This window comes from Dromiciops gliroides, chromosome 4 (assembly GCF_019393635.1).
Source record: "Dromiciops gliroides isolate mDroGli1 chromosome 4, mDroGli1.pri, whole genome shotgun sequence".
Lineage (NCBI taxonomy): Eukaryota > Metazoa > Chordata > Mammalia > Microbiotheria > Microbiotheriidae > Dromiciops > Dromiciops gliroides.
In genome coordinates, this window is record NC_057864.1 from 142,874,356 (window position 1) to 142,998,508 (window position 124,153).

The 124,153-nt window shown below is 38.9% G+C and overlaps 1 protein-coding gene across 1 annotated transcript; it reads right to left on the reverse strand.

Annotated features, from left to right (window-relative positions):
* Positions 1-28,550: 28,550 nt before the first annotated feature.
* EDARADD (EDAR associated death domain) lies at positions 28,551-113,255 on the reverse strand. The gene is given in 7 exon segments (XM_044005442.1): positions 28,551-30,943; positions 41,730-41,775; positions 76,759-76,817; positions 82,607-82,646; positions 91,253-91,311; positions 112,894-113,020; positions 113,022-113,255. Coding segments are annotated over 7 exon segments (864 nt in total). The 5' UTR covers positions 113,175-113,255; the 3' UTR covers positions 28,551-30,563.
* Positions 113,256-124,153: the final 10,898 nt, after the last annotated feature.

The following is a 124,153-nucleotide window of genomic DNA, read 5'->3' on the forward strand; positions in this document are numbered from 1 at the left end:
TTCTTCTCAACAATGCAATGGTACAGAAGAGTTCCAGGGAACTCATGCCAGAAGAGGATCTCCAAATCCAAGAAAAAAAAAAAGAACTGAGGAGTATAGATGCTGAATGAACCATACTATTTCTTTTGTTTTTGGTGCTGTTTGTTTTTTCTATTTTTTCTATTTTGAGGTTTTTCATCATTGCTCTGAATGCAGAAATAGGATTAATGTTATTATGTGTGTATATATATATACATATACATATACATACATATATATATAACCTATATCAGATTACCTGCTGTCTAGGGGAGGGGGGGAGGGAGGGGAGGGAGGGAGAAAAATCTGAAATTGGAAAGCTTGTATAAACAAAAGTTGAGAACTATCTTTATACATAACGGAAAAAAAAAATAAATAATTTTTTTTAAAAAAGGCTTAATAGCTTAAAACTGTAGTAAGACTTATGGGACATCCTATATACATTTGCGTTCATAAAAGGCTGTTATTACAAGTTCCTATAAATGGGCAATTCCTATGAATTGTAAGCAGAAAAATAGTGTTGTATTAATTTTAGAAAAAGGTATTTTGAAAATCTCTTATTGAGCATAATGTTTGTATGGGAGTGTTTGTAGCACCCCATGTTAATCCCAAATTCAGTGTGACTGTTTGGGGTAAACAGACTAGCAAACACATGCCAAGACCCCATCCAATGCAACGTTTCTCTCCCTTGTTATATCATAAAGCAATACCTATATCCAATAGATAAAGGACAGTGACATGAATATTTATTGAGCATTTTGTTGTTATTGTTTAGTCATTTTTCAGTTGTGTCTAACACTTTCTGACCCCATTTGGGGTTTTCTTGGTAAAGATACTGGAGTGGTTTGCCATTTACTTCTGTAGATCATTTTGCAGATGAGGAAACTGAGGTAAACAGGATTTTATTAGGACTTTAAGACATGAAAAAATGCAAAGAAGGGATTCAGGCAATAAATTTGCAGAAAACCCTGCCCAGGGGTTTTCAATCTTATTCTTTCATTCTTGATTCCCTAGCGCAATGGGAGGAGTCACTTCTCCTTTATCCTCTTGATCATCATCATCACCAACATTTCTGTGGCACTCATTTGATCACATAGCTTCTTGGTAAATGTTCAGAGTACAGTGTCATCAGCCTAAGGCAGCTAGGTAAATAGAAAAGGGGAGGGATACTTGGAGTTAGGAAGACCTGAGTTCAAGTCCAACCTCAGGAGATGGAGGTCAGATCCAACCTCATACAATTACTAGTGGTGGGACTAAACCTGTTTGCCTCAGTTTCCTCAACTGTAAAATGGGAGTAATAGCAGCACCCACTTCCCAGGATTGTTGTGAAGATCAAATGAGATAATTAATAAATTGTAAAGTGCCTAGCACATAGTAGGCGCTGTATAAATACTTATCCCCATCCCCTCCTTTCCAGACTGGAAAATTGGCTGAGACTTTTTGCCTCAGCTCTGGGGTATGATGGTCCAGCCATAACTCTGGTTTCCAAGGCCACAATGGCTATACTGTTTGACGTGGTGCCTGCTTGCTTGTCTCTCCAGGTCTATTCCCTCCACCAACAGGCTTCTTTAAAACCTCTGATCTAGAAACACACTTCTCAGCTCTCTGTCTAGTGATGTCATCACATAGGCACATGAACAGCCCTCTGGGAAATATATTCAAGAAAATCCCAACTAATGATTGATGGTCCTTTAGCTCCAGGTATTGTGGGAAATAAAGTTTCATAGTGACATTTCCACTACAAATGAAGATTTAACCCTATTGAGTACTGCCTCTGGGTACGGTTTAGCTTAATCTTTTTTTTTTTATTCTAGGAGTTATTCATTAATTATATCACATGAAGTTACAGGGATAATTGCCTCTTTCTAAACATCAGCAGATGGTAGGGATGATGAATAACTCTTCACCCATTTTTGCAAGGGAAAATTTCTTGTTCTCTCTTTGTGGAGCAAATAGTTCTCCTGCCCTGCTCACCAATTCCAACCTTATTAGGCAAGGGTGGAAAACTGATGCACTGGAGAAAAGGACACTGAGAGTGGAATGCAATATGCTCTCAGAACTCTCTTCAATTAGCTGCATTCACAAGTCTGGTCTGGTTCTCCCCAGATTCAGAGAGGTAGTGCTCTGGCTGGTGGCTACCCCAATGCCACTCCCACTGGCAATCACTCCAGAGATGTCAGGAAGACAGTAACACCTGGTGGGTCTAGTGAAAGGTGTGATTAGCACCACTTTCTGCTGTTAGGTTCACAAGTTCAGCCTATTAGGGTGTGTGGGGAAATTTCTTGAGTTCCTCTTTTTAAAAAGAAGAATAGGAAGAGATTGGAAGTTGAAAAGAGCAGAAAAGGTTCTAATTAATATATCTCTTCTAGAGCCAAGAAAAAATATGCACACTGTATATTGCATACTGTATACAACATTGTCAAATGGAAATGACAACAATATTATATTAAAAATCAAAAGTGAATTTTGCAAATTATGAAGAACAAGCATTCATGGTCAAAAGAAGAAACAATGAGAAGACATTCCCATCACACATACCTCTTTCAAGAGGAGGGAAGTCCACAAGTGTTACGGATTGTACATATTTCAGATTTTTTTCATCTAATCAGTTTTATGCTGATTTTTTTTCCTTTCCTTTTTGTCTTTAAAGTACTTTTTTAAATATGGGATAGTTCCCAGGGAAGGGAAGGAGGCTATTAGGAGAAATTATGGTGATGTAAAAATCCAAAATACACCAATTTTTTTTTAAGATTCATCTACTAGTTTACTATACAGACTTCGGGAAGTCACTTGATTTTTCTGGGCCTCATTTTCCCATTTTCTAAATGCAGTGGGTGGATTTAGATGACTCTGAGATTCCCTCCAGGTCTAAATCTATGACTTTGTGAACCTGTGTATCTATAGAAACGAACTAGTGACCAGCCCTAAGGGTTGGATGGCATTTCCTCACTCATGAGATCCTCCTTGTGGTTCAGAATGGTGAAGGTACCATATTCATGAAAACAGATATGATTTGCCTAAGCACAGAGAAAAGGAAAATTTAAAAAACAACAGTTAATTTTAACATTGTTTTTATTATCTAGACAATTTATGAGTTCAAACAATGGTGTTATTATTTGTAATGTGGGTAATAATACTATTCCTAGAGTTGAGAGAGGAAAGGGCAGCACAGGGGATAGATGATGGACCTTGACATCTGGACAAACTGAATTTGACCAGATGTTTATTACTCTTGTGATTATGTACGAGTCTCTTAACTGTCTGACCTCCATTTCTTCACCTGTAAAATGGGGATATATCTTTAGCTTTAGAATATCTCTCTCAGGGCTGTTGGAGGCTTAAAGGAAAAATGTACTTTGCAACCTTCAAGTGCTATATGAACGAAGCTGTTAAACCAATGTGTGTTCAAATACAACGAATGGTAAAGGTATAATTTTTCTGGGGCAGTCATGTTGTGGAAGGATAGTATAAGGGGCTAACAATTCTAGCTAGTCTATCTAAAATCTAACTGAGTGGTTGCCAATAAATTATAAGCTTTAGCAAGAGTATTTAAGTGTTTAAGTATTTATTAAAAGAGCATTAGGATCAGAGAGAAAGGTAAAAAATCTAACTATTTCTAAGAGACCCCATCATCTGACCCACCATGGCGAGGTCAGGAACCAAAAAGAGGAAGGACCCCTCCACTAGTGTCGGCTTCCTACTTCATGTCCTCCTCCCAGAAATGGGAGGCTCCTCAAGTTGATGGCTGGTAAGCTTTGACAGACAGTACCCACTAGCAAATGTCACTTCCTGACACCAAGGAACTGACCACATGGCTTGCCCTCAGATGCCTTCTCCTCACGGTGCAGCTTTTCCTACAGTAGCTCTCCAGCAGGTCGGTGTCATTCCAATCATTACAATAGCTAAGGGAGGAGCAAATGGCAATGAGTGGGGTACAAGCAAATGAACATCTAGAGGTTGAGAAGGAATGAACGGTAAAAAACACAACCAGGACACACCACCCTATCTTCTCACTTCAGGTTATTTCCAGTGGGAAGTTCTCAAAAGTACATGATGAGAACCAGAAATAAGGGCTGGTTTAACAATTCATTCTCATACCTCATCATTTAATTGTATCTGTGGCTAGACTTAGATTCAGCACTATGAAGGTTAAGGTACGTTTAAAGGGTACATGATCAATTTCAGCATGGTCTAGGAATGAGTTAAGCAACGGAGATAGCCATAATTCAGCTTATTTTGGTTAAAGATATATATGTGTGGGAGCCAAGATGGCAGAGGAAAGGCATGTGAGTTCCTGAACTCCTGACATGACTCACTCCAAAAAACATCCAAATAACGCCATAGGAAAATGCCTGGAGCAGCAAAGCTCACAGATGCTGAATTCATCTTCTAACCAAGAATGGCTTGGAAGGCCAGAGGAGGGAGCTGCTGTGCTGATACAGGAATCGGGCCAAACCCCACAGTCCACCCTGACATAGATCCAGTCCCAGGAAGGCTCACCAGAGAAGGAGACCCCCAGAGCCTCTGAATTCCAGGCTGAAGCACCAGTGTTGTCTGGAACTAAGTTCACAGTCTGGTGAGTGGGCTGAGCCCTGGGCAGGGTGGAGACTACAGGGGTCTATGCTGGTGCTAAGGCAGAACTTGGATTTTACACCACTGCTGAGAACCAGGAGGTAGGCTAGAGTAGCAGTGGCCCCGGTGGGGGAGGGGCACAGGCTCATCAGAGCTAACAACCACAACACACAAAGCTGGTTGATTTGCAAGTTGGTCCTGGGGTCATCTAGGACCAGGAAAAAGGCCGGGAGAGGGAAGAACCTGATCCTCCTTAAATCATACCTCTGGGATCCCCCTGGGTCCAGGGGTGATGCTTTGTCCACTGTGTCACCTAGCTAGGTGATGATGACCCTTAGGGTTAAATTGAGGGATGAAGGGAATGCACTGGGGGAGGAGAAGGGTAGAGGTGAAATCCTACATGAAAGAAACGGAAAGGCTTATGGAGTTGGGGAAGAGATGGGAGAGGAGCAGGGCAGTAAATGAATTTTACACTCATCAGGAAAAGGCTCAAAGACCTTAAATCATCAGAGCTGCCTCAAAGGAGGAACTAACACACACACACCAACTGGTGGAGTAATCTATTTAAAATGGGCAGTAAATGAGCCTACCTGAAAACCATGATCAAGGAAAGAGCTTAGACACCATCCTCCAGATATTCTCAGGGAAAATTGCCCTGAAATTCTAGAAGAAGAAGCTAACACTCATCAAAATTGGCTCAAAGACCTCAATCTCATTAGGAATAGGCTCAGGGAGGAAATAATGTACACACTCAATTGGGTGGAGTAATCTCTCTAACCCTGCAGGAAATAGAGGGGGATGGGAATAAAGGAGAGAGGGGCAAAAGATGGAAAGGGCAGAGTGGGGGAGGGGACAGACAGAAGCAAATCCTTTTTGCAAGAGTGACAGGATGAAAGAAGATGGATAATAGAATACCTTCCCCCTGGGGAAGGAATAGGATGGAAGGAAAACAGTAACAATAGTAATCATGAAAAAGAGAAAGGAGGGAAAAATTTGTACAAAACAATAGTTTTAGCAACTTTGGTGGAGGCTAAGAATTGAGAATCAAGGGAATGTTCGAAATGATGGAAGAAGCTGTGTTATATGATTGTAGTGGAATGGTCTTGTGCTACAGGAAATGACAAACGGGATGATCCCCCAAAAACCTTGAAAGACAATGAAACATCGATGTATAGTGAAGTGAGCAGAGCTGAGAGGACACTGTGCGTAGTGACAGCAGTATTGTTCAATGAGCAATTGTGAATGACTTAACTACTCTCAGCAGTGCAGATGATCCAAGACAATCCCACTGAACTAATGAGGAAGCTTACTATGCACCCCTATAGAAAGAACTGATAAAAAGAAACACTTGTGGATTGTTACATATATAACTGATTGCAATCATGTGGAGGGGGAGGAGAAGGGAGGGAGGGAAGGAGGAAGAAAAATTTGGACTCTATATCTATGAAAAATGAATGTTGAAAACTACCCTTACATGTAAATGGAAATAAAATAAATATTTGTGCTAAAAAAAATTAAGCATAACAAACCAAACCAAATTCACTTAATGGCTGTAACTGAAAACTATCTATGTTTCATTCTATAGCTAAATTCAACACCATATAGCTCTGTCATGAGAAGCATGTTTTATCATCAGTCCTCTGACATGAATAGTCATTATTTTGATCATAGTGCTTATAGCTTTCAAATGATTGTTCTTGTAGTGTGTATTGCTATCATATGAATTATTCAAATACTTCTAATTTCATTCCTCATTGATATGTAAAAATTCTCAAAATTGTTCAATTTTATACTAATGTTATAGTAGAAATTGTTCTGTATCTGTTACTTCTCTGCAGTCAGGTACATAGAAGACTTTCCATGTTTCTTTGAAATAAAAATAAATAAATAAATAAAGATTATATATGTGTGTATGGTATATGTATATATGTGTATATATGTATATGTGTATGTATATATGTATACACACATACACACACACATATATATATATATATAGAGAGAGAGAGATTCCCCTTTTCCCCTTAGGTTTGTTGCAGGAGCTTCCTTTGAACCTTCTAATGTTGTAATGATAAATAAGTTTAATTGGATATTTTCTTTGGCTCAAGAGAGACAGTTCAATTGAAATGTACTAAAGATAAAGTCTTGGCAGAGTCATGATAATCCTAACGCTCAGATCTCCCAAATTTATGATTTTTAGCTGACGGATATTTAGGGAATATTATGTTCAGAAGAGTATCATATTGATACTACCCACTTGAGGGATCACTATTAAAATTAATAGTAGGTACTGTATATATACATATATGTTTATATGTAAGTATGTATATGTGTGTACACACACACATAGCAGCTAGCTGATGCAGTGGATAGAGAGCTGGGCCTGAAGTCAGGAAGACTTATCTTCTTGGGTTCAAATCTGGCCTCAGAAACTTACTAGCTGTGTGACCCTGGGCAAATCACTTAACCCTGTTTGCCTCAGTTTCTTCATCTGTAAAATGAGCTGGGGAAGGAAGTGACAAATCATTCCAGTATTGTTGCCAAGAAAATCCCAAATGGGGTCAGAAAGAGTCAGACATGGGGCAGCTAGGTGGCGCAGTGGATAGAGCACTGGCCCTGGAGTCAGGAGTACCTGAGTTCAAATCCGGCCTCAGACACTTAACATTTACTAGCTGTGTGACCCTGGGCAAGTCACTTAACCCCAATTGCCTCACCAAAAAAAAAAAAAATGGCAGGACAAGAAAGAATAAGTGATTTGCTCATGGTCACATAGTCTTCCTGACTCTAAGTTTAGCATTGTGCTGCCTGCTGCTGCAACATATGCCTATATACATGTATATACCTAAGTGTGTGTGGTACCCCAGGACATTCACTTCTCTCATGTGAGGCCCCTAGAATAGTTACCCCCAGATTCAGGGTGCTCTTTGTGTCTGCGTCCACTAAAATTATAGTTCACTAGCCCCAATTAATGTTTTTATTTATTTTCTAGTCACCCAGATAACAAAAATTATTTCAAAGTTAAAGCCATTTGATAAAAGATCATAGTAAGAGAAATCCCAATAGAACATTTCTCCTATTAAACCTCTCCTACAAATTACACATAACCATCTGTGGGAAGAGTTGGAGATCACAATATATTCAGCATAAAACATAAGGAACAAGGCATGTACATGGAGGAATAACTCATGTCTCTGATGCTATAGGACCACTGATGATATGTTTGGATAAAGAGCAGCATCAAGATGCTCTCCTTGGGCCTAATCCCCAATTTATATCTTATCGGACAGGCTAATCCACTGGACTCTGATGGTCTTGTGGTAATTGCTAGGCTAATGTATAAACTGAAAGATGTTCCATTGTCCTTTAAGTGGCTACTGGGTACAGTAGCCAATAAGGAGCATTGATCTACTTGGTCTTTTATGGTGTTTGCTCCCTGTTTCCCAGCTTTCAGGGCTTATGTCTTTAGGACCACTAGCTGGCCAATATAGCTTTACTCTGCCACACCAGAGATGTCAAAAATACTGCCAGCACTCCCAAGTGCTGCCCAAACCAGATTAAAATAGAATTGGGAAATATTTTTTAAAATAAATAAAATATAATAGAACATAATGTTAATATGTAGTTTTCTAAGTCAAAATGCTACCACCAGGGATCTTTAGGTAGAGTTTGTTGTTTTTCAGTTGTGTTCAATTCTTCGTGACTCCATTTGGAGTTTTCCTGGCAAAGATACTGGAGCGGTTTGCTATTTCCTTCTCCAACTCATTTTACAGATGAGGAAGCTGAGGCAAACAGGGTTAAGTGACTTACCTAGGGTCACATAGTAAGTGTCTGAGGCTAGATTTGAACTCAGGAAGATGAATCTTCCTGATTCTAGGCCTAACACTTTATTCACTGTTCCACCTGGCTACCCCTTAGGTAGGGTTTAGTGGTCCCTCTTTGTCTTTGAGTTTGAGAACATTGGACTACAATATAGTGGCTAAAACCTTTTCTTGATGAGTCTAGGCTAATGGTTCTTTAGTCATAGCCAATACACTTAGCTAATAAAACCCAGGCAGAGTAGCCACAGGCTAAGGTTAATTTTTTTCTGTTCCTATGTCTAGGAGGAGAGAAAAGTCCTTTGTTACAGATAACTCTCTAGTTTAGGGTTAGATATTCCTGAAATTCTCTCTGGCTTACCATGGAAATGAATTTTATCTAGAACAAAGGTGAACTAATGAGGTAGGTGATCATTTTTTACTCAAGAAATTAAGATTCCTGACTTTATTATAAATCCATGTCAGTAGCAAAAATCCTATTGTGATGGCTCTGAATATTGACAACTGAAAACCCTTGTTTCCTCCCAACATGTACATACATGTATACATGCATATAAAGGTATATACATGTGTGCAAAATTAATCTTGCCAGGGAAATACATCAGGATTAGGAGAAATGTATTCTCATATGTTGTTGTTTATGCTTTGTTTTCAGAGGACCATGACATTGGGATGATGTCATGGCTTCTGGTGAATTGGATTTAAGTAAGGGAGGGCTGTGCAAGGTCACCAACCTGGCTCTTTCTTCCAGAGCCATCTGGGTCCAGTGGCAAGATATACATCAGGACAACTAGAGATGGCCCTGGATATTTAAGGCAATTAAGGTTAAGTGACTTGCCCAGGGTCATACATCTAGTAAGTACCTGAGGTGAGATTTGAACTCAGGTCCTCCCAACTTCAGAGCCAGTGCTTTAGCAACTGCACCACCTAGGTGCCCCATTCTTATATGTACAAGGTAGCTCAAGTATGACATTTAGATAATTAAAATAACAATAAATTCCTTTATTTTCATAGGCTTATAAAGGGTTTTTATATGCCTTATGTTATTTGATAAAAGTGGGTAGGCCTTTCTTACCTCTATCACTGTTACTTTATTGAATGGTTGGATAAAAAGAGAGCCTGAAAACTTATGTACAGTCAGCCCAGCCATGGGTTCCAATATTCCAATTAAACAGTGACCTGATCAATATGGATAATCCTGCCTAAAATGTAGATAGGAATCTATTTGTGCCTTCCCAACCCACATATCTCTCATCTCTGCCCTTCCATAAATCCATCACAGGGTGTCCAACCAATATACTTGGGGGCCTTTTTAGCAATTGGAGCGCAAAGTCTATCCATCAGTTCTCCTTTGCTATAGATAGATTATGGTCAAGCCAGGCAGGAAGATTAAAAGACCTGAATCTTCTGCATTTGCTTTTCAATTCTGCTGAATTCCAGGAAAGGAAAACATTCTCATATTCAGAAAAAAAAAATTGTCTAGGACTTGAGATTAAGCATTCTATCTCCAGTGCTTAGCAAGGGAACAGGCACATAGTAGTTACTTAATAAATATTTATTGTCTCACGACTGCCTATAAGGTTGTTGTGAGGAAAGTAAATTGTAAAGTTTTAAGTGCTCTATAAACATGAATTATTATTATTATTTATTGTTGACAGCATGTTTGGTCATGTCTCACATTCACTCATTCATTTACTGTGAGAAAATAATGGGTTTGGGGATCCCAGAGGCTCCCGCTGGAGGGCCGTAAACCCAGAGAGCCTGGTCTGACCTTTCTTAAGGCCAGCCCAGAGTCAGGAAGTTACCTCATTCAAAACCACACCCACCTGAAAGCTTTGTTCCTGCTAGAGGATCTGTTCTCTGGGCTCTGACATCAGCATGTACTGTGCAGAACCACCCTCAAATTCCAGTGAACCAAAAGATTTGAATGATGCTAGCCAATTAGCTTTAAGCAGTGTGTAAGGGCCGCCTCTCATCCTCCCTCAGGACGCTACCCCTTGATGAGGAGGCAGGACAAGTCCATTTTTCTCTTTCCTCCTCTTTTCTAGCTAAGCTTTCCTATCTTTCAGAGCCATGTGCCACTCTCTTTACATAGTATTTACTATGCTTTAATAAATGCTTAATGCCCCCAAACTGGTGCAGTAGCCTTTAATTTCTAAGTAGCAAGATATTAGAACCCCAGCTAATTTTCCCCTAAAACTTGGACAGAAATAGAGCGATCCATATAATTTTATTTCCACATTCATTCATTCATTCATTCATTCATTCATTCATTCAATAAGTCCTTATTAAGTACTTACTTTGTATCTCATATGAACTGAGATAAGCCCAGGGTGACCTAGTTCCTTATGTTGGAACAATTTATAGGCTTTCTGAATATTCTATTTGAGAGAGGAAAGGATGGGTTTTTAAAGAAGCACAGATTGATTATGGTGTATACTGATGAGAGCAAGGATAGATGGGAAATCATTAGAACAACCACTTAAGGAATAGAGCCATTAAGTGGGAAAAGTACAGGGTGGTTGTCCATCATCCATCTTTGGGCACTGCAAGTGCCAGAATATTTCATTTATAAACGTCACTTGTCACAGTGGCCTCCATCTCTTAAAATTGTAATTAGTTTTTCTCCTGTGACTTTATAGTTTCTGTCATTGAACCATAAACAGAGAGCACCCAAGGAGAACAAATTGCCAAGAAGTCCACATCTGTCATCCCAGAAAAAGAGTTGGAGTTAAGGTCTATTTTGTTCACTGGAAAGTCTGATTTTTTTCCCCCAAGGGCGATACACTCAGAAAAAGAGAATGTTTTTGTAATTGTTCCTTGTAGTTACGGGAAAGTGTGCAAACGAACTGTGACCCTTGCAAACTTCACAGTTCAAAGCTGGTGCTTACTCAGGTCTAAAGTCTACCGTTTTCCCTTAGGGCATAGAAAAGAAACAGAACTATTTTCAAGTAAATGAGGAAAAAGAAGAGAGAGAGAAAAAAAAAAACACAAACTTGTTAATCAAAGGGATAATTCTCTCTCAACAATATTCCTAAGAGGCAAAAGAGATAATGGTGCCTCTTTAGTAAACATCTTAGTAGCTAATTATAGCTATTCTGAATGAGGTTGTTAGGACCAAGGCAACTCATTTTCACTAGGCTTCCACGATTTCTAGTAGCATCTTCTCATAATGACCACTGTTTTAGTGTATAATAAAAATAAGAATATCATTACATTTGTCTAATAGGAATAGCTGCCATCTATGTAGTGTACTATATAGTTCACCAAAGCACTCTGACTTACTCGATAACATCTGATTTCCACAATAAATGTCAGGGAAGGAGCATTAGGTATTAGTTCCAGAAAACTGAGGCTTACAGAGGTTATTATGCATTTTGCCCAGGGAGTGAGTGGTAGTACAAACCTATGAGCTGAGGCCCTGAGGGAGCAGATTGGAAAGTATCTGCCAATCCCTAGGTTAAGGGGATCTGTTCTTTCTGAAAGAGCACAGAAGTATGCCAGCAGACAGTTGTGGCAGAGTTTTCGTCCTGTGCTATGCAAGCCCAATTAAGCCATGCATTCGCAGAAGCTCATGCCCTGCTGAGCAGCTGTACTGTTCAACCAGCTATCCAGCTGATATGCTGGGCCTTTGTGAGGAACAAATGGATTTACTTGTCTGTCACAGATGCCATGCCTAGCAGTGAACTTTATGAAGACTTGAAGACAGAAAGGATGTTGAGGCTTATCATTCTGGCCAATGAACACCAAGAAAACAGAGGTTCTCCGTGGGCCAGCAATGCATCTTCCATATATAGAACCATTGGTTACAGCAAATGGAGAAATTGTGAATGCTGTAGCTAAGTTCACTTCCCTTGGCAGTATACTTTCCAGGAATGTCCACATGGATGATGAGGTTGACTTACACATTGCCAGAGCTAGTAACTCAGTGTTTGGAAGATTGAAGGAAAGTGTGGGAAAGAAGAGGTGTTAGGCTGCCTATCAAACTGTAGGTCTCCATAGGCATTGTGCCGACCTCATTGTTGTATGCCTATGAAACCCTGAACAGCTAACCAGTGCCATGCCCGGAGATTGCAATCATTTGATTTATCTTAGGAAGATTCTGATGGTCACCTAGCAATATAAGGTACCAGATAACTGAGGTCCTTTCTTCACCCCAAACAAATTCTACTGCTGAGGTGTGTAAGGGCCAAATTTATATATGGAGAGTTCATTGGGTGGCCTCACCAAAATATTGGGGTCCCCAGAAAACAATGAGGGACCTCTAGGTTCAAAGCTTACTCCCCTCCGAACTGCCTATGGAGAGAGGTTTCTCCTTCTGACCTCAGTAGCATACTTAACTTTGGGGTGGGCCAGGTGTGGCCACTCCCAAATGAGTCAGCCAAATTCTAATAATTTTACCACAGGTGTATCTCCAATAGGCTGGCAGCATCGTTTGAATACCAAACAGACATTTGCCTAAAAGGCTATTTTATGGAGAACTCACACAAGACAGGTGCTCACACATAGGGCAGAAGAAGTGATACAAATACACTCTCAAGATCTCTCTGAAAAACATTTTTTGGTATCGATTGTGAGACATGGGTGACACTAGCACAGGACCACCCAATATGGTGTGCCCACATCAAAGAAGGTGCTTTGAGGGGCAGCTAGGTGGCGCAGTGGATAAAGCACCAGCCCTGGATTCAGCAGTACCTGAGTTCAAATCTGGCCTAAGACAGTTGACACTTACTAGCTGTGTGACCCTGGGCAAGTCACTTAACCCCAATTGCCTCACTAAAAAAAACAAACAAAAAAAGAAGGTGCTGTGCTCTACAGACAAAGCAGAATTTCAGAGCTCAAAAGAAATGTGAGATGTGCAAATTTGAGACATCTCCACTCCAAATGTTCATATGTAGTGTTTGTGCCCGACCTGTGATAGAACTTTCAGAACTCCTATCAGTCTCATCAACTACAGCCAGACACACTGTACACTGACCCCAACAGTGATGTCATTTTGGTCCTCTTTGAATACGAAGGACAACAACCACCACCATCACTGACTGATGTAATACCTAGACATCGTGGCAAGTGGAATTAAGCTCGGAATATGTACGCAAAGTCACTGATTTATTTATTCAGTCTCACACTAGATGCTATGCCAATAAACATAAACCTAAGGGAGGCAGATATATATTTCTCCATTATGGTGGGCCCATGCTCAGTGATTTGTGGGGAAGAGGGTAAAGCTCATAGCTTTAGAGCTGGAAGGATCCTTAGCAGTCATCTAGTCCAAGTTACAAGTAAGAATTGTTAGGGGCAGCTAGGTGGCGCAGTGGAAAAGGCACCGGCCCTGGATTCAGGAGGACCTGAGTTCAAATCCGGCCTCAGACACTTGACACTTACTAGCTGTGTGACCCTGGGCAAGTCACTTAACCCCCATTGCCCTGCAAAAAGACAAAAACAAAAAACAAAAAGTAAGAATTGTTGGGAGAAAGATCATGTCCAAATATTTAAGATCTTTGGGCTTTTTAGTCCTTCATTTCTTGGCATGATTAACTGAGAACCTTGCCAAAGATACATTGCAAGTCTAGCAAAATGATTGGCTTCATTCCAGACATCAATATAGAAGTTTGGTTGGCACTCCCCTCTATGCCTCCAAAGGAACCATATTTCCTTTCCCCTTTCTTCCAGCTATTTCTTCTGTGCCAACCTTAAAAGGCCCTGGTTTCCCAGCAAAAGAGAATACAATACCTGCTTGGAGCTCCTGAGGATTTTGTCATGCCTTTTGTCTGGATCGTGGACCCTTTTTCCCTTTGATTGGTGCTGTGTGCCTTAAGTGCCAGTCTTCCCCGCCTTTGGCCCTTTCCTGAATTATATTTACTCAACTGAGTTATTTGGTAAAGTTCCACTGATACAGAGACCAGTATATTCTGTTGCAGTAAACCATATTATTGGATGCCCAACTTACCATTTTGCCCATGTGGAATGAGTGAAATTTGGCAATTTCTCACTTTGGACTATAGCTGGGACATTTCAAGAAATCACTTGTTTGTACTCACATGGAAAATCCACTGTCTGATCTGGGTAAACATTGGGAAAAGCTTAAATGATCCACCAAAATGTTGTTTGTGTTTTTGTTTTTGTTGTTTTTTTACACGCATGTCCTAGATTGGAGCTATGAAATGGTACAAATATTTTGGAAAGCAATTTAGCATTATGTCAAGAAAGTGACTAAGGGGCAGCTAGGTGGCACAGTGGATAGAGCGCGGTCCCTGGATTCAGGAGGACCTGAGTTCAAATCTGAACTCAGATACTTGACACTTACTAGCTGTGTGACCCTGGGCAAGTCACTTAACCCCAACTGCCTCACCAAAAACCCCAAACAAAACAAAACCAAAACAAAAGAAAGTGACTAAAATGTCCCATACTATTTATATCAAGAGACTCCATAGTTAGGCTCATACTCCAAGGAAGCCATCAATAGAAGAAAGTCCTCATAAACAAACAACATATTTCAGCAGCACTTTTTGTGATGGCTAAAATTTGGAAACAAAGTGGATGCCCATCAACTGGGGAATGGCTAAATAAATGGGGGAATGTGAATGTAATGGAGTATTATTATGCTGTAAATACCAGCTGACTGCCGCTAAGGCAGGTCAGAAGCATGGCTGGGAGTACAGCTCCTTGGGCTTCTTCACAATGGAACAGCCCCAAGATCTTCCTCTGATGACTCATCATGGTGTGGAGATGACCCTGAGCACTCAAGAGCTATGCCAGAAAAGCACAAACTTTGGCAGCTCCTACCATGTTGGAAAAGCTTCAAGTAGAGGACCAGTCTGCGTCATGTCTGTCATTTAGGACCAGTCTGAGTTCAGCGACTCATGATCAAGTTGGCTGCAGAATAATGAATTTTTCACCCACAGTAAGTCAGCAAAAAGACTTTCCACTTCCTGCCTGACTCCCTATGAAATCTCAGATTTTTGTCATATTGAAGTATTATAGTGAAAATAATCGTTCCATCAATCATTCGACAAGTATTTGTTGACATATCTACTACAGGCCAGGCACTGGGACAGGTCTGGGGATACCAAAACAAAAGTGAAGTGGTTTCTGCCCTCAATGACCTTATATTCTGTCAGAGAGAGAATATATACATATATGGGTAAATACTACTAATTTTTTTTTGGTTTTTTTTTTTGCTGTTGTTGTTGTTTTTGTTTTTTTAGAGGACAATGGGGGTTAAGTGACTTGCCCAGGGTCACACAACTAGTGTCAAGTGTCTGAGACCAGATTTGAACTCAGGTCCTCCTGAATCCAGGGCCAGTGCTTTATCCATTGCACCACCTAGCTGCCCCCAAAACTAATAATATTAATAGCTAACATTCATATAAAATACTTTAGGTTTACAAAGCACTTATTTTATACTTCTATCATGTAAAATACTTTGGTAAAATTTAGTGGTTCTTAAGTGTTCATACCTGTGATCCTTGCTTATCCCATTATCTTTATAAAAATGTTTTTTATGTTTCCCGAGTTGATTGATGAAGGCAAAAAAATAAAGTTATCACCCAGTGGTCAATCTTTTTAAAGAACTTCTTTGCATTGAGTTGTTGTTGTTGTTGTTGAATCATTTTTCAGTCATGACTTACTCTTTTTTTTTTTTTTTAGTGAGGCAATTGGGGTTAAGTGACTTGCCTAGGGTCACACAGCTAGTAAGTGTTAAGTGTCTGAGGCTGGATTTGAACTCAGGTACTCCTGACTCCAGGGCCAGTGCTCTATCCACTGCGCCATCTAGCTGCCCCATGACTTACTCTTTATGATGCAGGTGCTGGGGTTTTCTTGGCAAAGTTACTAGAGTGTTTTTCCATTTCCTTCTCCAGCTCAATTTACATGAGGAAACTGAGGCAAAAAGGGTTAAGTGATTTGCCCAGGGCCACATAGCTAATAAGTGTCTGAGGCCAGATTTCAACTCAGGAAGGTGAGTCTTCCTGACTCAAGGCCCCACATTCTATCCAGTGCCATCTAGGTGCCTTTTGCACTGAATTAGCCTGGTTATAACGTCATGCTGTATATTAAAAAGAAAACGATGATTGTCACTGACCTCTGCAACACTCTTGGTGAGATTACCAGAAGTACCTTATATCAAGTTGCAGAGGACATTAGAAAGAAGACATCAGGTTTTGGTCCTTACATTTACTGGCTGAGCTAAGACAAACCACTTAATCTTTCTAAGCCTCAGTTTATCTTTGTATAAAATTGGGAAGGTATTATTTGAACTATGTACCTCAGAGGTTTGTTGTGAGTTAGGAGACTTGGGCTCAAATCCTAAAACTCTTACTAGTTGTGTGACCATGGGAAAGACATCTAATTTCTCAGAGACTCAGTTTCCTCATCTGAAAAAAGGAGGTCTAATTATGTTTGTACCACCCACCCCACAAGACTGTTATGAGGAAAGTACCCCATAAACTTGAAATATTACAGACATGTCAGCCATGATTAGCTTTGGGTAGGAGAGGGGTGGACTAGGAAGGCTGGAATCAATTTGTATCCCATTCACCCAGGCTAGCAGCAGCATGTACTGCATTCTCGGAGGGAGTATGATGGGACCAGAAGACAAAACAAAGAGCTGCTGTGGACGATAAGTTGGCAGGTTGTGGTTGGGGGTATGTAGCTGGTAGAAGGAGAGGGATAAGGGAGTAGTTGGTAAGACTGGTCTCCAAGCCCTTGGCAACTTCCCAGTGAAACCCCAGTTTGGGGAAATAAATAGAAGTTCAGATGTTAGCTTGGAGCAAAACACAGCCCCTCTACTTGGTTACCAACTTGTCTAAAGCTTCCTTTATTGTTCTTGCCAACACCACTAAGCCACTGTCCATTATGTAGTTTTCTGTTGGATATTGTGTAAAAGGATTTTTTGTTTCCATGAAAGGAAGTAAAAATAGATCCTTCAAAGATCTGAACAGATCCTTGCTTCTGGCCACAGGTGTTTTGTTTGACTTGGATGGAGTTTGGGAAATGCAGTTAGACTCCAGCGACAATTAAGGGCTACAATTTATTACTTGAATGAAATGTGCTTCCAATCCCACCCCATTCCCCCACCCCCCATCCCACAATTCTCTTTCAACTAGGTGCAGCTGAAGTTTTATTTCACTAACATGGGGTAGGTCTAAAACGACAATCCATATTTAATCCGAAGAAGAGGTACCATGAAACAGTAGAACAAAAAATCATTCCCTTCAGTTATATTAGGGCATCTTCTCTTTTCTATAATTTAAAACATACCCCTAATTTATCTTTCCTCCTCTAAGAATCTTGCCCTGGGCATGGGCATATTATAGCTAGCATTGATATAGTGCTTAAAGTTTTGTAAAGACATAGCTTGTCTTATTTGATTCTCATAACAACCCCAAATATGGTTTGTTATGTTTTGAGAAGCAGTGTGGAATAATGGTTAGAGAACTGAACTTGGGTTTTTATTCCTGTCTCAGATACTTATGAGCTGTGTGACCTAAGTTAAGTCTTAACTGCTCTGAGCATCAGTTTCTTATTCGTAAAATGGGGGAAGAAGGTGGTGAGGAGCAAGCATCTTTAAAACCCTAAAGGGCTCTTTAATAGTTCTTTAGATGTGAACTGTTGCAATGAAAGGAGCGAATGAGGCTATGGAGTTTACGAGGGCAACCCATTCTCGAGAGAATTTCTAAAAGACCTTCTCTGTTAACCGTATTAAACACTTTGGTCAGGTCTATGAAGGCAATGAAGAGGGGTTTTCTTTGTTCTCTGCACTTTTCTTGCAGTTGGCAAAGTGAGAAAATCATATTGATAGTTGACCTCCCTGCTTGAAAGCCACATTGCGATTCGGGGTAAACACGGTCGGCAAGTTTACGCAGTCTAAGCAAGATGACCTTGGCAAACATTTTCCCAATGACACTGAGAAGTGAAATTCCTCTGTAGTTGTAACAGTCACTTCTGTCTCCACTGTTCTTATAATGAGTAACTATATGGGCATCACGCATATCCTGTGGCACTTCACCTTCTTTCCAACACAGGCACAACAATTCATGCAGGGGCTTTAATAGAATGTTTTTAGAGCATTTGATCAATTCAGCTGTGATACCGTCTACACCTGGAGTTTTTCCACATCTTAGGGAGCTAATTGCATTCTCAAGTTCCTCAAGTGTGGGTACATTGTCCAACTCCTGTAGTACAGGGAAGGACTCCATGATGTTTAAAGCTGATTCTGTGATAGAATTTCTGATGGTGTAACAACTCAGTAAAGTGCTCGACTCCATCTTTCCATTTGCTTAACTCTGTCCATAATGTACTCTCCAGTGCTGAACTTGAGGGGAGCTGTCTTGCTCTGAGTGGGTCCACAAGCTTTCTTGATGCCTTCATACATTCCTCTGATGTTTCCCGTGTCAGCAGCAGCCTGTATTTCCTCACTGAGCTCAACCCAAATATTTGTTCACTCCACCACCTTGCCGATTCACTGAGTATTTCTTCTTGCAGTACTAGTTTCTGAAGAGCACTTTCATTCGGGGAGTGTTTGTATTCAATGAGTGCGCTGCGCTTGGCCTCAATGACGGGATTCATTTCACTGCACTTGGCTTCAAACCAGTCATTCGTTTTGCTGGTCCTCTTCCCAAAGACAAGAGCAAGTCTGTGGACACTCTCATGTATCTGTTTTCATTTTTCAGCAGCTGATGTAGCAGAACAAGATGCAATCAATGCATTCTTGAGAGATCTCAAAAATTGATCCACCTTGCTGAGATTCATGGTTTTGCTAGTGTCAATACGAGATCGCCCTGTTGGTTTAAGGTGATGCAATGTTTTGGGCCGGAGCCGCACTTTACAACAAACTAACGAGTGATCAGTGTCACAGTCGGCACTGTGGTATGATGGCGTGTTACGAATGCACCTGAGAGCAGACCACCTGGCTATTATTAAGTCCAATTGGTGCCAATGTTGCAATCTGGGGTGTCTCCATGATACTTTGTGCTGTAGCTTGGACTTATAAAATGAGTTGGATACACACAAATCATGGTAAGCGCAAAATTCCAATAGTCTTTGCCCATTTTCATTAATCTTTCCAACACCACATGGCCCTAGGCATGTTGGCCAGGACACATGCAGGATGTCGTACAGTTCGAAGGCAACACCTCTGAAGCATTCAGCATAAACAGTGGAGTTAAGCAAGGATGCATGCTTGCTCCCACGGTATTTGGAATTTTCTTCTCCATGCTGTTGTGTCATGTTTTTGGTTCGTCAACTGATGGCATCTATCTGTATTCCTGGTTGGATGGAGGCCTGTTCAACATTTCACATCTGAGATCCAAAACCAGAGTGAGAGGTAGCACCCTTAGAGACCTGCTTTTTGCCAATGATGCCGCACTTCCCTGTCACTCAGAGTGTGAATTGCAGACCTTGATGGACTGCTTCTCCCAAGCTTACATGGACTTTGGCCTAACCATTAATCTTTTTTTTTTTTTTTTTAGTGAGGCAATTGGGGTTAAGTGACTTGCCCAGGGTCACACAGCTAATAAGTGTTAAGTGTCTGAGGCTGGATTTGAACTCAGGTACTCCTGACTCCAGGGCCAGTGCTCTATCCACTGTGCCATCTAGCTGCCCTGTAACCATTAATCTTAAAAAGACAAAGGTCATGTGTCAGAGTGCTATGTCACCTCCATTGATACACATCAGTAGCTACCAGTTGGATTTCATAAGCCAATTCTTATATCTTGGCTCTATTGTCAGTGACAATTTGTCACTTGATTCTGAGATCAATCAGAGGATTGGGAAAGCTACTTCAACCATGGCTAAGCTTGCCAAGCGTGTCTGGGCAAACAGTAAACTGACCAAATTTGCCATCTATAGAGCATGCGTCCTGAGTACCTTACTGTATGGCAGCGAAACATGGACTACGTATACTAGACAAGAGAAGAAGCTTAACAGCTTCCACATGTGCTGCCTTCGGCACATCCTTGGCATATCTTGGTCAGATAGAATCACCAACACAGAAGTGCTCCAACGCACGCAATTTCTGAGCATCTACATGCTACTGAAACAAAGACAGCTGCGCTGGCTTGGTCATGTGCACCGCATGCAAGACGGGTGCATTCCTAAAGACCTACTCTATGGCAAGTTAGCCTCAGGCCAAAGACCTGCTGTACGCCCCCAGCTTCACTACAGAGATGTATGCAAGCGAGACTTGACGGCTCTGGGAATAGACACTGGATGGAACCCGATAGAGTTCAGTACTCAGGAGCAGCTTTCGCACAGCTGAGATGGGCCTTCAAGCTCAGGAGGAAGAAAAACAAATGAGACGTAGGAACCAACAGGCAACAGAGAGTGCAGTTTTCTGATGTCCTTGTTGTGGCAGGAGCTGCGGCTCCCATATCGGACTGTACAGCCACACTGTGGCCTGTGGTTCTTCAAGGTGCTGGACATCTATGGTCATCCGTGACTGGTGGAAGCCTACTAGATGTGAACTGCTGTTTTCATTATCTTACAAACCAGTCAACCAGTTAACATCACCCATCTATTCTTGTCAATGAGCCTTACTGGTCAAGCAGTGGCTCCCTTTTCCTACCTGTGACAGTACTGGGTTCTTTCTTTCATCATCCACATGGTACAAACTCTGGGGATACAAGCGATTTCAATGTTAGCCTCAGCCAGGGGTGTGTTGGAGTCAGCTTATACCAGTTGGAGAGAGCTGATTGTTAAATTTTCAGTGAGAGTATTTACACCTTGGAAATCTGCAAACTCTACAAGTCAAGGCTTGATTTATTATATTTTGTTGATTGTATAGACTTAATAAAAATGATGGAGGAAAAATGTTAATGATGCAGATTAAACTTTAAAAAGTGTGTCTCGTGCAAATACAACCTCAGATACTTCACACTTGCTAGCTGTGTGACCCTGGGCAAGTCACTTAACCCTCATTGCCCTGCAAAAATAAAATAAAATAAAATAAAATTTAATTAAAAAAAATAAAAGTGTGTCCTGTATATATTTTTTTCAGAAAGCCAATTGTTAAAAATTTACCAGCACACCCCTAACCTCAACACAATGTAGTTTGAGAGCTGAAATATCTACTTTGTAGAATTCATCCTGTGCATTCCTAAAACAGTTCCTTTACACTTGGCACTAATTGACTTTCATTAACTTTGGGTACATCACTTAGCCTACCAGAGCCTCAGTTTTCTCATCAATAAAATGGGATGATACCTGCCCTGCAAACCTCACACTTTTTGTGGAGGTTAATGAAGTAATATATATGAAAGTTATTTGCAAATGTTAAAGGGCCAGATGAACATGAGTTACTATTGTTATTTCCATCTCTTCTTGATCTTAGTGTTCTACTTTAATTGGTAAACTGGCTTCTATATCACATTATCCTGTTTGATTTCCAGTGCCTTTTCTTATCTAAATTATCTTTTTCCCAAGGGATATTATACTCTGTCTAATCTCTTTTGGAGTCTTTATTAAAGACAATATATCAGGAAAAATTGGAGAAGCACTCTCCAGTCTTCTTATGTAATAGTATTCTAATTTTCATTTCAATGCCTTCTCTTTAGCTTCTCCTAATCTTACTTTTCCTAAGGGAAAGTAAAGAGAGTTGTGAACCCTGGGCCGCCAAAGAAGGCTAGAAGAGTCAACTGCATAGAAATGCTACACAGCAGATAAGTATTTTACCTGCTGTCAACAGGAGCAGGGGAGAGTAGGGCCAAAGAGGGGCTCTAGAACATTTTAGTCTCTGAATTGGCCTTATAAAAATGACCATGGAAGTCAGACTCTCACTCTAGCTATTCTGGCTTTCTTTCCCAGGGCAGTCTTTTTTTTTTTTTTTTGGCAGGGCAATGAGGGTTAAGTGACTTGCCCAGGGTCACACAGCTAATAAGTGTCAAGTGTCTGAGACCAGATTTCAACGCAGGTCCTTCTGAATCCAGGGCCGGTGCTTTATCCACTGTGCCACCTAGCTGCCCCCTCCAGGGCAGTCTTGAAGAAGAAAAAGGTAGCTCAAAATGATGGATTTGGAATCAGATGGGTACCTTTTCTCTACTACTACCACAGTCCAGGCCCTCATCAACTCTCAACGGGATCATTAAAATAGCTACCTGAAAGGGAGAGGTCCAACCACTCCACCTCCACTGTTACCTTGATATCTTAACTAGGTGAGAACATATCTCAATCAATTAAACAGGCAAAGGCCTTGAATGAAGTGGTAAAAGGCTTTTTGACTTTGCATAAGGATCATGTCTGGATTGCTGTTGAGTCATTTTTTGCTCAGGTCTGACTCCACTCTGTGACCTCATTTGGGGTTTTCTTGGCAAAGATAATGGAGTGGTTTGCTGTTTCCTTCTGTAGCTCATTTTACAGATGAGGAAACTGAGGCAAACAGGGTTAAATAACTTGCCCAGAGTCACACAGCTAGTGTCTGAGACTGGATTTGAACTCACAAAGATGAGTCTTCCTGACTCTGAGAAGAATCTACTGTGCCACCTAGTTGTTCCAATGTTTAGATAGGCTGAGGAAACTTGGCCATGCCCCAGGGGTTGTTTATAAATTATCAAGCAAGTTAAGAAGTGATTGAATTCCAGTAAAACCTTTCCATTACACTTTCCAGGTCACAGAGGGATGAAATGTGACCAACAGTGAGGAAACTTGTCTATTTGTCAGAGCCCCTGCTGCCTTCTCTCTCTGCAGAGGTAGCTGTTGAGAGTATCACAGGATTTATATCTGGAGGGAACCCCAAAGATCATTCAAGTCACTCCTCATTTTATTGGGTGGTGATGGTTGATCTTTAAGCCATGACAGAATCTATCACTATGTAGTTTGTTTTTTTAAAAGTCTTTATTTGTAAGAAAAATACAAAATAACAAAGGAGATTCATGAGGAAGCCTCATATAACACAAATCGAAAAGTACAGTACCAAGACCCACAACAGGAGAATACCACAAAGAGTGCCCATGGTTCAGAAGCTGACATCTTCCTTAGCCACTGGAGAAATATCCTCCACGTAGTCTCAGAGGGTGCTTGTCAAGTTAAAAGCAGTAAACTGTGGTCCATGATATAATTGCAGTATGTTTTCTTTTACACGATGATGAAAGAAAACCTGGCTTAGGTCAGGAAGTTGAGATAAACAGTCCCCTTTCAAATCACTAAAACATCTGATAAAAACTCTGGTCTTTGATTGTAGGTTGTAAATTTCCACATCTAGATTCTGTTCTCTCGGATCCAGTTATGGCCAGTAGGGCAGAAATCATGAACAATAGTGAAAAGGTCTATTAGCTTCTGCCACATGCACACAAGAAGGTAAAAAACAGGGACCTGTTCTGCAGGGGCTGATTTCAACACCAGAGTCATTCAGTTCCAACCAGGAACAATTAGAGCAGCCTAACAACATGTCCACCACAAAATCTGGCAACACCATTTTAAACATAGGAGTATAGCAGGAATGAGACGCATCTGTATCCATTTGCCACCAGTGGTACATTGTTTAAAAGGTGGGGTCATAGGCAGAATTAACTAAACTGGTATCCATGGAATATACTTGAAAGGTGGTTTCTAGGATTTTGGGATGTGTGTGTGTGTGTGTGTGTGTGTGTGTGTGTGTGTGTATGTGTATGTGGGTGTTCTGATTAAAAAATGGGGGGAAAACTTATGACATTATCAAGCCATATGCCAAAGAATCCCATTTATTAAAAATTATCTTTGTTAAATGAAAAGTAGTTCAACAAATCCCATTTGTATTCATAAGCTAAGCAAACAGACAATAAAACACCACCAAGGAAGAAAGCTGTAGTGCATATGTGAAAGATATTGACGTTTGAAACCAGAGAAAAATTTCAAGTGCATATCACCAAGATCAGTGAGAGGGAGAATTAAGGAGAGGGATAGTGGAGAAAGAAGGTAGCCTAATACCTAACTTCTTAAACTGTGAGTTGCGACCCTATATGGGGTCACATAACTGAATGTAGGGGGCATGAAAAACTTGGCAACAGTAAAAGGTTATGTATAGGGGGCAGCTAGGTGGCTCAGTGAATAAAGAACCAGCTCTGGATTCAGGAAAACCTGAGTTCAAATCCAGCCTCAGACACTTGACACTTACTAGCTGTGTGACCCTGGGCAAGTCACTTAACCTTCATTGCCCCACAAAAAACAAACAAACAAACAGAAAAGGTTATGTATACCTATTTTATATACCTATATACCCAGGGTCACATAAAAATTTCTCAGGTGAAAAAGGGTTGTAAGTGGAAAAAGTTTAAGAAGCCCTGGCCTAATAGATGTGAAAGACTCTTTTCAAAAAAAATGGCAGCTCTTAGCAAAAACCGAATAAAGGCATGCCTTACTCCTCTGGAAGGAAAGATGAGTAGAAGAGTTGGCTACATGTAAACTATTAATAGCATATATAAATGTAAAAAATGATCACATTTCTGTATTATATCCTAAAGACATGTCAGAGAGGTTAGGGCTACTGAGCCACACTTATTACCTTTTGATATGAAAAGTCATCCTTTGCTTCTGAAGCATTTAATCGTGTGAGCTGTGTCAAAATAAGTTTCATTTACCTGAAAGAAGACATACCAAAGATGGCAAGCCCAGGATCCACATGGGATAAACTTTAATGAAATAAGGCCCAGAATGAAGATTCGATTATCAGTGGTCATTGGACACTTTTACTTCCAGCTCAACCACTATTAGAGCACATGAGCCACACACATATTGATACTAAGAAAGGTAGGGTGACCTAGTGATAGCTAAAGACTCCTCAGATTCAGGGGACCAGAACTTAGCCACTGACTCATTACAAGATGCTCTACAGTACATGTAGGCACTCTGCTTCTTCATGTGTAAAATGTGGATACTTGCCCTCTTTCCATTTTATGGGGGTATTATAGGAGTTTATTGGGTAATACCTGTAAGAATTACAGAAGGCAGTCAAATACATAAGTATAAGGTGGCTGGTTGTGGTAGCCTCATGGGTAAGTTACTGAACCTGTATGGGTAAGGTACCTTTTCTGTAAAATAAGGGAGTTGGGCTACATGATATCTAAGGCACCTTCTCACTGTAAACCTGGGATCCATGGCTATAAAGCTTAATTAGCAGCATGCCAGAAATAATGCTTCTAATTCCATAGCTTTTACGTTCCAGCAGAGGGCAGTATCACATCAAAATTCATTTGATCTTAACTAACACAACAAAAAGCTTAACCATCAGCTATTATTATTGCTACCTTCAACTCACCACCATTTCTGTTTGTTCATGTGAGATATACCATGCTGATGCTCTCTTGTAAAATGAGTGGGTGGAGGAGGAATTTGTATACCATAAAACATACAGTCTTAAATAAATTGCACTTCACCATGATTTCCCTCTTTTTTGGGGAGAGAAGGGTAGCAAGAGTCAGATATATCTTCTCTTTCCTTTTTCCTAGGCATCAAATGAATCTAGATGACAACTGACTTTTGAAATCCCTCAATTAATCAAGGTGCATTACGTTCCAGTCAAACAGAAGGCATGTTGCTTATTTATATATTTACAAAGTGTACCTTATGGTACTGACATTGGAATCACATTATAGAACCCTATATATGAAAATTTGGTAAAAGAAGTATCAGTTATGGTCCATATCCAAGAAGTTTAACTTCTCAAAGATCTAAAAGTACCTAATAGTAAGGCAATTTAGCCCATAAAGTGGTCACTCTGCATGGAACCTGAGGATAGCATTCAAATGAAGCTATTGGGTTTGGTATTAAAGTTTTTTTTTTGTTTTTTTGTTTTTTTTTTTAGTGAGGCAATTGGGGTTAAGTGACTTGCCCAGGGTCACACAGCTAGTAAGTGTTAAATGTCTGAGACCGGATTTGAACTCAGGTCCTCCTGACTCCAGGGCTGGTGCTCTATCCACTGCTCCACCTAGCTGCTCCCGGTATTAAAGTTTTAAACATGAGAAATAATTTGATTAATTTACTATGAAGCTATTCCCTATATTCCCATCCTCTTCTTCACTGCACTTTCTCTTTGCCTGAGTTTTTCCTGGTCCACAGAACCCTTTTCTAACATATTTATAATACCATAGTGATTATTTAATGTAAGGAATTATTAAGTAGTTTTGGATTAGCACACATATCTGACTTGCCTACATTTAATTGTAGGCTCAGAATGCTTTTTTGTTGTTGTGTTGTTGTTTTTTGGTGAGGCAGTTGGGGTTAAGTGACTTGCCCAGGGTCACACAGCTAGTAAGTGTCCTGTGTCTGAGGCTGGATTTGAACTCAGGTCCTCTTGACTCCAGGGCCTGTGCTCTATCCACTGCACCACCTAGCTGCCCCTTCAGACTACTTTTTGATCTCATAGATCTATGTATGCAAAACTCACCCTGCATTTAATTTCCCTGTGGTAGTAAACTTTTGATAAGCTCATGTGTTTAATTTCTGTGTTTAGATAATATAGTCAACGTTGCCTCAAAAGGATCAGAGTTTGCCAGATTTTAGAACAAATGGGCAGAGAAAATTTAATATAGTGGTAAATGGATGTCAACTTCTGTATTTGCTATGGGGAAGAAAATACCAAGAACTTATAAATTTTATAACTATACTAAGCAAATGGAAGATGTAATCGTGGAAGTTGTTAGTAGCAAGTATCTACCTACTTTGGAAAAAGTGATGCAAATGAGTGGGTTGTATACTATGGTTCATATCTCACTTGGGTTTTAGTGGGATTCCCCTTAATTCCTAAATGAAAAGATAAGGACAACTTTTGGTTTACAGTCTATTTAACTGAGTTTTAAGGTTTCTGTCCTAACTTAAGAAAGGAAATCTAGATAAATAAAAACTGGGTCATTTCATGGTGTGTCTATAAAATGACTTAATACAGGCCATGTCCAACTCATAAATGGGCTGTGTGTGTTATAAGAGTTCATTTGTAAGTGGATTATTTGGGACTCAGAACACATTTTCCCAGGGAAATGATGTGCCATATGGTAGATTCCCATGTTAGTTCATAATTGCTTATAATGTGCCTAAAGAAGAGTATTATACTAATACTACTGTCCTATTCATGTCATAACTAACAATATATTGGCAGTATTTCTATGAAAAATGTATCACACAGACTCCCTTTATTCCCACTTGAAGCCCTGACAAGACAGCAGAGATTAAACCTCTTGACATCTGCTGGGTATTGGGGTATGGGGCTCCCATAGCTACCAGTCTATGATGGTGACACCAGCAAGGTTGGATTTAGGGAAAGGATGGTGATATATGCTCTGGGATGTCAGCGGCTGAGGACCTAGGGTAGGACCAAGATTAATCTATTCATCTGTTGCAGATCTGGCCACTATGGCAAAGTGAAAATCTGGGAATGGGGTCGGCTGAATGGGAGTCTAAGGCAGCATGGAGTCTACAGTAGTGAGGAAAAAGGGGAAGGCAATCAATCTCTTGGGATAGTGGTGAGGGAAGGGGAATTCCTGTGCACACATGGCAAAGATGGCCATTTTATAAAGGGCATGGAAGTATGTTGAAGATGGTCTATATTCTGAAAACCCAATACCTTAAGAAGGCTAAAGGGATGTAGGAGGCAGTAAGAATCTATCTTGTGTCAGGACCTTGATCTATGTTACCCTTAATGCGCCACTAAATAACCACTGCCTTTTTAGTTTCATATACTTATAAGGTCTATAATGAATACCAATTACAATTATATTTTTCTTCAATAAACTGTTGGAAGAAATACGAAAAAGTCATATTTAGGCTAACCAGGTACCCAGAGGGGAACCTTCACTTAAATCTTCAGCATAGTGCCTACTCCACTGTCAACATTCAATAAAAATTCAACAGTTTATCAGTTCTCTTTAACAACTTATTAAGGGGCAGCTAGGTGGCACAGTGGATAAAGCACTGGCCTTGGATTCAGGAGGACCTGAGTTCAAATCCAGCCTCAGACATTTGACACTTACTAGCTGTGTGACCCTGGGCAAGTCACTTAACCCTCATTGCCCCTAGAAAAACCCCCCAAAACCAAAAAAACTCCAACTTATTAAGGTATCTATTTTTTAAAAATATATTTCATTGTAAATTGTTTCAATCATATCTTATGGTAACACTAACCAGGGAAGAAACTGAGTTGGGAATAATTAAGAATGGATCAGAAATTTTATCAAATATTTATTGCATCTTTTGTCTTAAAGTTCTTATGGAGGCGGAGTTAAATCAATTAGTAGTTTTTAGGCTCTAAATGAAAACCATTGTAAGGCATTGCTAGAAAGAGGGTTGTGGTGGCTTAGCAAACAGTTTTATTCTAAGTCACCTCTAAACTTTACTGATGTTGAGAGACACTACTTCAAAAAAAGAAAAGAAAAAAAGTGTTAGTCTCAGGGCTTTGGGTATCTAATTTTCACTCATGACATTTATTTTTACTTATATAAATTAGGGATTTGGACTGAGATGAATAACAGATAGGCTGAACTGTCCTAAAATGTTCTAAACCCAGAACTAAATCCATAAATTTACTTTTAAAAAATGAACTAGTTTTTGTTTTTTCCCCACAAAACTCCACACTCCAACCACTTTATTAGTTCTGATAAAAGGATAATTTCATATATTGGGAAAAGCACTGGACTGGGAGTTGGAGTATTTGGGGTTTTATTTTTGCCTCCACCTGTGTATATCACTCTGTGATCTTAGGCAAATGATCTAACCTTTGGAGGCCTCAGTTTCCTCGTCTGTAAAATGAAGGGGTAGGAGGCAGCACGGTACAATGGAAAGAGTCGGAGGAAATGGGTTTGACTTCCTGTTGTGCCTGTGTTCCCCATGTGCCACATGGGCACTTAACTAAACCTGAAGTTCCTTATCTAAAATAAGAGTTTTGGATTAGGCTACCTCTCAGGTTCCTTCTAGCTCTAACATTAAGTAATATAGTCATGGAGTCATGACTATATGAGGGTCTCGGATTTTATAGCTCTAATAATCTGTGATTCTGTGAGAGGTGATGCCATCTATTCCTAGTAAGGAATAAAGAAAAGATGACAATTTGGGGAACTGGGCATTTTTTTTCATACCATACATATAGACTCAGTGTAGCTTCTGTATTTTTTTTTTCTAAACCATCAAGCCAGAAAAAAGTGTCTGAGCTAAGCCATCAGTTCACTTGGTTGGATTCCTGGATTCTCATTCCCACTTATGGGGGGTTTTACTCCTTAGCTAAGTGCTCTTGTAGTGTTGCTGGGCCCTGTCTTAGCTGGTATAAGAGATGCTAGAGATAGCTATGTTTCAGTAAGAGTTCAGTAGATTCATATTGACCTCTTAATAGAGCCTTAAAATCCTTCACTAGCAAAACACTCAGTCTCAGATGGCAGATGTAAAAGTGAGTGTTGGATTTAAAATAATTCACAGCTAATATTAAAGCATTTTGAAGGCTAGTCATGGAAACCTCTACTTCCAGACTGCAATAAACTAGAACTAGGTTCTTTCTTTATGGCTTTACTCTAACCTCTACAACATTTACTTCTTTAAAAAAATTCTTTCTTTGAAAAGATGAGCAAATAACATCTATCTTTAGATCACTAAGAGATCATAATGATATTCAATGATACTAGATGGGTATATTAACCAAAGGCAACTTCAAGATGATACTAGTATCCGTGTAACTGGGCTTTATAGCACCTGACAATGGATGAACGGTAATGACATGAGAATGACATAAATGGAGCAATTGCTTAATGGTATTTGGCCTCCAAGCAATGGAAATCAAGGTTATTGATCTGGCAGACATTGTATGTGATTCCTTTGGGGTCATCAACAGTTTTGGGCCCTGGGAATTGTTGTTATACTCTATATAATTAAAGTCAATGGATAATTTGATTTTATGAAGGAACAAAACCATTTTGCTTAAAGGGACTGGCTACTGTATAAGCCTGCCTACTGCTTTATTTTATCCTCCTAAAATTCTGAATTCAAACATTAAATCAAAATACAATGTACAAACACACACATACATACAACCACATAATAACAAAAAGCAACCAAAAAACTGTTGAGGGGACACAAATGTCACCTTTTTTTGAAGTAGACACTTAAAAATTCTCCTCCAAAACAAGAGACAAATGTCCTGTCTTCCCCTCCATCCCAAACTACAGCAGTTTTGAATGTCCAAAGAACCAATGGAATAAAGGAAGAAAGCTTTTAAAAGTGATTATGGTAGCCTCCATGCCCCCTCTTTGGCCATTCCTCTTCCACCCATCGCCGCAAGACTTTTTCCACATCAACTCTATGATAGAGCCTACAGAGCTCAATCAGTTGATCCACAGTTTTGTGACTATTCCGGAGCAGGAACTCCAAGGTAGGACTCTGTTGTTTCTGTTCCAGAAAACACAATTCATCATAGTGCATTCCCCATTTGCTTGCAAAATTTCTCCAGTTTTTTACTGTTGGGTGACATGGATCCAGCTTTATTCTGATCACATCTAGCAAGTCCTCATCATTGAGCATGTCACTGATGTTGGGGGCCCGGAGTGAGCATAAGGAACATGTGCAATTTTCTTGGCAAGAGTTGTTCTTTATATCTGTAGGGGAGAAACAGCAAATTCCAGTAAGTCAACAAGAAAACCACAAATAGGTGGATTTTTTGGGTTCCTTTTTTTGAGACTGGTTTTCCCCATCTCACGTAGGCTGGAATAGCAGCAGGAGCTACTGATGGGCTTAGTCCCACGTGGATCAACCTGAAAACTTCAATCTGTTCCATTTCCAACCTGTAATGGTTTGGCCCTTCTTAGGCTGCCTGGTGGCTCTCCATGTCCAAGAGCTCACCGTATTGGCACTGGGCTTAGTATGAACACTCTGCTGTCTTAGCTCACTGCAGCTAAGAATTCCTGAGCTCAAAAGACCCACTAGCCTTAGTCTATCTCTGATAGTGGGGGTTACAGGTATGCTTCAACACACCTGGCTGTCTCTTCGAGCTTTTTTTTTTTTTTTTTTTTTTAGTGAGGCAATTGGGGTTAAGTGACTTGCCCAGGGTCACACAGCTAGTAAGTGTTAAGTGTCTGAGGCTGGATTTGAACTCAGGTCCTCCTGGATCCAGGGCCGGTGCTCTATCCACTGCGCCACCTAGCCGCCCCTTCTCTTCGAGCTTTAATCCCATTATCCTCTGAGTTATTAGCAGCATTCAAATAAATGTGACATGGGATGGTCAAGGAAAATGAATATTTCCAGCATTTTAAAATTAGATCTATGATTTCCTTAATGTGAGGGATCTCTAAAGAGGAACTTCCTCTAGAGCTAAAAGGGACTGTCATTTAGGCCATCCCTCCCATTTTATAGAGAAGGAAACGTCTTGAGACCTGGGGAGATTAAAGATCATGTTGTTAATAGGTCTCAGAAGTGGAACTTGAACCCAGGTCTTCTTTATTCCAAGTCCAGCTCTCTATTCACTATGCCACACCACCACTGTTTTCTGTGCATGTGGGTAATGGCGGTATCTATGTATCTATCAATATATGGAGACAGGTATATATCTCATTGGATGTTATAGCTACATTCATGTGCACATATGTAATATATGAAAAATATATGCATATACATATATATGTATATATATTACATATACAGGAATTTGCATTCCTTTACAATGAGGTTGCCAAACTATACCCACCTGTTTTTGTACTGCCTAAGAGTTAAGAACAGTTTTTACTTGAAATAAAATTTTATCATATTTTCAAATCTAAAAACTATTCTTGGATCTCAGGCAGTACAAAAATGGCCCTCTGGCCAGAGCTGACCCCTGCTCTGCATGAGGATCTGCTGCTGTTCTAGTAATGAGGAAGGGTTTGCCTTCAACCAGCTACAATCCCCTGCCTTCTTAAGAACTTCAAGGATCTTACTCCCTTTAATTGAGAGATCCTCTACGACTCAAACAGACAGATGGGATGGTCGTTGGGAGCTGTTGTGGCCAGAAACCTTCATCCCTCTGGTCGCTCTGGCAATGAGTTTCTTTGAACTTAGCTAGGCTGGTCTTCAGATGACAGATGTATGGTCGCTTTGCTGCTGGGTCTGTATGCAAAGCTTTTTTTCCTCAGTATGAGCTACCTGTCAGATCTTGTACATTGCTGGCATAGCCTTCCACGTTTAGGAGTAACTTCAACAGCACAATTAGGCATCAGAGGAGGACTCTGGCAGAAGAATCCCCTTCCTAGTCCTTTTATAACTTTTTAAAAATAACTAATAACATGCATTTGTGAGATAGTTGGATTGAGTTAGGAATTCCCAAAAGGGTTTTCTCTGAACAAAGATAAATTGCCCATCTGTGTATCAAAGTTACCCTCATTAGCACCACACTCTACCCCATCTGAACTAACCAGCCCAGGCATGTACATAGCCCCACTCCTACCTGCCCCATCCCCCTTCCAATTTTAAAGTCAAGCCTGACATCTTTTAAATGCCAAACACAGTACTTTAGGGTGTAAATGATTGAAAAACCCTTAAACAGTTCTTTAAAAACACACACACAAACTTGAAAATCCACCCTGTACACATATTTGAAAATGAGTGATAATTGACAATGTCAAAATACTGATTTTTTAAAAAATTATGGCCAACTTATCATCCTTCTGTGTTTTCTTCACCCATGGGGCTCTCTTTGAAGCTGAGCCAAAACCTTAGTTATGTACATGGGATGAGAATCAGGCTGGAAAAAAAAAAGAAAAAGAAACCCAACAGCTGTAGATTGTTCTCCCAAGTTCTCATTATATAAAAACACAATTCTTCTGCAGTTGGAGTTTTCTGATCCAGTGCAAGGCAGCATTTTCACATTCGAGGTGCTTTTTTACATTTAAGTTATATTTAAGTAGCTTACTAAGAGGTTAAAGGAAAGTGGAACTGCTTGGTAATAGTGGCTGGTAAGCAATTCATCCTGGCTAACTTTAGGTGTCTCTATATAACTAGGGCAAAGATGCTAATTCTGCCACAACGCTCCAATATGTTTACAGGACTATACTTTGGTCAGGTTAAAATTGTGATGGACTATAAAAGCATTAACTCTTGTTGATTTGAGTGAGGGCCATGAGGACCCTTACTAGAATATCACATCTTGATCTGGCCTTTCTCACTGAAAGAAACAGGTATCTCAGAGTGATATATTTTATGATTCCTCTCTGAAGCCTTCCTTGCTAGACCCCTCCAAGATGCTAATATTCTTCTTCTATTCACAAAAGCACTTTGCCTTGTACCTCTCTTTAGTGCACTTATACACTTATTATCAGGCATAGGGCCTGGACCTGTGATTCCATTGGAACAGGAAACTCCTGGAGGAGGGTACTCCATTTACCAATGTAGGTCAGTACCCTCTTTGCCTGGGAAGTTGGGTGACTTGCCTGGATTCATAAGCCGTATGTGTTGGTCTTCCTGGTTTTGAGGCTACTGTCCCCATTCTATCCATGATACCACACTATCTCTCATATTATGTGTTATTGTATGTTACTGTTACCTGATAAGATGTACTATGCGTATAACATTTCTCATACTTCAACTAGAATTTGAACTCTCTAGGGACAGGGACCATGTTTAAAATTTGTACCTCTTCCACTGCTTTGCAAGGATGAGCACTTTTCTATTAATGTTCTATGAAGCTTGGCTATCTATAAAAGTAACTATAGCTTGCATAGTACTTGGTACCTAGGGAAGGGTTTAGGAGAGAATTGGTAAAGGGCATGTTAATTAGAATGGATTGAAAGATTGGAAAATAATATTGCAAAACCAACATCTAAAGATTATGTAACTTAAGGAAAGAAGTCTTAGTAATGAATGGTCTTCAAGTAAATGAAATACACATAAAATCATCCTTATCTTCATGATGGGCAGAAAAATGAGAAACAGACTCCAGTTGTAGTGTAAGAGATTTAGGTTGGATATAAGACAGAACCTCCCAACAATGAGAGTTTCTTAAGATCAGAAGGAACTAATAAGGGGCATTATCAAATTTATTCTAGACTTTAAAAGCAGTATTGATGCCTATCAGTACAAGATTATGTATAATGTTGGGTGAAGACTGGAGTAGGAGTTTTAAAAAATCTCTTCTGGTCAAATGCTTGTATGATTCTATGCTATCTTTGTTTTCATATTCAAGGAAAAGAAATAAGGAAAAGTCAAGAAATAGAATAATCGAATTATTAATATATTAATCGACTACTTTAAATCTTCAGTTTGGAAGATAATTCCATTTCTTTAAGTCACTGGTGAGAGCATGCATTAGTTTCGGTTTAAAAAGGCACGATGTGCCAAGAGTGATTGCCTTTGTGGGTTTTGTTTTGTTCTTTGTACTTCAATCACTAAATTGACAAACCAGTTCGTATATTGGAATTCACTTGAGCTGGCAACATCAGTGAATTTAAAGCAGCTCGTGAGAGTCATAGACTATAATTAGCCCCTCTGAGGGGGTGTGGGAGGTGGAACATGTTTTATCTACCAGATACATTTTGTCCTGCCATATTTTTAAAAACTATCATGTGAAGTTACACATGGAAGGGTAGAGTGGGTAATTCCAAAAGGAAAAAAAATAAGGATGGAGGAGGGGAGATCTGGATATCACAAAATCCAAGTTAATCGACAATTTTGATAAATGTCAATATTTAAAGTCCAATGAAATTGTATTAGCATGTAGAAAAGGCACTCATGAAGTATTTGTTGACTATGATTTCTACATTCCTCAAGTGACAGGACAGATTCATTGGTATTGCTTAATGAGATGTTAAAACCTGAAGGAAAAATAACAATGAGAGAAACGGTATTGGTGCTTAATAATACATAGGCAGAAGTATTTTGGGAAAACAGCAGAGAATTCATTGAAGGGGTAGATTTAAATTCAAAGTTGTAGGTGCCCTTTGAAGTTTTGTTGTTTTTTTAAAAGTTGGTGTTAAAGGGATGACGCTACTAATGATCACAATTCTCCCCCGGATTCTAGAATAGCAACTACCTAAATAGGGTCTCCTCCCCATTATCTAGTGTTGCTATTGCCCATTCTGAACTTTGAAATTGAAAGCAAGACTGAATCCCACCATTCATAGATTAGGCAGGGAATTAATTCATTACTTCAACCCTTATTAAGGTACCTCAATTAAGTACCTTATTAAGTTCTGAAGATAGGATAGATATTTCTCACAACAAATCAAAGCTCTGAGAAGATGTGATACCATAAATGACTCTAGTTTGAATACTATTTGGGACTATAAGGAAGGACTGGAAAGAATAATGAGAATGGTATTGTGGTAATCTATTATAGGGCAGCTAGATGGCACAGTGGACAAAATGCTGGGCCCCGAGTCAGGAAGATTCATCATCCTGAGTTCAAATCTGCCGACCCTGGGCAAGTCACCTAACCCTCTTTGCCTCAGTTTCTTCATCTGTCAAATGAGCTGGAGAAGGAAATGTAAAAACACTCTAGTATCTTTGCCAAAAAACCCCGAAATGGGGTCATGAAGAGTTAGACACGACCGAAAAAACAACTGAACGACACCAAATCTAACACAAGGAGAGAGATTTACAGAAAGTCTCTAAGCTAAGGTTGAGTGGCTTGCCACAGAACAGTTAGGTAGGTACACCATGAGAGCTATTATATGCTTGTTACGTAGATGAGAACTATCATTTTCTACATTTAGAAAGTCTGCTTGTGCCATCTGTCTATCTAAATCAAGCTCAAGTGGAGTCATTTGAATGTTATAAGATTTTACACCAAGATCAAATTGTCCCCTAAGGGTATACACACCCAAGCATGGTAGAAAACTTCATAAAATTAAAAACTGGAAATATCATGCATGTACCTTGAGGAGCAGGGTGGAGTTGGGTATTAAGCATTGGACGTAGAGTCAGTTAGATCTGACTTTGAATCTCATCTTAGGTACTTAACTAGCTGTATGGTCCTGGGAAAGTTATTTAACTGGGGGGGGGGGGGCGCGGGGCGGGGCTCATTTTACTCATATCTGAAATGAGAGGGGTTGGACGTGATGAACTCTCCAAAGTCCCTGATAACTCTACATTTGTGATCCTGACTTCAGATCTCTGGCTTTTCTGGAAGCCGTGTAAACTACAGGGGTAAACTAGCTTTAAATGAAGACTTTTGGGACACTCTGCATTACAGGGGACAAATTTTAATTTTTTTGTAAGTGCCAGAGATGGTAGACCTTGTTATAGCTTTCTTTCCCTCTCTGCCCATCATTTTGTAACTTTCTTTAGGTCAGGAACTATCTTGCTTTTATTTGTATCATCAATGCTTATCACAGTGCCTGACACATAGTAAATACTTAAGTTCTCTTCTGTTCTCCTCTCTCTCCTATCTTAGAAAAATCCAAGAATCCATTTTCTTTTTCTTTTTTTTGTGAGGCAATTGGGGTTAAGTGACTTGCCCGGGGTCACACAGCTAGTAAGTGTTAAGTGTCTAAGGCCAGATTTGAACTCAGGTCCTCCTGAATCCAGGGCCAGTGCTCTATCCCCTGCGCCACCTAGCTGCCCCCAAGAATCCGTTTTCATGGAGTATAGTTGTGAAAGGCACAATGAACATATATAAATAGAGGAACAGTACCTGTGTGATGTCACTGGTATAGGGAACTCCCAGGTGAGGAAATTCTCTCTAATAATGCAAGTAGACACCTTCACTGCAGTAGACAGTCTTAGAGAATTACCTAGATTACTGAGAGGTTAAATAACTTGCCCAGGGTCACACAGCTAGTATGTGTCGTCAGAGTCATTCTGACTCTGAGGTCAGCTCTCTATCCCTACACCACACTTCCTGTCAATGTATTATAGTAGCATAGAGTGTATAGCATAAAAATATCCTCTTTTTTTTTTAAAGGAGAGAGATGGGGGAAGAACAAAATGTCTGAAATAATAAAGTCTCTGATCAATATCACAAAAAGTTCTCTCCAGCAAAAGAAATTCTTGAGCCTATTTACATTGCTGCTGTCCTTGCTTAATCCAATTATTAATGAGAACTAAGGTAACAGTCACATAAATAGAATAATATATAGGTAGAATGAGGCCTGGAAGGACTTCGAGAGAGCATGCATCTATCAAAATGGCATTGTTATTTGGTTCAAAAAGGTCGAGTCATCTTTTATTATTTAGAATATTACTTAAAAATGACATGAGTTGCCTGTACTTTTCAAATGGAAAAAAAATCTAAACCAACTATATGAGAGTGGAAAATTTTTCCTAGTGCTCACATAATTCAGAAAATTGCTGAATGTGTTATATTTTAGGTTCTATCTTGGCAGAGATTTATACCTTTATGAGGGATTCAGGCACCAAATATGAATGAAGTTAGAAGCAACTAGTAAGATCTATTGTAAAACTAGGCTGCGTCAAGCCTTTTTTTTTCCTTTTTTTTTTTTTTTTGGCTTGTAGACTGTAAAATACTGGTCAATTAACAGTTAATTGGGCATTTGAACAAGACTCAGAAATCACAAAGGTCATTATTAATTGTGCCTAGAAAATGGCTGCAATCAGGATGTTGGCAGCAGATCACAGATTAAGTTAATAGATCTTGCAGGTGAGATGCTCTTTTATCTTGCATGTTCTGGCTGTTAGAGAACTATTACCACGTGGGTGTTTCCCAGAACTTTATGGAGGCACTGAAGCACATCTGTTAGATCTCAAATCACTCCTAGTGATGCTTCCCAGGTTAACTGAGGCTGGAGCTAAGACATCTGATAACTTAAAAAAAAAAGATGTAGTTAGCATTTTTATACTGGGACCTTTGGACACAGACAGAGTCTATGGATGAGAAGATATTTCTCTACCACACATAAGTGACTTTAAATTCTAAAGGATTTGTAAAATGAAATGTATTTGCGTGTCAAAGTTGGGTTAACTATTTTTTTCCTCATCATTCATTATGGGTGTGCAAGAGCATAGCTTTTCTCTGTGTGGTTTCCAATGTGGCTGGTAGCAAAACTATTCAAAAGCCACAATGTTGTTTTGACAAATCAATTGTTCAGTCACTTGTGCACATACAACAGATGCAGTTGCTACTTTAAAAGCTGGAAGGTAATAAAATTATTCTTATCATAATCTCAAACTAGCAACAGGAGGCCAGTTTTGGTGTATTTAAGGAAGGACATGAGGGAGAGAAACACAGAATGGGCAAACATGGACAGGCTGCAATATGCATTACTGGAGGGAATACCCATATTGGTGAGACAATCGATGATTCTTTTTTGTCCAGAAGAAACTAACTGGCTTAGGGGCTCTAGTATGTTTTCTCCTTTTTCCCCAAAATATTCTTATAAGATGACATCAACTTGGAGGCTGTGGACCCTTATAGTATAACTACTGCTAATGAGTTGTCTGAGTTTTAATCAACTGATTGAATTGTTTTGTGTCTTGTTTTGCTTCTTGGAGGAGTGTTGCCTATTTTCATCTATTTCAGGAATGAGAAATGTTTGGGGAGATACATGGAATAATGTAAATCAAGTAAACTGAGCTCGACTGGAAGAAAGCTACTAAATAAAAATATAAGGAATTGCTAGCTTAATATTACCCATGACTTCAATAGCTATATGTGCTTAATAAGTTTCTTTTTAAACCACATAGTAATTTTTCCCTCACTATGGCAGTATCTCATTTTCTGACCATTTTCAGGAAAGCCCCAAATATCACAATTAACTAAAATACCCAAGTAACTAAATCTTATCCCTTTAAATTACAAAATTAAAAACAATTATCTTTGATGGAAATATTTTAAAAGTACATCATACATTTTAGTAACTTTCAAAGCAGAATATGTTAAACATATGTGAGAACTTGGATAAGTCATTTCTTTTACTAATCTTCAAAATGCTGGGAGGGACTGGCTCATTGCTTAGTTCCAAAACCCTGGCATGCTATGATAATTTGACCTTTTCTTAATAGCTTCGGGTCATCATTATGAATATTGATTTGCTCCTATACCACATAGCCCAAGGTGACTGACTTTTCTAGGTTTTATGTTGGTATTTTAATTCTCATCCTTCTCCCATCTCATGGCCAATCAGGCTCTCATTTCCGTTTTTTTTTTTTGTTTTTTTTTTTTTGTGCAGGGCAATGAGGGTTAAGTGACTTGCCCAGGGTTACACAGCTAGTGTCAAGTGTCTGAGGCTGGATTTGAACTCAGATCCTCCAGAGTCCGGGGCCGATGCTTTATCCACTGTGCCACTGAGCTTCTCCCGAGGCTTTCATTTCCAACTGTGATCATTACTACTGACTAGCAATGTTTACCCTCCCCTATCTCCCAGCTCCAGGGTGCTGCTTCTAATCTGTTAAGGACTGTAAAAGATGGCACACATTTGCACATCATCTAAAAAAGAATACAGGGGGGAAAGTCATAAGCTCTAGAGGTGGAAAGGACCTGAGAGGCCACGTAGTCCAATTAACCTCATTTTACAGATGAGGAAACTGAGGTTCTGAAGTCAAGTTCTTTACACTCCCTCCCTTCTCAAATTGTCTTTCCTTATCTATATCTGTGTCATATCCCCCAGCAGAATATAAGATGTTTGAAAGCAGTGTTTGCTAGGAGGACAAGTGGACAGTGGATAGAACACTGGACTTGGCGTTAGAAAGATCTGAGTTTGAATCTTGCCATAGATCCTGACCCTGAGCAAGTTACTTATCCTGTATTTGACTTAGTTTCTTCAGCTGTAATATGAGGATAACAGCCCCTACTTGAATAAGCACAACCTAAGGGTTGTTTCGAGGGTGAAATGAGATAACACATGGAAAAGACTAATAGTGTATTGTTATTCCTACCACTTGGCAGAAATCTTGCACATAAAAAGGTGCTTAATAAATGTTTGCTGAGTTAAACTGAATTACCCAAGGTCATACAGGTAGTAACTGGGGGTAGAGGTGCAACCAGGATTTGAATCCAAGTCTTCTGATTGTAAGATTCAATGCTCTTTCCACTGATATCACATTGCCTTTTAGAAGTGAATTTAAGGGGCAGCTAGGTGGCACAGTGGATAGAGCACCAGCCCTGGATTCAGGAGGACCTGAGTTCAAATCCAGCCTCAGACACTTGACACTTACTACCTGTGTGACCCTGGGCAAGTCACTTAACCCCAATTGCCTCACCCCCCTCCAAAAAGAAGTGAATTTAAGATCAAGATTGTCTCTCAGAATGTATATAATGTATCCACAAGGCTATGTGGACAGAGATTGTCGAGCTTCCTTCTGTACACCAAAACCAACCAAGCTATTTCAAGGACTCTTGAGGGTTATTGACTTACTGCAGAAAGCCCAAAAGGGGTAAAAAACTTAAATTAACACATACATACACACATTGACCCAAACTGGCACTGCCAAATAATTTTGAGGTTGTTCAATTTTAAAAGCTCTCTGTCTCCAAGGATTATTCTAACTTAATGTAATTTAGCCACAGGCACAAGCTGCATCTCTAGATGGTGAACTGGATAGTGCACCTGGCCTGGAGTCAGGAAGACTCATCTTGAATGCAAATCTGGCTCCAGACACTTACTAGTGATGTGACCCTGGGCAAGTCACTTAACCCTGTTTGCCTCAGTTTCCTCATCTATAAAATGAGTTGGAGAAGGAAATAGCAAACCACTCCAATATCTTTGCCAAGGAAAACCCCAAATGGGGCAAAGAGTCAGATAAAACGACTAAATAACACATGCTGCATCTAGACTATGACCATAATATCTAGGGAAGTTATTTTTAACAATCTATCCAAAGTTCTTAGTTTCATAAAATTCAGACAAGAAGGGACCTTAGAAGTCATCTAGACCAATCCCCTCATTTCACAGAGGAAGGGGGGTTAAACTGAATTGCCCAAAGTCACAAAGATAGTAAATGGTGGAGCTGGGATTTGAACTTAGGTTCTTTAACTCTAGATGGTGCAGTGCATAGAACAATGAGCTTGGAATTAGGAAGATTCATCTTCATGAGTTCAAATCCCACCTCAAACACTTACTCTAGCTGTGTGACGCTGGGCAAGTCACTTAACCCTGTTGGCCTTATTTGTCAAATGAGCTGGAGAAGGATGTAGCAAACCACTTTATTATCTTTGCCAAGAAAATCCCAAATGGGGTCACAGAGTCAGACACAATTGAAACTTCTGAAAAATAAGAACCCGTCCAGGACTCTTTTCTCACACTCTTTATGATGCCTCCTTGAGGACAAGTCATTTGAAACTTCACATTAGTATAAACCAAATCTTAACAAATGATAGTTTGGCAATTTCTCAAAACATTTCTTTCTGTTCTACAGATTTGTTTCCAGTTGGAAAATGTTATTTTGCCAAATTCTTTTTGTCTTATATCTGGAACTAGACTGTCATTTGCAGTATAGACATCATTAAGGCCAACAGGTTACCTGAAAGTGGATCCCCAGTGCTGTCTGGATAGCCATTTTCTTCTCGCTATAAACAAACAAAAAAAAAGAGCAAACTTCATTGAACTTCCATGTACTGTTGAACAAAACTAATGATAATTATCCAAGTTAATCAGCTAGATGGCTATAAAAATATAAAAGAAATGAATTTTGTGATAGGTTAACATATGCCATATAAGAGAGAAAATCTAGTTAATTAATTTTCAGTGATGTAAAATACATTATAAACTTAAATGATATATACCCTTTTTCAAAAATATTAAAGCATGAAAAAAAATTAAAGCATGAACGAATTGCTTAATTTTCTTTTTATATTACAGACAAAGGTACACTGGGAAATATTTAACAACTGACTCTCCAAAACAAACCATAGGACACACTTTTAAGTTCAATCTACATTATTAACACTTTTCTTAAGTCTAGGCCATCATCCAAAAAAAAAAAAATCACGCCCTGATTTGTAGAGTTAGCTGATTTCTAAGATATAAATGCTCACACTGAAAATTTAACAATCAGTTAACTGGTCAGAGCTGCCTCCAAAACAGATCATTCTGCTTATTTATTTATACATGTTCCACCATATCACCTCTCACCACAAATAACAATCCAAAACTTTTTATTTTTGGTCTGGGCCTAGGATTTTATCATGTAGGGAATAAATCTCTAGTGAGGAAGTTCCTTCCCCCAATGAAAATGGGCAGCTCTTCTGCCATTTATAGTCTTAGTCTTAGAGGATGGTCTGGGGGACACTGGGAGGTTAGTTGACTTGCTCAGTCACAGAGCTGAAAGCAGGATCTGAATCTGTGTCTTCTCAACCACCACGCCTTCGGTTCCTCAAAATACCAAGCAGAAAACAAACTGGTTGTGGTAGTGATTGGTGAAGTCTGATTACTGGTGTTGCTTCAGTGAGAATGATGAAGACTTTAATGGCTACATGGCAAGTGTGGTAGAGTGGAAAGAGCATTGAAATTGGAGAGGGAGAATCTAGCTTTGAACCCCCACCTGACTGACTTTGGGCAAGTCACTTCAACTCCCTGAATTTTAGTTTCTCCCTCTGTAAAATGGGGAGAATAAATAATATTTACACTACCCATCTCAAAGGGTTTAGTTAAAAATATGTTGTAAAATGTGATACACACATATATTATAAATATATTCAAATATATAAATCTATCATAATATATGTATTTTTACATTATAAATATATAAAATATATTTAAATATACAAATATGTAAGCTATAGGAATACATATGTTTTATATTATAAATATATAAAATATATTTAAGTATATAAACATGTAAAACAGATAGATTATATATTGTTATCTTAGATAAGTATATGTTTATCATAAATATACAAAATAGATTTAAATCTACAGATTTATAAAATATATATAACCATATACATGTTTATACACATGTTTATATATGTATATATTTTACACATTGACATCTATTTTATATCTTTAAATATATAACATATGCATATATGTATATGTATATGTGGGCTGTACATATTTTTATATTTTACAGATTTGTAGATTTAAATATATTTTTGTATTTATAATATATAATATGTGTATGTATGTATGCATGTATATATGTAGTCTATTCTGGACCATATTATAGGTTGTAACTTAATGTAGTTTATTTTTATTTTTAAGAAGACTTTTTAAAAAACTTTGTAAAATAAATATTTTTATTTTCAGTTTTGAGTTAAAGGACTTTTTAAAGAAATGTCTTTAATTCTAGTGTATCCCAGTTTCAGTATTATTAAAAAGTAACACATTTATGGTAAATTCACCTCAATCCAATAAACCTTGCTCTCTGTAGCACCTGTTCCTTCTCTGCCTGTGGTGAACAGAAGGCCCCCAGACCCAAGCCCAAACAAAAAAACTACCTCTCTAATTGTTAAACATGAGAATGCATTTACCATAGAATTTGCAGAAATAAAAGGGGACTAGTCTTCTTTGAAGACTGTTGAGAACAAAAAATAAAATCATAGATTTAGAGCCAGAGGGGACTTTTGAAGTCAAGTCCAACACTCTCATTTTGTAGAGGAGGAAAGTGGGGCCCAGAGAGGTTACGGTGGTTTTTAACCCAGGGTCGGAAGGAAAAGGGAATAGCCCAGATTTGGAGCCCAGCTCCTCTTACGCCAAATGCAGGATGGGGGATGTCTTCAACGTAGTTTTTTCCCAGAGACAAAGCACTGCACTTTATAACCCCATCCGGACAACTAGGAGTCTAGTCCTAATTCTTTCACTAACTAGCTGTGTGATCGCAAGCAGACCACTTAGTCTTTCTGACATGCTGCTTCCTAAACCACAAAATGAAGGCATTGGCCTATATGATCTTAGGCCATCCATTCCAGCACTAAAATTCTATAATTCAATGCCCTTTGCTAGTAGTTCCAACTTGAGAGACTGTCTTTAAGACAGGGAAGGGGAACAGGAATGTATTAAGTGCCTTACAATTATTATCTCATTTGATCCTTCAATTTGCAGTTGTACTTTCATCTGTGTTTCAGTTTTAGTATTACCATCAAGGTTCTTATTTTTATTACTTAGGATTACAGCATCATGGGGAAAAGCTGGGAAAGGGAGCTCAAAAAATTATTAAGTCCAATGCCTTGTCTCTAGAAAGAACTATATCGAAGACATTTCACAGAAGAGATTTGTTCATGGAAAGACCCCTGTATTTGAGTCTGGTTCAGTCCCTTTTCCCTTATGACCTTGGGTTAAAGTCACTCTAACACCCCCCACCCCCACCCCGGGCCCCTGCATCCCTCACCCCTGGCCTCCTTTCTCTATAAAATGAGAGAGTTGGATTTGACCTCTAAGGTCCCTTCTAGCCCTAAATCTAAGTTGTTTTTTTCTTTGACAGTCTTCAAAGAAGACCAGTCCCCCTTTCTTCCTCTAAATTCTTTGATAAACTCATTCCCATGTCTAACAATTGGAGAGGTGTTTTGTATGGTTTTTTTTTTAAACGACTCACCTGTTTCAACTAAATCTCCTCCCCTCAAAACTGTCTTTAGCAGACTAAAAGAAAAACTACTCACTGTCACTCATGCAATATCTTTTCATAAACTTGAAGGCTGTAATTTCCCTTCAGCCCCTCCAGCCTAGTAGCATTTTTTTTTTTGGTAATGTGTATAGAGACAGTTACTGAAGAAGCAGAATATGTCCTTTTCTACCTGACCTTTTAGCTTTACAAAACTAAACACCTAAGTCCCCAAATTTTAAGGACCTCATTCACCAGGTCACGCAGAGGCCTGCCTTTTCACATCTTGCATAGTTTCAGAAATCCAGGATCACGGTACACTGATTTTTTTTTTTCCCATTTTAGTTATTGTATCCTCTTCGCCACTGAATTGGAAAGTTGAGCTGAAGGAATAAAAACAGGAACTTTCTGAGGCAATGCTGAGAGACAAGAATCTTGGTACTTGGACACATTTTGCAGTAGCATTTTTGTAGGGTTTATTTTTAAGGTTCACAAAGCATTTGACAAATATCTCATTTGATCCTCACAACAACCCTAGGAGGTAGGTGCTATTATTATCCCCTTTTTTACAGATGAGGAAACTGAGGCAGATAGCAGTTAAGTGACTTGCCCACGGTCACACTGCTAAGTGTTTGGGGCCAGATCTGAATTCAGGCCTTCCTGATGCCAGGTCCAATGCTCTATCCATTTCGTCACCCAGCTGCTTCTTATCAAAAAGAGGTGGTTAAAAATATAAATGGAGCTACTTATAACAAATACGTTTTATGGAGCATTTGATTAGAGAAATGGAAAATATTTTAGTAATTTTTACTGGAACTAAAACCATTGTACATTGGGGAAAAAAATATCTTTGAATGTTGTTTTAAAACTGTAGGAAGAGCTACTGGCCTTTTGGAAGGATAGTCCTTGTAGTAAATATGGATTGAACCACCTCTATGGGAGGTTTAGAGGAGCATATAAACAAGAGCTGAACACAATGATTTGAGAGCTATGATGTTAGAGGGGATGCCGGCATTGATGAGCTCACAACTCCACTTTATCCTGAAAGCATTCTACTGAGCGGCATGCCTGGGCAGTGTCATCCCTGATCTACAGGTGAGGATTATGACTAAAAGGATCATTAAGTAACTTGCTTAAAATTTCTGAAATTTTTTGAACTGAACCTGCAATTTCATTAGTTCAGGGAACTCCCAGTAGTGAAGTAACTCCCTCTTTCAACTGTAGGTCAGCAAGTTCTCTAAAAATTATAGTTATCAGAGAGTTGCCTTGAAGAGTGACAGGATAAGTGACTTGCTTAGCGTTGTACAACCAGGGTTATGTCAGAGGAGGGTCTTGAACCCAGGGTTTCTTCCCTATGATGCTGACTATCAAACGACCTTGAAGTTATTATGGAAGAGTTTGTACTTGTTGTTCAGTTGTAGCTGACTCTAAGTGACAAACACCATTGGGATTTTCTTGGCAAAGATACTAGAGCAGTTCACCATTTCTTTCTCCAGTTCATTTTACAGATGAGGAAACTGAGGCAAACAAGGTTAAGTGACTGAGGCCAGATTTGAACTCAGGAAGATGTCTTCCAGTGACTCCCGGTCTGGCACTCTATATGCTGTGCCACCTAGTTGCCCTACTAGAATCTAGAATTATAATCTGCTCTGACCATTATGTTAAACTATTTTCAGTTAGCCTCTCAATTACAAAATGAAGTAGCTTTTAGATTTTTTTTTTGTTCTCACTTGAATTATATGAATGCTCATGGTTAATAAAAATGCTTTAAGGATATAACTTGCTGATTTTTTGAGGAAAAAAAATCCATTTCTACATCTTAAACATTTCTCTTACAAAGGGAGGTGATTGGTCACATTTTATGGTTTCACACTTGAAATGAAATATAATCCAGGCTGTTGAAACTGGATCACAGTATCATAGCTCTGCAGCTACAAGGAACCTCAGAAGTCATGGAGTTGAACTACATAATTTTACAGATGGGGAAACTGAGACCCAGGGAAGTTTAAGTGACTTGTTAGGGTCATTTGGTAGGTGAGAAAACAGGATTTGAACCTAGGTCCTCTGACTCCAGAGACAGTACTTTTAATTATGTGAGCCCAGAAAAACTTGGGATAATTAAAAAAAAAAGTTTTCTCAAAATATTACTGTCATGAAACTATAATTCATTTCCTTTGAAAAAACCTCATTAAGTTTATTTTTAAATGTCTTCTAAATATTGGGTTTTTTGCAAGACATCCAAGGTTGTACCTCTATCTAGGAAAGTAAAGATTTGCTTTACTTTTAAAAAATTCTCCTGAATTTAGCAAACACTAAAATAATAACTCCTCCTAGAGAGTAGACCAGACAAAGAGGATTATTGAGAGACTGTGAATCTCTATTACAGACAGCTTGCTTTAAAAACAAATAATAATAGGGGCAGCTAGGTGGTGCAGTGGATAAAGCACTGGCCCCAGATTCAGGAGGACTTGAGTTCAAATCCAGCCTCATACACTTTATACTTACTAGCTGTGTGACCCTGGGCAAGTCACTTAACCCTCATTGCCCCACAAAAAGAAAAAGAATAATAATAATAAATTCAGTGTTTCAATGCTGTCCAGCTTCTCTGTGTTTCCTTCTGAACTTCCCTCTGTTCTCTTCCATCCGTTAAAAAAAGGCTTCAGTGATCCTCTTTTCTTTATTTTCTGGCAACACTATTGCCAAGCCCCCTCTTCTTCTACCTCAACCCTGTTGCCCTCCTCCAAAGGGAAGCTTTAGAGGAAGACAATTGCTATCAGAAAGTGGGTTGTGAAAGTGCTACTTGTTAAGGAAAGAACAAATCAAATCAAATTCTAGTTCATGGACAGTCTAGTTAAGATCAAAGAGTATGAATGAGAGGGGAACTTGGAGGAATTCTGCAAAATTGCTTTAGGGACCTTCTGTTTGAGAAAAAGGAAACACAGGAATCCTTCTCTCTCTGGCTTCTGCCCCATTGAGGTAGCAGGGGCTGAGAGGCCATGCAACCAATGAATGGCAGGACCTCTTCAAGCAGATGGAACCTTAGCAAAAGCAAACTAATGCTTCCCTATTACTAATTTACAAGTGGAGTTGGGGCTCATGCATATTAGGAAAGTTAAGGTCACTGGTTACAAAAAAAGAAATGGATCTTTGAACCTAGTGGTTGGACACCTAATGAAGCTGTAGCTATGGAGAGAAAGCCCAGGAAAAGCTTTTGATGCTGAGATAAACATGTTGGGTAAGCTGGGGCCTACTAGTAGAAAGTGACACTTCGGTTGAGATAAAAATAAACATATGCTGAATTTATATATCCTTTGAAAAATTCAAGGCATCTTTTCTTCAAGGTAGTCCTTGTTCATATGAATTGTGGACCAGAGAGAGAACCACTTTCATTTCATACATACTTTCACCTTTCTCATGTTTATTTCCTGACTAGAACCTTATATATACAGACATACATTCCAAAGTTAAGTGAGAGTATTTGGGAAAGTATGAGCTGAACATTAAATCCAACTTAAAAGTCAGATTCACATTCAGATAATCAGCTGGAATTCCTTTTAAAGTATATAAACCTCATTAATTGTGACTCCACTAATTAGGAATCTGTGATCATTTAGACAGGACTGGGCTAAGCTGTTTGTTTAACATACTCTTCATGGTGCAAATTACATAGAAATAAGATTATAGGGGGATACTTAAAAAGCCAAGAGAACTGAATGTTTCAAGTGTCCTTGAACATTCTAAGAGAGTTTTTCTATATGAAAAAACTTAATAGTCACTTACACTCACCTATTAGATTCTTTATGTAAATGTTATGTTTAATAGGTACCTACTGTGTACAAATCACTGTGTTATGTCTTGGAGACACAGAGATCAAATAAAACACAATCCCTTTCCTAATGAAGCTTACAGGTTAGTAGGGGGGCACTATATATAGGCAGATAAGTATAATACAAAATAGAAAATGACAAAAGAGGATATTTGGATCAGATATCATCTAAGTTTCCTTGAACTCATAAAACTTTCTGAAATTCTGTGCTTCATGCTGAGAAAATGTTCAGGTGGATCCATTATGGCCTTACTGATATGGATGGTCCCTCCAATGATGTAAATTGTAGCACATCTGTGCTAGCCCATCCTATGTGACTTTTGACCATATCCTTCTATAAGTTCACCACAGAGAGGCCAACTAACATGTTCCAGGCCTACTTTGTTGAGATGTACTAAGGAAAAATGCAAATTACTGCAGATGGTTTCAGATCAAGCTCCATTTTAATGATAAACCATACTGGGAATCTCAGCTCACCACATTCCCCAGTTTATGCCAGGCAGTGGGGCAGGAGCTGTGTGTGTGTGTGTGTGTGTGTGTGTGTGTGTGTGTGTGTGTGTGTGTCTTGGACAAGCACTGCAGATGTTTGTGACTTGAATTTCAGAAAGTGCATAATGCTTTCAATGACTGAATCAAAATTTCTTGTTGCCCTGAACGCCCATCTCTTACTACATGGCTATGACTATGAATCACTGAATTCCATGATCTCAGGAGAGTAAAAAAATCACAGAGAATCAAAAGGTGATAAAAAGATACATGGTAGACAAAGGCAGGCTGCATCTTATTATAAGTGATGATTTGCACACAAAAGATACCATCAAAGATATACATGTATGACCAGAAAAGGGAGAGAGGTCATGGAGTAAAAGCAAGGTATGATGTACAGACAGCTTGAGTGCTGCATTTATAACTGCAATATTAAAGGCCTAGGGACAGCCTCCAGCACGTTGGGTAGATAACTCTATGCAGAATTTATGTAAAGGCAAAAAACCCCACATGGTATGAGAAGGCATGAAGGGATAGTGGGGAGATTACCCACACCAAGATATTCAGGGTATCAAAACAAAATAAATACATACACACATACATACATATATATAAACATATATATGTAGAAACACATATACATACATATGTATGTTTCATATATATCTTCAGTAGGTCTGGTTTCAGTTTGGTTAAAGAATTTAATAAAGTTTTTCTGGAACTATTCATTTGATAAATATGGATATAGCTAATATAAAATCATAAAATTCTAGAGGTGTCAGGAACTTTAGAGATCATTTATTCTAATCCTCTTATTTGGGAAATGGCCTAAGAGGTAAAGGGACTTCCTCAAAGTGACACAGGTTATAAGTGGCAGAGCCAAGAGTCAAACTCAAGTAATATGACTCCAATGGTAGTGTTCAAGTCATAGTCAATAAACCAGCAAGTATTTATTAATCACCTACTATGTGCCAGACGCCAGGTGCTAGGGATACAAGTACAAAGAATGAAACAATCCTTCGTGATGAGCTTATATTCTAATGAGGGATGTGTATGTATGTGTGTGTTGATTCCCAGATATATATGTGTGTGTGTGTGTGTGTGTATATGTGCATGTATATGTATGTGTGTGTACACACACACACATATATCCAGCCTGAGTTGTTGGTTAAATAGGAAGGTCACATGGTCAGATATGCATTTAAAGAAGATTGCTTTGGCAACAGTGTGTAGGATAGATTGGAGTCCATAAAGACTTTAGGCAAAGTGACCAATTATAAGGTTGTTGCAACAATCTACATGAGAAAGCAAAACGGGCGATATTTGACTACTGATTGAATAATGGAAAGTGAGGGAGGATGATGCTACAAACCTCAAACATTAGAAGGATGGTCGAACCTTTGGCAGAAATAATGAATTTTTGAAGAGGAAGGGATTTAGGGGGAAAGATAACAAATTCAGTTTTAGACATGTAAAATTTAAGATAACTCTGGGTCATACAATTTGAGATGTCCAATAGGCAATTAGTGATATGGGACTGAAGCTTTGGAAGAAACTGGGGCTGGATATCTATAGCATCTATATCTATATCTATATCTGTATCTATATCTGTATCAATATCTATATATGTGTCTATATATGTATCTATATCTATATATGTATCTATATCTACAGGAACAGCTACATCTACATCTACATCTACATCTATATCTCTCTATCTATATCTGGGAATCATCTGCATAGAGATGATAGTTAAACCTTTGTGAGCTGATGAAGTTACTGAGAGTGAGTATAGCGGGAGAAGAAAAGAGGAGCCAGGACAGAGTCTTAGGGAACACCCATAGTTAGGGGATATGATATAGATGATGAACCATCAAAGGATACTTAGAAGTGGTTAGACAGGCAAGAGTTGAATGAGGAGAGAGTCGTGCAATAAATTCCCAGAGAGGTCAATGGTGTCAAATGCAACAAATAGGCTGGGAGGTTTAGGAAAGAGAAGAGGCTCTTAGATTTGTCAATGAAGAGATCTCAGATCACTCTGAAGGCCTTGTCCAATTTCTCCCCTGTATAACTGAGCATGAAGAAAACTTCCATAAACCTGTCTTGAGAAGGCAGTTTGATCCTACTTACAGATAAAGGGGTGGAAAGCTGAGTTGAGATTTCTATCTTCCAGAGTTCAGAATCAATCATAAATTTTATTACCCAGAAGGAAGAAACAAAAGGATAAATTCTTCATGTTTTTCCTCTTTAGGTTAAGGACCATTCTGGGGAACCATCCTTTAAAATGACAAATGTGATAGCTTTATCCTTAGGGTTAGAACCCAGAAGAACTTACCATTCTCTTAAATAGATCTTGCTGAAGCTTGAAAAGACTTCAGTATATGAAAAAGAGCAGGTCAGGACATGCTATGTTGACTCACATGGGATCACCTGTAGCAAGTGCCAGCTTTACTGCATTCCCTGTTGTTATAATTCTCTCTATTACTTCAGTTTTGCAGATAGTCTGAGCAAATCATTCTATTGCCAAGACAAAGAGGTTGTTTTGTGGACCATTTTCCTTTTGCTTCCCTCATTTAAAAGATCACTTCCATTTATTGATGAGTTCCATGGGAGAGTGGGTAGAGCTCTGGGCTTGGAATCACAAGACTTGGGTTTGAATCTTGCCTCAAATACTTACTAGCTGTGTAAACTTGGGCAAGCTCTCAAGGCCTCAGCCCATCATCTGTAAAATGGTAGCAATAATAACAATTGTATCTTTTTCCCAGCTATTGATATGTATATACCCAGTGGTGTGGTAATAAATGTTTAACAACCAGCTCTCAACAGGGGTAAGTGGGGATGGAAAGAAAGAATGGACACAGGGCACATTTTAAAGTTTGATTTGAATTATTAACATTTTCTCCATCACTTTTTTAAGTTTAGACAATCAATACAACAATTAACCAAGCCCTGATTGTGGCAGGTTTCCGAGGTATAAATGCTCAAACTGAAAATCTAATAATCAAGAGTCATTTCAAGTCAGGTAGAACTGGTTCCAGCACACCCCTGAAGGTACTTTCAGGCTCTGCCCTAGACCCTCTTCTTTTTTCCCTCTACGTTCTCTTACTTGGTGACCTACCTCATCAGCTCCAATGGGTTCAACTACCATCTCTGAGCATATGGCTACTAAATCTATATCTCCGACCCTAGTTTCTCTCCTGACCTCCACTCTTACAGCACCAACTGCCAATGTCAAATTGAATATGCCATTGGCAATTCAAACTTAATTTTTTTTTTTGCAGGGCATTGGGAGTTAAGTGACTTGCCCAGGGTCACACAGCTAGTAAGTGTCAAGTGTCTGAGGCCAGATTTGAACTCAGGTACTCCTGAATCCAGGGCCAGTGCTTTATTCACTGTGCCACCTAGCCACACCTCAAACTTAACATTTTCAAAATAGAACTTATTCTTTCCCCTGCCCTGAAAAAATTACCCCTTTCTTTATTTCTTTCTAGGGCATCACTATCCTTCCAGTTACCCAAGCTTACAACCTTGTAGTCATTCTTTTTTTGGGGGTGGGGGGGTGAGGTAATTGGGGTTAAGTGACTTGCCCAGGGTCACACAGCTAGTAAGTGTCAAGTGTCTGAGGCCAGATTTGAACTCAGGTACTCTTGAATCCAGGACCAGTGCTTTATTCACTGTGCCACCTAGCCACCCCTCAAACTTAACATTTTCAAAACAGAACTTATTCTCTCCCCTGCCCTGAAAAAGTTACCCCTTTCTTTATTTCTTTCTAGGGTACCACTATCTTTCCAGTTACCCAAGCTTATAACCTTGTAGTCATTCTTTTTTTTGGGGGGGGTGGTGAGGCAATTGGGGTTAAGTGACTTGCCCAGGGTCACACAGCTAGTAAGTGTCAAGTGTCTGAGTCTGGATTTGAACACGGAGCCTCCTGAATCCAGGGCTGGTGCTTTATCCACTGTGCCAATTAGATGCCCTATAAAGCCATCATTCTAAGTAAGGACTTCATTAACTCTCTCCTAGATTACTGCAATAGGCATTTAATTGGTCTCTCTGCCTGAACTCTTTTCCCCTTCCTTCCAATTCCATAGAGTTTCCTAAAGCAGCACTGACTATGCCACTCCCTTGTTCTATATACTTTAATGAACCTGGAGGATCAAACACTGACACCTCTGTTTGGTACTTGTAGCTCTACCTTTCCAGACTTATTATACTTTACTCCCTTTTACACACTTTTTAGTTAGCCAAACTGGCCTTTTGCTGTTTCTCGCACACACCATTTCATCTCCCATTTGTATGCCTTTGCACAAGCCGTGCATACCTAGAATTCATCCCCTCCTCAATTTCACCTATTAGAATTCCTAGGTTCCTTCAAAACTAAATCAACAAGAATTTCTTAAGCTCTTATTATGTGTCACACACTGTACTAAGTATTGGGGATATAAAGAAAGGCAAAAAAAACCAAAAAAAAATAACCCTCAAAAAATTTACCTACTAAGTGAGGCCACAACATGTAAATAAGTAGACATATACAATATAGATACAGATTAAAAGGAAGGTAACTCCCTGGGGGGAATGAAATGCCTAGGGGAGATGGGGAAGGCCTCCTGCAGAAGGGCAATATTTGAAATGAATCTTGAAAGAAGACAGGGACGTCAACAGGTGGAGGTGAGGAGAGAGACTATTCCCTGCATGGGGAGTACACAGTGCAAAGACATGGAGACAGATAGGAAGCATTGTGCACAAAGAACAGCAAGCAAGCAAGCCAATATTGCCAGACTCAAGGGTATGGAGGGGTTAAAATGTCAAGAGAGTGGGAGGGAAAGAAAAGGCCAAGTTGTGAAGAGTTTTGGGTGTCAGAGGAATTTAAATTTGATCCCAGAGGTCATAGGGAATCACTGGAGTTTATTGAGCAGGGGAATGGCATGGTGAGACGCAACCTTTAAGAAAATCACTTTGGCAGATGTGTGAAGGGACTGGAGTGGGAAAAGAATTGAGACAAAGAGACCAATTAGAAAACTGCTGCAATTGTCTGGGTGATGAGGACCTAAATGAGAATGGTGGCTATGTGAGAGGAAGGTTGGTGGTACAATGGATTAGAGTGCTGGGCCTGGAGTCAGACTCATTTTCCTGAGTTCAAATATGGCCTTCAACACTTACTAGCTGTGTGACCCTGGGCAAGTCACTTAACTGTTTGCCTCAGTTTCCTCATCTGTAAAATGAGCAAGAGAAGGGAATGGTAAACCAATACCAATGGTATCTCTGCCAGGTGAACTCCAAATGGGGTCATGAAGAGTTGGACATGACTAAAACAACTGAACACATTTGAGTAGAGAGAAAGGGGCATTCAAGAGATGATGTGAAGATAAAAATGACAAGATGCAGCAACTAACTAGGCATTTGTATTGTATAAGTTTAGAGAATCAAGAATGACAGGATGACAAGATTACAAACCTGGGTGACTGGGAGAATAGTGTTGCCTGTGATAATAATAGGGAAATATGGAAGAGGGGTGTGTTTCAGGGGAAAGATAATGAATTATATTTCAGAAATGTTGAGTCTAAGATGCCTACATGATACCCAGTTTAAAATATCCAATATGTAGTTGGAGATAGAGGGGTGGAGCTCAGAAAAGAAACTAGGGCTGAATAAAATAGATATGGTAATCATCTGCATAAATTTGATAACTGCCCTTGGAACTGATGAGATTGTCAGTGGAGATAGTATAGAAAAAAGAGAGAAAAGGGCCCAGGACAGAGACTTACAGGACACCCACAGTTAGTGGAGTGATGAAGACAATAAAGATACAGCAAAGAAGACTGAAGAGAAATAAGAGATGGTGTTTTCTTGAAAATTCAGAGAGAAGAGAGTCAACACCTCCTTCCTACATGTGGTCTTTTCTGATCCTCCATTTGCTAGTGGTCCCCCTAAAAAATTACATTGCTTTATTTTATATGTGTAAGAGAGGGAATTTCCTTCCCCACCTCAATTGATGTGGTCAGAAGGGCCCAGAATGCAATCACAAAGTATTAAGTAGGCCTTAAGGAATTTTCCCACAACCCTAACACAATGTGTGAGTAAGTACTTAATCAATTCGAGAGGATTATAAGACCTTGGCCATTGGATTAAGACAACTAGCACCCACAGGAAATATCTCGTGATTGGTTGAGAAAACCAGTTATGCTCCCTGGACCTATATATAAAAGCAACATGTTATTTAGTGGTGGAGGATTCCACTTCAACCACTGAAATATTCTCCCTCTTAACATTCCTTGTTGCTTTAAAGATTTAGTTCAAATGTTATCCTTCTGCAGAGGCATTCTCAATTTCCTACCCTCCACCACCCCAAATTTAGTCCTCCTATCAAATTCATCTTCTTTCTACTCTCTATCTCTTTATCCTACTTATTTGCATGCTGTCTCCCCAACATGTACATTTGAAGAGTACTTTGTGGAGGTAGAATCCAACTGTACCACACAGGTTCCACATGGACCACAGGGCAACAAGAAAGGGCAGAAAAGATTCTTTCTATCATCAGGGCTACTGGTTTAGTAGGAAATAATGCATCCAGTTGGGAGCCAAGATAACAACAACAACTAACATTTACACAGTGCTTCCTGTGTGCCAGGAACTGGGCTAAGCACTTTACAAACAACTCCTTTGATCCTCACAGTAATTTGGGAGGTCAGTGTTGTTATTAATCTCATTTTACAGATGAAGAAACTAAGGCAAACGGAAGTTAAGGGACTTGCCCAGAGTCATAGAGTTAGTCGGTGTCTAAGGCTGGATTTGAGCACAGGGTAGCCACTCTTCCTATGCATACTGGCTTCAAGGAATGTGACCCTTCTCAATACAGAAGAATACCATCTTTGAACTTAAATAAAGAGCAAAGCCTGGGTGCTGAATGGCCCACTAGCAAAGATGCCTCATCTAAGGAGAGCTATGTAAGAATTCTGTAGGGAACAAAGGATTTTCTGGGCCCCAAAGTACCAGGTCGTAAGTTATTGTTGTTAAAGATGTACCTCATTACCATTGTACTTTAAGTGTGAACCTACTTTCCCTAGGGATGTGTCTGTATTTGTGTGAGTATACACTAGATTTTTAAGGTGTGTTTTATTTCAATTATCATCTTAGTAAAATGTCTTTGCTAAAAACTAATTAAATTTACTGACCTGATTATTAATGGGAAGCACACCTGTGGGAGCTTGTGGGCCACAAGAATAAGAACTACAAGGTTACCCTAAGAATCCAAGTTGCCCATGGGACCCAACATATAAAATGTAAATGTAAAATGGTGGACTATTCCAGAGAGATTTTGTCATAGGCATACTGTGGTCATGTTACATCCTCCCAGGAAAATGTATCCCCTATGCTTAGCACAATGCCCAGCATATAACATATGCTTAATAAATGCTTTGTTAATTGATCTATCCATCTCATTCATTCTTCGAGATCCAGATCAAATGCCATCACTTCCTTGGAAAACTCCTAACTCCCTCAGAGAGTGATGTATCTCTCCTCATAGTCTCCATAACATTTTCTTTTTTTTCTCTTATGCACTTCATCATATTTGAGTTTTTGTTATATTTGCCTATGTTTATGCCTTCAAAGAAGCCTAATATTGTAGATTAAGAATTCAAAGGGACTTTAGAGATTATTTAGTCCCATGCTCTTATTTTAGAAGTGAGGAAAGGTTAAGCTATTTCTTTCTCTGCACCATCTTTATACCCTTTCTTTCTACTCTCTTGAGACTGTCTCAAGTTTCTTCCCACTCCAATCCATTCTCCATACAGCTGCCAAAGTGATTTTTCTAAAGCACCAGGTGGGCTTTACCCTCTATTATTGTTACTCCCTACTATCTACAGTGCCTGTTAGAAATATATGTACTCATGGATTCATTCTATGGGTTCTCCCATCCAACTGCATATCATAATTCAGAAATCAAAATTTTACATCTACTTTTTCTTTTCTCTCAGCACAGATGACTAAGCCAATCTCTTTTGTATGGCCATATATTTCACTGAAGAGGCTTTTAGTAGTCTGGGCTTGATACAATCAGTACAATGTCATCCCCAAAATGTTGTTCATTCATTTCAATTGTCTGATGCTGTGACCCCAATGGGAGTTTTCTTGACAAAGATACTGGAGTGATTTGCCATCTCCTTTTCCAACTCATTTGACAGATGAGAAAACTGACGCAAATAGGGCTAAGTAACTTGCCCAGGGTTACACAGTTGGTAAGTGTCTGAGGCCAGATTTGAATTTAGGAAGATGAGTTTGAGTCCAGGCCAAAGCTCTATCCACTGTTCCACTTAGGTGCAGGAGCATGTGAAGAAGCTTTCAATCAACATGGATTCCATCTTTATTTGAACTTTGCACTGGCAATCTGACTGGTAGCCTAGTTGAGAGATGGAATAGTGGATGGTAGGCAACTACCTTGAGTATGCAAGGAGCACCAGGATTTTCACTCATTCAATCATCTGTTCATTCATTCATTCATTCATACATTCTTTCACATGTTAGAAGACTAGAAAGATCGGGGAGGGCAGGTTATGAAGGGCTTTGAATGTGAGCCAGAAGATTTTATATTTGATCCAGGAAGTGATAGTGAGCCACTGGAATTTATTCAGCAGTGGGGTGACGTAGTCAGATCTGAGCTTTAGGAAGGTCACTTTGACAGCTGAATGGAGAAGGCACTGGAGTGGGGAGAAACTTTAGGCAGGGAGACCAACTAGTAAGCTATTGTAATAATCCAGGTGTGAGGTGATAAGGTCCTATAGGAGGGTGGTGGCAGTGTCTGAGTAGGGAAGGGGTAATATGGGAGAGCCATTATGAAAGTAAAATCAACAGGGCCTGGCAATAGAATGAATAAAGGGGGTGACAAAGAATGAGTTGAGGTAGTCACTTAGGTCACAAGCATGGGTGACTCGGTGAATGGTGGGTGATGTCCTCATCAGTAACAGAAACATTAGGAAGAGGGGAGAATTTAAGGGGGAAAATGATAAGTTCAGTTTTGGATATACTGAATTTAAGATGTCTATAGGGTTATGCAGTGCAACATGTAAAATAGGAAGGTGGAGATGGGAGGCCAGCAGAGAGGTTAGGCCTGGATAAATAGATTTGAGAATTGTCAGTATAGAGAATGATAATTGAATCTATGGGAACTGATGAGATCACTAAGTGAAATAGTATAGAAGGAGAAGAGAAGAGGACCCAGGATAGGTAGAGCATGATGTAGATGAAGATCCAGCAAAGAAGACTGAGGAGTGGTCAGGTATGTAGGAGCAGAACAAGGAGAGAAAAGTATCACTGAAACCTAGAGAAAAGAGAGAATCAAGGAGAAGGGAATGATTAGATTAACAGTATCAAGGGTTACAGAAAGGTCAAGAAGGATGAGAATTGAGAAAAGACTATTAGATTTGGCAATTAAAAGATTATTAGCTGGGGCGGCTAGGTGGCGCAGTGGATAAAGCACCGGCCCTGGAGTCAGGAGTACCTGAGTTCAAATCCAGCCTCAGACACTTAACACTTACTAGCTGTGTGACCCTGGGCAAGTCACTTAACCCCAATTGCCTCACTAAAAAAAAAAAAAAGAAAGAAAAAAAAAAGATTATTAGTAACTTGGGGGGCACCTAAGTGGCACCGTGGATAGAGTACAGGGCCTAGAGTTAGGAAGACTCATCTTCCTGAGTTCAAATCCAGCTTCAGTCACTTCCTAGCTGTGTGACCCAGGCCAAATCCCTTAACACTGTTTGCCTCAGTTTCCTTATCTGGAAAATGAGCTGGAGAAGGAAATGGCAAACCACTTCAGTATCTTTGACAAGAAAACTCCAAATGGGCTCATGAAGAGTTGGGCACAACTGAAATGACTGAACAAGAGTAACTCTGGACAGAAATTTTGGTTGATGAAGCTGGAACACAGATTACAGAGTTAAGTAGAGAGTGAGAAGAAAGGAATAATAAAAAAAATCTTACATGTGTGCATTTTTTTATATGGTACTTCTGTAGCATATAAATTCTTTGAAGGCAGGAACTGTTTCTTTTTTATCTTTGTATCTCTAGCACCTAGCACAATACCTGTCAGAGTAGATGTTTAATAAATTCTTGATATATTGATTGATTTTTGAATAAAAGTGTTGAATTCTCATAGTGAAAAATTTTGGATGTAGTAGAAAAGCAATGAATTAAGCAAGAAACTTACTTCTGTTGGTTTCAGTTTTCTTATCTATTTAAATCACATTTATGAATTGCCTATCCTATGCAGAATGGTATAATTTTAAGTGCCAGAGGTAGCATTTGAGCTGAATTTTTAAGGAAGCTGGGAATCCTATGAGGAAGATGAGGGGGTGCATTCCAAGCGTGGAAGACAGCCTGGATACAGGCACAAGGCAGAGACAAAAGACGGAATGTTATGGAGGAGGATCAGCAAGAAGGCTAATTTGGCTGGGACTAAAAGTGAGGAAAGAGACATAATGTATGAAAAACCTGGAAAGGTAGGAGGCTCAAACCAGATTGTGGAGGGGTTTAAATGCCAAACAGATGTCTCCAAAGGCAGAGAGAGCCAATGGAGATTTTTAAAGGGGGGTCAGGGGTGTGTGGAATTATCTGTACGAGAATTCCTTCTACCAATTAAAATTGCAGCCCATCTATGATTTAGTCTTACAAAGTTGCTCGTGGCTATTTACTTCCCATATTCACATAGCCAGTAAATGTCACAGGCAGGATTTGTTCCCATGAGTTCTTTACTCCAAATCCAGTATTATATTCACCATTCCAGGCTTCCTGTATGGTATCAGTAGAAGAACAAACAGTAAGAGCCTTTTGTAGGAACAAGAAACTTGAAAGCGGAGCACAATCCTCCAAATGTAATCTGGCTCTTCATTTACTTTATTTTTCCAGGGTTGCCAAGGCCAAAGAATTCTTCACATGTGACCAAACTGGGGATGAGTCTCTTGTTCTTCTCTAGACTGGTCCTTTGATAGCTGGCTTAGTCTATTGCTGAGACTCATGCTCAAAGTCTTCCCAGCTTAAAAGAGTATTCAATAACCCAAAGATTACTTCCAAACAAGGATGAGTCACCAGAGCAGGACTTTGTGAAGACACCCCCTCCCCCATGTTCTGTATTAATAATTTCTTTAAAAGCTGAGAAAACTAGAACTTTTAGATAAATCTGTGGGCTCAAAAATAGAGGAAGAATCTGTAAAAGGCTCATGTGATCAATCTTAGGCTGAAATATAGTGTTAAGAAAGAAGGAAGTGACAATTTTACATTCTGACCTAGTCACATCTTTTATCTAGAAGGAACAAATGCGATAAAATGAAAAACATTCCAAGTTGGAGATTAGCATGGAGACAGGACTTAAAACTCTGTCACTTAAGTATAGGTTGATGGAACTGGGGCTATTTAGCTTGTAGAAGAGAAGCCTTGTTGTGTTGTATGAGGGTATAATAACTAACTTCAAATGATTGATCATGTTCAACATAGATTGAACTCATTTTTCTTGGCCCTGAAGGAAAGAGCTATAACTAATGGGTGAAAGATACAGGGAGGCTGATTTTCTTTAAATCTAAGGAAAGACTTAGAGCTATTCCCAAAATAGAACATGGGTTTTTTGGGGGTTTTTTTTTTTTTGGTTGTTGTTGGGTTTTTGGGGGCGGGACAATGAGGGTTAAGTGACTTGCCCAGGGTCACACAGCTAGTGTCAAGTGTCTGAGGCCAGATTTGAACTCAGGTGCTCCTGAATCCAAGATCAATGCTTTATCCACTGTGCCACCTGGCTGCCCCAAACATGTTGTTTTGAGGGAGTAGTCTGCAGGTAATGAGTTCCTCATAATAAATGTATTCAAATGGATCCTAGATGACCATTTGTCAATTAGGCTGAGTCAAGGCCACACTAGAGGTTTCTTCCAAATCTTAAAATTCTACATTAAGACTGTAGGGTTTCACATTACACCCTGAAAACTGGCAAAAATGGGCAATGTTGGAAGAGTTGTAGGATGACAAGCACACTAATACATTGCTGGTAGAACTATGAAATGGTACAGCCATTTTGGAAAGCAATTTGAAATTATTTTTAGAACCACAGACTCCGTTGATAGGATCATACCTCCATTGGTAAAAAGAACATCTTATATATATATGTATATATATATATATTATATATATATAATAATTATAACAATACTTTTGATGAGAGCAAAGAATTGGAAACAAAGTAGATTCCTATTGACTGGAAAATGGCTAAATGTATTTTGGTACATAATCGTAAAGGAATATTATGCTGTAAGAAATTATAGATGTGAGGAATAAAGAGAAGTATGGAAAGATATACATGAACTGGTGCTGAGTGAAGTAAGTAGAGCTGAGAAAACATTAAACACAATGACTACCACAATGACAATGGACCACATGCACAAAAATAAAATATGAATGCAGTGAAATTATAAAGATCAAGAATGACTTTCCACTTTCCATCTGCAGCTCTGCTTGGTTTGAACTCCAAGGAACATGATTTCCCCCCCAAGGATAAATTGATCCCCTGAAATCTCATCAACATGATGTTTAACTACACCTCCCTCAGCCTCCTCTCTCCTCTGACTTTGAGGACTGGAGGGTGGAGCACTAATCTTCCAGCTGGAACTGGCCTCTCCAGCTAACTCTCCACTTTCCATCTGCAGGTTGGCTTGGTTTGAACTCTAGGGAATATGATGCTCCCCACACCAGTTACTGCTTAAGGTCTGGCTTCCTTTTGTGTGCTGTCTTCCCCCTTTAGATGGTAAGATCCTTAAGCACAGGGACTGTCTTTCTTTTTCCTAACTGTATCTCCAGTGCTGAACATAGCGTCTGCCACAGAGTAGGTGCTTAATTAATGTATACTGAATTGAATTATTGATTTGAATGAGATTTAAGAGGATGGCCCTAATGTACCCTTTTCGAGTGGTAAAGGGCCTACATGGGTTGCACATTACACATATTTTTGGACTTTTTCAATGTATGAAAGGCTGTGCTATTTTTTCTTTTTTTTTTCTTTGTCTTTAAAAAAACTATTTGCTATATGGTATGACTCTGGGAAGGACATGGGAGGGGATACTAGGGAAAACTATGATGATGTTTAAAAAAAAAACAGACAACATCACTAAAAACTTATTTAAAAAGAAATCTTAGGACAGCTAGGTGGTGCAGCAGATAGAGCACCGGCCCTGGAGTTAGGAGGAACTGAATTCAAATGCAGCCTCAGACACTTGACACACTAGCTGTGTGATCTTGGGCAAGTCACTTGACCCCAGTTGCCTCACCAAACCAAACCAAACCAACCCAGAAATCTTAAAAAGAAATTTTTAAAAATTCCATGTTAGATGTTTAGTTCTGCTAGACAATCTTTTTTTAAGCTCTTTGTGTTGATTCACTTTCTCATTCCACATTGCAGCTATTCTAAACCTTCTTCACTCTTAAGAGCATTCTAGGTTTCACATAAAAGTAGCTCCCATTCTCATTCTCTTCCCTTCATTTCCAATTGACCTCTTATTACTTAAAACATGAAACTATTCTAGTTAGCTTCCCTAACTTCTCTACCTTATTAATGAATCTGATCTTTCACTATAATGAAATAGCTACTTACATTCCAGTTTCTACAAAAACTAAAGGAATTTTATTTTCAAAGTAGAACTTTTTTCCCCCCAACTATGTTGGGTGAATGTATTATTGTTTTTCAGGAGAGTCTTTTTCAATCTAATTCATCTTAAAGTATGAAAAGCATGTAGGTAAAATGATGAATATTATGTACCTATTCTTAAATTAGTTACAGTGTGGTACAGGCCTAACTTTAAACGAAGAGAGACAATATGGTGTTGTGGGTGGTCCTGCCTATGTGTGAAGCTCAGGAAGTCCCTTAACCTCCCAGTGTCCCCAGGCAATTCTAATGGCTGAGAGGTGGGACTCTTTAGTTCCTCACCAGAAGCTGCCTACAGGTATGAAAGCACAGATCCATTAAAAAAAAAAAAGCAACTTTAAAGAACATTGGGAAATTGCTCAAGCTAGCTAAACAAACAACATAGTCCTTAATTTTTAAAGGAAGGTAGTTTTCTGTAAGAAATTAGAAGAATTTTTATTAATGAGACAAGAGAGATTCATATTCTAGGTTCGGTTATGCAAGTTCAAACTCGGCCAGGATGGCACTCAATTAGTAACAGACTGTCATTCAGGGATAGTCACCTATCAATGACTGACTGAATCATTGAATACAAGGTAAATTTTAGAAGTTGTTATAATGGGAGAAAGTAGAGGTTTATCTGTCTTCCTAGACTCGGCATGAGTCTATGTAACAGAACCTTTTAAAAAGGGGCTATTTCCACCCCCACCCCCAAATTGGTTTTTACATACAATCTGACCCAGGCAAATGATGTAGATAATTCTTTATGGTCAAAATGGTTCATTCATATAAGTTGACTAAACCACTATCAGAATATGACCATCCATCAAACTTCTTCCCATCCCATCTCCCACCTGATGAGAAGTCCTTATTCTTGCTAGCCTACTCTTCTTGTTATATCTCATCGGAATAGTAAGTGACCAAAGACTCCCTTCACCTGACTCCTTTGCTGAACCTAGGATCACAGATTTAGAGCAAAAAGGGACCTTAGAGAATATCTGGTCCAACCTCCTTATAAGGACCACAAGGATCAAAGAAGACATTAAAACAAAAAAATTTGGTTTGGGAATTTAGGGCTAGACCTTAGAGAGCATGTTACTTCATTTTACAGATGAAGAAACTGAGGTACCAAGCACTAAAGTCACATAGCCAGTAAGTGGTAGTCAGGATTCAAACCCAGGTCTTCTGGTTCCAATTCTAGTGCCTGCTCCATTGTAGTATCTGCTTCCAAGGAGGTTATTTTTTATTTTTAAAAAAATTATAAGGGGGAAGCTAGGTGGCGCAGTGGATAAAGCACTGGCCCTGGATTTAGGAGTACCTGAGTTCAAATCCTGCCTCAAACACTTGACACTTACTACCTGTGTGACTCTGGGCAAGTCACTTTAACCCCCATCGCCCAGCAAAAAAAAAAAAAAAGTATAGACTATAGAAAAGGGATGGTTTAGTAGCTCTGTAAACTAAGATACAGTCACATACATCACAAAAGTCCTTCTTTGATGCCTTACTCTGTCTTCCTGAAAGGTAGTATGGTAAAGTGAATAGAATGCCAGTCTTGGAGTAAGGAAGACTCAGATTAAAATTCTGCCTCAGATATTAACACGAGCTATGTGACTAGGAGGCTAGGTGGCACAGTGGATAGAGTGCCAGGTCAGGAGTCAGGAAGACTCATCTTCCTGAGTTCAAATCTGGCCTCTAACACTTACTAGCTCTGTGACCCTGGGCAAGTCACTTAACCCTGTTTGCCTCAGTTTCCTCATCTGTAAAATAAGCTGGAGAAGGAAATGCAAACCACTCCATTATCTCTGCAAAAAAATCCCAGATGGGGTCATGAAGAGTTGGACACGACTGAAATGACTGAACTAGAACAATAACAACAAAGCTATGTGATCATGGGTGAGTCACTTAGCCTCTATGGGTCTCAGTTTCCTCATCTGTAAAACAAGGATAATAATGTCTAGAGTACCTACTTTTGTGCAAAGCTCTAATGAGATAACATGTAAAGCACTATTTTTGTTATTATTGAAAGCTATGCCAGTAGAGTATAAGCTCATAGGTTCTATCAAGTTAGAAATGCTTCCTACATGGTCCTAGTGACAGGTTGTCTACTCTACTAGGACCAGCCTGGATAAGTACAGAAAAGTTCATCTTCAGTAGGCTTGCCACAAGCTCATGAATTATTTGGTTGTGGCAATCCATGAAATCAAGACAAATGTAAAATGTCCCTCAGTTCTGTGTACCTCCCCTTCCACTGCCATCATGAGAGTCACAGAGAAATGGGACAGAGAAAGCTAAACATTACAGAGTTTTAAGGCCATTTATAAATGTTAATTTAACTGTTGGTATTCTAAATGCAAGATATTTTTCCAAAGAGCAATTATAAGAGGAAATAGATTATATAAATATTGAGATTTTTCACTATAAATAAAACCAGAAGGCACAAAAAAAAGTAGGGAAAGTCTATGACAAACTTGACAAGATAGCGCTGCAGTAGAATGAACCATAGATTTGGAATCAATATCTGGGTTCAAGTTCAATCTGTGCTACTTGCTAACTGAGTTTAAGTAATCATTTAACCCTGTTAGGTCTAAGTTTCCTCAAATGTAATTTTAAGGGGTTGGATAACATGATCTCTATGGTCCTTTGCTGCTTAAAAACCTATGAACCTAAGCAAGACACTACAAGCCAAGTCAATCTATACCTTGATACTAGATAACTTGAATATTAAGGGGGGCTTAAGGGAGGACAGGGAAATAATATTCAAAAATATAGGTCAGGTTTGAGAAATGAAAGTGCTTGAAGGCTTATAGACTACTCAAAAGACTCAATTACATATCATTAATACTTTTTTCAAGAAAGTACTCAAAATGTTCTGGTCATAATAAACATGGAATATTTGGTACTGGCTAAGAAATAGAGTGGTGGATCAATGGAATAGGTTAGGCACAGGAGACACAGTAGTAAATGACTTTAGTAATGTACTGTTTGATAAACCCAAAGGCTCCAGCTTCTGGGATAGAAACTCAGTATTTGACAAAAACTGCTGGGAAAACTGGAAGACAGTATGGCAGAAACTAGGCATAGACCAACATCTTACGCCTTATACTAAAATAAGGTCAAAATGGGTACATGATTTAGACATAAGGGGATACCATAGGTAAATTAGGAGAGGAAGGAACAGTTTACCTCTCAGATTTATGGAAAGGAAAATAGTTTATGACCAAACAAGAGATACATAATATTATGAAATGCAAAATGGATGATTTTGATTACATTAAATTAAAAAGGTTTTGTACAAACAGAAGCAATGCATCCAAAATTAGAAGGGAGGCAGAAAGCTGGGAAACAATTTTTTATAGCCAGTATTTCTGTTAAAGGCCTCATTTCTAAAATATACCAGGAACTAAATAAAATTTGTAAGAATCCAAGTCATTTCCCAATTGAGAAATGGTCAAAGAACATGAACAGGCAGTTTTCTGATGAAGAAATCAAAGCTATCTATTGCCATATGAAAAAATGCTCTCAATCACTACTGATTAGAGAAATGCAAATTAAAACAACCCTGAGGTACCACCTCATACCTATCAGATTGGCTAAAATGACAAAAAAGGAAAATAATAAATGTTGGAGGAGCTATGGAAAAATTAGAACACTAATGCATTGTTGGTGGAGCTGTGAACTGATCCAACCATTCTGGAGAGCAATTTGGAACTATGACCAAAGGGCTATAAAACTGTGCATACCCTTTGACCCAGAAATACCACTATTAGGTCTTTTCCCCAAAGAGATCATAAAAAAGGGGAAAAGATCCACATGTACAAAAATATTCATAGCTGCTCTTGTTGTGGTGGCAAGGAATTGGAAATTGAGGGGATGCCCATCAACTGGGGAATGGCTGAACAAGTTGTGGTATATGAATACAATGGAATACTATTGTGCTGTAAGAAATGATGAGCAGGAAGAGTTCAAAGAAACCTGGAAGGACTTACATGAACTGATGCTGAGTGAGATGAGCAGAACCAGGATAACATTGTACACAGTATCAACAACATTGTGTGTTTATCAACTGTGATAGGCTTGATTCTTCTCAGCAATACAATGGTCCAAGATAGTTCCAAAGGACTCATGATGGAAAATGCTCTCCAAATCCAGGAAAAAAGAACTATGGAATCTAGATGCAGATTGAACCATACTATTTCTATTTTTTTTCTTTTTTGAGGTTTTTCCTTTTTGCTCTGATTCTTCTTTCACGACATGACTAATGCAGAAATATGTTTAATGTGATTGTATATATATAACCTATATCAGATTGCTTACTGTCTTGGGGAGAAGGAAATGAGGAGAGGGAGGGAGAAAAATTTGAAACTAGAAATCTTATAAAAACAAATGTTGAAAACTATCTCTACATGTAATTGGAAAATAATAAAATACTTTTATGAAAAAATAATAAATATGGAATAGTATTTAAAGAAAGAAATTTGCTATATCTTAAAAACCAGGAAACCGTTACTGATGTGGAAGTAATTTTTGAATCAGCATTCTATGTAGTCACATCCATTTTTTAAAAAAAGAAAAGGTAAAAATCAACTCTCAAGGGATAGAAAGGATAATATTGTAATACACAATATGACCTTTTCAAACAAACAACAACTGAAAAATGAGCAACAAATAAAGGTAAAGACATTGACCCTGATCATCACCATGTAATCCAAAAGTTTCATCCACTGAAAATTAGTGCTGCATTGGCATGCCAAAAGAACCCCAAAACTGCCTTAGCCAGCAAATAACCACTTTCCTTGACATGTAGTGAGACTTGCAGCAAAGAAATTCACCACTTTAATGTACAAAATTGCAAAACATTACAGGAGAACATGCCTAAAAATTACTAACAACATTACCTCAGAAAACATAAAATAGCAGTGGAAGGGAAGAGGCATTTGCAGAAAGTTTGGAATGAGACCCAACTAAACCAGGTCACCTAAAACCATGGGAAGATGAAACCGAAAGAGAATAACAAACAGACAGCAAATGGAACAGATTGGCCATCTTGCTTATGACAGTTGATTAGCATCGTCAATGACAATGTGTTATATGAGGAAGTGAATATGGCATTTTAAGAAAATGTAGTTAGGAAGACAAGCCAGACCAGGACAAAAACAGACAGAAGAAATCCATTCTGGAGGCAAAACAATTTTGGTAGAAATGAAGAATCAAATTCTCAAGATCTCAAAGAGAGAAAAGAACATACATTCCCAAACGAATGGGGCGGGGAATCAGGAACAGTATTATTTTCCAAAAAATGTAACTAATAGGACATCAACAGCTAACAACCTCTATGCCCCCCCTCCCCTTTTAAACTTTCTAGTGACTTTCAAATAAATGGGAAATCTGCATTTTAATATCACATTGGGTTTTGAGTACATTTCAATCCAAGGGGAAAAAAAACTGAGATATAGTCATGAATACAAGGTTATATAGATACAGAATGTCCCCCAAAGTCTGAGTATTTTTAGCTACTAAAGGTAACCAAATGTTATTGAACATCTCATTAAATCTCTGGGTTGGGGCATGAATAATGAATTGTGCTGTGTAGATCTTCTCACCTGACAACTTCTCCACATCTTACATCTTCCTTCTGGTGAATGATGACAGCATAAGGTATTTGACTTCCCTCTTCCCGTACAGTCCCATGAACATATATGCCTTTTATATGCATGTTAAAAGCATACTTTAAGAACATATGCAGAATCAACAAGCAAACTTTAGCAAATGCTACTTTACTGCAGAGCATATCTTCACAGTCACATACTAAATAAGGTAGAGAGATCTGATGAACTAGACAGCATTTTTTTTTGTGGGGCAATGAGGGTTAAGTGACTTGCCCAGGGTCACACAGCTAGTGTCAAGTGTCTGAGGCTGGATTTGAACTCAGGTCCTCCTGAATCCAAGGCTAGCACTTTATCCACTGCACCACCTAGCTGCCCCCTAGATAGCATTTTTTAATGATTTAAAGCTACTCTTTGAAAATGATTTATCTTTTTAACACTAATATTTTCTTAGTGATATTATATACCTACAAGTCATGGAACACCACAATCTCAAGAATGAAAATTGTAGGTGAGCCAAAGGCCAGTGAAATGACAAATGATGGGAAAGTAAGCTGCAGTACATTACTAGTGATGACTTGTACACAAGAAGTAGTATCCAAGATATACTCCAGGAAATGTATAATAGGCAAAAGAAGTAGACTCATCTAGCAGGACCCCTAAAGCTAGAATGATCAAGGAATGTTAAGTGAGACAAAAAGGCTTTAATCAGCTGGGGTAGGTATGAGAGGTACATCAAAGAAAGTGCCAGAATACTACTTAGGGTGGACGGAACAAATTTAATAAATGACAGAGAAAAGTCAGAACAACTGATTTTCCATTTGCTTCTGTTCTTTCTTTCACAAATAATATTCAGACTGGAAAGTTTAGAACAAGAGTACTTAATAGAACTGAAACCCAAGATAAGTGAGGAGATGGTTATCTAGCGCCTAGTTACCCTCAATGAGTTCAAGTTACTAAGCCTGGAAGAGATGCATCCCGTGACAAAGAAGTTGTAGACATGCTTTTTTAAGAGATCTTTTTTTTTTTTTAGTGGGGCAATAAGGGTTAAGTGACTTGCCCAGGGTCACACAGCTAGTAAGTGCCAAGTGTCTGAGTCAGAATTCGAACTCAGGTCCTTCTGAATCCAGAGCCAGTGCTTTATCCACTGTGCCACCTAGCTGACCCCTTTTAGAGATCTTAAAAAAAAATGGGGGGCGGCTAGGTGGCACAGTGGATAAAGCACCGGCCCTGGATTCAGGAGTACCTGAGTTCAAATCCGGCCTCAGACACTTGATACTTACTAGCTGTGTGACCCTGGGCAAGTCACTTAACCCCCATTGTCCCGCAAAAAAAAAAAAAAAAAAAAGGAGTATAACAGCTGACATTTATATAGTGTTTTAAGGTTTGCAAAATGTTTTACATATATTATCTTATTTGATCCTCACAGTGACTCTTCAAGGCAGGTGCTATTATTCCCATTTTATAGATGGGGAAACTGAGAATCATAGAGGCTAATACCTTTCTCAAGAAGTTCAGTCTGTGGTTCAGAGTCTTCCTCTCTACCCCAACTCTGGCTCTCATCTGAGGGAACTTGAATATATATTCCTCTTGATATCCCCTCAAATACTCTGCCCTCCAAATTCAACTACTGTAGCCTCATCTTCCACTCCTGCTTAGCCATAAACAATGATGGTCACCTCTTTGTGCTATCACTAGCGAGTGTTCCACTTCAATGATCAAAATCCCCAAAATTCTTTTATCAGATCATAACTTCTTTTAATTCTGCCTTATAAGGCTTACCTTATTCCTTATATGTTACCCCCACTAAACCAATTCTTCTTCCTAATCCTTATACCCATCAGTACCTATCCAGGCTACCATCCCGATCTAACTTCCTTTTCCTCCATTTCCAAATTCACTCCTAAAGTTCAACGCTCTGAGTCCTCTGCTTTTGAATCCCTTGCTACCCTCCCTACCCCCCATCAATATCCAAACCGTACCAAACTCTAGCCTTGAATTATTCCCACTCTCTACCTCCTCCATTTCTACTGACAGGCAGCTGAAAAGAGCGAGAAGAAATTATGAAACTAAGCCAACTGGGTCTCTAAATCTTAGCACTGACTAACTCTCATGCCTCCCTTGCCCTCCCTTCTAACCTCTACCTCCTAAAATCTCTTATTTCTATCAAAACTATACTCAAGAAAGGCATCTTAGATAGAGAACATAGAGAGCTGTTCTCTCAGTGAGGAAGGCTGCAACTAAAATCCCACCTCTGACACATATTCCCTGTGTAGGCCAGACATTTAACCTCTCAGTACCTTGGGCCATTTTCTAAGACCAGGTTACAGAACAGGTGTAGATAGCTCTAGTCCACAACTGTCCCCCACCCCCACCCCTAAACTCCCAAACTCTGCTCAGGCAGCACTTTCTTCATCTCCTAGATTCCCTCCCCCTCCAAATGTACCCTGAATTTATTTTATATATACTTATTCATGGACGTGTTATCTCCCCACAGTGATTATAAGCTCCCTGAGGGCAGGGACCATTTCATTTTTGTCTTTGTGTCTCCAGGCACCTAATACATGCTTGTTGTCTGATTAAATGACCTACCTGAAATTGCACAGCTATCTGAGGCAAAATTCACAAGGAAAGGTCATACCTTTGCTTTGGCAATCAACTCTTCAGTCTCCTTAACTTTTATAACCCAGTCTTTTTTTGTTTGTTTGTTTTGTGAGGCAATTGGGGTAAAGTGACTTGCCCAGGGTCACACAGCTAGCTAGTAAGTGTTAAGTGTCTGAGGCCACATTTGAACTCAGGTCCTCCTGAATCCAGGGCCCTTGCTTTATCCACTGCAGCACCCAACTGCCCCCATAACCCAATCTTCCACTCAAAGCCATGATAATGATGGACAATTGCTTGACCCAATTTTCCTGGAAAAATTCTAAAACATATTATAAAGCAAGTGGTCTGTTGACACTTGGAAACAGAATTGGTTATACCTAACCCCTGCTAACCTTTCTAAGGTTCTTACACTTTACTCCCTTAAATTTTTTTTTGGGGGGGATGGGGTGGGGCAATGAGGGTTAAGTGACTTGCCCAGGGTCACACAACTAGTGTCAAGTGTCTAAGGCCACATTTGAACTCAGATCCTCCTGAATCCAGGGCCACTGTTTTATCCACTGTGCCACCTAGCTGCCCTCTTACACTTTACTCCCTTCCACGTACTCAATAATATAGTGACACTGGCCTCCTAGTTCACCCTCACACATGACACTCAATCTTGGTGCATTTTCACTGGCTGTTCCCCATGTCTGGAATGCTTTCCCTCTCACCCTGGCTTCCCATACTGCCTTTAAGTCCCAGCTAAAAGATGATCTTTTGTAAGAAGACTTTCCTCATTCCCTGTAATGCTCATGACTTCTCTCCAAGATGATCTCAATTTATGTCACACACAGAGAGATATATCTATGTATCTATGTGTGTATATCTGTCTGTCTATCAATATCTTGTTTGTACACAGTTGTTTGTATGCTGTCTCCCCCATTAGACTATAAGCTCTTTGAAGGTAGGGCCTACTTTTGCCTTTCTTTGTATCCCCAGTGCTGAGCACAGAGCCTGGCACACTGTAGGTGCTCCACAAATCCTTGTTGACTTGACATGACTTAGGTAAGACCCAGTCAAAAACAGGTTACTCCACACAAGCATGATTTGCTTTTTACTACAGTTAATAAATTGGTGGTTAGGGCAGCTAGGTGGTGCAGCGGATAAAGCACCGGCCCTGGATTCAGGAAGACCTGAGTTCAAATCCGGCCTCAGACACTTGACACTTACTAGCTGTGTGACCCTGGGCAAGTCACTTAACCCTCATTGCCCTGCAAAACAAACAAATAAATAAATAAATAAAGGAACAAATGAATGAATGCATGAATAAACAAATAAACAAATAAATGAATAAACAAACAACTAAATAAATAAATAAATAAACTGGTGGTTACTGGGAATGCCAAACACATCGCATACCTGGATTTTAATAAAAATTGCTGACGATTTGTCATTATATCTTTATGGAAAAGACAGATAAGATTTCATAGGGGTAGATGTAAGCTCTTTTAATTAGATTCAAAGGCTCAACTGCACAAACACAGGATGCACAAGGCATGACACATCCAAAGTAAATTGCAAGCTCATTATGAGTCAACAATTTTCTATGGTGGAAAAGTTTCAAGTACTGGCCCCATGACAAACTATGTGTCTGTCCTCTCCCTCATCTAGTCTAAGTTCCAAGACCCTGAAGGTTGGCTATCAGATCAAGATTTATTTTAGTCAGAGAAATTTACAAATGCTTTCTATTCAAGGTTTGAAGAGGTTCAGCTCTGTACAATGGAGGCAACGCTGCTAGCACGAAAAGATCTTTGAAGAGCTTAAGTATTAAGTTTTCAGCTCCTAAAACAGCCACACTAATTCCAAGTCATCATATTCTGATGGAGAAGGACATGAGAGTTAGAACATTTCATGTAAAACACAAAGATAGGTGTTTTCAACCTCTACCATTGTCACTTAGTGATTTTTATAGTTTGAAGCAAAACATTTTGAAAACTTACATTTTGGGGAGACAGGATTTGAAGATACTTTAAAAGAGTTTGGATTTGGGGAACTTTTACTTTATTAACAATGATAATAACGACATGGGTTGTTGTTGTTGTCCAAGACTTTTGATTTTATCTAGGTAGGGAAATTACTTCCACTGATGCAGGTCAGCAACTGACTTATAACTTAACAGTATTAAGAAATTTGCCTGAGGGAGCTAAGAAATAAGTGACTTGACCACGGTCACATAGCTAATCTATATCTGAAGAACTGAGAGGTCTTTCTGATTTCAAAAACAGCCCAATATCCAAAAAGTCATATAGCTTCTCAATAATAATCACAGATGATACATTATTTAACTAGATCCCAATAACAACCTCTGGTGAGGTAGGTGCTTCTAATATTGTTTTCTCCACTTTTTTAGATGAGTAAACAAGCTCATAGTGTTGGCCTGCCTATAATCACTTGGTTGGGAAATATTGGAGTTGGGAGGGAACTCAATTTCCTTTAACTTGGAACAGAATTCTGTTTGAATATCTGTTTGAAATTTCCCTTCAGATTTAATTTGAATTAATAATATTTATTAAGCAACAATTTAAATCTATCGCTCTGTTATGAAGCTAAATTCAAATAAAATATATCTTTTTTTTAAATGCTATCTAACATTTAGGAGGCAGCTAGATGGCTCAGTGGATAGAATGCTGGTCCTAGAATCAGGAAGCCCTAGGTTCAAATCTAGTCTCAGACAGTTATTACCTATAAGACCCTAAGCAAGTCACTTAACTCCTGTTTGCCTTAATCCACTGGAGAAGGAAATGACAAAACACTCCAGTATCTTTGCCAAGAAAATCCCAAGGACATTATGGTCTACAGGGTCACAAAGAGTCAGACATGACTGAACAACTCAACAACAAATAGAAAATTTAAAGTTTGTCTATTATCAAAATTATTCCTTGGCTTCAGGCCAAATTTCCTCTAATAAAGTATTCTACATTTTCAAAATAATAACAATAACTCGCATTTTTATAGTATGTTAAGGTTTACAAAACACGTGACTTTGCAAATAGAATGTCACCTTCTTATGGACAGGAACTGTTGCATTTTTGTCTTTTTGTTCCCAGTGCCTATCACAATACCTGGCACTTGTGATTGAGAGCTTGATTAAAATAAAAGACAATCATTTTGAAACAATGGCATTGGTTTAAGTTTTTTAAAAAATGGTTTATTTTTCTTTTATGCCATCTTATGTTGTTATTTTTACACAGACAGGGAAAGTTTACAAAAGAGGAGAAAAGACCACAAAGATAGGGAGGTATTGGTTGAAGATTACAGGAGATAATAGCACTGACTGTAGTTGGTTTTAATTGCAAGTGGGATACAATGTCCATTCTACAACTGATGCACGGTCTCATTTTATTACCGAGGTGCTTTACCTGTCCAAGAATATCACAATTTAATAATAAAGATTTATTACAGGCTAATTTTTAAAAGCAAGACTAAACAAACCTACAAATTTGTCTTGTTAAAAATTTACTTCATGTTTATGAAAGGTGCAGGACAGAACCAGCATACCTTGAGGCAAGACATGCTTTTGGAAATATTTAATACTCTAAATATAGTTTTAGCACATGCTAGTTATTGCACAATTTTGCTAATGGGTTTTAAGTTACTAAAATGGACAACACTAAAGGAGATGAGGTGCTGAGAGACCAATGTGAATTTCCCTAAAACAATTCATTTCTCCCCATTTCACAAGGTTATTGTATAAAAGGACTGTTTCTTTTCATAAATCATCTCCTTCACCAAATTGAAATCCTAAGATCTTTTAAGAACTTTTGAAAATAAAAAAGTATTTACCATCCAATAGAGGGCAGCTAGGTGGTTCAGTGAATTATAGCACCAGGCCTTTAGTTAGGAAGACTCCTCTTTTGTGAGTTCAAATCCAGCTTCAGACACTAGCTGGGTGAATCTGGGCAGGTCACTTAACCCTGCTTGCCTCAGTTTTCTCATCTGTAAAATGAGCTGGAGAAGGAAATGGCAAACCACTCCAGTATCTTTGCCAAGAAACCCCAAATGGGGTCCTGAAGAATTGGATATGACTGAAAAACTGATTGAACAACAAAACAACAAAGAGTTGCTTATGGTGAAAAGTTACATAAGTTGAGTCACGTGCAAGCAATGCAGAAAGAACCAAAACCAGCAACAAAAACCAAAACATAGCCCCTGAGATCTTGCTTCCTTTCTGATAACAAATTTAGATGTTTCTTTGAAAAACAAACTACACTAAAAAGACAGAATCTATTCTTGAAATCTGATTCTGCATGATACAAACAAGCAAGAAAAAAACTTCAAAATCTCACCCTCCAGTTTAAAAAGGTTCTAAGAATCAAGTTTTTCCCCAAAATGGGCATTTTGAAAATGTTTGCCCCAATAATATTTTGATTCACAAAAGCAATTAATCCTTGTCATTGAATTTCTCACTTGAGCTCCTTTTTTTCTTCTTTTTTTTCTTCAGGGCAATGAGGGTTAAGTGACTTGCCCAGGGTCACACAGCTAGTAAGTCTTAAGTGTCTAAGGCTGGATTTGAACTCAGGTCCTCCTGAATCCAGGGCTGGTGCTTTATCCACTGTACCACTTAGCTGCCCCCTTGAGCTTCTTTTAACTCTACACTAATAACACATTTGTTTCTCTGTGGCTAGACCCAAGATTTCAACTGTTGGGAAAACTCCTGGCTAAGAATCTCCATCTACCAATTCAGATGAGCACCAGCTCTACAACTGATCATCACAGAAAGATGCCTGCAGGCCCAGAGAAGTGAAATGATATGCCCAGGATCATGCAACCATCTGTATGTGATATGGAACTCTGGTCTTCTTGATTCTGAGGCCAGCATGTTACCCAGTATTCCAGGGGGCCTCACCAATTTAAAACAAAACCAACCGACCAACCAAAACAATTCTTAAGTTATCTTTAAGCCACAAAAATAACCTTTTAAGTTATCTCTATTATTGTCCTTGGCTTTTAATTCTTCGTATACCATCTGGTTATTTTAATAATCAAAGTGAAACTTTGGTTCCTAGAATACAGCACTGTAAATAATCACGATTTTTACTACAGCAAAAACAAAACACCATCACACTTTCCCTTTTCTATCACACCAAGTGGAAAATTAATGAAAGCTACTATCATTTCTAACTTACAGAGCATAAATCATTTACCCTCATGAGGTAGACAGACATGCATTTCAAAGTCTGAATTATGAATAAAAAATTATCACAATGATTAGAAGAAAGGCAAATTGTAGAGATGGCTGGTTTTTACTGCAATACATACTATAACTCATTTCAAAATCCCAGTTCCAATATGTTTTACACAATTACACTATATAACCTATATTAAATTGCTTACTGTTTTAGGGAAGGGGAGGGAAGGGGAGAGAGGGAAGGAGAAAATTTGGAACTCAAATTTTTTTTAAAAAACGAACACTGAAAATTGTCCTTACATGTAGTTGGAAAAAATAAAATACTATTTAAAAAACCCAGCCAAACTCACAATTCCACTAGTTATTAGCTAGAAAGCTTGTTTTCCTTGTCTATTCACTGCTTCTGAACTTGCCATAAAAAATCTGGTTAATTTCAATGTACCTTCTTCTAATGTAATTGAGCTTATTTTACTGCAGGAATATTTAACTCTTTAATTCCTTTGTTGGTTTTCCAAGTGTTCACTTCTGTTTTCTCCTATATTTGAACTGATTTACCATTTCTGCATTTAGCTGACAATTATTTTTAAAGAATGACAAACCTCCTCAGCTGAGACAAAATCTTGAAGCATCATAAGAGTAGACAATTTTCCAAAAAATATAGTTTAAAGTGTTTTCCTTACCTGATGTATTATGTCAGAACTTGGCGGAACGTTCAGTGTAATTGAATTAAATCCCTCAGCTAAGAAAGACAAGACACAAAACTTGATATAAAGGAATACCAAAATAACTGACATACATTCATCCCTCCTACCAATGGCACTGTCATTGAGCTTGGTCATTATCTTGCCAAACATTCTATTCAAACAAGTGGCACTAGGTCACTGCTCGGTATTTTACTGTTCATGTAGCAAACTAGAGAATACATTCAGACTTGGCTTCTTTAGGACTAGCCCCTAAAGAATCAAAGCAATATAATCTCTGTTTTGTTGTGGTTTCCTTCTGAACACTTAAAAGATAGAAAGGAATTGGGGGAGGGGGGCCAGTTTATAACATCTTCCAAAATTTGCTTCAAGGTGACATGTTCATGAATGGTTTGTGCCACCCATGACTTCTTTCCACAGTATATGTTTTATAACATCAATTAAAAATTAGAATGAGGTTCAGCCAGCTTTTTAACTTGACTCATATAACATGAAGACAATCTTTTCCTGCTACATCATGCAACTGCGGCTGATTGTACATCCTCAAACTATTCTGACTTTTTTTTAAAAGTTGGGAAATATAAAGCAGATTTATACTAATTCTTTACAGGTATAATTTTCCAAAAAGAAAAAGTAAAGGCATTTAACAATTAGACTTTTCACATTTAAGGTTAGATAGGCCCTTATTCATTAAAAAAAAAAAAAAAGCTAGGGATAGGAATTGCGATTTTTATGTTCTCTTTCCTTCATTCCTATTGACCTTTGAACTGTGCCAACAGGAAGCATACATCCTAGCATTTCTCCTACACCTTCTTTCAAAAGGTCCTAGATATGGGAATTGAGGCCTGTTTCTCACAATAGTTGACACTGTAAATTATACAAATCCACAATATTTTCTGTGCATTTTCATGAATTCCTAAATCATTTTTTATAACAGTTTGAGTCTGGCAGCTTTTACGTCAATAAGGCATTTGAAATACTTCACATAAGTTTCTGGTTGTTCATCTTCCCCTTCCTCCCCATTCCCCTCCAATCCCTCCACCCCCCACCCCCAACAAAACCTCAGGCAAAACAAGGAGTGGATCAAACAGGATTCCTACCATGTTGTTCTGCCTTTTGCCATTGTTTCTAATCAATTTGTTTTGACCTAGAAATTAAAGAAGTGCGGTTCATGGAAAGAGTGTGGGTTAAGGGTCTGTGTGCATGCAAAGAGTGCCTATCCTAAGACTGGACTGGTAATTATGAAGATGGAGGGCAAGTCTTATCAGATGCAAATGTAGACTATAGAGCACATGATATTTGTAATAAAGACTTCATTTGGGGACGGCTAAGTGTGGTAGTAGATAAAGGAGTGCTTACTGTGTTTTTTAGAAACCAAGGAAAAATAATATACAGGTGTAATTTTCTAGTATTTAGAAAAAAAAAACTATTGCAACCAACATAGTATTGTGGATAAGGGAGGAATGGACTTGGAACCATGAAGTCATGAGTTCAAATCCTTCCTTTTGACACTTTCTAGCTATACAACTCTATGTCATTTAAATTCCCTCAGTCTCGCTTTCTTCATCTATAAAATGGGGATGATAATAGTGCCTACCTCCCAGGGATATTGTGAAGTAATTTTAAATACACTATAAATTCCTTCAGAGACCCGGCATCAAGACAAATTTTTTAGTGAATGCTATAAAACTATGGCAAGGATACAGGCTAGGCAATAATTTGTTAGGGAAAGTGGATATCATAAAATGTTGAATAATGTAGTTGTACATAACTGAAGGGAACACGTATCTATGCACCTCTGTAGCTCCTAATGTTGTGGGGCTCAGAAAGGAGGCTTCTCCAACCACATGGGACCCACTCTCTCAAATGATGTTTCCATTTATTAAGCCAGCAATTGAAGATTTTCTATCAGTTGCCATGAAAACTGGGAATATGTAAATCAGCTGTTCCCATGAGATGCCAGTGAAAGTATCATATCAATTAACCCGCTGACCTTTTGCTCCAGACTTCATTAAAGTGTCCATGCAACGTTTTCATGTACTTTGTAGAAAAGTTTAGCACACCAGATCAAGTCTGAGTACTACTACCAAAGGAGAAATATTAGCATTTACTCAATGGCAGTGACACAACTTTAAAGAGGGTATGATAAACCTTTTCAACTCATTAGAAATGTTGATCACTGAAAATCCATCAGGTCTATTTTTGACATATATAGTAAAATCATATTAACATGAAGCCCTCTAATTTGGGCTGGGCTACAGACTCCCTTTGTATTATCTATAGAAACAGGGTTTGTTAGGCAAATTAGCCAAAATTACACAGGGTGTGTTTAACTTACTTCTGACAGTAAACTTTTAAAGAAGTTTATTATTTTAACTATATATAAATATATACAGTTACAAGTTACTCATCTATTAATCTCTATTTTGTTAGAACTTAGTGTTAGGACTTGCCAGAACTTGTGACCCACTGACACACTCTTTGAGAAAACTGAGTCATCTCTATGCCTCAATGAGGCATGGAAACATATGAGGGTGAATTTAGTGAAGGTGAAAGTAATTAACCTTCATTTAAAAAAAACACATCTATCTATCGATCTATCTATATTACTAATTCAGTTAGGTCTTTCTACAACCCAATTACTTTGAATTAGTGAACTCTGATTTTAAATGTGAAATAACAATTGATTCTTATTGGTTTAATTTATATAATAAATAAAAGGGACAAGTTAAAACTTTTTAGCAGTAAATTTTCTTAACCTACAGAATTCATTGCTTTCGTAAAGTGATATTTTAAAGGATATAAATCATATAATCTCTTTAAATCAAGTAGGTTAGGGCAAGCAAAAGTTCCAGCATAATAATCCTTTTCATAGTAATGCATATCATTCTAATTGTGAATTATTTCAGATTTTATAAAACTCAAATTCTAGGTGATTCCAGACTTCATTCAAACATAGTAATTACATTCTAAACACCAAGCTTTAGCCTTCAAAACAGGAAATCTTTACATTTGATACAATATCTTTCAAAGAGCCAAACCATGATTTTGCATGTTAAGATCTCTACTCAGAAGTTTGGCTTTTTCTCAGCCAACTCTTTTTTCAACTTGCTTGGTTTTTGCCACATTACAACGAAATCTTGGATTATTACTTATTTTCATGTGTCCTGATCTCTCCCACAATTTTTCTTTTTACAGCACTCCTCATTTTCTTAAATCCATTAAACCTCAGGCTCCTGAGGTTAACTCTGATAAACCAAACTTTTTACTTTTGATATGAGCATTTGGCTATAAACCATCAGGGGTAGATGATCTCCTTGAAGCTGGCTGGGACGGAGCCATTATGCTAGGGTATGGCATGGAGTAGCAAGGAGGTGGGGATGGGGGGGGCGGGGTAGGGGATGGGAGACAATAGGGAAGACACAAAAAATGACTTTTTAAGTGAAACCTTAAAAACTTCTTTGAAATAAATCACACATATGATCATGTTCTCTCTTTATATATATATATATATATATATATATATATATATATATAATCTTTTAAATGAATCATATGGGGCAGCTAGGTGGCACAGTGGATAGAGCACTGGCCCTGGAGTCAGGAGGACCTGAGTGCAAATCCGACCTCAGATACTTACCACTTACTAGCTATGTGACCCTGGGCAAGTCACTTAACCCCAATTGCCTCACCCCCCCCCAAAAAAGAAATGAATCATATATATGTGTATATATATGAGAGATAGGGAAAGAAAGAGGTGGGATCAAATATATGTGATTCATTTCAAAGAAGTTTTGAAATTATATATAATTATATATGTGTATGTATTTTTATCATGGAAAACGAAAGCTGGAAGGGACCTTAAAGATTATTTGGTTTAACACCTTTATTTTGAGGTATTTTCAATTTTTCTTGAGTGGTACTATGAAATGGAGTTAGTCAATACAGGGGAGGGGGGTGGAGTGAGGAATTGCCAAATAGTTTAGAAAATCTGACTCCTCCTGAAAAATCCTCTTAAATATAGGGGGCAATATCTATATCTATAACACCCTCTCTCTCTCTCTCTCTCTCTCTCTCTCTATATATATATATATATATATATATATATATATATACACACACACATATATATCCCACTATATTTAAGATTTTTCAGAACCAAAGCTGAGTGTATATGTATAAATATATATAGAGTATGTATGTATGTATATAGACATGTATATATACATACATACATATATATACACACACACATGTATACTCTCTAAACACACATGCACACACACACACCCTTAGATGCTCCTAGACTTCCTTTTCTGCCACTCTGCTTTCTCCCTGGTACCCCATCTTTTAATTTCCCTCTAATTCAGGTACCTAGTGCTCACATGTTCTCTCTCTTCTCACTAGTATACAAGCCTGGCAATGTGCTCCTTTGCCCTAAGTAAATAACATCATATGTTTAGGGCAGTGGAGGTGGAGAACAAGATTTAATCTTTAATTATGGAAATTCTGACATCAGGAAGTAGATTATACAGACATGATGTCCCCCAAAGTCTTAGTGCTTAAATTATACTAAGACTTTTGAGAACACCGTGTATAAATTCTGTGCTTTATTTTTATCAGATTGGAGGGGAGAGTTTCTCAGAACATATTGCAGTTATTTACGCAGGTAGCAACTACTTTGCTTGTATAAATACAGAAAGTACCTCCTAGTCCTCCAAAGAAGCAGCTTTGAGATAATTTTCTCATATAAGAAAACTGTTGGGGAAACCCAAGTTTGTGGGAATTCCCACTGTTTCCCTGGCAGTGATAGAGCTTAAAATCACCCACTTGGGTAGTACTGAGAGAGGAGAGAAAGGTTTTCTACCTCTGCCACTTCTGCAGAAATTGCAGGTATCTGCAGCTGAATCTGACTGCAGGGAGTTTATCTGACCCCTCCTCTCTCCCTTCCCACAACCATTCCTCCCCCCAAGGGAGACCTCAGATTGAAAGCAAAATTTCTGACTTGGCAATGGCATCAAGTTCAAATGTTCCATATACATGTTCAGGCCTGTGATCTCACAATCGCCTGGCTTGCTTCAATGAAAAAAATCTAACTCTGCAAGCTGCCCTTGAAGTATAAGCAACAGAAAGCAGGCCACGTGATTTCAGTGGTCTTTGCTGTGTATTGGCACAGGAGGTTGAGACTGCATAGGTTCATTAGTTTTAAATGCACAAGTGGAACACTCTATAGTGTGGCACAAGCACACCATAGATGGAATGTCATTCAATTAAGGAATTTATTTGTTTTGATGAAGACAAAATGAGAAATATTTTGGAGATTTTGATGACAAAGAGATATTTGTGTAATAAGTCATATGTCAATTTCTATAGAAACATATGCAAGTACACAATATACTTATGTATGTGTATATATATATGTGCGTATACTGAATACACACACACACACACATAATTGTGACCAGACCTTCAATTTTATTGTAATAGAGAATTATTGATGAGAAAACTCCTTTACTAAAATAGATAAACACCTTCCCTTCAGAGCTCCCTGGAAAGATCAAATGACATGCTTAGAATCATATAGCCAATTACATGTCAAAAGTAAAAATCCAGCTCTTCCTGGCTCTGAGACCATCACTCCTATCCACTATATCATGTTTCTTGCTTATCAAATGAGAGCCATAATTGTTTATGACATATTTTTAAATTCTGAAAAAAAGGATTGTATTTTGGAAGACCTATGGCTCAAAACAGCCATATCGTTTGGCCAAACTTAATTAAATAAAAATAGTTACATTAAAATTAAAATAACTATTATTGTACATACCTTTGGGGAGACCTGTATCTTGAACAGGATATTTTTCTGACTACAACAATAACAAAACAAAAAAGAAGAGGAAGAAAAATTGTATGAATATGAAGAAATTCCTTAATCAGGTCAGATTAAGATAAACTGGAATAATCTGATACAGGAAACAAAAATATTAAATTACAATATTTTAAGCATTTTGCTTAAGGATTTACCAATAGCATCGGTTTATTTAGTACTATCAGTCCCATTTTATAGATGATGAAATGATTGGAACATGTATAACCTATATCAAATTGCTTACTGTCTCAAGGAGAGGGGAGGGGAAAGTGGGTGAGAGAGAGAGAATTTACAACTCAAAACTAAAACAAAATTGTTAAAAATCACTTTAATGTGTAATTGGGGGAAAATAAAATATTAATTTTAAAAAGAAAAAATGAAGGCCCAGACAACGCATGTAATCTGTCTAATGTGACAAGGAGTCAATGTTGGTAGAGCAAATACTCCAAGTTCCTAGCTTGGCTCTGACCACTAAACCACACTTCCTCTCTTCTATACAGTATTATTTTCCATATCTTACTTCCTGTATTTTAAGTATCCACATCTCATTTGAGAGGCATTTGTTTTCCTATTAAGACTGTAATTACACATTTTTCCATTATATCAATAGATACAGAAGGCAATATGGTGGTACAGTAGAAATAGGATACACAGAATGTGAAGTTGGAAGACCTAAATTTGAACCCAGCCTCTGAAGCTTACTATCTGTGTGACCTTAGACAAGTGATTTCCACTTCCTGGAATTCAGTTTCTTCATCTGCAAAATGAGGGGAATGGACTGAATGGCTTCTGAAGTCTCTTCTGGCTCCATGCCTGTAATATTATGATCCTGGTTTGAAGTAGACTGAATTTGGAATCTGTTCTGATCTTGGTTCTGTCACTTACTGTTTTTGTAACCACGGATATACGAATTATTCTAGGGTAATAGGGAGCCACTGGAATTTATTGTACCGGGGGGTGGCCATAATCAGACTTGTGCTTTAGGAAAATTATTCTAGAAGTTCTGAAAAGCTTGGATTGGAGGTGGGAGAAAATTGAGGCTTGGAGACGTCGTGATGGCTGTATGAGTTGAGGGGAAAGACATAGGAGAGAGAACCGTGAAGGCAGATTTAACAAGATTTGGCAAATGAATGGATATGTGGAGTGAATGAGAGTGAGAAGTCAGGGATTAAATAAAGGATGTAAAGTTAGATGACTGGAAGGAAGGTTTGTGGTACCCACAACAGGAGGGAAATTTTGAAGGGGGTATACAAAGATGAGTTCTACTTTGGATGTGTTGAATTTAAAATGTTTATAGGACATCCAGTACAAAATGTACATCAGGCAGTTGGTGATGCAGGGCTGGAGCTCAGAAGAGATACTAGGACTAGATAAAATCTAGTTGTCATCTCCATAAATCTAATTAAGCTGGTGGAAGGTGATGATCATATTAAGTGAAAGAGTATAAAGAGGAAAGATGAGGGCCTTGGCAAACACTCATAGTCAGGGGCATGGTACAGATGATAAACCAACAAATGAGCAATCAGATAGGTAGGAAGAAAACCAAAAGAGAACATGGTCATGAAAACGCAGAGTGGGGAAAGTACCTAGGAGGAGAGGGTCACCAACAATGTCAAATGCTGCAGAGGGTTCAGGAAGAATGAAGACCAAAAAAAAAAATATACCATTAGGCTTGGCAATTAAGAGATTTTGAAGAAAGCAGCTTCAGTTAAGTGATGAAGTCGGAAGCCAGACGGAGAGAGTTGAGCAGAGAAGTGGGAGTAGACAGTCAGTCATTTAACCTCTTGGGCGTGTATCTTTCTTATGAGTGAAATGGAATGTTTGCACTAAATGGGCTCTAAGATCCCCGCCAGCTAGAGATCTCTGATGTCATCTTTTTATTTCTGCGTTCAATTTATTCCATACTGAACAAACATGTGAGTGCCTACTATAGACATACATTCATAGCACCATGTTGAAGAGACAAAGAAGTTTCTATCTAATTAGATAAAGATTTATAATCTGCTGCTAATTATCAGTGCTGCTGGAGAGGAATTATAAAAATAATTATTAAAATAACTCCTTTTTTCCATAACACGCCATATTTATAGTGCTTTAATAGTTACACAGTATTTCCTCACTACCACCTTGTAAGGTAGATAGTGTGAATATTACAATCCTAATGGAGAAAACTGAGACTGGTTAGGTGACTTGTTCAAGGTCACATATTAAGTAAATATAGGAGATTGAAGTCAAACTCAAGTCTAGCACCTATGTTCCTATAACCATTACCCATTCCAAAGAGGTAATATTTTAAAATCCTTATATTTATTTCTGGAACAAGTTTTTATATTTATAAATTAAGAAATTACAATCTTTTCTTTCACGTACTGGCTTACCATGGTCCAAAAATTCAAACCCACCCCACCCCCACCCCGTTGTTAACCTCTTGGTGATTTGTCTGTCTCTGTTCTTAGCTAGGTCAGTTTTCAGGTACTATAACTGAAACCTTTCTCACATAAAAGAAGTTGCCAAAGTTTAGGCCCTCTTAGGTAGCCTTAAAGAACCTACGGTCATCTCCACAACATCATAAGGTAATAGACTCAACTAGAGGAAGGCATGTCAGATGGATCCTCTGTTTGGGTGTTGTGGAAGAACATGGACAAAAACTAGACATGACAAGAAATGATGGATAGGTTGTAATTTACACCAACAGATGAAATGCTCACGTTGATGAGATCACACACTCACTGAAGGATATTTGGAATATAGACATGTCTAACATTCTGGGGATTTAAAACATTTCAGAATAAATAACTGTGATACACTTAGGAGGAACTAAATATCTTCTTGGCTTCCTATCCCAGTCTCTCTCCCAGAAATCCTCACCATCGTTTCATTTCCCTGTTCTTTACTTCATGACTAGAATGGGAAGTATTCTCCCTCAGACTATATATTTCAGCCTAGGTAGAGGTGCCTTTCCTTCTCTGAGCTCCTCCTGTGTCTAGCTCACACATAGTTCCTGAAAGGAAGGCATTATAATAAATGTTTTTCTTTAAGAAGGTCTTTTATCACAGCTAAACCTTGATAGGAGAAGGAAGCTAGTAACCTCACCTCCCACCCCCACACATTGCCTTCTCTTCTAATTCTAGCTAAACTGGAAACAACATGAGACAGTCAGTTGGCGAAATACTAGATTAGAGAAAAATAAAGCAATGGGGGTTTTAAGGGCAAAAATCTGTTTTAAAAATCTACAAGCCTTTTGACTAAGATCAAGTATAGATTTTCCCTCTTTCTAACTTCTGCAAACATCACCACGGGTTTTGAAGTCATTCTTGACTTTTCCTTCTCTTTCATCCTTTAGTGTAATAACTTGACAAATTTTATTGATTCTATTTCTATAATAAGCCTTGCTTCTCTTCTCTTCTCCCTCATATAACCATCATCTTAATTTAGGTCCTCAACAACTCTCTCGTAGATAAATGCAACAGCCTCCTGACCTCCATTGTCTCCCCTCTACAATCCATCCTCTCTGAGGCTGCCAAATAGATCTTCCAAAACCACAGGTCTCACCACATTACTCCTGTGTTCAAGAAACTCCAGTGACTTCCTCTTGCCTCTAGAATAAAATATCAATCCTTCTACTGGGCTTATAAAGCCTTCCACAAGCTGGAGCGAACCTGCTTTTCTAGGGACACCACACAATTGTTTCCTTCACGCATGGCCTGTTCCAACCAAACTGGCCTGCTTCCTGTTCCATGACAGGATTGAAGATCCAGAGCTGGAAGGACCATGTAGTCCAACCCCAACATTTCACAAGTAAAGGAACTGAGGCTCTGAGACAGAAAGGGAAACTGAGGTTCAGAAAGGTAGGGGAGAGGGAAGGAAGGTGAATGATTGAAGTGGTCAAAGATGGTATGCAGGCTGGGTATGGAGGTAAGAGAAGGCAGAATGGGTCAGCTACATAGAGAGACTAGGGATGGGCAGAGGGGAGTCAAGTTGCAATAAAATCAAATAGTAGGTATAGGATAAGTAAAACTGGGAGAGAGGAAAGGTAAGGAGAGGCTTTGTTTGGAAATGGGATTTCAAAGCTGCAGATAGCTATGATGGGATTCCATGAGATGGGGAGGTCTACTATAGGGCAATGTCATGGGAATGAAGTGGGCTGGAGGCTGTGGTATACAAGAATTTTGTGAACTTCAGAACATAAAAGGTCACTGAGAGATAGTGGTAGAGGAATGGTTTGTATAAGATAATGCTCCTCCCACTTCCTGGCCCTGGGAGCCGGGGGACTAGGAGAATGAATGGACTTCAATGGAAGAGGTGCAGAGTATCTAATGTCCTCAGAGGAGAGCCCATTCCAGGTAAAGGAAGGAAGTATAAGGAATTTTGGTTGAAACATCAGAGAATATAGGAGTGTTTGCAACAGATTAGTATTAGAGAAGGCACAGTGAAGATAAACAAACTGGTTGGTAGCAATCTTTGACAGAGATGGGGATTCAGGAAAATGCTGCTAATGACATGCCATATACCTCTATGGTGGAATGACTGGATAGTAGGGAATGAGGAGTTAGTATAATAAGAGGAATATTGGTGGAACATGTTCCATAGGCAGCCCTTAAGTATAAGGATACATGAAGAATTAGCATGTACCAGAATTGTAATAAGGTCTTCTAATTTATAAAGTACTGTATGAGCCAAATCTGATTTCAAAGCATTCCAAGTGACATCACAGACTCTCTTGCTGTACTTGGATTACTGTCTCAAACATAGACATCAGGTGGGGCTTAGAATCCTTTTGTTGTAATAAAAATAGGGACTAGCCCTATAATTTCATTGTTATATGGAATTCTGGATCAGTAAATTCCCTCTACTAATTTAGATTGGAATAACAACAACAACAATTTGTATTATACCTAGCATTTATATAGTTTTAAGGCTTGCAAAAGGTTTTTACATTTATTAAATCATTTGATCTTTTTCTTTTTGTTGTCCAACTCTTTGTGACTCCATTTGAGGTTTTCTTGGCAAAGATACTGGAGTGGTTTGCCATTTCCTTCTCAAGTTCATTTTACAGACAAGAAAACTGAGGCAAATGGGGCTAAGTGATTTGCCCAGGGTCATACAACTAGTGTCTGAGGCCATAATTGAACTCAGGTCTTCTTGATTGCAGGTCAGGCACTCTATCCACTGTGTTACCTAGCTGCCCCATTGTGATACCTGTTGTTGTGGTAGCTGAGTCATTTTAGTTGTGTCTGACTCTCTATGACCTCATATGGGGTGTTCCTGGCAAGGATATTGGAGTGGTTTGCGGTTTCTTCCCCAGCTTATTTTACAAATAAAAAACTGAGGCAAACAAAGTTAAGAGACTTGCCCAGGGTCACGCAGCTAGTATGTATCAGCAGTGAGATTTGAACTCAGGTGTTCTTGACTCCAGGCCAGGCATTCTACCCATTGTGGCACCTAGCTGTCCTTATGTGACACCCACCTGCCTCTTAACAGTCTTAGAGAGTTTCTCAGAGAACTGAAAAGTTAAATGGTTTGTCCAGGATCATAGAGGTAGTATGTTTCACAGGCTTCCCTGGATCTAAGGCTAATTCTCTATCCACATCTGTTGTAAAAGCATTTTTTAAAAGATTAGGTTATATCTTTATAGATTTTAATCTTTTGATTTTTTAAAAAAACATTTCATCTAAATGGATTTTTCCTTAACCTTTAACAAAGTATAAGAAGCACATGTTTAGGAAATAATAGCTCTAAATAACCAGATTTGGTGAGACGCAATCTCAATGAATAAATTGATAAGCATTTATTTATCACTTACTAGGTACCCAGGATAGAAGCATTATGGGGAATACAGAAGATAAATGAGATCTAATAGAGTTAACGATCCATTTGGTTAACCTAACACACATGAATATTCAACTGTGTGTGAGTGATTTTAATCTAAAGAAAGGAAAAGCTTGTTGGAGTTGGGTGACTGATATAGAATGAAAAAGTTTCATGGAGAAGGTGGGATTTGAATAGAACCTAGAATTTTGATAGGTAGGGAGAAGGGAGGAGGCAAAGAGAAGGAAAAGGGGATGCCATAAAATATATGTAAGTAAAGACAGGTAAAGGAGAATGAGCAGAAAGTATATTAAAGACAGGGACGAAACTGGCACACATAGGCTGTGTGTGTGTGTGTGTGTGTGTGTGTGTGTGTGTGTGTGTGTGTGTGCGCGCGTGCGAGAGAGAGAGAGAGAGAGAGAGAGAGAGAGAGAGAGAGAGAGAGAAGTGTAATGGAAAATTAAGCTAGATAGAGGGAGGAAGGGAAAAAATCATGGATAACTTTCAAAAGTAAAGTCTTCCACAGGAATTTAATTAACTTTATCTGCCACTAAAGATTTCTATAGGAAGGAATCAGAATAAAAATCAGATTAGTCTGGTAGAAGTGTGCAGAGTATATTGTATGGATGAGAGACTGATGTGAGGAAGACCAACCAGGAGACTATCATGGTGAGGGTGGAGCAGGTGGTAGCGATGGGAATAAGGAGGGAAAAGGAGATTTGGGATACATTTTTTTTTTCCATTGAGGCAATTGGGGTTAAGTGACTTGCCCAGGGTCACACAGCTAGTAAGTGTTAAGTGTCTGAGGCCGGATTTGAACTCAGGTACTCCTGACTCCAGGGTCGGTGCTCTATCCACTGCGCCATCTAGCTGCCCCTGGGATACATTTTTAAGAAATAACAGGACTGAAAAATTGGATGAAAGTAGGATCAGAGGTACCAAACATGAACACTCATAAGTGAAGCTCAGACCAGATTAAAATGTAACTGAAAAATATTTAACAAAATAAATAAATTGCAACAAAACATAGTTAATGTTATTATGTGGTTTTCTAAATTAATATACAATCAACAGGGTTCCTTGTATGGTTTAGTGGCCCCTGTTTTTATTTAAGTTTGACACCACTGGGTAGGATAACAATAATTCTTCAGAGATGAATCCAAGTTTTCTAGCCTGACAGACTATAAGAATGCCACTGACATTCTTCAGTCTATTTATATTTTTTAAATAAGCAATCATTTTGCAGTCTAATTTTATGATATAAGTAACTAACAAGCAAAATACTATAAGGGATTTGTCTTTAAATACCTTCTAACCCCCAAAATAAAATAATAATATTTCCTTGGATACATCATATGATCAGTATATATTCAACCTCATTTCCTACCCTATACATCTATAATACTAAATAATGAAAATTAATGAGCCTTAGAAATGGCAAGATCCTTAAAATGCATTCTTAATCATCAAGGAAAGATTAAATCATGTTTGCTTGATTTTAGTATTAATTTTACAGTATAATCATTTTTTGAAAATTGTCAATCCATGGGAGCCATATAGTAAACTTGAATTTACAACATATTTAATTAAACAGAGTATCCCACTCTTTAACTAGTACTAATATGTGTTGCATATTACATCCATAGTTAGAAACAAATTAACTTTTTCAAAGGGATTTGTTATGTTACATTTCTCATGCCCACATACTAGAGATAATGTTAGTAAAGTCAAAAGAACATTGGATTTGGAGTCAGAAAACATGCAATTTAAGCTTCCCATCAGCCATATATTAGCTGTGTGACCTTGGGCAAGTTGCTTAACTTTTCCAAGCCTCAATTTCCTTCCTCATTTGTAAAATGGAGATAATTTTATTAAGAATACTTGCCTCGGGGCAGCATTGCCCCACAAAACAAACAAACAAACAAACAAAACAAAACAAAACAAAACAAGAATACTTGCCTCAGAAGATGTTAGGATCAAATGAGAAAATATATGTAAAAAACAACATCAACAAACCTTTGTTACAATTAATCAATCAAAAATATTTAAGCGCATTGTACTGAATGGTAGGGGATACAAAGGCAAAACTGAAGCTGTTCCTGTCTTCAAAGAGTTTATATTCTTGTAAGGCAATGGGGGTTAATTAACTTGCCCAGAGTCACACAGCTAGTAAGTGTCAAGTGTCTGAGGCTGAATTTGAACTCAGGTCCTCCTAAATCCAAGGCCATTGCTCTATCCACTGTGCCACCTAGCTGCCCCTTAGGGTAGGAATTCTTAGCTTGAGATCTGTAAAGCTGTTTAAATTTTATGTAAAAAATAACTATTTTAATATAATTGGTTTTCTTTATAATCCCATATTTTTTTAAAATCTTGTGTATTTAAGAATATTACACTAAAACGAGGTCATAGGCTTTGTAGGACTTCTAAAGGGGTCCATGACACAAAAAAGATTAAGAACTCCTTGTCTAGGTGCTCATTATAGCTGTTCTTCCCTCCCTCCCCATTAAAGTAAATTTGTCTCAGGCAACAGGATTTCTAGATAAATCTCTGTTTATAAGTTTGTGTGTGTGTGTGTGTGTATACACACACACTAGTTAATTATTTCCTGCTTGTGGGCTTAGTTCTAAGTCCTGAGGGGGAAAATGTCTACTATATCACAAAGTATATCCTATTTAGTAAGATGTTTATCTCAGGAAAATATCATTTTAAGATTCCTGATACATTTGGTAAGAACCAAATAATGAGCCAGTAGAAATCAAATGACATATTTCCATTTAAACAAAAATCACGACATACCATTTTAAAAGATAAAGTGCTAGGATCGGTATCTTCTACTGGTTCTCTTGTAGCATGATCTGTAAAAATAAATAAGCATAATGACATTTACTTTCTGATAATGATTTTCAAATTGATGTAGGACTAGTCACATTTTTAAAAAATCATTTCTTTTTTTCCATATGAGAAGCTGCATTACATATTATATAAAGTCTGGTAGATGAAGATTCAAATCTTTCTTCTCACAAGTACAGGCTCTGTGACCTGGGACTAGTCATTGCTAAGTGCTCTAGGCCACTTTCTAAGGCTATACCTTAAGGAGAAGGTGCTACCTGCATGGTAGAGGAAACTTCCTCACCCAGGAATTTACTACACTGATGAAATCACAGGTCTATTCCCTCTTTCATCTCTCTTGAGACCAGAAGAAGAAATAGTTTTAAAATGGATTGAAAAACTATTTTAATGAAAATTTCAAATTCCTTTTATTCAATTTTATTATGCCATTCCTCCTGGCACATTTGGCTAACTGAAGCCTTTTTTTTTTCTGTTAATATTAACCTCAGCTAGTTAAAATCTGACTTGTGGAATTACAGTATTATGGGAAGACTTTTTACATTCCTGAGATGAGACCAAAAAATAGGAAGAAGGAAATATAGCATCTGCAAAAATTTAAGCCCTCTTAAGGGGACTGAGCTATTTTATCTGTGGAAGAATTTCCCGTACACTGAACTTTTGCTTATCTTTGTGATATGTAAATCTTTTCCTCTCAATTAGCTCATTGTGACTTCTTTAAAATGTAGCCTTGTAAGTTTATAAATTGTAGGATTTTTGCAAACTCAATGTTTAAATCTGTAATCTAGTCTGTTTACTAATTTGTCTAAATTAAATTAGTTTGTTCAACCTAAATTGAAAGAAACATGAGATGATGAATCTGTTTGACTAACCAGGGTGACCTTTATGGATATGAAAATTATTATTGTTAAAAAATTATTTCTCTGTCTCTCTGATATGATTTTTCCAAAAAGACTTTGTCAGAAACTCTACTCTTTGTTCAGGATTATCTTTCTACCTCCTAAATCTGTTCTTAAGTATAATAGAATTTATGTTGTTAATCTCTATAATTTCTGCATTATGATAGTTTTATTTGGCAGAAGGAATCTATTACACAAACTCAAAGGGGAAACAGTTTTCCCATAACATTGTTAAGTTAGATAAAAGAAATTTATAAAAAAATAAACTTTAGGATGGGTTGCAGATAAAAATCTGTAAGTCTATGGATAATCAAACATAACCATATATTTTGGGGATATATATACACACATGTAAATATAAATATACATATTGCTGTTTGAAGATAGATTCCATGTTGGATATGAATTTAAATTCTGGTAGATGTGAGTTTGGGCAGCTAGGTAGTGCAGTGGATAGAGTACTGGGCCTGGAATAAGGAGATCTGAGTTCAATCTGGCCTCAAACACTTACTAGTTGTATGACCTTGAGCAAGTCATTTAACCCTGTTTGCCTCAGTTTCCTCATCTGTAAAATGAGCTAGAAAAAGGAAATTGCAAGCCACTCTAGTGTCTCTGCCATGAAAACCCTAAATGAAGTCACAAAGATCTGGGTAAGACTGAAATGACTGAACAACAAAAAATGTGTTTGCTTGGTGCCTCCTTATTCTCTGAAAAAAACCTTTCATCATTCAAAAAATATTTATTAAGATGGTAGATGAAAAGGATTTTATTAGGAACTCTACAAAATTTAAAAAAGAATACATTATCTGCCCTTAAAAAGTTTTCCATTGAGGCAATGGCGGAGGAAAGGCAGTGAGCTCCCAAACTCATGACACGATCACTCCAAAAAACATCCAAATAACACCATAGGAAAAGGCCCGGAGCAGCAAAACTCACAGAAGAATGTGCTGAAATCATCTTCTAACCAAGAATGGCTTGGAAGGTCAGAAGGAGGGAGCTGCTGTGCTGATACAGGAATTGAGCCCAACCTCACAGTCACCCTGACACAGATCCAGTCCCAGGAAGTCCTCACCAGAGATGGAGACCCCCAGAGCCTCTGAATCAGCTGAAGCACCAGTGTTGTCTGGAACTAAGCTCACACTCTGGTGAGTGGGCTGAGCCCTGGGCAGGGGAGAGACTACAGGGGTCTATGCTGGTGCTGAGATAGAACTTGGATTTTTCACCCCTGCTGAGAACCAGGAGGAAGGCTTGAGTAGCAGTGGCCCAGGTGGGGGAGGGGCACAGGCTCATCAGAACTAACAACCACAACACACAAAGCTGGTTGATTAGCAAGTTGGTCTGGGGTCATCTACCAACCAGGAAACAGGCCAGGTGAGTGAAGAACCTGATCCTCCTTAAATCATACCACCTAGGACTTCTTAAGCTTGGGATACTTCAGCCTTGAAACAGTGCCCCACTTTAAGGAGCTTAAAGTCAAGTAAAAGAAAGGCAAGATGAGAAGACAGAGAAAGGTGAGGACCATAGAAAGTTTCTTCAGTAACAAGGAAGACCGAGGTGCACCCTCAGAGGAAGATGTCAACATCAGGGCCCCTATATCTAAAGCTTCCAAGAAAAATATGAATTGGTCTCAGGCCATAGAGGTGCTCAAAAAGAACTTTGAAGATAGTTAGAGAGGTAGAGGAAAAAATGTAAAGAGAAATGAGGGTGATGCAGGAAAGACATGAGAAAAAAGTCAACAGCTTGAAAAGTCAAATTGGCCAAATGGAAAAGGAGGTACAAAAGCTCTCTGATGAAAATAATTGCCTAAGAATGAGGATTGAACAAATGGAAGCCAGTGACTTTATGAGAAACCAAGACACAATAAAGCAAATCCAAATGAATAAAAAAATAGAGAGGAATGTGAAATATCTTCTGGGAAAAACTGCTGACCTGGAAAATAGGTCCAGGAGAGATAATTTGAAAATTATTGGTCTACCTGAAAACCATGATCAAGGAAAGAGCTTAGACACCATCCCCAAGATATTCTCAGGGAAAATTGCCCTGAAATTCTAGAAGAAGAAGCTAAAATAGAAATTGAAAGAGATCCCAAAAGGAAAACTCCTAGGAATATTATAGCCAAATTCCAGAGCTCTCAGGTCAAGGAGAAAATATTGCAAGCTGCCAAAAAGAAAGAATTCAAGTACTGTGGGGCCCTAGTCAGGATAGCACAAGATCTAGCAGCTTCTACATAAAAGGACTGGAGGGCATGGAATATGATATTCCAGAGGGCAAAGGAAATGGGATTACAACCAAGAATCACCTACCCAGCAAAACTCAGCATAATCTTTCAGTGGAAAAAATGGGACTTTAATGAAAAAGAAGACTTTCAGATATTTGTGATGAAAAGACCTGAACTGAATGGTAAATCTGACTTTCAAATATAAGACCCTAGAGAACCATAAAGAACTGGAGCTGGGGGACATACCTAGGGTCATACAGACTGTGACTATCTTGTGTCTGAGGCCGGGTTTTGGCTGGGATCCCCCTGGGTCCAGGGGTGATGCTTTGTCCACTGTGTCACCTAGCTAGGTGATGACACCCTTAGGGTTAAATTGAGGGATGAAGGGAATGCACTGGGGGAGGGAGAAGGGCAGAGGTGAAATCCTACATGAAAGAAACAGGAAAAGGCTTATGGAGTTGGGGAAGAGATGGGAGAGGAGCAGGGCAGTAAATGAATTTTACACTCATCAGAATTGGCTCAAAGACCTCAATCTCATTAGAATTGGTCCAAGGAGGGAATAATGTACACACTCAATTGGGTGGAGTAATCTCTCTAACCCTGCAGGAAAATAGGAGGGGAAGGGAATAAAGAGAAAGGGGCAAAAGAAGGAAGGGAAGAGTGGGGGAAGGGACAGACAGAAGCAAATCCCTTTTGAAGAGTGACAGGATGAAAGAAGATGCATAATAGAATAAATATCATGGGGAAGGGAATAGGATAGAAGGGAAATAGTTAACAATAGTAATCATGAAAAAGAGAAAAGGGGGAAAAATTGTACAAAAAATATTTATAGCAACTCTTGGTGGAAGCTAAGAATTGAGAATCAAGGGAATGTCCATCAATTGAGGAATGATGAAAAAAGCTGTGCTACATGATTGTAGTGGAATGGTCTTGTGCTACAGGAAATGACAAACAGGATGATCCCCGAAAAGCCTGGAAAGACTAATGAACATAGATGTATAGTGAAGTGAGTAAAGCTGGAAAGACATTGTGCATAGTGACAGCAGTATTGTTCAATGAGCAATTGTGAATGACTTAACTACTCTCAGCAGTGCGATGATCCAAGACAATCCCAAGGAACTAATGACGAAGTTTACTATGCACCCCTATAGAAAGAACTGCTAAAAAGAAAAAAAAAAGTTTTCCATTGAATTAATTTCACACATACTTATTAAGTACATAGTAGGTGCCAGAGGCACTAGCCTAGGAGCTATTGGCAGAAAGATGAAAAATATTATAGTTTTTTTCTCCCTTAAGTAACTTACAGTCTAATGGGAGTGGGCTGAGAAAGAGATTACAAGTACCTGTACAATAGATGGTATAATGCAGTAAGGACAAAGGAAGGAGCTAGAGGAAATCGAATAAGAAATTTGAGGCTCAAGGGGATCACTTTGGGAGGAGAGAAGATTCAAGGAGGGAACAGCATCTGAGATAGACCCTGAAGAAAGAGGAAGAAGAGAAGGATTTCAACAAGGGGAAATGTATAAGCAGCGCATTCTAAGGCAAGAGAGGGCAGGACAAAACTAAGGGACAGCTGATAGTACAGTTTTGCTGGAATGTAGATGGTGTGAGGGGCACAGACTAAAACAAGGCTGGAAAGGTCTGCCTTATTGGAGTCAGCCTTGTATGGAGTCAGGTTGTGGAAAGTCTTAAATGCCAGGAAAAGAAGTTTGTATTTTACCCTACACATAATTTTGTCTCCACTTTCTCAATCCCCTGGCTTTTAAACACACTACTGAACTGAAATCGCTCCCTCCAACGTTACTGATGATCTCTAAACTGCTGAGTTTGTCAGACTTTCCTCAGTTCTTTTAACCTCACTGAAGCTTTTGATACAACTGACCACATCCTCCTTCTAGTATTCTCTTCTTCCCTTGGTCTCCTGGTTTTTCTCATACCTTTTTGATCACACCTCCTCAATATTCTTAGATGGACCATCAACTCTCACTTGTTTCTTTAGGATGTCTTCCCCATGTCTTTAATGCACTGAGACCCTCTTCTCTTCCCTTGTTTTCTTACCCAGAACAAGAACATTCACTCAGAACCCTCAGCCGTTATCAACTGATATTGATGAGTCACCATTCAGTTATGGAAACTAAAGAACAAGCAAGACAATAATAGAGATTGTTTGATTCATGTGGTCTGATAGCACTGAAATGCTGCAGCCATCTGCTGTGTTTATGTGAAGATGGTTATGTGGAGAGTTAAACAATACTCTTGGAGGTTTCAACAACTCCCACAGAGTCAAGTATCATTTCTCTATGGATCATTTATAAATCTATATATACAGCCCTAATTACTCTTGAGTTCTAGTCTTGAATCACAAACTGAACTTCCTGATGGTCAGGAGGCATCTCAATATGCCCAAGCTATAACTTGTTATCCTCTCCCAAAATCTAATCTTCCTACAAACTTCCCTATATAACCACCCAATGTGGTACAGTGGAAAAACATCTGACTTTGTAGTCAGAGGACCTTGTTTTAAATTCTACCTCTGACATTTACTATTAGTGTGGTCTCAGGCAAATCATTTTACCTCTATGGGTCTCAGTTTCCTCAGATGTAGAATAAATAGGGTTTGAACTAGGCAGCACACTATAGTGGAAAGAGCACTAGCTATGGAGTCAGAGGAATTGGGTTCAAATTCCTCCTCTCATACTTACTACCCATGTGACCTTGAACAAGTCAATTAGCTTTAAGGAGTCTAAACTTCTGTAAAATGAAGGGTTTGTAATTGATGGCCTCTGAGGCCTTTCCTGCTCTAGATCTATGATCTTTCCAGCCTCCCAGAATTATAAACTTAGCGTCATCCTTGATTCCTCCCTCTCTTGTGTGGTCCACTTCCAATCAGTGGCGATCTTGTTGAATCTATATCCACAGTAAGAAACATTTTTTCAATCTGTCCCATTTTCTCCACTCACTCAGTAATCATTCTAATTCAGGCCCTTATTGCGACTTACCTGGCCTCTTGTTATAGCCTTTTGACTATTCTACCTGCTTCTGGTCTCTCAGTCAATAAATGTTTATTAATTGCCTCCCATGTGCCAGGCACTATGCTAAGTGCTAGGGTTCTAAAAAGAGGCAAAAGACGGTCCCAGACCTCAAGGAACTCACAGTCTAGTGGGGAAGGCAACAAGCAAACAAATATCCACAAACAAGCTATGTACAAGGTAAATAGGAAATATTTTTTGAAAGAGAAGGCATTAGGGGTTGAGAAAGATTTCCTATAGAACATGAGGTTTTATTTGGAACTTCAATGAAGGAAAAGTGGGTTGAACAGAGGTGAGGGAAGAACATTCCAGGCATGGGGGGACAGACGGAGAAAATGCCTAGAGTCATAAAGAGTATCTTGTTAGTAGAACAGCCAGGAGGCCACTGTTACTGCATGGAAAAGTGTGTGGCCAGGTGTAAGGTGTAAAAAGACTGGAGGGGTAGGGGTGAGGGAGTAGGGTAGATTATGCAGGGCTTTGAACACCAAATGGAGGATTCTATATTTGATCCTGGAGGTGATAGGGAGTTTATTGAGTAGAGGAGGTGACACTGTTAGACCTGAGCTTGAGGAAAATCACTTTGGTGTTTGATGGAAGATGGATTTGAGTGGGGAGAGACAAGGCAGGCAGACCTACCAGCAGGCTATTGTAAAAGTCCAGGATGAGGTGTGATAAGGGCCTGCACGAGAGTGGTGGCAGTGTCCTAGGAGGAAAAGGGGCTTATTTGAGAGATGCTGCAAAGGTGAAATCAATAGGCCTTGGCAACAGATTGGATATGGGGAGGATGTGTATGAAAAATAGTGAAAAGTTGAGGATGACCCCTGGGTTTCAAGCTTGAGGGACTGAAAGGGTAGTGCCAAATTTTTTGTGACCCCCACATTCAGTTATGCAACCCCATATGGGGTCGTGACCCACAGTTTAAGAAGCTTTGATCTAGATCACACTGTGACAGGGTTCTATCCTCTTTCCTTCTCCCTCTATGCTACTTCACGAGATGATCTCATCAGCTCCAAAAGATTTAATTACCATCTTTACACTCCTGTCTCCTGATGCCAAATCTACCTCTATTGCCCCCAACCTTTCTACTGACCTCCAATATGGCTTCTACACCTGCTTTTCCGACATCTAGTGCTTGTTATTAAGTAGACATCTTAAAATCAACATGTTCAAAATGGAAATCATCCCCCGCCCCCCGAAACCCTCTACCCCTGCTACCTTCCCTATTACTGTGGAAGGCACCACCACCCTCTCAGTCCCTCAAGCTTGAAACCTAGGGGTCATCCTCAACTTCTCACTATTTTTCACACACATCCTCCCCATATCCAATGTGTTGCCAAGGCCTGTTGATTTGACCTTTGCAACATCTCTCAGATAAGCCCCTCTTTCTCCTATGACACTGTCACCACTCTGGTGTAGGCCCTTATCACACCTCACGCCTGGACTATTATAATAGCCTGCCGGTAGGTCTGCCTACCCCATCCAAATCTATCTTCCATCAACCACCAAAGTGATTTTCCTAAAGCTCAGGCCTAAGTTACCTGCTCTATTCAATAAACTCAAGTGGTGGGGGCAGCTAGGTGGTGCAGTGGATAGAGCACCAGCCCTGGATTCAGGAGGACCTGAGTTCAAATCTGGACTCAGACACTTGATACTTACTAGCTGTGGGACCCTGGGTGAGTCACTTAACCCTCATTGCCCCCATCATCATCATCATCATCATCAAAAATAATCTCAAGTGGCTCCCTATCACCTCCAGGATCAAAGACAAAATCCTGTTTGCATTCCTTGCTGTTCTACCAACAAAGCACTCCATCTCTCAGCTCTGGACATTTTCTCTGGCTGTCCTTCATTCCTGAAATGCTCTCCCTCCTCAGCTCTACCTACTGGCTTCCCTGACTTTTTGTAAGTTCCAACCAAACTCCCATCTTTCTTTCCTAACCCCTCTTCATTGCAGTTCCTTCCCTTTCTTAATTATTTCCTATTTATTCTGTATGTAGCTTGTCTGTACATATTTGTTGGCCTTCCCCATTAGATTATGAGCTCTTTGAGGGCAGGGACCATCTTTTGCCTCTTTTTGTATATTCGGAGATTAACACAGTGCCTGGCACATAACAGGTACTTAATAAATGTTTCCTGATTGATTGATTATGTTTGGGCACCAAACTTCCCTGTTCTTGGTGCTTTTCAACTAAGACATTAGTAAGAACACATTTCCCTCCCCCAAATCAGTGACAAAAATGCTCTCATAATTAATTCTTTTTCACTCTCCTATCAAAATTTATTTTTGGAGGCTTCATTTGTTTACACTGAAGTAGTATTTTGATATTAATTTATTTCATCTATAATCCTATATTTTTTGCTTTATGCATTTAAAGTCATTATTCTGAGAAAGGAGTCTGTAGCCTTCGTTAGACTGCCGAAGAGGTGTCCCGAACACAAAAAAGTTTTTTTTAAAACGGGGTTTTTAGAGCTCATGCTCTAAAATATAAATAACTAGTAATAAAATACTACCTCTTTCAGAGTTATGGTATTCTAATAGGAAATTAGTACTTAAAGTTAAAAGAATACAGTTTTTTAAAATTTTTAAATTTTTTTGGTTTTTAAGTCAGGCAATGGGGGTTAAGTGACTTGCCCAGGATCATACAGCTAGTGTCAAGTGTCTGAGGTCACATTTGAACTCAGGTCCTCCTGACTCCAGGGACCATGCTCTGTCCACAGCGCCACCTAGCTACCCCAAGGATACAGTTTTAAGAGTAGAAATTCAGGAATTCCTTAAGTTTAGGAGGAGTTATGGGGACAATGGGGGATGAGTGCCTTCTTAGTGCATGAAATTTTATGGATCAGGCAATTTTCTCTTCTCCCTAAGCATGAAACCAATCCTGCATTTCAAGAAAAAATGAGTATTGGCTGTAGAAGTGTGTGGAAGTGAGAAGAAGCTACAAGAGAAGAGCAATGGGGGGCAGCTAGGTGGCGTAGTGGATAGAGCACCGGCCCTGGAGTCAGGAGTACCTGAGTTCAAATCCGACCTCAGACACTTAACACTTACTAGCTGTGTGACCCTGGGCAAGTCGCTTAATCCCAATTGTCTCACTTAAAAAAAAAAGAGAAGAGCAATGGGAAAGAGAGAAGAGCAAAAAGGAACATATATAAAAAGAATACTTAGCATTTCACTTAGGCAGATATGTCTAAGGGAATAACAAGTAGACATTACTAAAGCAGAAATATATTTATTGTGGTTGTACATATATAACCTATATCAGATTGCTTTCTGTCTTGGGGAGGGGGAAGAAAAAGCAGGGAGGGAGAAAAATTTGGAGCTAAAAGTCTTATAAAAACAAATGTTGAAAACTATCTTTACATGTAACTGGAAAAAAATACTTTTTAGATTGGAAAAAAGAGAATAACAAGTGGGCAGGCCATGGGGAAGAATAGAATTCTTTATCTTAAAGAATACTAAGCCCCAGCATCAAGACAGAAGTTTTTGGTCCTCATAAAGTTTTTTTGGGCTGGATAAGTTACGGATGGGGACAGAGGCTTTAAGAGATTGACATAGAGGCTATAACATTGGTCTTTTGAGGTCACTGGCCATTGAAGAAGGGGAATTTGAATGGAAGGGCATCCCCAGAAAAATTCACTTCTGCTTTCTTGCTTAGCTCTATGGCTAATGAAATTGGCTCTCTGTTGACTGAGATCAGGTTTCACCTCCATTTGCCATATTTCTTAGGGCTGTGTGCCTGCTGTTAGTGTGGCATAGTGGGGAGACCACTAGCTTTTAAGTCAAGGAGAGCTGGATTCTAGTCCCAGTTTATATGACCTTGAAAAGGTTACTCACTTGTCTGGATTTCAATTTATTTCTCTAAAACATGAATGACTAGGACTAAATAATCTCTCAGATCCTTTTCATCCAGGGTCATATTCAGTCAAAGATGAGGAAAAGCTCTTCAATTTGATGACTGCTATGACACAAACATTTCTGGTCCACAAATAACTATTTGACTTTTAAAAACTGTATCAGTATATCATGAGAAACTGGCATATAGTTGAATGATGAATATTTAATAATTTCTACTTCTAGAAAGTGAGAGAAATACAAACCTTACCCCATGGAGTTAATGGTATAATAAGACATATATATAAAAATAGTAAACAAAATTACATCATACCTGCCATCAATGGGGGGATCAGAAAGAAGGAGGGAGGGAAAAAAATTTGAAACTCAAAATCTTATTTAAAAAATGAATACTGAAACCTATCTTTACATATAATTGGAAAAAAATAAAATATTATTTACACACACGCACAAAAAGATATAGTTCAGGACAACTGGAGATGGCCCCAGATACAGTGGAAGACCTTGGCCTTTTTAAGCTAAGGTCTTTCCCAGATCTCAGTCCCAATCTATATCTTGCCACTAGACCCAGATGGCTCCAGAGGAGAGAGTGAGACAGGTGACTTTGCACAGCCCTGCCTCACTTAAATCCAATTAACTACAAATCATGATATCACCTTCCAATGTCACAGTCCTCTTTGAGAAAGAAAGACAAACAACAACAACAATAACAGTTCGGGAGTGGGGATGAAAGGGTTGTGAGGCCCTGGACCAGAGTAGTGTCAGTGGGAATAGAGAAGTGGGGAGAGATGTGTGGGATGTTATAAATTTATAACTGTCAGTCAACTAGAATTTTTAAGTACCTACTATATGCTGGGCATTGTGCTAAGTGCTGTGGATACAAAGAAAGGCAAAAAAAAACATTCCCTGCTCTCAAGGAGTTCAAAGTCTGACCAACTATGAATAAACATCATGTATATGTATGTATACACACATACGCACGTTAGATAAACTGGGGGTAGTTTTGGAGGGAAGGCACTAAAATTTAAGAGGACTGGGAAAAGTTTCTTGCAGAAGGGATGACTTTTGCTGAGACCTGAAGGAAGCTAAGGGAGCCAGCAAGCAGAGATGACGAGAGAGAGACTTCTAGGAATGGGGGACAGAAACTGTGCTTTGTGCATGTAAACTGCAAAGAAGTCAATGTCACTGTTATCAAAGAATATGTGGTGAGAAGCTGTAAGAAGACTGGAAAGGCAGGAAAGGGGCAGGTTATGGAGGGCTTTTATGAATTGATAGGACTTTGTAATTTATTGGATAAGAGAAGTAGGGGCAGCTAGGTGGCGCAGTGGATAAAGCACTGGCCCTGGATTCAGGAGGACCTGAGTTCAAACCCGGTCTCAGACACTTGACACTTATTAGCTGTGTGACCCTGGGCAAGTCACTTAACCCTCATTGCCCCGCAAAAACAAACAAAAGACAGCAAAAAAGAGAAGTGAAGGAAGGGTCAAAGAGAACCCCAAAGTTTCAGACATGGGAAACTAAGTGAATCATAGATCATCAGTGATCTTTGAAAGATTACAGAGAATTGAAAAGGTGCTATATGACTGATGGGTAGTATGGCAAATGCTATCTTGATTTTCAAAAAGGAAAAAGAGTAGAGTTTGGTGAATGAGTATTTAGAAAGGGAGCCCTGATCACAACGTCTTCTAACATCACGACAGGGCTCCATCAGGTGATGACAGACCACCTTAATTTCCTTTATGACACATTTATCAGATAAGATCAGGAGAATGCAGTTCACATAAGTACATCTGAATTTCTTCAAAGTATATGACAAAGTTTCTTATGTTGCTAGCCTTGTGGACAAATGAAGACATGAGCAAATCAATTTAGGGCAGAAAGCCAAGATGGTGGAGTGGAAGGAAGCGATGCAGCTGAGCTCTCATCCACAACTACTTCAGACAGATGTATAAAACTCACCAGATATAAAGGAAATACAGAAAAAATCAGTGAGTTCTTTTGTTTGGCCCGGGTCAGCCTACAAAGACAGAGAGGTCTGCAGACACGGAGGACTGGATCAAGGCAGGTGCACTCAGTGCAGGGAACTCTCCATTGTCTAGGAAGAGGCTATACACTAACCCCAAAGGGCGTCCCAACACATATTGGGGGACCCCCCAGACCTCACTAGGTCACCTCGATGGGGACAGAGGCAATTTGCAATTTTGTTGCCCACCACCATCCTGGGTGATCCAGGATGGAGTGAAAAGGGGGTGTGTGAACAGCTTAGGGAGGGCCTGGGTAGTGTTCTGAGAAAGGAGGAAGTTCAGAAGCCAACAGCAGCAGCAGTAGTGGTATGGTTCAGACAGACCTCAGGTACAAAGGAGGGTCTTACCCCCAGCATCTAGCCCAGCCTGTAGAGGAATAATCACGGCAGGAAACCCACCCAGACCAAAAAGGAGCCTACAATTCTCCCACTTTGAACCAACAGAGCTTTCCAGCTGGCTGGTAGGGGAGGAGTCCAGCAGCAGTCAACTCAAACCCAGTTCAGTAATTTGAAGAGCTCAGACCAGCAGGTCAATGATCAGACTTTGGCCTGGATCAGACACTTTTGTAAACACTGAAAGCTTGAAGGTTCCCAGACTGTCCCTGAGATCCTGGAATAACACAATTCTCAATAGCCCAAGAAAGCAGCAACAGAACCAGCCAAAACTTTCCATTCAGCAGTACTGCAGAACCCAGCCCTAATACCAGGTCTAAAATCAGGAAGTATAATGGAAGAATGGGCAGACCAAAAAAAAGAACTACACTATAATGGACTATTATGGTGGCAAGTTGGCTTAAAAAACAAACACAGAAAAAGAGAATGATTCCAGCAGAGCCTCAGAAAAAACAATACAGCTGGGGCACAAACTCAACTAGATTTCCTAGAAGAGATGAAGCAGCAGGAGTTGGTTTTTTTAAGAGCCTAAAAATGGTTGAGTTTTTTTTGTGTGTGTGTGTGTGTTCTTTTTGTAATAAATAGAATGAGAGTGCTTGAGGAAAAAATAAGAAAAAAAAAATGAGAGCCATGAAAGAAAGAATTGGAAAGGGGATTAGCAGATTGGCACAAAAGGCAAAAAATAAACAAACAAAAAACTTTTCTAATTTCCCAAGCAACAAACTCCCTGAGAATTTGAGTGTACCAAATGAAGGCCAATGACTCCATGAGACAAAATGAAATAGTAAAACAAAGTCAAAAGGCTGAAAAAAAAAAAGTGGAAGAGGGGGCAGCTAGGTGGTGCAGTGGATAAAGTACTGGCCCTGTATTCAGAAGTATCTGAGTTCAAATTCAGTCTCAGACACTTGATACTTACTAGTCGTGTGACCCTGGGAAAGTCACTCAACCTTCACTGCCTCGCACAAAAACAAATGAAAACCAAACCAAAACAAAAAAAGTAGAAGGAAAATATAAAGTAATTCATAGCAAAAACAACTGCAAAACAGACTACATTGAAAAGTTTAAGAATCATAGGTCCATCTGAACACCATGACCAAAATAAGAAATTCAACAATCTATTTCAAGAAATCTTACGATACAAAGGTCCAAATATCTTAAAACCAGAAAGCAAAGTGGAAATAGAAAGAATCCACCAGTTACCCCACGAAAGATACCCCAAGAACATCAGAGCATCCCAGTCAAAGGAAAAATAGTGCAAGCAGCCCAAAGAAAGAATTGAAGAAAGTACAGAGTAGCCACAGTTGGGATCACACACAATTTTGCAACCATCACTAAAAAGCAGCAGAAACTTGAAATATAATATTCCAAAAGATATATTAAAGCCAAGAATAACTTATCCAGCAAAATTAAGTATAAAACCACAGAGGAAAAAAATGAATCTTTAATGAAATAGAGAACTTCCAAGCATTCCAGAAGAAAAGACCAGAGCTACAGAGAAATTTTGAAATTCAAACACAAGAGTGAAAAGGTAAGCATTAATGAACAATAATAAAAGACTAAACAAGGACAAGGAAAGGAAGGAAGGAAGAAGGAAAAAGAAAAAAGGAAAGAATGGAAAGAGAGGGAAAGAGGAATATACTAAGGTGTGGTGGAGATGGGGAGAAAGTAAAGGAAGGTTAGGGGAAATTATCTCATATAATCAGGATGTGCAAATAGATATTTATACAAACAAGGAGGACTGGAGCAGACTGGAGTGGCTGACATCTGAACCTCACTCTCATTTAAATTGGTCAAAAGAAGGAAGAAAACACACACACACACACACACACACACACACACACACACACACACACACACCCCTGCACATGCACATGCCCACACACACAGAGTTAGGTACAAAAATCCATTTCACTCAACAGAAAAAGGGGAGGGAAGGGGAGAGGGAAATTAGAGGAAGGAAAGATTAAGGGAGGGATTAGTCTTAAGCAAAACAATCTAAGGATATAAGAAAATATTTATAACTCTTTTTGAGATGGCAAAGGGTACCCATAAATTGGAGTTTGGATAAACAAGTTATGGTATATTACTATGCTGAAATCTTATTAAAGTAATGACCACCAGGATTCCAGAGGGCTAATGCTCAAATATACTACTCACCTTCTGATAAAGTGGTGAAAGGATTCAGAACACAAAATGAGACTTTTTTTGGACATGGACTGTGTAGAATTTGTTTTGATTAACTATACCTATTTGTAATGCGTTTGGTTTTCTTGTGTTCCCAGGTGGAGGTGGGGCAGGGTTTGAAGTGGTAGGGTGAGAAGGCAGGTCCTGGGTAACTAAAATAAATACAGTATTAACAAAAAATAAAATCGGGAGGGGACAGTATTAGACTAGATTAAATCTCTTCTAAAAAAAAAAAAGTTAATTTGGAACCTAACCTGTTTAAATGCCTGCATCCAACAGTCATGAATGTGCTCATGTCAACTTGGAAGGAAGTCTCTAATGAAGTGCCCCCAAGGCTCTACCTATGGCCCTGTGCTGTTTAACAAATGACTTGGATGAAAGTATGAAAGGTGTACTTAGTAATAACTGGCATTTTTATGGTGTTTTAAAGTTTGCAAAGCACTTTACATACATCATTTGAGCTTTACAGCAATTCTGTGATTTATGCTCTACAGGTATTATTTTATTATTTTTATTTTATTTTATTATTTATTACTTTATAGAGGAGAAAACTGAGGCTCAAGAAATTAAATATATGGTCACACAGCTGGTAAGTGCTTAAAGGATGGGTTCAAATTCAGGTCTTCTTTTCTGAATCCATCATTCTGTCTTTTTATTGCACTGTTTTCCCTATTCCTCTAGTCACATTTGCTAATGAGATAAGTCAAAAGCTATAGAGAACTGGTCTCAAAGTCAGCAAGACCTGGATTTAAGTCCTGCCTCTTCCATATACTGGCTATGTGACACTGGACAAGTTACTTAACCTCTTACTGCTCTAGGAAACTTTTTTTGGGGGGGAGGTAGCAATCAGGGTTAAGTGACTTGTCACAGGGTCACATAGCTAGTAAGTATCTGAGCTGGGATTTGAACTCAGGTTCTCCAGACCCCAGAGTTAGTGCTCTATCTACTTTGCCACCTAGCTGGCCCACTAGGCATCTCTCTCTCTCTCTGCTTTTAGGATGTCTTTATTTTTTTACAGTTTGGACTTCCAAATTCTATCCCTTCCTCCTCTCTCCTCTCCCTGAGATGGTTAAGCAAGTAGGTTATACACATGCAATTTTGTAAAACATATTAGTCATTTTCTACAAGAAGACTCTAATAAAAGAAAAAAATGTAATTTAAAAATAGCATGCTTCAGTCTGTATTGAATAAATATCAATTCTTTCTCTGAATGTGGATAGTATTCTTCATCATTAGTCCTTTCAGGTTGTCTTGAATCATTGCATTGCTGAGAATAGCCAAGTCATTCAGAGTTGATCATCTTACAATATTGTTACTGTGTACAACGTTTTCCTGGTTCTGCTCACTTCACTATATACATCAGTTCATATAAGGCTTTCCAGGTCTTTCTGAAATCATCCTGCTTGTCATTTACTATAGCACAATAATCCATTATAATCATATACCACAGCTTGTTTAGCCATTCCGCAATTGATGGATATCTCTTCTATTTCCAATTCTTAGCCACCACAAAAAGATCTGCTATAAATATTTTTTGCACATATAGATCCTTTCCCCTTTTTTGGATGCTGTTGGGATGTAGACCTAGCAGTGATATTGCTAGATCAAAGGGTATGCACAATTTTATAACCCTTTGGCTATAAGGCAACTCTTTCAAGACTAAAAATTGCAGAAAAATTGTCGACCTGACTTGGTTGAGGGAGTTTCCTCACCCAAGTGCCCTATACCAATGAAATCATACATCTAGTCCCTATCTCTATGAAACTGAGAAGTATAGCAAATCCATGGGATGACTGGGTCAGGTTCCAAAAAGATCTCAACCTTTTAGAGCCAGACGTAATGGGAATAAATGCAAAGACCTGTTCTTGGGTGCAAAAACTCATAAGTACAATATGGGAAAAGTGGGGCCAGGCAATAAATAATGCTAGCAGTTTTTAACAAACTATACATTCGATATAAGTCAAAGTTTAATATGAAAGCTAACAAAAATGTCCACAATGAAGGGATAGTCCTATTGTATTCTTTCCTGGTCAAAATGCATCTAAAGGATTATGGGCCCCATATTGCAAGTAGGATATTGACAAACTCAAGTGGTTCCAGACTACAATAATGAGGGGACAAGAGACCCTACCACAACAATAACTTATTGAAGGAACTGAAGTTTTTCCGGATCAGAACAGATTGATTTAGGAGAATCATGATAGTTTCCTTCTAGCATTTGAAGAGTTTGTGGAAGAGAAATTAGGCTTCAGTGGACAATTAAGATAAATGGGTAGAAGTTGCAGGGAAGTTGATTTAGGCTTGATGTAAGGAAAAACTTTCTAAGAAATGCAGGCCCAAAAGAAGAACAAATTGCCTCAAAAAGGTAGTCACTTGTGGCCTTCAAGCAGAGGCTGGATATTCACTTGCTGGATGATGTAGAAGAGGTTCTCAGTCAGATATTATTTAGACTGCAGGACTTCTGGAATCCCAACGTACCTTGAAATTCTGATATCTGAATGACGATTTCACTGAGAAAAACAGCAAATTCAGAACCAGATTTAGGGCAAAGAGAATATGTTTTAGATATGTTGGATTTGAATTCTATATCTGGGTGGGCTTATCCTCTAGAGAGTTGGAGATGCAACCCGTGAGTTTAGAGCTGAAGATACAAATTTGGCAGTAATTTACAGAGGTGGTAGTTGAAGACATGGGAGGACAGATTTTTGGGATTATTCACCTTGATGGGGCAACAAGAAAAAAAAAGCTTCAAAGAAAACAGAGAGAACCAGGACATTAAGTTATCTCTGAAGCCAAGAAAAGAGAAAATATACAGTAGAAAGAGGCACTCAAATTGTGTCAGATACTACACAAAGATTAAAGAGGATGAAGGTGAAAAGGGACCATTGGATATGGTGATTTAAAAAGTAAGTGGTGGCATTTGAGAGAGCAGCTTTAGTAGAAGGATAGAGGCAGAAACCAGATTGCAGGGAGTCAAGGAGAGTCACTGATGAGAAGAAAGAAGCATTGGGATAGTCACATTTTTCAAGTTGAGTCATTTGTAGGTTCCATGTCAAATATTCTCATGCCTTTCTCCACATGGGGCTGGAAAAATCTGAGAGGAGACAGTAGATATATCAAGTCAATGTATAAACGTGTGCTTCTAACAGCAAATGGTAGACTGCAAATTACTCAAAGTAGTTTCAAAGAACTACTCTTAGCTCACTTGTTTCTGAGCAAATGCAGCTTAAGCAGGAGAATGTGCCAGATGCTTTCAAGCTTCACTGTGTTCCATGAACCAAAAGCATGGCTCTTTGTGCTTTCTAGTGAAGAATTCAAGGTGATTCTTTGAACATGTGATTGCAGAATCTATTTTCCGGGCACCGTGGATTTTCTTCTGATCTACAGCTGTTACCATTGCTGCTTACAAAGAACTCCTGAAGTCTTGTACTACATCCATGATCACAAAAGTCTCCAAAGCAAAGAGAGATGCATATGCTGACCTACTTTTTGAATCATCTCACTCTTAAGTGCAAGTGTGTTGCAGTCTCCTGAGTTCAGCATTCTCAGAACTAGGTGCAGGGATGAAAGCAAGAAAGGCATAGAGATAAAGAAAAAGGACTCTTAACTTTGATTTCTCTGGCACTCATCCAGCCAGTATTTCACAGATTTAAAGGTGTCAGTCAGTAGCATGCTGAATGCTCAGAGGATCAAACTGGAGAGAGAGGAGGAGAAGAAAGAGGGAGGAGACATGTAACAAAGAGACATGAAAGAAAGACCTAAACAAGGGGGAGCATATTCAAGTGAGAAAAAGAAAACACCAAAAAACAGAGGAAGAATAAGAGGGGGAAAAGCTGAAGTAAGCATTGTAAGAAAGCAAAAAAATTAAAAAATAAATACAGTGTTCTCTCTATCCAGCAGGTCCAGAATAAGAGGTTGACTGGCTAGAGAAAGGGGGTTGGAGAGGAAAGGGAGCTTCCGTAAGGGGTAAACTTTTTCTCGTATAATGGCTGGTGAAAATTGTGCGTACCGAATGCAAGAGATAAAGGCCGCTAGGCTTGCCCTGATGTAGACATACTCTGGTATGATAAACATAACTAATTGGATGGTAGATACAAAAGCACAGGAAGTTTTTCCTCATGTTGATGCCAGGTTTAGAGTGGTAGGTACAGTAGGCAGAGCCAACAATAAAAGTGTCAATTTTTCTGGGAAAAGATATAAAAAAAACCTAAAATTTACACTGAAATGAAACAAAGAATATAATTTCTCATAGAACTGAAAATGGATCAGTGAATGTTATCACCATTTTATAAATCAAGGGTCCTTTCTTCATCTTTAATTGTCAACAGCTAAATAAAATTCAAATTACATATTCTCCTCCTCTAGGAAAAAATTCTGATTTGGTCAAGATCATGCTGCATATTACTAACAGAGTTAGTGAGACAGATGTAAAAACAGTTTTCTAATGGTTATATGTGTTCTGAGGTGGGGTTTTTTTAATTATGGAAAGCCCAAAATTGTTATGGTTTTTCTTAATGGGAAAAAGTTGTATGTTTTTTATTCTACTATTCATGTAGATGTGTCTGTGTTTGTCATATAAAATACATAGACACATATATTTACTTTAAAGGGAGAATTCATTTAATATACTAACCCTGCTGAAGGAAAAAAAAAAAGATATCAAAACAAGAGTGTTTCCTCTATCAGTTTGGTAGAGTTAGTGTTACCTTTTTCTATCTTTGTTTGTTAGCTTCAAGTTATACCACATTATCTGATAGGAAAATTTTAAACTAAAGTAGTATATTGTGGTTTCATTAAAAAATGGGGGAGTTACCATCCTGAAAAATCACAGAAGCCTTAATGAAATATCAGAAAAAGGCATCACCATTAACATTCTTTTTGAAGCAATCAGGATTCAGTAACTTTACCAGAGACACAAAGCCAATAAGTGTCTGAGGTCAGATTTGAAGTCAAGTCCTCCTGACTTCAGGGTCTGTGCTCCATCCATTTACTGTACCACCTAGCTGCCCCCACCATTAACATTTTTTTTTTTTTTGCAGGCCAATGAGTGTTAAGTGACCTGCCCAGGGTCACACAGCTAGTAAGTGATAAGTGTCTGAGGCTGGATCTGAACTCAGGTACTCCCGAATCCATGGCTGGTGCTTTATCCACTGCGCCACCTAGCTGCCCTCCACCATTAACATTTAATACATTTTTGGGTATCAGGAATAGACGCTAGATCCATTATCAAGACCAGCCTTAGAATTCACCAGAGGCTAACAGGGATGAAGGATGGCCCCAAGAGCTGGAGTGCTTAAATTTCTCTGATGATACTCCCAATAGCAAGCACAAGAAGAGGTGAAAGAGAAATGATGAGGGTAGAGGTAAGAAGGAGGAGTCCAGGAAGCAAATGAGGACTCCCATAGGACGAGTATGAGCAACAATAACCTAACAGCAGGCCAGGGAATAATCTGCCTGGCAAAAATCACCTAGCAGGACATGGCACTTGTGCCAGAGAAATACTAAATTAGAATATTCAAAAGATCAGGTCTCCCTCTATGAGTTTCTATAATGCTTTATCTCCATTTCCTGGCTCCTTTTCAAAGGAAAGGGGTGATTGGGAGTGGGAATATCTTTCTTACAGAAATATCTAGGCAAGTTTCTCTATTTTCTTCCACTTATCACTTCCCACATCAAAGGCATATTTTTGACAGTGTCTGGCAAATAGAAGGCGCTTAATAAATACTTGCTGACTAGTTTGCTATTCTAGGAATCTCCTCAAGCCACAGAACATTAGCAAATAGGAAAGCAGTACTCTAATGTAAACTTCATTTCCATTTCTTACTATCTTTTGCCTCTTTTGGTATCCCTAGCACTTAATACAGTCCCTGGCACATGGTAATGATTTAATAAATGTTTATTGATTTACTGATTGCCTCAAGGTAACAAAATATCTATAGCATAAGACCTCTTTTCTGTCAAAGTTCTAGTAATAAAATATGAAGCATACTTATTTCAAATGATTACCTTTGGCCCTCCCGAAACTTCCAGAGAAACAGAATCGATATAATCTAGATTCTCTATATACGGCTAGATTCTAGGAGGATTCCCCTGGCTTTGGAGTTTGGGGAGGTGATGAGTTCATGGTGAGTTCAACTGAAGGTTTTTACTAGATTTCAGTGTCAGAGACAATATAAAGCAGTCGAAAACATTCCGGTTAAGCCCACCATAGATAGATGCGAACTCACGGTTCACTGAATTTCTCTTCGTTCTGTGCCTTTCATTGTATGCCCAGTCCAGCCCAGCCCAGTGACTGGCACATAGTAAGCGCTTAATAAATGATTGTTGACTGATGGGATCCTGACTCGTAAAAACTTTCTAATAACTATAGTTTGGAATGACACAGTTCGAAGTATTTTTCCACCCACCCCCCACCCCCCAATGTGGGACTAAGGTAAGAAGGAGATGGGGGTGAGGGGGAGTTAGGGGGGTAAGGACCTACACAGTATGCAAGTGGAGAAGGTGGAAATTAGAGAAGAAATCAAACATTTCAGTTGCTTTATGCCAGGGAGATTGGCTAGACGTGTTTCAACCTGGCATCTCCGGGTCCAGAACAAAAGCGACTGAGGCCAAGAAGTGAAAAGAGGGCAAGGAGAGGTGCAAGAGGAAAGAAGACTGAGGTGGGGAAAGGAAGACAAGAAGTGGGGGTAGGAGTGGGGAAAATTAACAACTGTCGGCCCCAAACCTTGTTTTTCATTGGAAAAACAAGAGTTCCCAGACGACCACGGGGTCCCTTCTTGCACAGCAATCACTGCTCAAAACGCGGCCCCGGGTAGGGAATGTGGGTGGGGGTGCCCCATTGGGTGCCCATCCCGCACTTCCCCACGTCCGGGCAGCAGCTGAGATTCGGTCCTCCTCCCTCTCCCCGCCCCTCACCTAGACCCAGCGGTCGGCCCTCGGGGCACCGTTCCTCTCCCGGCAGGTGAGGGTACGCCCCGCCTCGATGTCATCTTACCTGTAAGCAGAGGGTCCTCGGCAGAAGCCATGGAGGCGGGGTGGGGGCGCACCAGTACCAGCTTGGGGCTGGGGAACCGGCTGGGAAATGGGGAAGCGTGGGGAAAGGGGGGCGAAAGGAAGACCGGGAAGGGGAAGGATGGAAACTCCGGCTTTCCCGGGTCGGTCTAATAAAAACACCCCAACTCCTCCTCCTCCTTCTCCTCCTCCTCCTCCTCTTCGTCGTCCTCCTCCTACTGTCTTCGCTGGCTTCTTCCTAGTATTCACTTCCTGCTTGGGCATGAAGAGGAGCCCCCTCCTGTGCGCGTCTCCTAGCTCCCTCCTCTCCGTAGGTTCGGAAGCTGGAGTGGGGGGCTCCCTGCGGCATCTCTCCTGCCTGCCGGCCAGTAGGGCTCGGGCCCCGCCGGCCCGCTAGCCCCGGGTCGGCCCCCTTTGCCCGCTGCTGCCGAGCGCGTCGGCTCCCCGCACAGGCACTCCCCTTGTTGCCCGCAAGAGCCGCTACCCGAGCCACGAGAAACTGATCCAGCAAATGCCTCAGCTCGCTACACAGCTCGGGACCGGGTTTCTTCGATTCTGTACCGTGAACCAGATGATTAACCTTAGCCAACGGTAGCCGTAAGTCCTACTATATTCGGGCAGACGGCACTAAAACTTTACTAGATCGTACCCTAGTTAGGACCCCAGAGCTACCTGTGTGCAGCAAGCGTGGTTTGTGATATATACGGTAGTCTGATATTTAAGCAATTTCCTGATCTTTATGTAGACGGGGTTCTGATGCATGATAGTACATGCTAATAATTTCTATTTTGATTTTTTTTTTTCTTTTTTGCATTAGTCATTACCTGACCTCCCCCGGGGAAGTACTACAACAAAGAGAATGAAAAGATGATTCGAATTGCAAAACTCAATTAGCAGTACCTAGGCCTTTTACTGTAGTAGCTACTGCGAATATTGTGAAGACGTTTAATTCTTATAAGAAAGCTTAGAATTTAATTTATATTGACGAACAGATTTAAAGTTGGAATCGACCTCAGAGGGATCTAGTTCAATTACCTTTATTGTGTAGAGATAGAAGAAACTGAGACTCAGGTAGGTTAAGAGACTTGCCCAATCACACAGGTAAAAAGTGTAGCTCAGGTTTTTGTTTTGTTTGGTTTGGTTTTTTTGTTGTTGTTGTTTTTTTTTTTTTTAGCGAAGCAATTGGGGTTAAGTGACTTGCCCAGGGTCACACAGCTAGTAAGTGTTAAGTGTCTGAGGCCGGAGTTGAACTCAGGTACTCCTGACTCCAGGGCCGGTGCTCTATCCACTGCGCCACCTAGCTGCCCCGTGTAGCTCAGTTTTTAAAGAGATTCCTCAGTGGCCAGAAAAGCCCTCCCTCCTCACCTACCTCATGGAATTTTTAGCTCACTTCAAAGTTTAGCTCAAATGTTACCTCCTACATGAAGCCTATCTTAATCTCCCCAACACAGCCCCCAGTTGCTAATACACCCCTGATGAAAATTACCCTGTATATAGTTTGTATTTACTTTTCTATATACATGTTCAGTGTAAGCTCTTGGAGGTCACAGACTGCTTGGTTATTGACTTTTTATCTCTAGTACCCAGCACATAGTATTTAATAAATATTTGCTGAATTAAGTCAAATCAGTATATTTTGGTCAGGACCTATGATTTTGTTGGTGTAGGGAACTCTTGGTGTGGAAATTTCCCATAATTTGCATTTTCAGAGTTGCTCAAGGTAGTGAGAGGCTAAGTAATTTGTCCAGGGTCACAAAGTTAGTATGCATCAAAGGTCAAAGGCAAGACTTGAACTCAGGTCTTTCTAACTCAGACTGTATATTTGTTAACCATGCTGCTGAAAAACATAGGTAAGATAGATATGTAAATAGACATATACATTCATATCCCATATGTGCAATGTATGTATATAGCTATACTAGTATGTATGTATGTGTGTATATATAAAGAATATACTTAAATTAGTTATATTTCTAATATTAATAAAGCCCATTTTAATCACAAAGGTTCCACATATATGTGGTGGCATTCAAGTAAATAGAAGTTTGGAGGGATTGTAATATTCTCTAAATGCCATTCATATTTAGGAAGAGAAGGATGAAATTGACTACAAGCAAGTAATTAAATTGTTTACAAAGGCTGAACACTACCTAAAAATGGAATTTGTACCATTTTTGTAGCAGTGTATAATATTGTTATTGTCACAGATTAAGTTCATATTTAACATCACTCACTCAACAAACAAGTATTAAACACTAAGTGCTAGGCAAGTATTAAACACATTGTGCTAGGCATCACCTATTCTGATCTTCTCAAAAATAACCAGTGAAGGACTGACACATACCGTCTTGGTTGCCAGGACGTGGCTTCTCTACCCTCGCCAAGCTTGCTTTGTAGGTCACTAAGGGCCCATTGCACTCTATGAAGTGATGCTCTTAAAGTCTCAGAAATGTTTCCATGGATGATCAATACGTTAATCGAAGAGATCTGAGTGCTTTCAAAATGGAGAACAAATCCTCTGTGTAGGGAAAAAAAACAGCCCAGATGAAATGTCTCTGGGGAAACTGTGGGTGGGAGGACAAACTTCCTCTCCCTCTGCCCTATGATGGAAAGGGAAATTTTTTAAATGGGTATTTTCTATTGTTGACCACTTGGGGAGTTTGTTTTGTGGTTCTGCTTTTCTCATGAAGGGGCTAATTTCTGAGATCAATCAGCCGGAACTACTACTAATCAACTCAGAAGATCTTACCATCAATACAACCTCAGTGGATGCCCAGAAACTTCTTTTGGTTGCCTTGACTCACAACTATAAATCTCTAAAAACAAAGATTTTGTAACAGGAACCCCAAACCTTGGACTAGAATTCACTTATTGATAACTTTGATGCCATATTATGTCAAGTAGAAACTGGTAAAGGGCGGGGTTTATGACATTTTGAAAAAGTGAATATTGGATCGAGGGCAAACCTTTATATTTCCAATTCCTTCTGATTCCTGTTAACTTCCTCTGGTCTCAGTACCACCATTTATAAAATGGAATGCATATGAAAGGGGTAATAATAGTTAAACTACCACATGGGTCACTATGAAAGAATAACTAACAAAGTATTTGCTTGAGTAACACATATACCAAAACTGGAATAATGAAAAAATTCACAGAACAGGAGAAAGTTCAGGGGAAGACAGACAAGCAGGACAGCTATGAAACTGATGTATTGAATTTATTATATTTTTTACAAATAAATATGTAATGGGGCAGAGGTTCTCAACTTAGGATCTATGGACTTTTAAAAAAAAGATATTTTGATAACTGTATTTGAATATAATTCATTTCCTTTGTAATCTTCTGTATTTATTTTATATACTTAAAAACATTCTGAAAAGGGGTCCATAGGTTTTACTAGACTGGCAAAGAGGCCCATGACACAACAAAGGTTAAAGAGTCCTATACAAATAAAGATTCATGGTTTCATATAGTTTTCTTTCTGTTCTTTGTATATGGAGAAGTTCGTATCTATCAAGTTTAGACTAAAACAATTTTTTTTTTGGTGAAGTAATTGGGGTTAAGTGACTTACTTGCCCAGGGTCACACAGCTAGTAACTGTTAAGTGTCTGAGGCCAGATTTGGGCAGCTAGGTGGTACAGTGGATAGAGCACCGGCCCTGGAGTCAGGAGGACCTGAGTTCAAATCTTATAAGATTTCTATTTCCAAATTTTTCTCCCTCCCTCTCTTCCCTCCCCTCTCCACAAGACAGCAAGCAATCTGATATAGGTTATATATGTACAATCACATTAAACATATTTCTGCATCAGTCATGTTGTGAAAGAAGAATCAGAACAAAAGGGGAAAACCTTAAAAAAGAAAAAAACCACAAAGTAGAGACAGTATGGTTCAATCTGCATCCAGATTCCACAGTTCTTTTTTCTGCATGTGGAGAGCATTTTCCATCATGAGTCCTTTGGAATTATCTTGGATCATTGTATTGCTGAGAAGAGTTAAATCTATCTCAGTTGATCATCACACAATGTTGTTGATACTGTGTACAATGTTCTCTTGGTTCTGCTCATTTCACTCAGCACCAATTCATATAAGTCTTTCCAGGTTTTTCTGAAATCCTCCCGCTTATCATTTCTTAAAGCACAATACTATCACATTACATTCATATTCCACAACTTGTTTAGCCATTTCCCAATTGATGGGCATCCCCTCATTTTCCAATTCTTTGCCACCACAAAGAGAAGTGCTATAAATATTTGTGTACATGTGGGTCCTTTCCCCTTTTTTATGATCTCTTTGGGATGCAGACCTAGCAGTGGTATTGGTGGGTCAAAGGGTATGCACAGTTTTATAGCCCTTTGGGCATAGTTCCAAATTGCTCTCCAGAATGGTTGGATCAGTTCACAATTCCACCAACAAGGCATTAGTGTTCCAATTTTTCCACAGCTCTTCCAACATTTATTATTTTCCTTTTTTTTTTGTCATATTAGCCAATCTGATAGGTGTGAAGTGGTACCTCAGAGTTGTTTTAATTTGTATTTCTCTAGTCAATAGTGACTTAGATAATTTTTTCATATGGCAATAGATAGCTTTGATTTCTTCATCTGAAAACTGCCTGTTCATATCCTTTGACCATTTGTCAATTGGGGAATGACTTGCACTATTATAAATTTGATTTAGTTCCCTATATATTTGATAAATGAGGCCTTTATCAGAAACACCGACTGTAACAATTGTTTTCTAGCTTCTTGCTTCCCTTCTAATTTTGGATGCAATGCTTCTGTTTTGTGAGAAAATGGGTAGTTATCTCCTCTCAGTGAGGATATAACAGTCAATCATACTCCTTCTGACCTGTTTGTAGGACAAAGGTCTCAGATCCTCTCCTCCTCCTCTGGCTAACAAAATCACATGGTTCAAGGAGCGCTGGTCTCAATAAGGTCTGCTCTGGAGTTGTGTCCATATAAAGAAGAATAAGGTTCACTCCTGTTATACCCATATAAGGAAGAGGAGTGGGAAGATTGCATTCCAATTAACTAGTTTTTCCGTGTAGATTGTAACCCTTGAGTAATCGGACCAATGCTGAAAAGGGGGAGGGTCCATTTGCATTAGGGACTAGGGTATGTGAGATTTAAAATTGGACATACCAGCATTAAACTCCCCCTTTTAACTTTTCCCATATATATATATATATATATCTCCCAGACCACTAAGAAAAAGAAGCCTCTGAGCTTTAATCAGTGAGGGATTCGTTTTTATAGCTTGAGAATTAATTAGACAACAAAAGGTGATACCAATTAGGGAAATAGGAAAGTAGAAATACAAATGAATAATCTTAGATCTAAGCTTAGTCTATATTCCTTTATAAAACTCACTGAATCCCAGACTGCCTGCCAGGCCGAGAACCAACACCGAATACTAAATACGTGTGCCGCCACGGCTAAGCTGAAAAGCCAGAGAGAGAGAACTTCTGTTCCTCTCTCAGTTTTAAGCTGGCGTCCTGGAAGTTTGTCATGGACTCCTCCCCAAAAGGGAGGTCCTTCAAAAGCCGTTTCAGTAGCATGCACTCAACTCTCAAATGATTCAGCTAAAACTTCTGTTTTTTACCATTCTCCCCTTTGTTTCATTTGAAAAATGAATGAGTTTGCTCAATGAAACTGCCAAAAATAATATCCTATGCTAACTAATAATATGTTAATATCAATATAGAAAAAGGGAGAGAGAAAAGTTTTGTCCAGAGGGGCAGTGCCTCATGAACACAATGCTTTGACATTGGTCTTGCAGAGGGAGGGCCTCTGCAGAGAGTACATGTTACAGATGGTATATAATAACAGAAGGAGATAACAAAAACTAACAAAACAAAACTGTTCATATAAAGTCTCTGAGTTCTCTTGTCTTCTTGAAGTAGTAAGATGTCATCAGGAGGAAGCTGGATTCTGGTCTGGAAAACTGGGCTCTGGACTCTGGACTCTGATCTGGAAAACTGGATTCTGGACTCTGGTCTGGAAAGCTGGATTCTCTTCTTTAACTGTTTGAATTTCTGGATTTTTACTAAACCTTAGCATAGCATTGTCAATGATCAAATTAATAAATTTCATTACAGGTATAAAACAGGGCCTGGGCGAGCCCCATTTCTTGGCACCCACTACCTGCACACTAGGGTGCCTCCTTCTCACAAGAAAGAAATAAAAAAGCCTTTGTCACATCACTGCTGAGTTCCCGAGAATTATTGAGAAGAGGATTGTTTTCCTTCACATGTTTGTACAAAACCTTTTTAATTTAATGTAACCAAAATCATCCATTTTGCATTTCATAATATTCTCTATCTCTTTTTTTATCATAAATTCTTCTCCTCTCCACAGATCTGAGAGGTAAACTATTCCTTCCTCTCCTAATTTACCTATGCTATCACCCTTTATGTCTAAATCATGTAACCGTTTTTTTGTTTTGTTTTGTTTTGCAGGGCAATGAAGGTTAAGTGACTTGCCCAGGATCACACAGCTAATAAGTATCAAGTGTCTTGAGGCCAGATTTGAACTCAGGTCCTCTTGAATTCAGGGCTGTTGCTTTATCCACTGTGCCACCTAGCTGCCTTCTCATGTAACCATTTTGACCTTATTTTGGTATATGGTGTAAGATGTTGGTCTATGTCTAATTTCTGCCATATTATCTTCTAGTTTTCCCAGCAACTTTTGTCAAATAGTATGTTTTTATCCTAGAAGATGGAATCTTTGGGTTTTTCAAACAGTAGATTACTATAGGCATTTATTACTCTATTCCATTTATCCACCACTCTATTTCTTAGCCAGTACCAAATAGTTTTGATGACTGCTGCTTTATAGTATGGTTTCTGGGCTTCTTGGAGCCACCTGTGAGAGTTGAGTGCCTGGCTAATAAGTACTTAATAAATGTTTCTTGACTGATTAACTATTGAAACAATCACATATTAGTATTGTTCTTTTACCAGATTTGAACCAATATTCATCGCAGTACTTTTCAATTTAGTGGGAGAGGATAACAGAATCACCAAAGAGGGGATAAACAGCTTTTTTGGAGAAGATTAAAATATAATTGAAAATAGGAGGGAGACAGGAGAAATACCTTATTTTTTTTTTAAAAAGTATTAATATCTTTTGTTTTTAATATCATCTTCACTTTCCAATATCTCTCTCCCTCCCCATACCCTATTATATTCCTATACTTAAGAATAAACAGGAAAAAGGGGAGAAAGCTGTCAGCAAAACTACCAACGCATTAACTAAGTTCAACAACCAAGTTCACATGCCTGGAATGTACTCCCTTTGTCTCTCCCTTCCCTTAAGATGCTGCTCAAGCACCATTTTCTGCATGAAGTCTTTCTTCTTCCCTACAACCATTTGTGCCTTCCATTCTATTCCGTTCCATTCCATTCCATTCTATTTTGTATTTAACTACTTTGCATATATTTTTATGTATTCACTTTATATTTATGCTATATATATTTATATATCTACTTCTTGTCTCCACCATTACAATGTAAACTTGCTTCATTCTTTGTTCTTGTATTCCCTGTTGCCTACTAGCATCATGCCTGGCACATAGTAGGTTATTAATAAATACTTGTTGACTGATTGATCCAACAATATATGCAATGCTCCAAACCCATAGTTTCCCACCTCTGGGAAGAAGGTCTTAGAAATGCATTCTTATATCTCTTAGAAAAAATATTTAAAAGATACACAAGGGAAGCCTCAAATAATTTACCTCTGTTGACATCTGCTGGAATTTAGGGTAGCAGATGGAGTAGTGTGGTATGTGACAAAGGTAGATTAGGTAAATATAGATACTTGGAATTTCTAGTGGTAAGCCTGACTAATTTTATATCCCATTTAAGTTTAGTACACAAAGTACTTCTGTGAATATGCATTGGATGAAGGAGGTTTAAAACTAGAATGTAATGCTAATTTAGGTGTATTTATTTATTTATTCAACAAATGCACACTTTTTTGTTTGGTATAGCACCCCTGGTGGCAGGAGTAGCTGTGGGGTCTTTGGGGCTGTGAAATTACCCAAATCCCAGAATGAATTTCCACCCAGCATGACTTTACACATTGGCACCATTTTCAATAGTCTTTGTGAAACAGTATTTAAAGAAGTTGGTAGAAAGTAAAATAAAGATTTCTCTCATAAAATGTAATGTCCTTGAGGGCAAGGTCTATTTTATTTTTATACTTTTAAGTCCAGTGCTTAGAGTACACAGAGTAAATCAATAAATGCTTGTTAAATAAATTAATATACTTAAATTCATTCATCTATTGAGTATATATCTATTGAGCTATATTTTCAAATTTGTTCTAGACCCTTACAGGCATATAAAAGAAATGTAATATATAGTACACCTTTGGGAGTAAGGTGCATATAATGTAGGACACAGCCTCTGGTTAGTTGGTTTTACTTAACTATTTCTCATTGTTACAAGAGAAGACTCATTGGACAGGTATGAGGGATATATTTCAAAATGACTATGATTTAGGTAGATATATGATAGATAGATAGATAGATAGATAGATAGATAGATAGATAGATAGATAGATAGATAGATAGATATAACATTTGTTAAGCTCTTATTATATGCCAAGTACTGTGCTAAAGGCTAGTGATATAAACACCTTTCGAGGAACTTATATTCTAATGAGGAAAGACAACATATAAAGGTTAACTGAAAAGAGTATGTTGGGGAGACATATCCTTGGTGAGGGCAAGGTAGTTGGCAAGAAGATGGAGAAGTCCAGAGAATAAGTCAAACTGGGAATGAAAGGACCATGGACAGGGATCTTCATGAAATGGTCTTGGCTATGGAGTCATCAATCAGCAGACTGGGCTAAAAAGCACCAACAAAATGTAAATTTAAAAAATATATCATCTTTTTTCTCCAGTGACTTGGTTTCTGTCTCAGAGAGACAAGTTCTGGGGGCAGCTAGGTGGCGCAGTGGATAAAGCATGGGCCTTGGATTCAGGAGGACCTGAGTTCAAATTCAGCCTTAGACACTTGACACTTACTAGCTGTGTGACCTTGTGCAAGTCACTTAGCTCTTATTGCCCCACAGAGAGAAGAGAGAGAGAGAGAGAGAGAGAGAAAGTTCTTTGCATGTGAAACAGATAAGTAACAGTTCAAGACAGCATGTGGTTGAAGGCTGCATTGACTCCCAATGAAGCAATACTAAAAATAGGAGTTTGGAGAAGGCAGGCACTAGTTTTAGCTGTAGCCAAAAAGACCTTGGAGATGAGCTGGTCATTAAAAGATTGGTAAGAATTAAACATTCAGAGTATTGTCCTATATGACTATCCCAACATCTAGCTATAGAGATGAGGGGAGAGCTGGGGTTGGGGGCAGGAAGCAGTAGCAAAAGCAAAGGATTAGCATTAGAAGTTAACATCGTTGTGTCTGGGGCACAGTGAGGAGACCAGTTTAGCAGAAGTACAGGAGCTGGTGGTAGGTAGTAGTGGGCAATGAGGCTAGATCATATATAGATCAACAACTGTTGAACTGGACAGAATTGTGAAAATCCAAGATTTTCTTTACAAATAAGGAAAACTGAAGGAAACCCGCAGACTAAATAACTTGCCAAAGATCTCCAAGGATAGGTGGGTTGGGACCAGATTATGGAGGATCTTAACTACCAGTCTGAGGAGGTTGGACTTCATCCTATGGATACTTGAACTTTTTGAAAAGGGAAATGACTTGAAATCAATCTTTTAGGAAGATTAGTAGGGCAGCAAGGCTTAGGACTAAATAGTCAAATTTATAAAACTAAAAATGCTATTTAATTGTGAGTTCTTAATATCATTAGCCTTTAAAATGTGGGATAATTAATATTCTTGAAAACTTTAAGTACACTTAATGGAATGACTGTTTTTTTTTCTTTAAACATTAAGTTGACAAGTCAAGAGTTTTACCACTTACTTGATTCTTCTTGATAAGCTTGTAACCTTCCTCTACAGATACTGAAGCACTTAAAGAGCCTTTTTACCTTTCTAAGTAATAGATTAAATCTGCAATGACTACTCACAGCATTTTGCAATGAATTACTAAGTGCAGGGGCACAGTCAAGTTGGAAACTACAGTGCCTGCTCTGCCTTTCCCACAAAGGGGGGAAGTAATAGGTGTTTGATTCTCAGTACAGCAAACTATTTAAAACACTCAGAACCACAAGGATGGTCAGTAGGAAAAAAAAAAAAAGAAGTGGAAGAAGATCTGGGACATGGAGAGACTGTAAGTCAACGAGCACTTAATGCTTAAATGCTTGTTAACTTGACTGTAAAGAAAGTATTTCCCAAGAAGCCTCAGAGTTGTCATTCTCCATATGTTCCTTTGTTCAACTGGTTGTGGGGCTTCTCTATTGGTGGGTAACAGGACTCAGTCTTTGGCCCCAGAAGGTGTGTTCTATTCAATATCTTTTTAGAAAAGACCTTCAGGGGCAGCTAGGTGACACAGGGAATAGAGCACCGGCCCTAGAGTCAGGAGGGCCTGAGTTCAAATGTGGCCTCAGACACTTAACACTTACTAGCTGTGTGATCCTGGGCAAGTCACTTAGCCCCAATTGCCTCACAAAAGAAAAGAAAAGAAAAGACCTTCATTCCTATCCAGCTCAGCTTTACTCCTTTCTAGTCCTTATTTTCCTCTGCTTTTACTTCCCACTCTACCTTCTATGTAATCCTCATCTCCACTGCTGTTAATGTATCAAGACTGTCCCCCTACCTGTATCATTGAGGTGTTTATGTGTGGCATGAAGGGAGACAGAAGAAGCTTCTCTAGCCTGTTCTCTTCCAACCCTTTGTCAAGGGAGACTTTAATTCTTTCTGGGAGGGGAAGCAAGAGGTTGGGGCCAAATGCCTGACCACTCCCCTCTCCTCAGAGAGAGGAGGCACCAGGCTAGAATTATATCTATCTGTTTCCTTAAATATCATTAGTCTAAGGGATGTGGTTTTCAGGTTCAAGCTAAACTTCTAATTGACGTTTCTTAATGGGGAAAGGAGGAGTCATGCTTTATATCCAAGGCTTGACCCCTTTCCCACCAAATATGTGTCACACTGAACCCACATAGCAGGTAGCAAAGAAACTCATTTATCCAAGCTGATAGAAAAACAGAAATCAGAGAAAGTATACATAAGATAATATATCCTAGACAACATAAAATGAAGGAGCCCTCCCACTGGGATCCAGATAACTTAGTTCAACCAAGAGAAAAGGTCTCAGATCTCACTCAAGG